Source organism: Lepisma saccharinum, chromosome 4, assembly GCF_977018435.1.
Source record: "Lepisma saccharinum chromosome 4, izLepSacc3.1, whole genome shotgun sequence".
Taxonomy (NCBI): domain Eukaryota; kingdom Metazoa; phylum Arthropoda; class Insecta; order Zygentoma; family Lepismatidae; genus Lepisma; species Lepisma saccharinum.
The window spans coordinates 43,745,014-43,889,192 of record NC_139232.1 but is presented as its reverse complement, the minus strand read 5'-3'; the positions used below and the strand labels follow the sequence as shown (position 1 = coordinate 43,889,192).

The following is a 144,179-nucleotide window of genomic DNA, read 5'->3' as shown; positions in this document are numbered from 1 at the left end:
TTTGTTGAGTGGTTGTTCTGGTAAAGAATCAGACATGTACACACCTCTAAAATTTTTGATGCCCAGTGGCTTGATTAAAGCTTCAATATCTTGGTTTGTAAGCGGCTCTTCTTTTTTTTAAACTTATTCATGGCTCTCTTAAGACCTTTGCCTTGTTTCTCCATGGCCAGGTTATGGCGCTTCATTTCATCTAATTCTGCCCTATTCTTCTTGGCATCTATTACTGTTTTTGCTATAGCAGCTGATCCCCCAGCCAAGCTCCCAACAGCCCCAAGTGCTGCTAATATGGCCGGGATAGTAAATATGAAACCACCTGTGTGCAATTTTTTCTAGATTGCTGTAATTTTTTTTTAATTGGGGGTACTAAGTAACAATTTAATACCATGGCCCTTGGCAAAGACAAGAATTTTTTTCTTGCGCTGCTTTTTGGTTAAAAGACTATCAATAGTTTTAAGAGATTTAAGACCTGCATAAGGTATCTGATACATAACACCCTTGGCCTTCATCCTAGGTTTATTATATATATATATATATATTCACAACCCCCACCCCAGTTTTTGTTTGGTATTCATAGCTATGGTGGTCCCCAATGCGGCTATTCTCTCACTTAAAGAAAACATTTCTCATCTTTATTTTCTATGTTAACCACGGCTCTTTTGTTTTTAATATTGGCAGGTAATGGCAGATATGTAGATCCTTGTAATGGGCTGAATTCAGAAATATTAACATAGAGCTTGTGTGTAGTTCCGCCTAGGCTCCATCCTTATTCTTTTGCTGCAAATTCAGAGTGTTTAATATTCAATTGCTCTATCAAACTGCTTATTATTTTGTCTAAATTTGCATTTGAATATACAGCTACAGTTTCTGTTATGTGGGGCTGTGTAAATTTTGTGCCATTTGGTTTCTTATATTGTGTAAACAATTTGAGGGACAGCTTATAAGAGCCATTTTGTGCATTTAGAATTGCCTGCACATCAGGATTTATACTGTTCAAAAAATTCTTAATGTCACATCTTGGCTCTGATATAAAACAGTGATCCCTAAGTTGGCCAGCAAAACTGCTATGGATGGGTTCATAGCGTGGCTGCTTTGCTGCTCTAGCATTAACAGGTGTTTCATGCTTCCTTTTCAGACCAGATGAAGATGGTTGTGGGGGCAATGTTGATGACTGTGCAGAACAAGTATCTATATGTTTATATGTGAAATATTCCATGCTATATTTTCTATGGCATTTTGGGCATATTTTTGTGGGAGTTCTGCATTTTTCTGGATCACAATTCTTTTGGTGCCTAGCCCAATTGGGGCTGGATATATTCTTATTGCATTGATTACAATATTTTTGATTTGGCATTTTTGTTGTTGGTTTATTATATAAAATTTCTTGGGATTCAAATCAAAACTCTATGCTTAATAAAAAATATCAGTTGGGTTCAGCAGTGTGCCTTGTATATTTAGTGTATATACTTAGTGTCTTAATATTTTTGGCTTTGTTGTTGGTTTATTATATACAATTTCTTGGGGTTCAAATCAAAACTCTATACTTAATAAACCTATGACAGGTTGTATAAAGCTGATAGCCTACATGCACAAAAATAGAATAAGTACAGAAGCACTGCCCTAGCACAAATGCATGTTTACACAGGCATGTCCTAGAAAAACAATAGCCTAATACCATGTGTCATGTATAACGAACTGGGGCAGATATAAACCCTTTGTTCAATATATTACAAATATGTTTGATATGAATAATAAAAAATTCTGTATATTAAATCAAATAGATTTGTAATTCAATTTATATAAATTTGCAATATTTTTGTGTTTAAAAAAATATGAGGAGCACTGCAACAACATACCCTTACTCTTCAACAACTCTCACAATACTGGCTGATATGCAATGCAAAATCTCTTTATATAGCCTAAGCACGGACCGCATTGAAAACATCTGAAACAATAAGCCAATCAGAATATAACACATCATCACATTATGTCATAACCAACCAATCAGAAAACCGTCGTTAATAAATGAGACCTTGCACTTTCAAAACCCTTATCGCAAGAAAAAGCTGGCATCAATTTTACACCACCATACAATAAGATTTACACGGGAAACATTTCCTAACATATTTTCTTGATTCGGACTAAAGGCAAATTAAAAATAGTCAAAGGAATTATACACAAGAGAATTAAATTACTGAAAATATGGAAAAGCGCGATATCGAAATCTGTGAATGATGTAATGAGTGCGAAGGGAAAATCGATAAGAAAAAAAAAGTATAAAAGTATTCGAATAACCAGATTAAGAGAGAAAGTTATCACGGCTCGAACAATGTAAATGAAAAAAAGAAGGAAAAGAACTGATACGAATTTAAATATACGACAATCGGAAGTAGGCTGAAGGAAGCAAATTTTAATAAACGTGGAAAGAAAACATAATGAAACGAGTGCTGGTTCGATTCGCGACGGAAGCTCATATTTGTTGTTCGAATCCCACTCCACACTGTATGTCCAGATACATTTACATTTAAAACAAACTTCGTGGAACTCTTTCCAAAACAGATGTGTCCAAACATTTTAAAACAAAAATAATAACTCTGAAGAAAAAAAGCCGAAAGCGTTATTGCAAAATAAAAAAAAGTGCAATGGGTGCAAATAGGATACAGTGGGAAAAGCACAAGCACACTGAACGGGGGGGGGGGGGTTATGGGGGTCAGAATCCTCTCTTTGGACTTACCTATGGTGGCAGGACCAACGAGAAAAAAATCTCGAAAATAATAACTGCAGGAATGGAGTTCGGGGGTCCGCATTAGCGCGAGTGATGTAAAAACCAATCACAACTTCCACGTCATTTTATTTTTGCCTTTCAAGGGTTGTTCCGAGCACACGTAAATTTTTAAGAAAATTTTAGTTTTCAATTTATGCACAGATACATTAATGGAAACGGAACTTATGATCTAGAGTGGTGGGCCACCAGTGAGAATTGTATCTAGGACCGCTTGATTACAAGGCGACTTTAGGCTATCGGAAGGGGCTTTTTTTTTCTCAAATAGATAACAGAATTAGTCATAATGCTCAATCTTCGTCTGTAGGACTCTCTCATGAGAGGTATCATGTATCCGAGTGATAACGACATCCGTGATACCTCCTTTCTTCACATATTCGTTCGGAAGTGGTAAAAGAATAATAAAAAACTCAAGCATAAATGTTAATAACACTTGTTATTATTACCAGAGACATTCTCAATATAAACTTGTTGTCCGTTGAAATCAAATCAAGAGGAAAGCAAGATCTCCACCCTGTCGCGTGAATCTGTGGCTAGATTCAAGAGTTGGAAACACTACGCTCGTCCCGAGCTGCTCTTCCTGGCGAAACTAGATGATATAAAATTCTGGGTTGCATAACCGTAAGGGGGGGGTTTCCTTAGATTTCGAGTGTACATTAATTTAAATTGTGACGGATTATAAAACTTTTCCGACTGATTTATCGCTGGAAAAGTTACAGCTTTATCTACAACCTAACTGACTTCAAAATCTTAACATCATAAGATAACAAATACTGCGTTAATTCTATAAAATTTCATCTCAATATAGTTTAGAAAGACAACAACGTATATTTATATACAGGATATGCCACTCGCTCTCGGCCCCTGATATTTGCTTATAAAAATCAAACTATGTAATGAAATCTGCTACGGACATACCTTGGTGTATGAGAAGCATGGTGACGTCACAGCGAGTGTTGGAAGTGGTCGCCATTAGCGTCAATGCATGCCTGCACAAGCCTCTCCATGTTACAGAAGGTAGCTAGCCACCAATACATCATGAGTAAACCTCGGATTTTAGGTTTTTAACCATTTTTTTTCCTTTGCAGGTAAATAAGAAATAACAAGTTATATCGGCGTTTCATAAAGAAACAAAACAACTGACTAAGTTTTATAGTGCCTAAAATAACATATTTTGCTTGTTAGAACCGATTTTAGGTTTATGTGCCTAAATTAAACCTTTTTTTAGGTTTTTATATATTTTTAAGGTTTTACAGAATTTTTATATCTCACAGAAATATTTACTAGGTTTGGTGGCGAAATATTTCAATGAGTGGCGTGTTTGAAACATGTCTTCTGTCGATTTCCCTCCCTCCAAGTGTATGATGTTTATCAAAGCTTTAAGCAAATCAAAAATGTCTGACGTCACTGTTACCTGCAGACAGTGGCGGCGAAAGGGGACAGTTCCACCCTACTTTTTACCTCTGCACTATTCGCGATTAAAATTACCACCTGAGCGCTAGTGTCGCTTCCATTATGGCCGCTCTACGTAGGATAGATCTTTGTTTACATTCAGTAGTAGTACGTAATAGCAGCGTGTTGTCATTGGTGGTATGGAAGAAACGTTTAAATTACGCGTTATATTTAAATATTGCGAATGCGATGTGAGTTCCAGGAACTATGACGAAGGTGAAGCTGTGCTGAGAGCGAAGCATTTAATTATGATAATAAAAATAACACGGAAAACGCACACGAAACTAATGTATACGCACTGGTTTTTCAAAGCGGTGCTGCTTCATCTGCACTGCACCTCGGTTGAAACTGCCTAACTGGGGCTCTCAGAAATGATTTGAAAATAAAGCAATTCACCTGTATTGCCAACCTTGGGAGGAAATAAGTAAATGAAAACATGCTGTTACAGTTTTTTCTACAAAGAGGCAGGCTGGTTTAATAACAACACCGGATAATGATAATAATAACAAAAACAACAATTTCATTGAGGCTATTTTCAGTCTTCACTGAAAATAAACATACTGAATGAAACAGTAACATTAGCATGTAAATTATGTTTTTCTGACTTACCTTTATGATTACGGACATTAATTAATTCTCAAACTATTTTCATCTTTGCACCTGTTCCAAATTACATACATAATACATTGTTTTCGAAAAAATAATGTTATATTCATAAAGAACAATTGAAAACTTACTTTCATGGCAATAAAATCATCTTTCCGAAAGATTATTTCGGAAAATAGAGTGAACAGACTCGTACATTCTTCGTAATTTCCTTGCCGCATTTCAGTTACGCCAATTTTGTCATTCAGTTGTTTTCTTTCATTTATTTAAACATTTCATTTTGTTGATTCCACGGGGTGGAAAACACATGTAAGCTTTTCACTTGTCCTGAACCACAAAACGATTTAGAGCAAAAACCTGAAAAGTATACACTACTTTTTCGCATGTTCCTCATACTTTGAACGGCTTCAACAAGGCGAAGCGCAGCGAGGTGTCCTACGTGGAGTGGTTCCTGAAAATCCCACCAGATTTGCATATCGGATAATTTTAATCGCGAATTGTGTTCACCTTGAGAATGCGCACGGGTCACGTTCTCGTGAATCAACATTTGGCAAGAATACACGCGGTACCTACAACTTCCTGTTAATGCGGAGAACCCAGCCAAACAATAACGCATCTATTTTTCCAATGCCCCTTACGAAAAGTACATTGGATCGGGACACATTATATAAAACCCTACTTCGACTAGATGTTCCATTTCCAGTGTCAATCCCAACCTTGATAAGTCAGCCTCGAGCTCCCATCATGTGGAGTGGACGCTATATAGCTTCGCACGAAAACACAACATTCTCATGTAAACAAAAACAACAAGGAAGACCAAAGTGTAACATACCCAACAGGATACCCTCCCATAGTGAAAATCACGACTGAAAGTGAAAGTGTATTGTGAAAGTGCCATAAGTAACAACGAGGAAGAAGACACGAAGATGTAGGATCCAATGGGCGAGGTCAAGGCAAACTATTGTAGGTGGCAGCACCCCTGTTGTGTCCCCACGCTTTGATGGGCAATTGTTCTCCCAATTAAATACATGGGGAATTTGATGCTGAACGTGCTGCTATTACATTAAATTGCAAGTTTAATTTCATCTTAACCTCAGAAATTATGTTGAAACATGATAGATGAATAATCAGTGCTGTGAAATTTAGAATTTTAATAAGACGATCGTCAACAACAGAAAAGATATGGAAACTTAAAAAAGCCTTAAAATTTGCACAGCATTTGTTTACGTCACTTGCAATTTTCACAATTTAACACATTCAGCGCAACGTGTATCAAATATGATATACACTGTACTTTCCAACTGGGCTTCGTGTATCAATTTTGATACACACTGTACTTTGCAACTGGACCTCGTGTATCAATTTTGATACATATGTGGTACAGTCACGGACACTTCTGGGTTGTAACGACCCTATTGAAGAAGCACTGAAGCAAGCCATCCATGTCTGACCACCAAGCGCCTTGTGACTAGACAACCCAACCAGCATTGCAATTCTGCGGCTTGTATACCAGTCACGGGTATACATCTCTGTAAATTGAGTAGTGATGCCAAAGAGAAATACGAGATGAAGATTGTCGATCGTAATGTCTCGTGTTCTCGACATGGAATAATACTCGGTCCACGTTACGTTCCATTATTTAATGTTGTTTGGGAACGAACCCGACACACTGGGTTTATATTTTCACTCCTTGCATTACAGTAAATTCCATATTTTGCAATTATATTAATGCTTTGAACGAAAATAATACCCAGAAAAATATCGAACACACGTGCACACCACTCTTCTCACACACATGCACGTGAAAACAAACACACAAAGCTAAGTTTTAACTTCTAAGTGAATGTCCAAATAACAGTAAATGGAGAATCACGATGTGCGAAACATGGGATTTTTCACAGAAAGAATGCGTGTATTTTTGACATTCGTGGTTTCTATTAATAGGCAATGACACAATTATGAGATAAATTAAGATGCATTTTCGTCTTCAGGTGTTGAGGAAGGAAACGGACTGACTGGAAAAAAGAAAACATGGTGTTATTGATAGAGTGTTGGTTAGTGTACAGAGCTTTCACCAGTGAGATCTACGTTCGATCCCCACCAAGGATTTTTTTTTATTCTTTTCTATTAGTGAAGAAGTATGTAATATTGTTTTCTAGGCATTTTGACGAAAGGATACACATCAAATTTGTTCGTTTAATCTGTATTTTCAATCTTCTAATAAGTTCTCTATCACAAGGGGATATAGAGATTCTCTATCTAGGCGATAGATATCTTCTCAATGTTTCCGTAGCTATAACTCTCCAGTCCCTTAACTTCATTCATATCAACTCACGAAATACCATGAATCTAACGAAAACACACAGATATAGTTAGAACAAGAAACACACCTCGCGTCGAAGGTTCGAAACTCGAGTTCTGGCTTTTTGCGAGGGTGATTATTCCTGCGTGTCTGTTTATCATCTTTGTCTAAAAAATATTCCTCATTATTGCCGTGATTAACCTAGGGAGAGACCAAAGCGACTGAAATAACAAAAGTGCAGAAAATGCAAGACACATCTGCCTAGGCATGTTATACCTTGGGAATTAGCAATCTGAAAATTAACTTGCGTTTCAGTCGGCTACTTTCGAAAGAGTTTCGTGTTGTCTCGTTTGGAGTGGTGTCGACCTCCGTGGCGGAGTGGTTAGCACAGCGCGCTACAACGCCAGGGGTTCTGGGTTCGAGTCCCGGGTAAGGCATGGGTATTTGTGTTCGTCCAGTTGATAAGAAACAAAGAAAATGTAAGAATTGAAAAGTGTAAAAGTGAGAAAAAGAGTGAATGGTGGGGGATACCTCCGTGTAGGGGGTATTTCCTTTTAATAAAAAAAAAAAAGAGTGTTGGTTATCGTGTCGGACTAGCATGCGCGCAACCCGAGTTCGAGCCCAGCGGAATAAAAAGTTCTTTTTTTTTGTCTAACCTAATAAGTCTACATCATCTGCATATGCTAACAACTGGGTCACACCATTTAATTTTAGTCCTTCTTTAGTTTCTTTTACCTTCCTAACAGCATATTCTAAGGCAAAATTAAAGAGCAATGGAGATAATGCATCTCCTTGTTTTAACCCATCATGAATTGTAAATTTGTCAGACACATTAATACCCACACGAATTTTACTTTCTGTTTCACTGGTGCATACTTTTATCATATTAACAAGCTTCTTAGGTATTCCAAACTCGACTAATATATTATATAATTTATCTCTTTTGACCGAATCATATGCCTTTTTTAAATCAATGAATAGCTGATGGACATTTTGATTATATTCCCACTTTTTCCAAGTGATTGCCTTTTACCTACGCTAAAAAATGAAATTAAAAAAAATAATATTAGTCTTTTTTTCAACATGTCCATTGAGAATGTAAATGATCTGTCCATTTTTCTTTTTGTCAGGAAACCTTTAAAGTTTGACATTATAGTTATTGGACCTTTGTCGCCATTGCACTGAAAGTTTACATCATTGCAAAGGTTGCTATATCTATCTACCAGATAGAACACTGGAATTGAATGAGATTAGGTAGTTGTTCTGTAATGGAGATAACACAATTCCATTATAACTTTAATCGATTACATTGATTTCACTATTATTCAAAATGTATCTTTCTGTTAAAAGCAAAAGTAAGAACCGAAGTTCACCATGCCAGCAACGCTACTACTTCTAAGCAGCTCCCACAAGTGACTGAGGTTAGAATGAAAGCTTGTCTTGTTTTAAGTTCACTTGTATGCACAGATAGGCTAATTGGGAGTGGACCTACAGTTTAAAGTGGGAAATGAACCACTGTGCCTCCACCAAGAATCGAACCCGGCTAGAATGTAAGTGGTTTCTCATACTCAGATGGCAATTGTAGTTGATTGAGGGAAATTGTAGGCTGCAATTGTTTCATCTCTCATCGTCTGATGTCTACATACAAGCAATTTTGGTATATTGAGTGTGTGTTTTCGTTCATCTACGCAATATGGCAGCAGCCACGAGAATGCAAACTCAAGACAGGCACACAAATTTGGAAGTAGTAAATACTGTATAGATGAATGAACAGGGCAAAATTTAAATTAACACACAAGTATTGCTTTCGAAAATCTTAGCATGCTGTGGAGCAAATTGTGGTTTTGCATTAAAGGGAAGACACGCGAATACCACTACTCACTCGTGCATGCAGTGATCGAAGTACAGGGAGGTTATTTCAGTCGTTCACCGCCAGCGGTTCGGCCGTTCGGCGGACTCTTCATGCAACAGGTCCCGGCAAATTGCGTTCAGGAAGTCCGTAACAGAAACCGCTTGTTTTGTAATGTTTCCACTTTTCACAATTACAGTTACAATTACAATTGAAATAAGCACGTACCTTGTCGCAAGGATGCTGGAAAAGGTGTCCTCCCAAATACAAATATTTCTGGCACCTTATTTCTGACAGAAAATCTTAGATTAGACATCGTTACTTTATCGTCATTTGTCAGAAAGCGAAGACAGCATCCTGGCGCATAAAGCAAACCGAAAGCGTAAAATGATATTTAAAAGTAATAATAATGATGATCACTAACCTCCTGTGTTATAAGAGATGTTGAAAATTACCTCCTTTAACAGCAATACAACACGTTTCTTAGGTTCAAGAGATCCTGTCTATCGTAATTCCCTGACCACTTTTCTGCAAGAATTCGTTTTCACGTAATTATCGTAACAGAAACCGCTTGTTTTCTAATGTTTCCACTTTTCACAATTACAGTTACAATTACAATTGAAATAAGCACGTACCTTGTCCCAAATACAAATATTTCTGGCACCTTATTTCTGACATCTAATCTTAGATTAGTCATCGCTACTTTATCCTCAGTTGTCGCGACAGCGCCGGCAGCTTATCGGGGGTTGGGTGAGTTGTCAGCCGCGAGAGGGCGCTTCATACTGCACGTGTCGGCAGTGATGCCAACCGTAGGGACATGTCCCTAAGCATAGGGACTTTTCACTAAATTTCGCCCGCGTAGGAACGTAGGGACAGATTTTGCCAAATGAGGGAAAACGTAGGTACTTTTTTCAATCTTGGTAAATGACATTTTATGAATTAGTTTATCTGGATACTTTAGCGAAGAGGAGAAAAAAGAAGTAACTAACAAATCTCCATCAGAATTTTGGAACATGTTATCGGTTACCAAAAACTTTCAAGGCAAGTTCCTTTTTGAAAACATTTCCACTCTCGCGAAAATAGTGCTAACATTGCCACATTCTAAAGCGGAAACGGAAATAATATTTTCAATGTTAAGTGATACAAAAACAAAAAAGGGAAATAAAATGGGACCAGAATTGTTAAAGACTGCTGGAAATACAGCATCACCAACCAACATCTATCTCTGCACAGCAGCAGCATGTATGACTTCAAATAACATAATCAACAGTAAACGACTCAACCTTATTCATTAGGGGTGTGCGGGATACTTTACTTTAAAAAGTCGTTAATTCTCGACGTTTTCTGCCTTGTAAGTTTCTGGAACTTATCGAAAATTGTAAGTTTTTATTCTAGAAATGCAAAAACAATCACTTAAAGTGTAAATGACTTGTAAAATTCGAGATTTCCAGTGCTTCGGGAAATTTCGAACATTTCCCGTCCCGAAAATTTTCCGACTTGGTCGGGAAATTGCAAATTTTTCAGTCCCGAATGTCGGGATTTAAAAAAAATACCGTCCCGATCCCGTCCCGACCCAAAAAATTCTGTCCCGCACACCCCTATTATTCATTAAGGCAAGAATTTACAATACCGGACCCTTCTGTAATTTCTATGCTACGTCTTATACTCACGAAATAATTATTCGTGATGATTTATCTCAAGTTAACATGTTGGGGTGAGGGGGAAAAAATGTTAATTAACGTGTAGAAGTTGTAAAATAAGCATTTCAATTCTCGCAATGATTCTCCGTATACAAGTATGGTAGCCATATTTGTTGATATGAACAAATTACAATTAGTTACGCTGTCTACAGCGTTGCCACACTGTTTATTTCATACTTGGAGAGCATGGATTGTGTAAGAATAGCGGAAGAGAACAGTAAAAAAGTTGTTAATGTTATACAGATTGTTAGGTGGAGTGTGCAGGAGGGCTAATTAATAAACTTATTCATTTCAGTATATTGCCCAAAGAACGTGCTTACATGTGACAGCGACAATCACGATGTAGAAGAACTGATTTCATTACAGGTAAATTTGGCAACATTACATCAATCATAAAATTGCAGGATACTAAAATGGCGTCCTCGATGATGTTAAAGTGCTACGAAAAAAATATTTTTATCGGTTCGTAATCACAATTACCGCAAAACCATTCAGGAATAGCCCCACTGAGCATTCTCGGTAAGGTTAGGTTAAGTTAAGTTAGGTTAGGCAAGGCAAACATAGTTAAAATTTGGGCTCGAAAAACGGGTAGCCCAACAAACCATTGACGGATAGCCCCACGAACCATTCAGGTACAAAAAAGGTAAAGTGTTCCCCTGTGCCTAGCACCACGCCATGAAGGCGTATAGGGGGTGTGAGGGTAACGCCCCACACTTTCTTGATCCGGTCGTGAGTGGGGGTGAAGTGATCAGCATCACGCCCCTGACCGCCTTTACCCCCCAGGGTTTCCCCCAGGTACCCATGTTATTCGACGCTGGGTAGGCGCCGGGGCCGCTTCCAGGTACGGTTAGGTTAAGTTAGGATAGGCAAATGTAAATTCGCTCCTTCATTAATTGTGGAAGCACCGAGCAGAAAGATTTGGTAAGTAAATGTGTATATTTTATCTTCTGTTTTGCATGCTCATGAGGTGATAATTTTTTTAGTCGCTTTACTTGGCGTAGGGACATTTGGTCAGTTGTAGGGACATTTTGACTACGTCTGTAGGGACATTGCCGAAAAATGGTTAGCAACACTGTCGGCTACCAGACGTCAGTGTACGTTCATGTTCACTTCTGTTTGCGTTTATCAGTACACGTGTTGCTTATACTGTGTTATTGTAATGTGCTACTCATGGCCAGTGCTTTATTGTGTGTTAATTGTTATTCATTCATTAGTTATGTCGTTAAACAAATATAGTCTTGAACAGAGAGTTTTTATGTACGATAATTACGTGAAAACGAATTCTTGCAGAAAAGTGGTCAGGGAATTACGATAGACAGGATCTCTTGAACCTAAGAAACGTGTTGTATTGCTGTTAAAGGAGGTAATTTTCAACATCTCTTATAACACAGGAGGTTAGTGATCATCATTATTATTACTTTTAAATATCATTTTACGCTTTCGGTTTGCTTTATGCGCCGGGATGCTGTCTTCCCTTTCTGACAACTGACGATAAAGTAACGATGTCTAATCTAAGATTTTCTGTCAGAAATAAGGTGCCAGAAATATTTGTATTTGGGAGGACACCTTTTCCAGCATCCTTGCGACAAGGTACGTGCTTATTTCAATTGTAATTGTAACTGTAATTGTGAAAAGTGGAAACATTACAAAACAAGCGGTTTCTGTTACGGACTTCCTGAACGCAATTTGCAGGGACCTGTTGCATGAAGAGTCCGCCGAACGGCCGAACCGCTGGCGGTGAACGACTGAAATAACCTCCCTGTAGTAGTTTGTAGCTAGGGTGAAACGAGCCTTGGAAATCGGTCGGGAAGTTGTTTGTTATTGTTTCACATAATTTGTAGGTAGTCACACGTAGTCTGAGAAACAGAAAAGTCACACATACAAGAACCTTGCTTGCAGGCCACGGATAATAATCCTCATGGGTAAAAATTGTAGCTTTCCTGGCGAAGTGTTCTCGGCTTGCGAGCCAGCTTAAATCGGCGTTAGCGTTCAATGTTTCGAGCGCATACATAAGGTAGAGAGCATCCTGCTTAGAGCAATGTATGCGCTCCAAACGTTGGACGCTAACGCCGATATAACCTGGCTCGCAAGCCGAGAACACTGTTCGAATCTCCACAGGCATATAATAAAAATGTATCATACCCAAATGACACATCTGGTGTAATACCTAACGTGCCAAATTTTGGAAAATAGGAGCTGATAGCGTGTGTGAGAACCAGAGGGACTTAACTCCAATTTATCAAATTTATAGGAGAGGAAATAATGTATTCTTAGGAATATGACTCTTAAACGTGACTCCGCCTTACAGATAAGAATTAGAAGTGGAAAAATGTCGATTTACTCCAAATACTCTTCAGAGGATTTTTTTTAACAAAAGTGAAAACAGCATTATTGTAGTTACGTTCCTCTGATTCCCGTAGGACGATAGGTGACAGTGGCGTACGCAAGGGGGGGGGTTACGGGGTTTAAACCCCCCCCCCTTGAGCTTGTGAAATATTATGAAAAATGCTGTGGAAAAAAAATTAAATTGCCAATTTTTCACAGTCAAAGATCTGGGACAATAATATTACTATTACTTCTTCTACTACTACTACTACTAATAATAATAATAATGATAATAATTTGAATTATTATTTCCATGTAGCATGGAGAAAAGCACAGCATTCCAAACACACGCGTCTTTCAGAGTGATGCCTTGAAAATAAACACGAGTTTCTGAGGTTACGTTAGGGTAACTATGATTTAAAGGAGGAAAAAGTTGTTTTGTATCTCAGTTGCAACAATGTTCAATACACTGGCGTACACAGGTTTTTTTTCTTTCGGGAGGGGCTGGAATAGTAAATGTGGATAGCACATGGCTTCGTTTTGGAGGGCAGGATGCATAATAAAATATTTCGTATTTTTGGAGCTTTTCAGTCTATTAAAATTGTATTCAAAGACAAAAATGGTAATCGGGATTCACTTTAAAAGAGGTTTCGCATTTACACATTTTGATTTTTTAAAGTTCTTAACGGATTTTTATTTGAAAATTCTGATTTTATCAAAATTTCGGTAGGGGCTGGAACACCATCGGCCACCCCTCTATGTACGCCAGTGTTCAATGAACATGTATTTTTTTTTGTGTGTGAACAATGAGAATTAACTAAATAAAGTTATTGGTACGTTGTAAGAGGCTAATGTATAGACAAAGGCTAGGCGGACAAGAATACAGTCACGAATTCGCCTTCCCATTATATTGTTTACTGCAGCACGTTTGAATGTATCTCTTTAAAACGTCTCACCTTGTTGACTAGACAATTATTCAAACGACAATAAGATTAACTATTGTAAAATGTTTTGTTGGTAAGAACAGCGAGTTAATCCAGATGTGAATTATCGGGGACATTTATGCGGGGAAAAAGTCGGAAAAATTCCAACCAATTTCGGGAATCGAATCCGGATCTCCCACGTGATATCACTTGTCAGACGCTCTACCGACCAGATCACCGCAGCTCCTTGGATGAGTTCCATACTTTGATTATTTCAATTTATTTTAATATATTTTCTTGTATTTATGGATCTTCTTCACCCTTGAAATGTCTCACCTCGTTGACCAGACAATTATTTCGTAACAAAGAAACAAAACAATGCTCCCAGGATTTGCTAAAAATCGAATGACTAGAAAGTAATTTCGTTCTATTGTTTTCATAAATACTATATTTATGTAATCTCTACTACTTAATAGTGGTATTAGTAGTATTAATTCAGCTAATTAATTAATTATAAGTATTATTAATTAATTGTGATTATTATTATTTAATTAAAATATAATAAAACAATGGCAATGTGAATTTGGAAAAAAAGTTTTAGAAATAACACCCCCCTTGATGAAATCCTGCGTACGCTACTGATAGGTGAAATACATTTCATGAGTGATTTTTGAAAGAAGTTGTGTTACGATGTCAAACATGTAGCCCACAGCCATGCTGTATGAAGAAAGCATAGAGGATAAGCTCCAATCACACTTAATCTAGGCTCACAACAAAGATAGCGGCTGAGTGACAATGGGTAATGAAAGGCAAAGAAAACAGTTAATCATTGGAGGAAACAATGAGTTTCATGTTTAAGATCATTCTATCATATGTATAATTGTTGCAGTTGCTTATAGAAATAAGAATGGTCCAAAATGCTTCAAAGTAATATAAAATATAAGGTGTTGCAGATACGAAGGGCGAACTCAAAAAAGTTCATTGTGAGGGAAATGCGTTTCAAGTTGCTGCGCCTCGCGCTTGAGGTAGCAGTTGAGGTCTTGCTATTAACTGTGAAGGCGGTGCGCGGACTCTCGTGTTAAATGAATTGCTTATGACTGCCTGCGAGCGTGCATGACCCAATAAATTATAACTTTTAACTTGTGCGAATCAGTATGTATGCGCGCGATTCGTGATTAAAGATTATGGACATTTTAATTATAAAGTATTTGGAATTTTATTTACTGTCACGTGTCGCATTTCGGTGGTTTCCTTCCTGGAGGAAGGGTGGATCGTCTTAATCCCGATCCCTGGGTGAGAACTGGTGCTCCCAACTGACCAGCCGGAGCAAGGAGCGGTGTGTTGCCAATTCGAATTTCCATACCCTGGAGTTACGAGTGGTGGCACGTTGCAGCTTTATACTCCGAAGTTGATACCAAAGGTTCATGGACGTCTGCAGGATTTTTTTTCCAGGGAGGGGCAAGCAAGGTAGTTATTTTTTCCAGGGGGGGGTGGCAAACAAGGTGCATGTTCCCCCATAACAGTGTTGTCTCCTCAAAAACCATTGCTTTAATTTGAAATTATCATGTTCATGCAATAATTAACATATATTATGATACTAGCTAAAATGCAATTGCGCGATATATATAATTTTTGGTTGACTTTCCTTTTCCAGGTGGGTCGTGCCCTTGCCTCTCTTTCGGACATTCATGCAAAGGTTCTATTTTTATTTCGCGTCTACCACTTTCGGTTAATCGCGATGATAAAGCATGTGATAGGTGATGGAAGTGGTATAAAGACAAATGACCCATCCATATTTTCTAATCCAACATTAGACTTCGCAGTGTATTACGCTAACTAATTTGCCACGGGATCGGCTTCTTCGTGTTTGTCTGCTCATCAAATGATTGATTAGTTATTCAAACTATATAGGTAGCAAAGCTATATAAAATAACGAAACAGAAAAAAAAATCCACTTGACGTCTTGTAGTACTATCATCAACCTACAACTTAATGCTCTCAAATACACACAGAAAACTTCTTGTGGCATTAGTTTTACAGAATGGCCTTCGGGAATAAAGATCGTCCATTTCCTGGTTCAGCTCGAAACAATTCAGGTGCCCTATCGAAGCTGCTCTTGAGCACGCAGGGTTTCTAACCTACTTCGCCGTAATTCAGTTGTTGTATCTTGTTTAATATGATGTATTGTAGAGCCAACCGCAGATTAAATAGGAGGAAAAAGATTTTTTCCGACGGAAAATAAGTTGGCAATTCTGCGAACACCGAGGCATTCTTGATAAGACGCTTGAGGAGGGTCGAGAAAACTTTCCTGAAAAAGCGCAACCCCAGTACCGAAGGTACTACACGTGGATTGGAAACTTTCGGGAGCATGCTGTCTGTCTACACAATTCTACCCAAATACCGGTTTGAAAATGAATCTTCTGCTCGCATTTTATTTTTCAAATGTAGTTCTGACATTGTAGTCATTTTGCAATTATTTTTATTTGTTCTTATTTTGCTTTGCTTTTATGTAACTTTTATAATTGATCGAAACTATGAAGATGGATGATAAATAGATGAAATTGATGAAGAGACACCTAAAAAAGATATTTACAGACCAGGACTCGAACCCGGAACCTAAAGCGGATAGGTGGGGGGGGGGGGGGGGGAAGAACGTCAATAACTCCCGGCCACGAACTGGCTTATATTTTTTGTAATTTCTCAGGAGTATTTTTTGTTCTGTTCATGCATAATGCCTTGCTTTCGGAAACTTAATTTATAAGTGACACACTTCGTTCGTTGGGGACAAGCCACGTATTGTTTGAGAGGAGGGACAAATCTCGTTCATATACTAGATACAATCATGGACTATACTTGAAATGGCCTCCCCGATGGCGCAGTGGTTGCGTCGTCGCCTAGTAATCAAGGGGTCCCGGGTTCGATACCCGGTGGAGGCACAAGTGGTTCGGATTCCACTTCAAACTGTAGGTCCAGTCCCGATTAGCGTTACTGTGCATAAAGTGGACTCAAAACACCAAATCAATCAATCATATACTTGAAATGTGATTTCCTAAACACGACTTTCGGAGATCAGATGGACATGGCAATTTTGATATACAAGTTGCATTTTTTCTACTTAGATTATTTATGTCCAAATTTTATCCTAATAGATAATCTCGCAACAACGCAAAATGTTTAAATTGACTCGAATTCACAATGACTCATATACAGTGTGTTTATACATGAACGGTGCTGCTTCAAAAATTAATAATAAATCTATTTATTACCTTACACGGGCAAAACTTACACCGTAATCAGCAGCAACTGTCCAAGTTTATATAACTTTTTTAAATTGGTATAAAGATAGAAATCGTGAGGGGGCAATTGGCCCTCTGTGCCCCCTTGCAGGTGCTCTTGGCCGTCTGGAAGAAATAGTGCACGAAAGACGTGAAAACTAAATCCATCTTGAGTATCCTTTTGTCTTGCTACTCTTAGATTCTGCAACCTTTCTTTCTATAGTCCAATGTTTGCCTTCCTTACCTCCTGGAATTGATTTCCGTACAAGTTTGAGGGCTAATCTCCCCTGCCTCCTGTGGTTGTGCCACTGCACCTTCTTCCGCCGTTGTTCCTTTGTGAACTTTCATCGGCTTCAAAATACTTCATTTTCTTCAAGAGCATAATATCGTTTAATAACCGGCGATATGATTCCTCTACCCTAAATTTCTGGAATAAAGTATAATAATATAGAGGCATGGAAATCTGGAAGGGGGGCGAGGATGGCCACCTCTTCCCTTTAGAAAACGAATGTCAGCTAAAAGTATATATTTCACACGTATAATTTGATTTGTCATAGTAATTAACATAAATTATTATAATGGGGATGCAGGAATGCGATAATTTCGAATTCAAGTTGTGTTTCTTGAGGGGGCAACACTATTATCGGGTTAATATGCAATTGCATATGGCATATTTCCCTGCGTCTAAAATATCGACAGATGTCCATGATTAGGGGGGGGCATTTGCCCCCCCCCTTGCACCCCGTGCGCACGCCTATTGCTACTATTTTCTACACTAGTTGGAAGCTTTATTCAATTTTGAGCCAAAAATGTAATTTAATATCAAATCAGGGTTGTTAAACGTCCACGAACCCATAAATTCTATTTTGGTTCTATTGGGTTCCGCCACAAGACCGGAAACTATTTTATCGCACAGTTTAAATTCGGTCCCAAGTTGCGTATTCTTTCATTTCAATATGGAACTTAGACCGTCTTTAAATTGATCCGGAAAGAAGGTCCCTGTGCCGTATTTCAATTGATCAGGTAAAATGTCCCTGGAACGAATTGAAATACATAAAGAGGCTCTTTACAGTCCAGATCCATTTATGCTTTGCTAATATTCCCTGCTGAACCGGAATTGAATTGATTTAAAATTCCTGACTCTTTAACAACCCTGGTTGAAATTCATTTTTTTACAAACAACCATATTTTTCACGGCTATTTCACATTAATCCCATACGATATACTGAGTTATTTTTCGCAATGTTCCAATGAAAGGTAAGAGATTTTGGCTATTCCTTTTTCTTCCTTGATGTTAAATAGATTATATTCGTCACGCGCCTATAACGTTACTAGCTAACATTTGTGAATTGTTCTTACCTTGTAACGTTAACATCTACCATACTGAATTTATTTACGTTCCTTATGCAGATGGTATGTACCCAACTGCATTTTGTTCCGTTCCGCTACAGTGGTTTACATTTTGCTACATTCCTATGTAACGTTAATTAACCATATTGCCTTTCACTTCATTCCGTTACGGAGGATTGCATTCATTACGTTCCTATGTACCCTTATTTACTACCATGTTGCATTTCGTTACGTTCTTGTAACGCTAGTATATACCATATTGCATTTCATTACTACGTTCCTTGTAACGGTAGTACATACCATATTGCATATTACGTTATGTTCCAATGTGCTCATTTCGTTCCGTTCCTTTATAACGTTAATATCTACCATAATACATTTTGTTACGTTCCTTGTAACGTCAATCTATAACATATTGCATTTCGTTACGTTACATGGGTACCAGCAGTTGAACCATACTCTTCCTCCTACAAAATGGAACGTACCGTGTAACGCAAATTGGGTACGTTACGACTCCCTGATTGTGACTCAATTGGAGCCCCGCACAGAGTGTATACTTCAGTTCTGGCCGTGTGTATCAAAATCAATGCACAACCACATAAGTTTAGGATAGCCATTTGGTCACTTACATCTCTTACATCTTATAACTAGGGCTCGGAAGTTAAGGAAAAATCCTTTTTTTTTTTCCTAGTGTCCGAAGACGAGGCCCAACATAATATATGTTCATTTTGGGGCATTGTAGGCCAGAAAAAGGTGGGTTTTATTTGTCCTTTTTTTTACTTTTTCGGCGTTTTTTGGCTTATTGTTCCTTTTTTAGCCTTTTTTAAGGTCTTAACGGCTTTTTTTGTAACTTCACCTTCTTTTGCCTACGTTTTTATTGCCCATTCTCAATTCGAATCATCATCAGTTCATCACCTCTTAAACATCCTTTCTGTAGTAAAGAAATAAAAAAAGAGAGAAATAAATATATTTGAATCATCCCTGAAATGAGAGAAAAACTTTTTTGGACCACTGAAGCAGGTATGGTACAAGATCATTTAACCGTAACTTGTCTGGAAGGTCGCGCTGTAAGTGGCAACTTTCTCTTGTTTTGAAGCTTTCAGCACGGTGTATAGGACCAGACAGCACGTGCCTGCAAAGATCTCAAGGTGCCGCGCAGAGGGACGGGGTGGGGAGGTTAAAACTCAAGTTATTAATTAATTTGGATCACATTTATAAAGGTAAAAAAAGGTAAAGTGCTCCCCTGTGCTTAGCACCACGCCATGAAGGCGTATAGGAGGTGTGAGGGTAACGCCCCACACTTTCTTCATCCGGTCATGAGTGGGAATGATTTGATCAGCATCACGCCCCTGACCGCCTTTACCCCCCAGGGTTTCCCCCAGGTACCCATGTTATTCGACATTGGGTGGGCGCCGGGGCCGCTTCCAACGTTAGAAAACTTACCGGACCTTGAGCATGGTAGTCGGACGCGTTACCGACTTTTTTTTTTATTTCTATATAATTTACGTTACACAATATCAATCATCAAGACTTTACACAAGTAATTAGGAGATATTTTAAATTGGTACATAGTGGATTATATAATAGGTTTCAATCTGTATAGAATTTTACATAAGGGCCTCCCCGATGGCGCAGTGGTAGCGTCGTCGCCTTGTAATCAAGGGGTCCCGGGTTCGATACTCGGTGGAGGCACAAGTGGTTCGGATCCCACTTTAAACTGTAGGTCCAGTCCCGATTAGCCTTACTGTGCATAAAGTGGACTTAAAACACTAAATCAAATCAAATCAAATCAAGAATTTTACATAAGAGATTATGTTAAAGCTAGAAAGATATTACATTACATTATGAAGTACATTAATCAATTGTTATTAAGATACAATCGTACCAAAGTTACGCTATTTTTTTTTTTACAATAGTACATTATGTAAAAAGTTTGCATACAAACTTCTCTTGTAATTGTTCAGTTGTAAGTATTAATTTTGTACATAATTTTGTAATGATTCTTCACATTTGGCTGGTCTCTTCAGTAGTGTTATTTGTGATATTACTGGCGCGATAAATGATGAGCCCCCCTCAGGCAGATTTGGCTACACTTAAAACTAGCTCAAGATGTGCATATGAGCTTATTGCTCAAGTGTGGTACTCTGTCTAACCCAAGATTTTTGTAAAAATGCCCTCGGGAATTTCCCGTGAAATGATGAGCCCCCTCAGATTGGTTTGCCTACACTTACAAAAGCTACATCTGTGAGATTGTTGTCCATAAGCTTGTTAAAAATATGCTCTTCTTGATATTGCTATGGCTACACTTAAAACTAAGCCAAAAATGCTCATAAGAGCCACCCACATACACCCACACCCACCCACGCCCACACATATTTACTTCCGGTCCACTTCCGGTTTACTTCCGGTTTAAGTTCAATTGGACACCAGGCCCAACTTGCATATCTATACCGCGTTTATTACAACCTGTCCCCGGAAGTTCTGCTGTCGTCAATGTCTTCATTTTCGAATCACTATATCTTATAAAGCAACCAGAGGACGCTGACTGATCTCATCACCAATCGACTGTATGAATTGTCACACTTACCTCAGAAATCTCATTAACTGATTCTTTGTACAGACCAACCGAAAAATTGAATCCCCGTATTTATATCCTCATTATATTCTAGAACGTTCCGCAGATAAAACGATTCGTTAATATTGCCAGTAGTTGACTCATTCTCTCATTCAAGAACGTACCCTCTCCCACCTTCCAGAGATTAGAAATTACAACGAATCGCCCTACATGTGGCGCTACCTTTGTTGTGCAGCTTCCAAATGCTGACAAGTCTCTACATAGTGCTCAAGTTCGCTGCGGCAACACCGAAAGCGCAACAATATCAACAACAGGGTTATAGAACATTCTCCGTATTGCCTCGATAATTGTCTATCTCTTTAAATCATCGTCACATTATTCAAAAAGCCAAAAACCTAATATTATCTAGAGTAAACAGAAAAAATTCCTGAAAGGGGCCTCGAGCCTCCTGATTCCCACCTTGGATAAGTGCTATTGACAATAATAAGGTTATAGAACACTCAGTCTTGTTTCGATAATTATTTCTCTCAGATTTATAAATTTATTATCTTCACATTATTCAAGAAGCCAAAAATCTAATTTTATCTAGTGTAAATTGAAAAATTTCCTGAGCGGGAGGGTGGGGGGGGGAGGGGCTCGAGCCACCTCATTCCCACCTTGGATACGTGCTATTAACAATAACAGGGGTATAAAACATGCTCCATCTTGCCTCGATAATTATTTCTCTCCTTACATTATTTTCACATTATTCAAGAAGCCAAAACCCTAATTTTATCTAACGTAAACTGAAAAATTTCCTGGGGAGAGGGTCGAGATCCCTGTGCTCCATCTTGGATACGTGCTATTATCAATAACAGGGTTACGAAATATTCTCCGTCTTGCCTCGATAATTATTTCTCTCCTTAAATTATTGTCACATTATTTTATTTCACACCACAAGAAACCAAAAACCTCATTTTATCTAGTGTAAACTTAAAACTTTCGGGGGGGGCTCGAGCCCCCTAATCCCCCCTCTTTATACGTGCCTGACGGGCTTGACGGTGAATTACAAAAAATCGAAAATTCTACAACTGGGAAAGCACCCAGCACATTGCTATAGATCCTCTGTCTATGACATTGTGAAGAACGTGACGATATTAGGAACAGTTTTCGGTTCCACCTTAACAGAAACCAAAGTAAAAACATATAATCAAGTGGTGACACGCCTCCGACATGCAACTTTTCTAGATCGGAGACGGGAATTATCCATAATAGCCAGAGTAACCTACGTTAATGTGTTTCTCTTCTCTAAAGTGTGGTATGTAGCGCAAGTCTTAGAACTCCCCAAACCAAAAGCTGCTGAAATACGGCGTATAGCAACACAGTTTATTTGGCAAGCACATGTACGGGTCGCGTATGAGACACTGTGTCTACCTGAATGGTTTGGAGGACTTAACCTGATGAATGTTGAAATAAAAGCACAGTCACTTCTAATACACCGCAACATTATTGAGTACAACACAGAACCTGACAGGGCATGTGTTACATTCTTACTTACGCGATGTCGAACTTACAGCCCCTGTCTCAGTGCCTAAATTAGCCAGTACTCTAAACAATCTTCAAACGACGATGGTGCAATTTACGTACGTATTTACTCGTAGTATGCCCGCAATTACAAGCTGAAACAATTACGGGCAAATTCTTATATCGAATGCAGTTACAAAGACGACGAGTGATGCCAAGAATTCAAACCGTGCACCCTACTATCCAATGGTCCAAAGCATGGCGTAATGCAACTGCACGACACATACCTACACCTGTGCGATCTATGTGGTACTTAGCAGTACATGACAAAGTCTTGACAAACCAGATGGCGCTCCGGCTACAATTGGAAGGGAACGAAGAGTGCGGATTTTGCAATCAAAGTGATACTTTGAAACATAGACTCAGTACGTGCTCCGAAATACGTGATGATTGGAAATACCTTTGCCAAAGACTAGGGAAATTGTGCCGACTTTCTGCCAACTACTTTACAGTAGACCACATCCTACTTCCAGACTTTAATTTTTATCCAAAAACCAAATTACAGGCTGTGCAGTGGATCATAGCTCAGTAAGTGTATTATGCCTTAAAGAAGAGAGTAGTGTTATTTGTGATATTACTGGCGCGATAAATGATGAGCCCCCCTCAGGCAGATTTGGCTACACTTAAAACTAGCTCAAGATGTGCATATGAGCTTATTGCTCAAGTGTGGTACTCTGTCTAACCCAAGATTTTTGTAAAAATGCCCTCGGGAATTTCCCGTGAAATGATGAGCCCCCTCAGATTGATTTGCCTACACTTACAAAAGCTACATCTGTGAGATTGTTGTCCATAAGCTTGTTAAAAATATGCTCTTCTTGATATTGCTATGGCTACACTTAAAACTAAGCCAAAAATGCTCATAAGAGCCACCCACATACACCCACACCCACCCACGCCCACACATATTTACTTCCGGTCCACTTCCGGTTTACTTCCGGTTTAAGTTCAATTGGACACCAGGCCCAACTTGCATATCTAGTACTAAGACAATGCAATATGCAGAGGTTTTCTAGAATTGCTCTGTGACTCTCTCATTTCTTACATCATAAACATATGATTTTTCACCTATAAGAATAACACTACATATGGTGTCATCAGGGAGTGTATCATGGAATTCACAGATAATTTTAGTGTTTGTCCTGTCATTAACCACTACTTGTATCCTTTTTGAAGTGTTGATGACAAACATGGGTCTCTGTGTTTTAAATTCATCTGGTGTGTAATACATGTCAGTATTGCCAGTAGTGACCGTTTTGTATGCTGTAAATGCCTCGTATAATTTGAGGAAATCATCCTTGGACATGTTTAAATTATAATTTTCTCTAGGAAATACCTCATTTCTGCCATTTTTAAGATATATGTTTTTGATGTTGCAGTTATCAAATTTACTTGAATTTTTTTCTTGATTATTGTGTCTTCCAGTCTGAAACAGTACCACCACAAAATCTGGCATGTCATATTGTATACTGGAGAATGAGTTTGTAGCATCAAATTCATAATAGCTTCCAGTGGCAGGCTTCTGCACACATTGATATGTATAAAATTGTAAAGGCACCTGTGGATTTTTTAGTATATCTGCTTTGTATTTAAGAGCATAGCTGGCCTCATATTCAACAACCGGGATTCTTAGCTCCATAGTCTGAATAATGCATTTACCTTCATCAGGTAGGGTATTAGGCAGAGCTGCCCCAGTAGAATTTAATGAACTGTACCTCATCAAAGCATTATTATCATTAGCAGCTCTTCTAAATGTAATTCTTAAACCACCCTTCCACATAATATCTTTGTAATCTGAGAAGAATCCAGGCAAAAGGCGCATAGGAAACAATACTGTATGGCTCTTAGATATTATTTTATCACCAGCCTCAAATCCACCTATTTTGTAGTAAGAAGCCTCGGTTTTGGATAATTTTAGTGTGGCCAAAGCTGTAGAAGTAATACCAGGGGTAGTCTACTGCAAGATCTTGTGTGCAAACATGCTGAAACTGAGGGCTCTGTTCAAGAAATAGTAATTTTTTTTGGGATGGTCATCATGATTTGCAGACATAGCAATCCAGGACACATTGAGATTATCAAACCCACATACAATATAACACCAACTGTACAAATTTTAGCTGTTTATCAAGATGACCTGAAGGCCTATTACAATGTAACCACAGTTTGTGAATTGAATGCTGTGCATTGACCTGGGACTATTATATTTAAAATTAGAAATGTGTTGTTTAATAGGTACCCAGATTGCTTTAGATTGCAACAAGCTCCCGAGAGCATTGTAAGGGATTATGATGTTGGGCTCTACATGCACAACTATCAGAATTTCTTGTTCAAGTATGATATTGATCTTGATGGAGCAACCCCAAGAAAAAGATATATTGTGGAAAAAATGTATCTACTATGTTGAGTGGGCCATGTAAAATCCTGTAAAATCAATATCACAAGATTCATCAATATTGCATAGCTTCTCATACAATTCAACTCTGAGACACAGGTTCTTTCCAATATATTTGTTTTCTTGATCATTGTATATGATAGAGTACCACATATTTATAAATTTTGAAAGTGTTTTCTTTGTGAATCTTGAAGATCTTATGAAACATGCAACCTCTGCTGATAATACAGGATGTGTATCCAGAAAATCCCAAAAGCTTTTAAACACATCATCCCAATCAACATGTGCACCGCGGCCAAATTGAATTGCATGCCTTGGAACTTCTTCAAACAGCATGTTGTGCAAAAATAGTACTATTCTTGCCCAGTTTCTTATGATTCTTCCCCAGAACCTGTATATCATCCTATTATTTTCAAATTTTTTACACTCTTGGATAACCCTCACCATGTCTGGGTTGTACAGTCTCACCAGATCCTCAGGCAAATCAGGTTCAAATTCTACAAAGTTATTTTTGACCAGCTCCAATTTGCATGGGGGATTTCTGTAATTTTCAGGGTTTATCCTGACATTCTGCAAAAGTTTGTACCACACAGATGGCAGGCAAGATGAGCAGTTTCTGTGTATCTCACCGACAAGTTTTAAGGTGTAGATGATCCTGCTGTTCTCTTGCCTGTTTCTAAACAGCTGTGCCATGTAATCCTCCCATCTATCTGTGTAGAGCACCTGCACAATTTTGTTGTAAGAATCAAACATTCTGAATCTCACTTGATTGTTGAGCATTATCTCAAGCATTCCTAGGTTGCCTGTTGCCCGATAATAAAACCCCCTTCTTGCACATGGGCCACACAGGTGATTCATCAGCATGTTCTGATCAGGGTACATCACATATCTTTTCAAATTTTTAATCCCAAAAAATTGCAAATGTGTGTGAAATATTGAATTCTGGTGTTCAGGCATGTACAATCCAACATTGCCCATCTTGGCAGGAAAGCTCTCTTCAAGTAGAGACATTTTTATCCTGTACACACTTTCATCATGTTGCACTTCAATGCCCCTAGGATGCAGGTATATTTCTCTTATTTTCTCACTCCTATCATTTGGCTCTGATATCCAGTAATATAGATTATCTGTCTTGTACACAAAAGAGATATGTTTATATAGAAGAGATTGCATATAACCCTGGTTTCTGTAATTAATTGTAACACTTCCAGTGTCACGGCACAGCAATACAACAGCAATCATGCTCTCATTGTCAATATTTTCATAGAGTTCATCGAGAGTGTTGAAGCTCCCATAATTGTTAAAATTTCTAACCCTCATTTTTTTTATTCTTCTTGCAAGAAGCCATAAACTGTTTTTAGCTTAAGTACAAAACTCTCATCAATCTCATGATTGTAGCATAGAAATTGTTTTTGTGAATGTATAAACATAATAGCCCTGTTCTGAACGCAGGGCACATGATAAATTATTAATTTTGTAATAATCTGTTATAGCATTGTGGCACAATTTGCAGCAATCTGATGTTGTGTATGCAGTTAGGTGGCAATACCTGCACCCAATATGCCCCGCATGAATACACAACCTCTCCAGGATACATGGCACACATGCATGTGCATAAATAGTTAAAATTGTTTCCAGTTGCTACAGGAATTGAACTTGCATTTTTGCATCTATCTATCATGCTTTCAAAATTTAAATCTTTGTTAAAATAATTGGGATGTGTGTCTAATTTTGAAGTATACAGCCTTGTCAATGTTGTAACCCTTTCCCTTTCCAGGGCAAGCTGTGGTGGGATGCATGTGCTGTTCAACTTGTAGTGATCAACTTTTTTTTCTGCACCATCCAGCCAGTAATCAATCAACTTGGATGTGCCGGGTGCAAACAGTATTGGCTCAGGGCAAGTTTTATCCATCAGCATTAACAGGTTGTCAATTGCATACTCTAAGCTGATGCAATGCACTTCTCTTTTCAAATTTAGAGGATTTATTTTGAAAGTGAGTGGCTTGGACATGAACAGTGTGTTCTCATTGTAAATTATGTTGTACCACATATTAAAAAAATCTGTAAACTGCTGCTCTGTGAATCTTAATTGCCTGAGAAAGCATGTAATCTCAGCTTTCAGGATAGGATTGCTGTGCAGAAATCCCCCCCAAATTTTTCCTATAGGATCATCTGTGGCTAAAAATTGCAATACATATTTCTTCCTGTGGAATACAAATTCTGGGATGAGCTTGAAATACATGTTGTGCAAGAATATTATATGTTTTGCCCATAGGGATATCAGTGTGCTCCAGGTTTGAGAAAAGCAAGCAACTTTGTGCCTCCATGTATGCATAATCTCTCTCATAACATATTGTATCTCTGGATTAAACAAGTTATACAAAGGCATATCTTGCATGTTGTTCACATAAAAATCATGATTCTTGACAGGCTCAAGATAAAACCTGTGCTGAAAATCTCCACTGAATAGAGTCACATCTTGCAAAATTTTGTACCATATGGCACTGCTGCATCTTAGGCAATTCTTGTGTATTTCACCTGCCAGCTTTAGATAATACAGCACATAATTCTGCATTTTTTCTGCACTTTAAATAATTAACAAAATGAATGCATAAATCTGTAAATGGCAATATTGATAATTTTTTTTATTAGGAAGATCCATCTCCAAAAATTGAATAGTCATTAAATTTTCCAATTCTGTGATATTCTTATTGCTCAATCTGTAAAAAAATCTACCAGGATTTTACATGGCCCACTCAACATAGTAGATACATTTTTTCCACAATATATCTTTTTCTTGGGGTTGCTCCATCAAGATCAATATCATACTTGAACAAGAAATTCTGATAGTTGTGCATGTAGAGCCCAACATCATAATCCCTTACAATGCTCTCGGGAGCTTGTTGCAATCTAAAGCAATCTGGGTACCTATTAAACAACACATTTCTAATTTTAAATATAATAGTCCCAGGTCAATGCACAGCATTCAATTCACAAACTGTGGTTACATTGTAATAGGCCTTCAGGTCATCTTGATAAACAGCTAAAATTTGTACAGTTGGTGTTATATTGTATGTGGGTTTGATAATCTCAATGTGTCCTGGATTGCTATGTCTGCAAATCATGATGACCATCCCAAAAAAAATTACTATTTCTTGAACAGAGCCCTCAGTTTCAGCATGTTTGCACACAAGATCTTGCAGTAGACTACCCCTGGTATTACTTCTACAGCTTTGGCCACACTAAAATTATCCAAAACCGAGGCTTCTTACTACAAAATAGGTGGATTTGAGGCTGGTGATAAAATAATATCTAAGAGCCATACAGTATTGTTTCCTATGCGCCTTTTGCCTGGATTCTTCTCAGATTACAAAGATATTATGTGGAAGGGTGGTTTAAGAATTACATTTAGAAGAGCTGCTAATGATAATAATGCTTTGATGAGGTACAGTTCATTAAATTCTACTGGGGCAGCTCTGCCTAATACCCTACCTGATGAAGGTAAATGCATTATTCAGACTATGGAGCTAAGAATCCCGGTTGTTGAATATGAGGCCAGCTATGCTCTTAAATACAAAGCAGATATACTAAAAAATCCACAGGTGCCTTTACAATTTTATACATATCAATGTGTGCAGAAGCCTGCCACTGGAAGCTATTATGAATTTGATGCTAGAAACTCATTCTCCAGTATACAATATGACATGCCAGATTTTGTGGTGGTACTGTTTCAGACTGGAAGACACAATAATCAAGAAAAAAATTCAAGTAAATTTGATAACTGCAACATCAAAAACATATATCTTAAAAATGGCAGAAATGAGGTATTTCCTAGAGAAAATTATAATTTAAACATGTCCAAGGATGATTTCCTCAAATTATACGAGGCATTTACAGCATACAAAAGGGTCACTACTGGCAATACTGACATGTATTACACACCAGATGAATTTAAAACACAGAGACCCATGTTTGTCATCAACACTTCAAAAAGGAAACAAGTTGTAGTTAATGACAGGACAAACATTAAAATTATCTGTGAATTCCATGATACACTCCCTGATGACACCATACGTAGTGTTATTCTTATAGGTGAAAAATCATATGTTTATGATGTAAGAAATGAGAGAGTCACAGAGCAATTCTAGAAAACCTCTGCATATTGCATTGTCTTAGTACTAGATATGCAAGTTGGGCCTGGTGTCCAATTGAACTTAAACCGGAAGTAAACCGGAAGTGGACCGGAAGTAAACCGGAAGTGGACCGGAAGTAAATATGTGTGGGCGTGGGTGGGTGTGGGTGTATGTGGGTGGCTCTTATGAGCATTTTTGGCTTAGTTTTAAGTGTAGCCATAGCAATATCAAGAAGAGCATATTTTTAACAAGCTTATGGACAACAATCTCACAGATGTAGCTTTTGTAAGTGTAGGCAAACCAATCTGAGAGGGCTCATCATTTCACGGGAAATTCCCGAGGGCATTTTTACAAAAATCTTGGGTTAGACAGAGTACCACACTTGAGCAATAAGCTCATATGCACATCTTGAGCTAGTTTTAAGTGTAGCCAAATCTGCCTGAGGGGGGCTCATCATTTATCGCGCCAGTAATATCACAAATAACACTACTCTCTTCTTTAAGGCATAATACACTTACTGAGCTATGATCCACTGCACAGCCTGTAATTTGGTTTTTGGATAAAAATTAAAGTCTGGAAGTAGGATGTGGTCTACTGTAAAGTAGTTGGCAGAAAGTCGGCACATTTTCTCTAGTCTTTGGCAAAGGTATTTCCAATCATCACGTATTTCGGAGCACGTACAGAGTCTATGTTTCAAAGTATCACTTTGATTGCAAAATCCGCACTCTTCGTTCCCTTCCAATTGTAGCCGGAGCGCCATCTGGTTTGTCAAGACTTTGTCATGTACTGCTAAGTACCACATAGATCGCACAGGTGTAGGTATGTGTCGTGCAGTTGCATTACGCCATGCTTGGGACCATTGGATAGTAGGGTGCACGGTTTGAATTCTTGGCATCACTCGTCGTCTTTGTAACTGCATTCGATATAAGAATTTGCCCGTAATTGTTTCAGCTTGTAATTGCGGGCATACTACGAGTAAATACGTACGTAAATTGCACCATCGTCGTTTGAAGATAGTTTAGAGTACTGGCTAATTTAGGCACTGAGACAGGGGCTGTAAGTTCGACATCGCGTAAGTAAGAATGTAACACATGCCCTGTCAGGTTCTGTGTTGTACTCAATAATGTTGCGGTGTATTAGAAGTGACTGTGCTTTTATTTCAACATTCATCAGGTTAAGTCCTCCAAACCATTCAGGTAGACACAGTGTCTCATACGCGACCCGTACATGTGCTTGCCAAATAAACTGTGTTGCTATACGCCGTATTTCAGCAGCTTTTGGTTTGGGGAGTTCTAAGACTTGCGCTACATACCACACTTTAGAGAAGAGAAACACATTAACGTAGGTTACTCTGGCTATTATGGATAATTCCCGTCTCCGATCTAGAAAAGTTGCATGTCGGAGGCGTGTCACCACTTGATTATATGTTTTTACTTTGGTTTCTGTTAAGGTGGAACCGAAAACTGTTCCTAATATCGTCACGTTCTTCACAATGTTATAGACAGAGGATCTATAGCAATGTGCTGGGTGCTTTCCCAGTTGTAGAATTTTCGATTTTTTGTAATTCACCGTCAAGCCCGTCAGGCACGTATAAAGAGGGGGGATTAGGGGGCTCGAGCCCCCCCCGAAAGTTTTAAGTTTACACTAGATAAAATGAGGTTTTTGGTTTCTTGTGGTGTGAAATAAAATAATGTGACAATAATTTAAGGAGAGAAATAATTATCGAGGCAAGACGGAGAATATTTCGTAACCCTGTTATTGATAATAGCACGTATCCAAGATGGAGCACAGGGGTCTCGACCCTCTCCCCAGGAAATTTTTCAGTTTACGTTAGATAAAATTAGGGTTTTGGTTTGGTTTGATTTGATTTGGTGTTTTAAGTCCACTTTATGCACAGTAAGGCTAATCGGGACTGGACCTACAGTTTTAAAGTGGGATCCGAACCACTTGTGCCTCCACCGGGTATCGAACCCGGGACCCCTCGATTACAAGGCAATGACGCTACCACTGCGCCATGGGGAGGCCCTAATTAGGGTTTTGGCTTCTTGAATAATGTGAAAATAATGTAAGGAGAGAAATAATTATCGAGGCAAGATGGAGCATGTTTTATACCCCTGTTATTGTTAATAGCACGTATCCAAGGTGGGAATGAGGTGGCTCGAGCCCCTCCCCCCCCACCCTCCCGCTCAGGAAATTTTTCAATTTACACTAGATAAAATTAGATTTTTGGCTTCTTGAATAATGTGAAGATAATAAATTTATAAATCTGAGAGAAATAATTATCGAAACAAGACTGAGTGTTCTATAACCTTATTATTGTCAATAGCACTTATCCAAGGTGGGAATCAGGAGGCTCGAGGCCCCTTTCAGGAATTTTTTCTGTTTACTCTAGATAATATTAGGCTTTTTGGCTTTTTGAATAATGTGACGATGATTTAAAGAGATAGACAATTATCGAGGCAATACGGAGAATGTTCTATAACCCTGTTGTTGATATTGTTGCGCTTTCGGTGTTGCCGCAGCGAACTTGAGCACTATGTAGAGACTTGTCAGCATTTGGAAGCTGCACAACAAAGGTAGCGCCACATGTAGGGCGATTCGTTGTAATTTCTAATCTCTGGAAGGTGGGAGAGGGTACGTTCTTGAATGAGAGAATGAGTCAACTACTGGCAATATTAACGAATCGTTTTATCTGCGGAACGTTCTAGAATATAATGAGGATATAAATACGGGGATTCAATTTTTCGGTTGGTCTGTACAAAGAATCAGTTAATGAGATTTCAGAGGTAAGTGTGACAATTCATACAGTCGATTGGTGATGAGATCAGTCAGCGTCCTCTGGTTGCTTTATAAGATATAGTGATTCGAAAATGAAGACATTGACGACAGCAGAACTTCCGGGGACAGGTTGTAACAAACGCGGTATAGATATGCAAGTTGGGCCTGGTGTCCAATTGAACTTAAACCGGAAGTAAACCGGAAGTGGACCGGAAGTAAATATGTGTGGGCGTGGGTGGGTGTGGGTGTATGTGGGTGGCTCTTATGAGCATTTTTGGCTTAGTTTTAAGTGTAGCCATAGCAATATCAAGAAGAGCATATTTTTAACAAGCTTATGGACAACAATCTCACAGATGTAGCTTTTGTAAGTGTAGGCAAACCAATCTGAGGGGGCTCATCATTTCACGGGAAATTCCCGAGGGCATTTTTACAAAAATCTTGGGTTAGACAGAGTACCACACTTGAGCAATAAGCTCATATGCACATCTTGAGCTAGTTTTAAGTGTAGCCAAATCTGCCTGAGGGGGCTCATCATTTATCGCGCCAGTAATATCACAAATAACACTACTCTCTTCTTTAAGGCATAATACACTTACTGAGCTATGATCCACTGCACAGCCTGTAATTTGGTTTTTGGATAAAAATTAAAGTCTGGAAGTAGGATGTGGTCTACTGTAAAGTAGTTGGCAGAAAGTCGGCACATTTTCCCTAGTCTTTGGCAAAGGTATTTCCAATCATCACGTATTTCGGAGCACGTACAGAGTCTATGTTTCAAAGTATCACTTTGATTGCAAAATCCGCACTCTTCGTTCCCTTCCAATTGTAGCCGGAGCGCCATCTGGTTTGTCAAGACTTTGTCATGTACTGCTAAGTACCACATAGATCGCACAGGTGTAGGTATGTGTCGTGCAGTTGCATTACGCCATGCTTTGGACCATTGGATAGTAGGGTGCACGGTTTGAATTCTTGGCATCACTCGTCGTCTTTGTAACTGCATTCGATATAAGAATTTGCCCGTAATTGTTTCAGCTTGTAATTGCGGGCATACTACGAGTAAATACGTACGTAAATTGCACCATCGTCGTTTGAAGATAGTTTAGAGTACTGGCTAATTTAGGCACTGAGACAGGGGCTGTAAGTTCGACATCGCGTAAGTAAGAATGTAACACATGCCCTGTCAGGTTCTGTGTTGTACTCAATAATGTTGCGGTGTATTAGAAGTGACTGTGCTTTTATTTCAACATTCATCAGGTTAAGTCCTCCAAACCATTCAGGTAGACACAGTGTCTCATACGCGACCCGTACATGTGCTTGCCAAATAAACTGTGTTGCTATACGCCGTATTTCAGCAGCTTTTGGTTTGGGGAGTTCTAAGACTTGCGCTACATACCACACTTTAGAGAAGAGAAACACATTAACGTAGGTTACTCTGGCTATTATGGATAATTCCCGTCTCCGATCTAGAAAAGTTGCATGTCGGAGGCGTGTCACCACTTGATTATATGTTTTTACTTTGGTTTCTGTTAAGGTGGAACCGAAAACTGTTCCTAATATCGTCACGTTCTTCACAATGTCATAGACAGAGGATCTATAGCAATGTGCTGGGTGCTTTCCCAGTTGTAGAATTTTCGATTTTTTGTAATTCACCGTCAAGCCCGTCAGGCACGTATAAAGAGGGGGGATTAGGGGGCTCGAGCCCCCCCCGAAAGTTTTAAGTTTACACTAGATAAAATGAGGTTTTTGGTTTCTTGTGGTGTGAAATAAAATAATGTGACAATAATTTAAGGAGAGAAATAATTATCGAGGCAAGACGGAGAATATTTCGTAACCCTGTTATTGATAATAGCACGTATCCAAGATGGAGCACAGGGATCTCGACCCTCTCCCCAGGAAATTTTTCAGTTTACGTTAGATAAAATTAGGGTTTTGGCTTCTTGAATAATGTGAAAATAATGTAAGGAGAGAAATAATTATCGAGGCAAGATGGAGCATGTTTTATACCCCTGTTATTGTTAATAGCACGTATCCAAGGTGGGAATGAGGTGGCTCGAGCCCCTCCCCCCCCCACCCCCCCGCTCAGGAAATTTTTCAATTTACACTAGATAAAATTAGATTTTAGCTTCTTGAATAATGTGAAGATAATAAATTTATAAATCTGAGAGAAATAATTATCGAAACAAGACTGAGTGTTCTATAACCTTATTATTGTCAATAGCACTTATCCAAGGTGGGAATCAGGAGGCTCGAGGCCCCTTTCAGGAATTTTTTCTGTTTACTCTAGATAATATTAGGTTTTTGGCTTTTTGAATAATGTGACGATGATTTAAAGAGATAGACAATTATCGAGGCAATACGGAGAATGTTCTATAACCCTGTTGTTGATATTGTTGCGCTTTCGGTGTTGCCGCAGCGAACTTGAGCACTATGTAGAGACTTGTCAGCATTTGGAAGCTGCACAACAAAGGTAGCGCCACATGTAGGGCGATTCGTTGTAATTTCTAATCTCTGGAAGGTGGGAGAGTGTACGTTCTTGAATGAGAGAATGAGTCAACTACTGGCAATATTAACGAATCGTTTTATCTGCGGAACGTTCTAGAATATAATGAGGATATAAATACGGGGATTCAATTTTTCGGTTGGTCTGTACAAAGAATCAGTTAATGAGATTTCAGAGGTAAGTGTGACAATTCATACAGTCGATTGGTGATGAGATCAGTCAGCGTCCTCTGGTTGCTTTATAAGATATAGTGATTCGAAAATGAAGACATTGACGACAGCAGAACTTCCGGGGACAGGTTGTAACAAACGCGGTATAGATATGCAAGTTGGGCCTGGTGTCCAATTGAACTTAAACCGGAAGTAAACCGGAAGTGGACCGGAAGTAAATATGTGTGGGCGTGGGTGGGTGTGGGTGTATGTGGGTGGCTCTTATGAGCATTTTTGGCTTAGTTTTAAGTGTAGCCATAGCAATATCAAGAAGAGCATATTTTTAACAAGCTTATGGACAACAATCTCACAGATGTAGCTTTTGTAAGTGTAGGCAAACCAATCTGAGGGGGCTCATCATTTCACGGGAAATTCCCGAGGGCATTTTTACAAAAATCTTGGGTTAGACAGAGTACCACACTTGAGCAATAAGCTCATATGCACATCTTGAGCTAGTTTTAAGTGTAGCCAAATCTGCCTGAGGGGGCTCATCATTTATCGCGCCAGTAATATCACAAATAACACTACTCTCTTCTTTAAGGCATAATACACTTACTGAGCTATGATCCACTGCACAGCCTGTAATTTGGTTTTTGGATAAAAATTAAAGTCTGGAAGTAGGATGTGGTCTACTGTAAAGTAGTTGGCAGAAAGTCGGCACATTTTCCCTAGTCTTTGGCAAAGGTATTTCCAATCATCACGTATTTCGGAGCACGTACAGAGTCTATGTTTCAAAGTATCACTTTGATTGCAAAATCCGCACTCTTCGTTCCCTTCCAATTGTAGCCGGAGCGCCATCTGGTTTGTCAAGACTTTGTCATGTACTGCTAAGTACCACATAGATCGCACAGGTGTAGGTATGTGTCGTGCAGTTGCATTACGCCATGCTTTGGACCATTGGATAGTAGGGTGCACGGTTTGAATTCTTGGCATCACTCGTCGTCTTTGTAACTGCATTCGATATAAGAATTTGCCCGTAATTGTTTCAGCTTGTAATTGCGGGCATACTACGAGTAAATACGTACGTAAATTGCACCATCATCGTTTGAAGATAGTTTAGAGTACTGGCTAATTTAGGCACTGAGACAGGGGCTGTAAGTTCGACATCGCGTAAGTAAGAATGTAACACATGCCCTGTCAGGTTCTGTGTTGTACTCAATAATGTTGCGGTGTATTAGAAGTGACTGTGCTTTTATTTCAACATTCATCAGGTTAAGTCCTCCAAACCATTCAGGTAGACACAGTGTCTCATACGCGACCCGTACATGTGCTTGCCAAATAAACTGTGTTGCTATACGCCGTATTTCAGCAGCTTTTGGTTTGGGGAGTTCTAAGACTTGCGCTACATACCACACTTTAGAGAAGAGAAACACATTAACGTAGGTTACTCTGGCTATTATGGATAATTCCCGTCTCCGATCTAGAAAAGTTGCATGTCGGAGGCGTGTCACCACTTGATTATATGTTTTTACTTTGGTTTCTGTTAAGGTGGAACCGAAAACTGTTCCTAATATCGTCACGTTCTTCACAATGTCATAGACAGAGGATCTATAGCAATGTGCTGGGTGCTTTCCCAGTTGTAGAATTTTCGATTTTTTGTAATTCACCGTCAAGCCCGTCAGGCACGTATAAAGAGGGGGGATTAGGGGGCTCGAGCCCCCCCCGAAAGTTTTAAGTTTACACTAGATAAAATGAGGTTTTTGGTTTCTTGTGGTGTGAAATAAAATAATGTGACAATAATTTAAGGAGAGAAATAATTATCGAGGCAAGACGGAGAATATTTCGTAACCCTGTTATTGATAATAGCACGTATCCAAGATGGAGCACAGGGATCTCGACCCTCTCCCCAGGAAATTTTTCAGTTTACGTTAGATAAAATTAGGGTTTTGGCTTCTTGAATAATGTGAAAATAATGTAAGGAGAGAAATAATTATCGAGGCAAGATGGAGCATGTTTTATACCCCTGTTATTGTTAATAGCACGTATCCAAGGTGGGAATGAGGTGGCTCGAGCCCCTCCCCCCCCCACCCCCCCGCTCAGGAAATTTTTCAATTTACACTAGATAAAATTAGATTTTAGCTTCTTGAATAATGTGAAGATAATAAATTTATAAATCTGAGAGAAATAATTATCGAAACAAGACTGAGTGTTCTATAACCTTATTATTGTCAATAGCACTTATCCAAGGTGGGAATCAGGAGGCTCGAGGCCCCTTTCAGGAATTTTTTCTGTTTACTCTAGATAATATTAGGTTTTTGGCTTTTTGAATAATGTGACGATGATTTAAAGAGATAGACAATTATCGAGGCAATACGGAGAATGTTCTATAACCCTGTTGTTGATATTGTTGCGCTTTCGGTGTTGCCGCAGCGAACTTGAGCACTATGTAGAGACTTGTCAGCATTTGGAAGCTGCACAACAAAGGTAGCGCCACATGTAGGGCGATTCGTTGTAATTTCTAATCTCTGGAAGGTGGGAGAGGGTACGTTCTTGAATGAGAGAATGAGTCAACTACTGGCAATATTAACGAATCGTTTTATCTGCGGAACGTTCTAGAATATAATGAGGATATAAATACGGGGATTCAATTTTTCGGTTGGTCTGTACAAAGAATCAGTTAATGAGATTTCAGAGGTAAGTGTGACAATTCATACAGTCGATTGGTGATGAGATCAGTCAGCGTCCTCTGGTTGCTTTATAAGATATAGTGATTCGAAAATGAAGATATTGACGACAGCAGAACTTCCGGGGTCTCAGTGTAGTGCTAGTTCGGTTCGAGGGCCGAAGAGATCAAGGCCTACCCCCCCTCCTCTCTCTCTAAAGTGAATATTTCAGCAGTACCGGATATTGGAGTGGTTTATTAAAACAGAAATAAGCTGCATAGATCAACTGAAAATCAAAGTTTTGAGTGATGATTTAGTTTTGCCGGAACTAAATTTCGTATATGCAGTCCGAGAATTTCATGGTATAAAAACATACTTTTGTTTAAGCCTACTGGGTTCGAAACACATTCAAATACTTAAATACCACAAAGGGACACCCGAAAAATTTTATGAATGTCGAGAAGAGAAAGCAAGATGTTGCATATGTAGACATTTTAGGCGGAAATTGCAGGCTCTACCAGGACCCAAATCAGGGCTCTACCAACTGAGCCACCTAGCCATCTTTAACTTCAACCGATTTTACGTTAAAATGTCTACATAGTACATGTCCTGTGTATATCAAATCGTAAGGTGTTGCCTGTATAGTGAACAAGCACAGAAAATATAGGAGAGAGAAGAAAACTGAGGAGAATTCCCAGCGGTTGAGGAGATTTTTTTCATCTGTGGTCAACAAGAGCTACTACTTCGAGGTGACAATGACAGTGGCCTAATACGGGAGAGTTCACACCGTGTCGCCTGAGGATTTCACAATTCGAAATTAGGTTTGTGAGGCCTTTTGTGTCGCTACGGTGTGAAACGTTGCTGTTGATTGGCCCATTCCAATGGACATGTATCGCCTTTTCCTTCGGTCTGAAACCTTCCTAAGTCTTGAAAATCCAAGTCACAAGGATGGAAAATTAGGGCCTTGTTAAGGTTAGGTGTGAAAGCAGGCAGACAGCACCGCAAAGGATCATATCCAAAACTGCAGGAAGAACTCATCTTACTTCAATCTCCAATACGGAATGATAAAAACTTCTGGTGAGTTGATTTTAAAAGATGTGTCCGAGATAAAGAGAGGCGTGCCCAGGATTTTCGGAAGGGAGAGGGGTTACGCATATTATTTTTGGTGGTCAGTCCTGATTTTGCCATTTTTTTCCTGTCTTTGACGTTCCTCTTTTTTTTTTTTTAAAAAAAAAAAGAAAGGAATACTGGGTCAAATGGGGTTATGACCTCACCAACCCTCCCTTGGGAACGTCACTGGAGATAAATGGGTAAGCATTTGATCATACTGGGAGACGAAACATTAGATGTGTTGGGAACGGAAGGGTTTTCACTGTGCATTAATTGTTTCGTGATCCACCTGTATTCGAGAAGACTTCCTTTGTTTCGTGCCGATATATGACAAGACAGCGGAAGCTGTGACAGGCATTTTTGAACACTTGTGAGTGCTAAGGCCTGAATCTGAACAATTTGGTGGGTTTCGGCTTTTATAAGAGCTGCAAACATTGGAAGACAAGACACGTTAGTGGTGTTCAGGCTCGAATCAGAGAGAAATATTCGAGAGCTGTCTACGTCCAGTTCGCAGCCCACAATTTGAATCTCGTGTTGTCGAGTGGATTATCCATCCCGTGCACGTGTAACAGCTTCGTAAAAACACTCGAAGACACCATAGATGTTTTATGCCTCATGAGAAGAAATGGACAAACACACATACTGAGATGGTTCCGGCACACAATGTTAATGCATGGAAACAGAAGAGTAGAGTGGTAAAAAATGTTCCGAGTTCACGTTCTGATTAAAATGACATCCTTGCAGTGGCGACGATTTAAGGGATAGTTGCTCCCAATTTTTTATTTTCTTGCCTCAACATTATGGCCTCTTAATGTTAAGCCTTGTCTACCAAGAGAAAGCAAACTTTCCTTGCAACGCCCTCCGCACCCCCCCCCCCCTTCCCGTTTTGGAACCCAGTTGCCACCACTGGTCTTGAACATACAATGGACATTTCCACTCAATTTTTTTTACAACAATTTTAAAAACTACACCCTGGAAAAATGACCCCTGCAAGTTCTCGCGTTTCTCTGCGTCCAGTTTAAGGCAGAAACGAGACTTCCAAAATTGTGAGGCTAGCGTTGCGCTGAAAACACGCCGCCGCCATGTTACTACGTCACTCCTTAGGGAAAGCTCGTTTGTCGTCTGCTTCGAGCGTCCAGTTCCGGATGGGTAGCCCACGGTGAGCGAACACGTGCAGCAGTTTTACAATCTGTACCGATTTAAATACTGGAAGAAGGAGCGATAGGAGAAAGGAAAGCTATGCTTTGTAATGATCATTCTTCTATGAAATATCCGTGCTGCTCACGTGCAAGTTAAATGAAAGGGTTCAGTTGCGTGTGTGTTCTCAGGCCATGCGAAATATATTGCTTATAAAATTGGTTGCTGACCAGACACTCAAAAATATTTTTTAAACTTATATTTATCGATATTTACCGTAACCTATGTAGTGCAAAATAGGAATTTTCACATTCTTCACTTTATTTATAAAGCCTATTTAACTTTCTTTTCCATAAAGCAATTTCAGTTTGTGTTCCATTTCTGTTGCGCAAATTATGATAAAATATTTTTGTGCAGATAAGAGAAAATACACTGAGAAGATTACATTAGTTGCACAGTACATATCTATACTTAGTTCATGTATAATTATTACAAGGAAATAATGTGTATAACCATGGGCGTATTTAAGGGGGATTCAACGGGTCCAACCCCTCTCTTTTTTTGGTTCACTAAAATTACCAGTTTCCTTGTTCTATCCGCTTGTTCATGAAAAATTCCTTAAATTAGAGACGTATAGGACGGGATACGGATGGGAAGGAAATTTCGTAATTCCACACACCAGATGGGACTGCAGACCAATATCTGCAATTTCCTGATAGTTTCGGAATTTCTGCGATAAGAAACTACATTGAGACTGTCAAATCAGTTATTTTTCCCCCCTCGAATCATATTAAAGAAATTTGGTTCTTAAAAACGTAGTGACATAAGATGAACAGAAAAGTATCAATATTAATAAGTAGTGTGACTACATACACACAACTTTGTCGGGACCAGCACCCCCTCCCCCCCCTGCTCCCCAACAAGCTTCCGGCCAGCAGTGTCCTGGATTTTCACTTACGAAATAAAGCAACCCTAATCATACCAAAAGTTGATCCATCCCTCCCCCAGTGAACTATATATACGCCCATGTGTATAACAATATCCCATACTGAAATGGTACGATATAATTATTTTGAATTTTGTACTGCGAAAAAAGCCGCCTCATCTCGTTACCTCGCATTAATTGGTTGGTTCACAACTTCACCACTAAGGATCCTATCGAGACGACATGGCAGCCTTGGTCTCGTTCTCGTTGAGAGTTGAAAATGTCTGTCTCGTGTTTATTTGTAAATGTCTCATTGACAGTCTCGTCTCAATTTATAAACATCCGTCTCGGTTTGGGAGGGCAATTCTCGTTCTCGTCTCAAGTCTAGAAAAATATAGAATTAACAACGTATGCAAAGGCTTATCATTATAAATACAAAAAAAAAAACTTTCATATATATATATATATAATTTTTTGACTCCTCGTTTCGACGGTACAGCCCTCGAAAACTAAATATTATCCTGCTCATATATGCAAACCAAACTGCAGATTCAGAATTACCAGGAATGAACTGGCGTTGTAATTATTATACACAAAATTCATGCCTATCTGAGGAAGTCGCATGTTCCAGGTTTGACTCGACCTGGGCATGACTGTTTCCTTGTGAGTGACATTTCATTGAACTGGAAATTGTTACATGGGAGGATGTTTGCTCGAGACTTTGGGGACAGCTAGGGGGATGCTTCTATTGTTAATGCTAGTGTTGATCAGGAGACGAGGCACGTTCCGTCTCGTCTCATAAAAGGAGATGGGACAAGTGAATGATTTCGAAATGAGATGGGACAGAAGAAAAAGTTCGTCTCTTATCATGGCAGGTTGGGTGATACTTAGATTGTGCAGTTGGTGGTAGTGTGTGTGTGTGTGTGTTGGGGGGGGGGGTGTACTCCTGCACTCCGACTTCGAATACTGCTTGTAGATATTCATCTTCATTGTAGCGATTAGCCAAAAGTGGGAAGAAATGTGATGTTAGAGATGATACATAATAAATTAACCATGCGTTCTCATCGTTGCGGTTAAAAAAGTGAATGGAAAAGCGACGTAAAAGTAGGCTAAATACAAAAATTTGCAATATATATTAACTGAAGAAAACTGTCATTTACTGCAGGAAATTTAAAAACTCACCGTACCTTTTTATACCGTATCACCTCTTATATTGCAGAAATTGGCGTGTAAACCAGTGTGTTCTAAAAGTATTATCTTAAAATTTGTGAAGAAAATATTATGACGAAAATAATTGTAATTCCAGAAAAGGCATTCCTATATCATAAGTTCTTGCCAGTCAGAACTAACCTATGTATTCGCAATGAACAAGGCTGTTCACGTGTTCAGCCATTGACTGTTACAAGGTTTGCTTTGTCAGCCTAATGGGAAAACCCTCTACCGAGTGGCTGAATTATAGTAAATACTACTATACTGCTAGGGCATAATTCATCTCCAAGAAATGGAGCACAGATTTTTGCACTGGAAGTTGTAAGATTCTTGTTTTACACAGTAACAAGTGAATTTTCTGTCGCTTCCGCGGCTCAAGCTAAGTTGACGGGACGAGCAGAAGCCCCGCCTCAACGCATTTCTAAGTGATGACGTCAGAGGACCTCCTGTCTGTGGAGAGAACGTTTTCAAATCTGTGACGTAGGAGGTGAATTTCAGCGGTGTTTGAAGGCGTGTTTCTCGAGAACCGAAACAAATATCGCCGAGATATTTTGCAAAATGAATGGATTTAAAACGTTTTTCATGTCCTTTCATACTCCTTAAAAAATGGTGTTGAGCCCCCCGAAAGGAATTCCTGGATACGTGCCTGAAGCCCGTTATTTCTTGTGTTGCTTCAAGTATTTTTTACACTGATTTCAGATCGTGTTCATCTTGAAGTATTATTGTCACATCGTCTGCATATGCAAAGATTCGATGTGTTTGTGAATACAGTTCTTCCTTTTACCTCATCCTGTAGGCAGTTTATGATAGGTGTTATCGCTAAACAAAAGGCGATAAGTGAGAATGAACATCCCTGTCGGAGGCCCCGTTGCAAAGGAAACTGTTTCGTCAGCGTTCCATTTAAATTAAGTTTTACTCTTGCTTGGAAATAGAGACCTTGGACCGCCTCAGTAATTTTGTTTCCTAATCCAATTTTGTGTAATAATGCAAATAGATAATCATGTTTTTGTGGAATCAAATGAACTTGCAAAATCTAATGCTAAAATTGCTGTTGTAGATTCCTTTTCATCTTGTGTTAAGGCTACTATTTCTCTCAAGGTAGTTAATAATTCAAATATTCTTCCTTTGTTTCCAAATACATGTTGTTGTTTACCAATTATTTTATCTGTATATAGCTGCAAACGACTAGTAAGAAGGCGTGCGTAAATTTTATAGTCTACACAAAACAACGTTATTGGCCGGTAATGTTGTGCAGATTGACAGCGGCCAGGTTTCGGTACCAATACCATAACTCCTAACAAGCTTGAGGGACCCATCAGTTGACGCTGAAAAACGTCGTTTACCCATCTTGTTATTAAGTCTTTCATCAGGGACCAAAAAGTTTGAAATAGTTCCATGGGAAGGCCATCAATTCCACCCGATTTATTCTTGTTCCTGTCATTACCACTTGCTTTACTTCGTCCATTGTAAAGGGTTGCTCCAGCATTTTGTTGTCTCCTTTTGTTATCTTCGGAATGTAATTGGCGAGAATCGATAGATCTGGTGGTTCTGTGGTAGACTGGACTCTAAATTTACTGGAAAAGTGATTGACGAGATATCGGTATATATATCCGCTGAATTTGTATGTTTACATCCATTCTCATCTTCTATTTCTGTGATTAATTTCTGTTGTTCTCTTTGTCGCTCTTTTAACTCGTGGAATAGTGTTGGTAGTTCCGTAGGATCGAACATAGGTAATTGACTATGATAGTTGTGTCCCTGTAAGTTTTGGTTATACATCTTCAAAACAACACCTTGCATTTTCTTGTATTCGGGCAATTGTGAGGAGTCACTTTTTATTTTATGGGCTAGTTCACGTAATACAGCATAACAAAAATTATATTTCTTGTAGAAGTGAGACATTCGTAGTTTACTGTATTGTTGACAAAAATATTTTCTGGACGGTTTGAGGACAGAGTCCCACCACTGGATCAAATCTTTCTGACGCAAACTCGTGAATTCCCATTTCTTCCACTGTTGTTCAAATTCCATACGGAATGTGGAATCTTGCAATAGTTGTATATTGAAACGCCAGTCTCTTCGACCTTTCCTAACGTGAGCTATATTTAACTGAATGTCCATGTTTACTCCAAGGTGATCACTAAAACATGTTGGTTGTACAGTTATTCTTCTAGTCTGTAAAAGTAAACTGCTGGTTACGTAAAATCGATCCAGTCTACTTGCCGAGTCGGTTCTTATATATTATGTGTAGCCTGGCTCGTGAGGGTGTTTTTTCTCCCATACGTCACTTAACTTAAACCCATTCACTAGAGCTTGCAAACTGTCGCAGGGATTAAATCCGGCGTTTTGGTCTTCTTTTCGCAAAGTACAATTAAAGTCGCCCACACATATCAAATATTGTCGATTTCCCCCTAATGCTGTCGCAACAGGGATATTAAAAAGTCTGCGCGCTCCTTCCTTGCTGCAGTACCCGAGGGTGCATATACATTAAATATCCACACCGATCCCACAAACACACATGTAACCCTCCCTGATGGGTGGTATAATACCTTAGAGACAGGGATAGTTTTCTTAACAATTATTGCCGTTCCTGTGAACTGAGGGTTACTATTATTATAAACTGCATAGTCTATTCCTACCTCAAGGTTTTCTATACCGACTTCCTGTATACATACGATGTCCAAATCATAAGTTTTTAAATAATCTTTGAAAGCTTTAATTTTTACTGTCGAGGTAAATTTATTTATATTGATCGTGGCTAAATGAAATATTGTATCTTGCGCCATATCGTGTATGGTATTCAAATCTAGGTTATTCGTGACAAGTAATAGAAATACACAACAAAAAGTACCGGTTACTAACATTTCTGTTAAATATATCTCTTAACTCAACCCGTAAACAAAACCTTCTCTCACACTCAATACCAACAAAAGGGGGTGAGAGAAGGGAACATGAACACATCTAGTTAGTAACACATCTCTTATGTCAAATGTTCTATAACAAAAGTATTTACAGACTTTCTGTAGAGCCATTCTTCACATGTTTATCATCAAGAGCAAGGGTTGTTTTCAGATTGTTGGGTACACTTTGGGACAAGTTATCCCTCACTTGCGAAGGGGATAGTTGTTCACTTGGTTTCTTTGCTGGAGGCCCATTGATCGATTCGACGCGACGATTCCTCCTCCGTCTCTGCCTCCCCACTGGAGGTGATGATGTGATCTGCACCGATGAACGTGCTGGAGACTGGTCTGAGCTCGATCTGCAATGAACTTTCATCTGTTGTCGGTGAATCTTCGAGTGTTTCCCTTGGTTCTATTTCCTTAAAAGTGTTGGTGATCGGCAAACTGGGATCCTCGTCTTTGGTTGATACTGAACTCTCCATAAATTCGTCAGTACTTTCATCATTTGATGCGATTTGTCCTTTTCTGGACGACATTTGTGGAACACCCTGTATTGTCTCATCACTGACACATGCAGGTGGTTCGTTTTGTTGCTTGGTCGTTAGACCTGAGAGTATTGTAGGCTCACTGGTTATCACTTCTTCTGTGCTGTTCAAGTTATACGGGATGGGTCGGGCTCTTCCTGCATACGAATTGTCACCCACTCTTGCTGATGATCGCTGTCGATTGGGGCATTGATTGAAGAAGTATTCCTGGAAATCGAACGCCGAACAAGTCTTAGCTTGACCATTATGTGTGACCCAATACCTCCCTCCACTTATAGACACATAAGAAGGTATTGAACGTTTCAAGGTCATCTTTACAATTTTTCTGCCCGTACGTACTAGATATACGAGTTTCATTATACTTCTCATCTACTAATGTATGTATGGTTCCATATTGGTTCAAAACTACTCGTATCGGGTCATCGTCTAATTCACTTGGGATCACATGAAGTCGCACTATTACTGTTGCACTGTCCGCCCATGTCATTAAAACCTCATGGGCACCTTCCGAATCATTATTATACTTCTCATCTACTAATGTATGTATGGTTCCATATTGGTTCAAAACTACTCGTATCGGGTCATCGTCTAATTCACTTGGGATCACATGAAGTCGCACTATTACTGTTGCACTGTCCGCCCATGTCATTAAAACCTCATGGGCACCTTCCGAATCATTATACACATAAGATTCATTCGCTTGATTCAACAACCGTTCACACAGAAGCTTCGAAACTAGCTTCAGATACAAACATTTTCTAAAGTGATCTAACTCGATACTCACGAACTGATCCGGTGTTAGTGTCAATGTGTCGTTTATCCATTTGTGTAATCCCGTCGACGTGGGTTTGTCTCTGATGTTGCTGAAATTTATTTTCAGAGTGTTGACCCTTTTAATCGCCATTTGACGTCTATGTAGGCCTAACTTCCACAAGACACTTACGTAAAGCACTGGCTACGCGTACGCGTGATCGGGAGTTGTACACTGGCAAACTTAAAAAAAAAAGTCTCCCTCCTCTCAGTTAGATTGGAAGCAACAAACAAAAACCGATACTGAATTGGAAACACTCCAGCGCCAATGCCGAAACTCTATGCAAGATAAGGAAGAGCTGCACAGTTGTCAGTCGTGAACACCACACAGAAGAGTAATGTTAACCATGAGTCATCAAGGAATTAGCACAGCGTTTCTTTCTGTGGTCATTCGGCCTCGGAAGAAATATTTGTTGTCCATTTTGAGCTTTCAAGAAATCAGGTTCTGAGCTGGCGATTTATTTCCTTCATGAATGAAAATAGGTTGTTCATTTTTCGTTTCATTTCTCTCTTTTGTCATTAGCTCTAAAACAAATATAAAAAGAAAACGAGCAAAGAAGGTAGTTTCTTTCGGCACGTGACAGGCATATGTGGTAACTTTGCTATTTTTACGACCATATTATATCCCTCTTGTTTACTTTAAACGATAAGGACGAATGTTGGAGTGACCAGAAAAAATGAACAAACACAATAAGCTCTTAAATATTACCCACGCTTCGAAAATAGATGCCGGCCTCAGTGGCAGAGTGGTTATTACATCACGCTACGACGCCAGGGGTTCCGCCTTCGAATCCTGGCCTCGGCATGGGTTTGTGAGTGTCCATTCATCAATTTCATCATATCGTCACTAATCCCCATATTTGATTGAGTTTGATTGATTGAGTTTATGTTTGAAGTCCACTTTATGCACAGTAAGGCTAATCGGGACTGGACCTACAGTTTAAAGTGAAATCCGAACCACTATGTGCCTCCACCAGGTATCGGACACGGGAACCCTTGTTCACAAGGCGACGATGCTACCACTGCGCCATCGGGGAGGACTCCCCCATATTTGCAACTTAGCCAAAAGTGCCACAAGAAGCGAAGTAAAATAAAGCAAATCAATCAATTAAACAATCGAACATAGGGTCTCCGGTTTCATAGAGCAGTATACAAAGCACTCGGTCATGAAGACCCTCAAAATTGAAATAATAAATGGAACAAAAAACTTGATATTAGAGTATTTTAAGAGTTTAGGCAAATTAACAGTTCACGTCAACCTACAACAATTTCACCTGTATTGTGTGATATATGGTTCTGCCCTAATATAATTGAACGTGCTCTTGCGATAATAGTTACACATTTCCGTCTTGCAACACAGATCCTCGACTCGGCACGATATGTGCATTTCCTTGCCCCTTTTCTGTATTTTTTTCTATTTAGGATATTTTACGTTGCCTTTTTGCCTCTTGGTTAATCCGTAGCGATGAGAATGATTGACCAATTGATAACATGGATGTGATGGGGCAAACATGCCTTAATCATAGTTCGAACTTAAGACCTCTGTCTTCAAAGCACATTACAATCTGCCACGTGTGTCTTTTCATCTCCAGTCACCATTAATTTCAAGAGGTAGAAAACGACGTTACTCAAATAAATTGTATAAATAATTTCCATGACCATAAATATTTGTTGCACTTGTTGAGAGAAATCCATACCCTCGTAATGTTATAAGTAAACGTCGACCTAGTTGATGTGCCAGGAACCCTTCCTTGCACGAAAATCACACTGTGTCCACAGGATTTACGACTGAATGCTTACTAAAGTAATAGAAATGTGCATCCCCATTTCCATTAATCGTTCACTCTTCGTATATTTTGAGGTCAGCTAATTCGAACATACGACCCTAAGACAGCTACACACTGCCAAAAAAACTGCAGTGTCAACAAAGTAATTACTGTATATTTATATATTTCATTTTTGGTAATGGAATATTTTCCCCTTCAGATTCTTGTTTATGTTTGATTTGGTTTATTTTACTTCGCTTTTCTGCCACTTTTGGCTAAACGCGACAATGAGGATGAGCGATGAAATGATGAAATTGATGAAGGGACAGTCACAATGAACACCGAACGAACACAATGCCAAGGCGGTGTTTAAGCAAGCTGTGTTAACCACTCTACCACGGAGGCCGGAATCCTTTTTAGTTAGGAGAAATCGTTCCTTGACAGCGAACTAAGAACAGTTAATATGCGTCACGTCAGAGTTAGAATATTTTAAATTTCTAACAATCAATTGGGATTTATTCTTAACCATTTTTTTGCCTACATAACAACTTCCACACAGTTAAGATCGTTTACACTAAGGACAACAGCGTTAAAGTCTATGCTTTAAGGAATGATTAAGCACACTATGATGACGGAAAATAATAATTCACATGATTATATTGATGCATTAAACCGGTGAAACATTATATTTCGTTCAGGAAGAAATATTGAAAAACGCAGGGACACAATGACCAATTGATTTATTTATTTTACTTCGCTTTTCTTCCACTTTTGAGTAATCGCTTAGATAAGGATGAAAGGTGTGTTAAGACGAAATTTGTGAAAGGCAATCACAAACGTAGGATTCAGCCCAAACTTCACAGACCATTATACTGGCCTTGTATCTAGACGCCAGATCCTCGTTAGTCTGCAAAATATACTCCATTGTCACAATGACGTAAGCATTCGTAGAATACATTTGTAGCTATATCATTCTCCCCCCTCCCCCCAAGAAACGTGAGCTAAACTAGTGAGCATTCTGTGATATGTTCATTACTTCTCAGGAACCACTCGTGGTCTTCAACTAGTTTATCCTGAAAAAACTGCGGGTTAGAATGTTAACAGATATTTCAGGGACAATATCCAAAGAATACTGTCACATACGCAGAATGCAAAACATTTCTATTTTCTCATTTCTACTACACCCCTCGCGAAAAAAAGGCGGCTGGAGCGTGGTGCTGATCGTATCACCTCCAAAATGACCGAGCTCGAGAATATGCGGTGCCCTACTACCACACCCCCTAAATGTGCCTTCATGGCACGTTGCTATACGCACGAGGAACTTTCCTAACCTTTACTACTGCTAACTACTCATGCCAGGAATTTTGGTATTTTTTATACTTTTTTATTTGCCCATTGCTAACCTGGTTCATTCCCAGCCATAACAGCAATTAGTCGATGCAATAAAAATACGCCAAACTTAAAAAGAAACGGATGTCGGCGTGCGCGCACACAAAAATCTTCCACAAACTGCCCAGATCATGCCTGATAAGACTCCAACAGAAAGCTTTCCGGAAACAAGTTTACGTGCGCATAAGGTAGAGATGGCCTTGTCTGCAACTGCCTTCCCCCACTTTCTTATCCAATACAGGACTAATGAAGTGTTTCCAACTACCTTCCAATCTAACTATAAGGAGGGAAACCCTTTTTTAAAGTTCGCCAGTGTACGAATGAGCGATCGCACAACTTCCTTGTATCGCAGCTCTCGCCAGACTACACCGACTGAGCCACCGCGGCCAGTTTTGGATCACATTTATACGTCCTTTTTCCGTTTTTAGGTCCTTTTTTTATATTTTTAGGTCTTTTTATAGGTCTTTTTTTTTGCTATTTATAGGTCTTCAACTTCCGAGCCCTACTTATAACCCTCTGCCCACAAAGTGAGTTCGTATCATTGACGTCTTGCCTCATTTTAATTGGCTAGCATGCTCAGAGCCATGAGGAAGAATCAAGCCTGCTCAGTCGGGAGGCATCCATTAAGGGGGAAAGAGTGGAGTGACTCTTACTGTACACGTGAATCGTGAGTGTGGCTATGCGATGGGGGATGTAAGTTGATTGGGTTCCTTTTAATTCTCTTGTTAGATATTTATTTATTTGTTCAATATTAGGTTTGTTATTTTCAATTGATATTTAGATTATTATTAGTTTCAGTATCCAGGAACCTAATCTATAATTCTCGGTCTTATGGCCGCGGGCACTAATCACGTATTGTCCCCCAATTATTAATGAACTAAGTTGTAGGATATAAATTTATTTGAATTTGATATAAAAGGAAAGGAAAATGTTTACTAGTTGTCTATTAGAATTCTATATTCTGGCATTGTTAAAAATAAAATTGAAAAGATCCAAGTTCTGGTTTGAATTCGTAAAAATAATTTCTTAGAAGAATGGACTGGGACAACAGCTTACTTTCACTGGCACTCTGTATACAATAGATCCTGCTTTATGCAGTTGAGATTGAGAATGACTACAATGAGATGGGCCCTTTTTTACAGCTTAGTTATAATCTATAGATGATTTACCATGGTTCTAATCAACAACTAACATTGGTTTCTCCACTTGTGTTCTTTCATTTACGATAACAGTCTCTTCGCCTGTGTGAAAATGAACGTGTATATTATTGATACACAGCACAAAAAGCGTTATAGTTAAAAAAAAATAAGAAAGAGTTGGTTTGCCTCACTCAGAAAAATAAGATTGTCATAAATTTCAACTTGGTCCAGGACGGTAAATTTCCACTCGGCGCTGAATGTGTTGGTAAAGAATAATCCATAATAATTCCACGCGACGGTGCTTTTATTTATTATTTATTAATAACTGACTCATTTTTTACGTGATATCATACTTTTCTTATGGCTAGTAAATCCGGTTCTCTGTTTTGTACATACACATTTATCGAGAAGAATAGTTATTACAAAAAAATATATATTCTTCTTCACATCTCGCAATCTCTACCGCTTTCTTATTTACAGGAATTATAATTTTAAAATTGTTGTAACCGAAGAAAAATGACGAAAATACGAGGTCAAAATGTATGCGTAATACAAAGAAAACACACGTTAATATTAAATTAACGGATAGGGCATAGTGTATTATAATAAATATATAATGCGCTTACACATTTAATACATTTATCTTTATGATTTGGAGAGTTTTCAGAACCGTACTTCCCCCGTTCAATTACAAGAAAAAAACATAATGCGTAATGTAAAAATTTTTTTGTATTATCGACCCACGGCAGCTAATGACGACCCAAATTACGTCAAGTTTAGTGCTCTTTGTTCATAAACATACTATATTTAGATGGCGCAGCGCAGTGGTAGCGTCATTGCCTTGTAATCAAGGTGTCCTGGGTTCGATACCCGGTGGAGGCACATAGTGGTTCGCATTCCACTTTAAACTGTAGATCCAGTCCCGATTAGCCTTACTGTGCATAAAGTGGACTTAAAACACCAAATCAAAACCAAACCAAACATACTATATCTAGCCCGTCGGAGCTACCATGCCATTGCGCTTTAATATATTAATTCTTAGATTCAGAAGAATGTAATTTTCGGTAACTTATGAATTGCTACATAATGGTAAAGGTTTGCTAAACACAGTTTTTCTATCACTTTACACGAGAAATTCTTACCTTCGTTGAAAATAACGTTTTAATAGCCATCCTATCGCGTTCCAATGTAAAGCTTAGGGCAACTATATGACGAACGAAATTATTTAGGAACACAACAGGGCTAGCGCCAGTACCGCCTCCATCCAGCGTAAAAGTTCGGCAATGAACAACCCCATAAAGCAGCCCCGAAGGCTAGAAACCGCAAAGGATAGGCGATATGAGCCAAGATAAAGCAACAACAACAACCCCATTAAATTTAAATTTAATTTACCGGTGGTCGTACATTGTTCAGAGGTTGGCAACGCTGGTGCCACCATGGATTGAACGATTGAAAGGTAAAGCTTTATTTTGGTTCCTTCCCTAGTCTGTTTTCCCCTCAAATAGTTGTTACGTAATATCTGAAGATTTTTCTTAGTATACAACGAAGAAAGAAAATCACCGACGTGTGAAGAAATCCATCGGCAAAAAAGTAAGTACGTGTGTATGTAGTCTCGCGCTACGACGCCAGGGTCCCGGGTTCGAATCCCAGCTTGGCATGAATATTAGGCTAGAGTCTAGTTTACGTCCTTCTTGCCCACTCCTTCTTACCCGTTTTCGTCTTTCTTGCGCACTCCTTCTTGCCCGTTTACAAAACCGTGCTGGGTAAGTAAGTTTTTCTTTTTATACTTTCTGTCATTAACCATTCACGGGAACGAGGTATGCCTACGAGGTTAGGTTAGACCTGTTAGGTTAGGTTCCATTAGCACTCATTTCACCCCTAAATATGTGCTTCATCATCGAAAAATGTCCTCAGTATGTTCAATCACGCATATCCGGACAACATCGATTTTTCTCGATTTTCTCCTCCAGGAAATTTTTCCTCGCCTTGGGATTTAGTGGTACTAGTTTACTATCCTTCGGACAGATTTCTTCATTTCTACAGAAGAAACTACTTACCGTAATAAGTTCCTCTAGTATTGTCTAACATCTGGAAGGTGTTTTGTGTGATGTGGGAATGTTTCATAGCGGAAATTCAACCATTGACGCAAAGCCCCACGAACCATTCATACATAGCCCCAAAAACCATTTCCGGTAAGGTTAGGTTAGGTAGGGTCACAATAGGTTACAATAGTTAAAAATTAATTTCGAAAAAAAATATGCGTAACCCCACACACCATTCTCGCATAGCCCCACACACCATTCTCGCATAGCCACGCAAACCATTGACACATAGCCCCACAAACCATTTACGGAAACGTACGTTCTTCAGTTACAAAAACACTTTTTTTTTTTTAAAAAAAAAAATGATCAAAAAAACGTGAATACACGTTAAAAAATGATCCGCGAAGCAGATAGGTAAGTACAAATGTCAAAAATTGACGAAACTCAGAAGTTATAGGTGTCCGAAGGATAGTAAACGTTTACCGTCATGGATTATCGCGCGTTGTGCTTGTGTTTGGTCTATGTGGAGTGGGTATGCAGTGTGTCAACCTTCTTAACCGAAAAATACCTACTTTTGTGTTCATTATGTCATCACAAACCATTGACGGATATCCCCAAAAAAACATTCACGATAGCCCCACAAACCATTCACGGATAGTCCCACGAACCATTGACGGATAGCCCCAAAAACCATTCACAATAGCCCCATGAACCATTTCTGGAAAGTTAGGTTGGGTTAGGTTAAGTAAGCATAGTTTAAAAAAAATCTCGTAAAATAAAGGCACGTTTGGAAACACTGGCGAGACATCATGACTTTCGACGCTCGCACCATCTGCACATACATAATGGAAACAACGGCATAATGTTACAGAAAATGCAAGTTCCTTACGTAACAAGTGATTATTTCTTGTTATGCAGCATTCTATGGTGAAGTTTTCAGTTTCCGCAAAAGAAAATACCTCCAAGAATTTCGACAATGGTACAGAAACTGATTTCAGTAAGTAGTTTCTCCTGTAATTTTGAAGAAATCCATTCGGGCTATATCAGATATTTACCTTTCAAAGAAATCGGGGAACACTCCCATCATCTTCAATTAAGCCCTGTATTCATATAGAGCAACCATCCGGTCCGCTCGGCCCATAAGGAAGCATGGTCCACTCTCCCCCTCCCCTCGTCGTGGGAATATGGTGCACAGGAGTTGCGGGTCTGCACAGGTTTCTTTGCTTGTGGTTCCACTATACATGGGTGTGCTTGTGTATGTGTGTTTATTGAATTACCAGCCAAAAAATGGAGGAACGAATGTACAATATAGAGAATGTCTCAAATTTCGTTAATATTTGGTATACTAACTAAATTTGGCCTTCTAATCACGAATCTGTTGTTAAAATGCAGGGGCCACATGTGGAAATCGTGAAAAAAGCATATATAATTTATTTTTTTTTAGTTGTATCGCATTTTTTTTATGAACAAAATTTTAACTAAGCTTACCTAACCTAATGTTACCGGAAATGGTTCGTGGCGCTATCCGTGAATGGTTTGTGAGGCTACCCATGCATTGTTTGTGGGGCTACCATTAGAAGGCCACTGTGGCCGAGTGGTTAGCACACCTGGTTCGAATTCCGCTCGGGCTTGGTTGTTTGTGAATGTCCATTCATCAATTTAATAATTTCATCACTCATCCCCATCTTCGCAAATTAGCCAAGAGGCACAAAACGCGAAATAAAATAAACTATTAGGGTTTGAGAACTAGTCATCCTCAGCAATCGCTTAAGATAAACATAGATTTATGGCCTAAGGCAATATGCTTTCACAGCATTTTGCTCCAGAAATGCTTGTAAAACCCCAAAGAACAGGAAAAATAACAAATATACCATAAATATTTTTTTGGCGTTCCCTCGAAAATTTTCATAATATAATTAAGACAACTTCGGCATAAAACATTAAAATATAAACAAAATATGAAGCTTTTGTCAAAATATTATGAAATATGAAATTTTTTTCATGCGCAATGGAGTCTATGCCTATCGGAACGTAAAAATCTCAAGTTTTTTCGCTGTCCAGTAAAAATAGAGAATATGAAATTTCATAAAAATCCATTCTCTAGTTATGGATCTGAAGTAAATAGAGTATGATAAGAGACGAGACATGTTAGTTGAGGAAGTTACAGAGAACACTTTAGTCCAGAATGTCTTTGTGGACACCATCATTTTCATAACAGAATTATGCGCCTCCAGGTACGGTGTGAAATTCTATGCAGCATTGTGTGAGTGATCGTCTCAAATGCATGCCGAACGGCTTCTTTCAGTTCGTTAGTTGTGTGGTAATGTGTGCCGGTAACTTTGATATAACCCCCCACAATGCGTTATCACACAATGAAAGATCAGGACTTCTGGGAGGCCAGTTCAGAGGTGCTGACTTTGGAGAACCATTTCCAATCCATCTGTTACAAAACACTTCATTAAGATATTCTGGCACAGCAATCGATTAATGGGCTGATGCTTCATATTGCTGAAACCAGATGTGATCGATAAGTCCTTCGGCTTGCAGTTGAGGGACAAACCAGTCTTGTAACATGGTGAGATAGGTTTCACCGTTGACAGGATCCTGAAAGAAATATAGATTGGAAAGGGATGTTGCTGAGATTGCAGCCAAAAGCATAACATGGGGAGAGTTCTTTTCCACACCTTCAAAGAAGTGGTGATTTTCTTTATCCCACAGGTAAACATTTCTCGTTTTTGCGCTGCGTTAGATCGCACCCTCGTCCGAAAAAATCACTGTTCCACATGCGGGTATTATCTGAAAGACGTTGAGTAATCGCTCACAAGCTGCATGACATTTCATCAGGTCATCATCACTTAATTCATTGACATAACATGGTTTGAATGGTTTCAACCCTAAATCTTGTTTCATATGCCTGCGTAATGTTGTGTATAGAACTCCCAATTCTTGTAATTGCTTGAGGATTGATTTTGTTGGTGACCTTTCAACGGATGCAGCAGCCTGAGCACACGTTTCTGCTCTCGTCGATGGGCATCCGGAGCGGGGTCTGTCTTTGATCGAACCGGTTTTGAAAAGTTTTCTCTCCCATCGCAATATCGTTTGCTTTGGTGGGGTTCGGCTTGTTAAATCTTGCAACAAAATCCGTTCGGATGTGCTTCATTGATTTTCCTGTTTGATGTCGCTCATGTGCCCAGGTGCTCATGACAATCCGTTCCTCCAAGGTATACGTTGACTCATCAATAAACCTCTGATTTTAGGTTTTCAACCTACTACTTTTTCCTTTGTAGGTAAATAAGAAATAACAAGTTACATCAATGTTTCATTAAAAAATGCAACAACCGGTGAAGTTTTATAGTGCTTAAAATAACCTACTTTGCTTGTTAGAACCTATTTGAGGTTTATGTGCCTAAATCAAACCTTTTTTTTTTTTTAGGTTTTTATATGTTTTTAAACGTTTTTCAGGATTTTCACATCACACAGAGGTATTTGCTTGGTTTGGTACTGAAAAAATTCATTGACTAACGTGTTTGGAACATACTTTCAGTCTATTTCCCTCCCTCCTAAATCCATAATGTCTTTTCAAAGCTCTAAACAAAGCAAATTGTCTGGCGCCATTGTTACCTGCACAGTTGAAAGTGCAAACTTGTGATCCGTGTGGTTTTGCTCACTTTCGCGTTAGTTTGGTACTTATCTGGCATTCATGCCTTGTGAAGTTATGTTTCAGCATTTAAGATGATCCACACAGACAAAAGGCAGAGTTTGACTGTGGATAACATGAAGATTGTTATGTATTCAGGCTGGCCACACTAGTATAAAATTCCACTATAATTCCCTGTTTTCAAGGCGAACTTTCAAAAATTTCAAGAGTGCAAGCAGATGTTTTTCAGCCTTACGTATTACTGCTTCTCACCAACCACATACATATAAAACACAAATATATTAACAAATAAAGGACCTGTGCGATTCCAATGTATCCAAAAATTCTAAGTTAGTTAAATGGTATATATATTTAAAATATTTAATTTAAGGTACGGGAGTTTACATTGGCCATTTCATCAACGCAGACTAAAATTCATCTATAAACACAAGTCACAAATGTTACTGGAAAATAAATTTATATTGTATAACAAGTTCAACTCAATTTTACCTAATCAACTTCAACATACCTTGCAGTATTCTTCTGTCTCTTAGATAGATTGTTCTGTAGAGGACACTAACAAAGAAAAGGAATTGAAATATTTCTGTTTTATTTTCCGTGCTGCTTTCTTTTCTTTTCCTTCCTCGATTAAATTAAAAGTTAAACTGTGAAAAATTTGGCTCAGGGCATTAATAAATATGTATAAATTCAATGGGATCTGGATTAATAAAAGTTGGAATTTTTCACGTCAATGGAGAAAAATTCACGCAGAATTCCCGGTGAGTTTCCACCCAGGTATTGTGCAGCAAATTATACATGCGTAATTGATTCTTCATATCAGCAGAGTAACTTTCGCTAGCAACATAAGTATAGAATTACAATAATTTGTGGATTATTTTTAAAATTATGTATGCAAATGAAAATTTCGTTAGAAAATTAATAATTGGTTGTTAATAAACTTAAGATTTCTTACATTTTTTTAATGATTGTACGAGTACCTAATCAATATTTTTCATGAATTTTGAACAGTTTTAATTTTCCGAGCCTAATTTAATATTTTTAGAACCTATTTTGGGATTTTGAGAGCCTATTTTAGGAACCTAAAAGCACACTTTTTAGAACCTAAAAATTCGAGGTCTACTCATCAGCCATTTCATAGTATCTGTAATGACACAATGAAAAACAAATCGTGAGAGGTACATCACTATCTGCAAACAGCAACTACTACCACTTAGAACTACAACCACTAAGTATCACTACGAACCACTACCACAGCACAGACTCTCATACCTACGGGGTAATGGGACTATTGGCTCACCCTGTACTGTCTATTGAGTACTCTCGGAAAGAATTGAGAATTCTGGAAAACTCATGGAAATCTCAGGGAAAATGTATTTGTAGTTCATGTGGGCAACCCTGAATTAACACCGCAATACATGTGCAGTGGAGTAACGCTGTTTGGACAGAACTAATTATCATGCGAGGGTGTACCCAAAAGAAACAGTTTTTTTAAAGCCATGTTTTTTTTTTTGTTTTTTTTGTACAAAACATCCTTATCACCTTCAAAGTACGCTCCATGACACTTAATACATTTGTCCAATCTGTGATTCCATTCTTGGAAACTCATCTGTTGTGATGGCTGACAGCTCCTTCCTCGTTTTTTTCTTCCTCTTCTATGTTGTCAAATTGCTGACCCTTCATATCCCTCTTCATTTGGGGAAACGAAAAAAAAGTCGCACGGAGCGAGGTCAGGTGAGTAAGGGGCATGGGGCAAGAGTGTCATGCTGTTTTTTGCCAAAAACTTGTGCTCGGAGCTCTTCTTTCAAAGCACGGCATGTTTCCACTCGACACTCTTTTTGCTGGTCACTCAGATTATGAGGCACAAATTTTGCAGCGACCCTTCTCATTCCCAAATCTTCCGTTAAAATTCACTGAACCGAGCTCCAAGATAGTCCAGATAACTTCCCCAGCTCTTTAATGGTCCGTCGTTGGTCTTCGAACACAAGTTCACGAATTTTATCGACATTTTTGTCCGTTCTGGAAGTTGACGGACTTCCAGAACGGGATTTGTCATCTATCGACATGTCACCTTTCTTCAAGCAAGAAAACCATTCGTACACTTGAGTTTTACCCATAGCGCTGTCCTTGTAAGCTGTGTTCAATATCACAACCATTTCTGCGGCATTTTTCCCGAGCAGGAAACAAAATTTCACAACCACACACTGTTCTCTTACATGGGCCATCACAAAAAACGAGGTGCGAGCGAAACTGCTTTTACGAAAAAAAATCACCGTGACCAGAGACAACCTTCTCTGGCGAAGCCACTGGCTGCACTGAACTCGCAACGAGTTGCTCGAGGCTTGCCTCGCGGCAAAAAATCGTACTACGGAAGATCTGCCCAGCGCAGCGTTATTATTATTTTTTTTTTTTTTGGGTACCCCCTCATAGTATTGCACGTTGTTGTTGGATGTATCTGTTCTTTCAGAAATTCTTTTGCACAAGTGCTATCTCCAAATCGTTACAATGCCCATTTTCTGTAGCTGCGCTACTGTCAAGATGCCAGAGTTTCTGTGCATGCAGCTCCATACTGCCCACACGTGTATTGTTGTTTCTGTTTTAGAACATTCATTGCCGAGGTTCCCTGTCCGAATTCTTGCTGTGAAAATCGATTGCTAGGCGGAGCAGATGAAATTTTGGACCTGATGAACAAGCTGAGTGAGACACAGAGGTTGCATGCAAAGTGTGTGTCGATGCTGCTACAAAGTGATTTGCAGTATTGTTTAGTTCTACTGTGTATAATGTTTTACTATTAATAGTGTTGAAATAAAGTTTCTGTTTAGCAGATGTACTACTAATAATATATTATAAGTACATAATAAACAAATATATAATATATGTAATACATTATTAAACTACTTATGATAATATATTCTCTGTGATGCCATAGTATTTACATACAAGGTTCGCCCATAAAAAAAACAACTTTTTTTTGAGGAAAGAAAACAAGTAATTACCTTCAAAACAATCACCAGTTCTTGGAAACACTGTTGATAGTCATTGACAGTAAGTGTTCGTAAAATATGCGTACCATTTAATTTAATGTCCCCGACATCGTCAAGTCTTCACCCTTTCATAGCCATCTTAAGCTTGGGAAAAATGAGGAAGTCAGCAGGTGATAAGTCTGGAGAATATGGAGGGTGATTGATCACTGTCAATGAATGCTTAGCAAGGTATTGTTGTACAGACAATGCGGTATGAGGCCGAGCATTATCGTGTAATAGAAACCATTGGCCAGAATCACAGAGGTCCTTCCTAACCTGCTTCATCCTGTTTCTGAGTCGACCAAGCACTTCCTTGTAATACCACTGATAGATTGTTTGGTTTTGAGGGACAAATTCATGTTCTATCACCATTCACCAGTGCACAAAATTTCTCCACATATTCGTCATTCCTTGACGTTGAAGGGCATCCTGATCCTGGTTCATCCTCGACACTTTCACGTCCACCTTTGAAACAATTGTACCAGTTATACATCTGGGTTTTTGATAATGCTGCATCACCATACACTGCCCATATCATCTGTAACGTTTTGGTAAACAATTTACCCAATTTGTAACAAAACTTTATAGTGTAACGTTGTTCCATCTTGGTACGTGTATTTTGTACACTGCACAAGACCTGCATCTGATGCACGCTTGCCTCGATGCTGACTGCCTGTAACAGGTTGAAACATGCACTGACGGGAAGTTTAGATATTGCTCTTTGCAGTGTTGCCGGAATACGGTACCTTTTTATTTGGTTTGGTTCTTTTTAGTTTGGTTTCTTTATGGGTGGACCTTGTATGAAGAAGTTCTGTGCCTAACTATTCCAAAGAGAACAACCTGCACCTAAATTTCCACAAATGGTTAATTCCATGTCAAAAAAATAAATAAATTTGAGATCGTAAACTTTTACGGACAGCCTTTCCATAAGTCTGTGGTACTCTATAGGGGCTAGGAGACTGGGTAGGAACACTGCTGGAACTAGGTTCTTGTCCTGTGTGCACTGCTAACTTCTTACGCAACCTACATTGTCTCTGTCTTTCTCTGGCTGCTGCTCTTTGTTTCTTCTTTGCTGATTCACTCAAAGATTCAGCTACATGCTTTTGGATATCAGCTTGTCTCTTTTTCTCCTTTTCTCTAATCTCAGGGTTTTCACACTTCTTATTATATTTTTGTTGGTTTCTTGCCAATCTTTGTTTCCTAGCACTCTCCATTTTCATATATCAGTCCTGCTGACAAAAGAATAATTTATAAGGTTTCATTGAAAGTAATTTGTAGGATAGCTTAGTTCACTACATGGGCACATATAAAATACAAGATATCAGTAGTATAAAACATGCAATAAGGTATAGTATATTCTATGCTAAAATAAGCTCAAAGCCAAACTTCCTATTTTATGCAAATATCCAGCATTAATCAGCAACATTTACCAGGTGAAACATCTCCTTGGTAACTTTCAGGAGGCAACCGTATTTGACTTTACAGGATTGCCAAATAGTGAAGCAGTGTTGACAGGTGTAGTGAATTACTTATTATTCACAAGTGAATGCATTTTTTATTGAATATTTTTTTTTGAAAAAGGCTTATTTTTTTATTTTACTGTGAACCTCAATGCCATTTCCTCCCTTATATGCTATGTCACATACGTGATTGGTTCTGTCACAGACATGATAGCCTACAACTCTAAAACTATTGGTATGAAAAATATGCCAATTTTTTTTCCAGATAATGTGGCTAAATTAACTTTACATAAGTGATCAGAAAGTTTTTGCTGGATTACAGGAGTCCTTGCCACAAAAGGAAGAAGTTTCTATCACGTATGTGACATCACAATTTTAAGTATTCGATGGAAGTTGATTAGTGGGCAGGAATTGGACGCATTATGATTTAAGTAGTTATATATTAAGATTGGCTTGCTATATTAGAAACATTCAAAATAATCACTGTTGATTGTAATTGATTTTTAAGATGGATGCTGAATATGTGATTACAAACATTTTTTTGGCATACTGTACTCAAAGCACTCAATTTTAGACCTAGGAATTTTTCTCATGAATATATATAGCACCACTGGAAGGAGCATGTTCTTTACATAAAATAATGGTTACCCATTAAAAATAAAAAAAATTAAAAAATTACTTTGGTTGCACAATCCATGGAATGGCCCTAACACGTAAGGTTGAAATAGAGAAAACATCTGCTTGAATTTTTGGAATGTTCGCCTTGAAAACCGGGAATTATACTTGAATTTTATCATAGTCCTAGAGTAGCCATCCTGTTTAAGTTAACATATTTTACATACCTAACCACATTATAAATACAAAAGCATTCATACCAAGAAACTGCTTAGTGATACAGAATGTCTTCCTTTGATAAAATGTATGATGCTTGTGTCATCTCCTTTTGCTTCAGCTGGTGACTGTTACAGGGTCCACTTTGCAAAGGACTGCGTGTCTTGGGATTTTAAGAACATCTGGTTGCCTTGGATAACTAAATGACTGTGCTGGACCACAAGGATGCAAGAAAGACATCTGCACTTCATGTTCTACATCATCTTTCGAAAGTACACATCCAACCCACCAATTGGCATCATACACATATGCTACAAAACCTGTGATGTGTTCAAAGGGTACATTTTCAACATCTGCATTAACTTTTAACACAAGGCACCAAAGTTTCTTCAGATGCAGAAAACACTTTAGTCTCCATTTTTTTTATGCTTGCTGGTATGAATGCATGAAACCTCGAGTCCCTGTTACAGCTACAGCTTCACCAAAACATGTCTGTAAAAGTCTCTCTTCTTCCAAATATTCATAATTTGTCACATAAGAGAAAGTATTGATGGAATGTTCTCCTTTCCCTACTCAAATAGCTGGAGTGGTGTCATGATTTGGTTTGAAAGAGGATTCTGGAGACTAGCTTTTGTTTCAGCCTCTTTACTGTCCCTCCAACACCATCACACACTCCCTTACAATGTGCTGTTGCATAAAAATGCCACCAGCCGCAATGCCATCGAAATCTCTATGATGGTTGCACAAATTTTCAAGGTTTTTGCGGTTCTTCTATTGCACTGCTGAACCATCAGAGAAGTAATAATACTTTCTGTAAGTTTGGCAGACAATCAGTTTTCAAGAAATCTAAAAGCTGTCTTTGGAAAACATGGACAAGAACTGTGTTCGGAATCAAGCAGTCTGAAATGAAGACATAACTCTACAAATATACAAATATACTACAAATGGATGAACTGTTGCCGTTGAATTGTTCCAGTGGAATCCTTGTACTTCATCCTGCAAAATAAATGAGCAATTCTCAGCAAAATCACATCACCACAGTTTCATCATGCACTAGAGAACTTTTCTTTTCATAAAAATATACTGATTGCCGTTTGCCTATAATATTGTGTCTCTTTAGGTTGATCAATTGATTTGAAAAATCTTGAACAAATTCCTCTGTGGATTTAGTAATTGTTAGAGCTAGGAATTTTAGGTGCAAAAATTTGCAAATAAAGGTGCAAAAAAGGTGCCAATTTTTGTACAAAAAAGGTGCCTAAATAGGTGCTAATTTTCAGATGTAAAATTTATTGTGAGCAGTGCATACATATATGATTCAACTTGTCTGGATAAACACATAGAGTATTCTCTGGTTTTAAATTGTTTAATATAACTAAGCAACTAAAATTCTCTGATACATTAGAAAGCGACATAAAGGAAAACATGCTTCTTCTTACTTGCTTAGAATTAGTCATCTAGAAAACTGTTAAAATAGATTACATTCAAAATTTGTATGTTCTTCTGAGTGAGGCTACATCTGCGGCCACTAAGCAGGTACTTGTAAGTTGAAAAATAACGTTCAAAGTCAACAGACACAAGTGGTGCGTATTTTGTTTTCAACCGGTAATCCACATCCTTGTGGGTTGCGACTTCTTGAACATCAAGGTTTTTAGCTAAACTTTGTTCTAATTTCTCTTTCCCGAGCCCTTGCAGCTCTCGTTGCACATCCATCAAAACAGCCCACTGTGCTTCCTTTTCAGGACACTGCTCCTCCAGTTTTGTGATTGCAGTAGTAAGTAAAGAGAAGCCATGTACAATATAGAGTTCATCTTGCAATTCCTGTTTAAGTGCAAGTTTTTTGGCGTTTTCTACAGCTGAGGAATCACTAGGCAAAGCATCTAAAAATTTCGATATTGTATGGAAATGATTGCAAATAAACACTGCAGATTTTAACCATGTACCCCATCTAGTGAGGATGGGAGAGGGTGGTAGTGGAAGTTTCGTAATTTCTACGTACTTCTGTATTCTAGAAGGAGCCTCTTTCAGTATTTTCTTAATGCTATAAACAAATTCGTTCACATATGTATATTCATCTTTAAGAGCTTTACAAACTCGATGCAAAGCATGAACAATGCAGGTCACATGTTTTAAGTTAGGATACATATTCTTCAGATTTCTTCAGATTAGAAAATGCAGCTAACATGTAAGATGCTTGGTCTGTAAGAACTAATCACACTCTATCATATTTTACATCCTCCGGCCACAATACAAAACATGAAACTTTGCATTACACTTGCATTATCTGTTTTTCCAAGAAAATAAGTTTTTAAAACCATGGGTTTCACTTGATGTCCATTGAGAGGTGCTACTAAAATGTTCAAAATGTACCTGTTTTGCCTATCTGTGGTTTCATCTAGTATGAAATAGACTGGATGGTCAGCTACTACTTGCCTGATCTGGGAGATTTTAGCTTCATAAAGAGGTTGAAGGCAGGGAGTCGTAACGTACCCAATTTGCGTTACACGGTACGTTCCATTTTGTAGGAGGAAGAGTATGGTTCAACTGCTGGTACCCATGTAACGTAACGAAATGCAATATCTTATAGAGTGACGTTACAAGGAACGTAACAAAATGTATTATGGTAGATATTAACGTTATAAAGGAACGGAACGAAATGAGCACATTGGAACATAACGTAATATGCAATATGGTATATACTACCGTTACAAGGATACAAGGAACGTAGTAACGAAATGCATTGTGGTATATACTAGCGTTACAAAAAAACGTAACGAAATGCAACATGGTAGTAAATAACGGTACATAGGAACGTAATGAATGCAATCCTCCGTAACGGAATGAAGTGAAAGGCAATATGGTCAATTAACGTTACATAGGAATGTAACAAAATGTAAACCACTGTAGCGGAACGGAACAAAATGCAGTTGGGTACATACCATCTGCATAAGGAACGTAAATAAATTCAGTATGGTAGATGTTAACGTTACAAGGAAAGAACAATTCACAAATGTTAGGTAGTAACGTTATAGGCGCGTGACGAATATAATCTATTTAACATCAAGGAAGAAAAAGGAATAGCCCAAGTCTCTTACCTTTCAGTATATCGTATGGGATTAATGTGTAATAGCCGTTAAAAATATGGTTGTTTGTAAAAAAATGAATTTCAACCAGGGTTGATAAAGGGTCAGGAATTTTAAATCAATTCAATTCCGGTTCAGCAGGGAATATTAGCAAGCATAAATGGATCTGGACCGTAAAGAGCCTTTTTATGTTTAAAATATTTCAATTCGTTCCAGGAACCTTTTCTTCGGATCAATTGAAATACGGCACAGGGACCTTCTTTCCGGATCAATTTAAAGACTGTCTAAGTTCCATATTGAAATGAAAGAATACGCAACTTGGACCGAATTAAAACTGTGCGATAAAGAAGGTTCCGGTGTTGTTGCGGAACCCAATAGAACCCATTAGAATTTATGGGTTCGTGGACGTTTAACAATCCTGATTTGAAAATTACATTTTTGGCTCGAAATTGAATACAGCTTCCAACTAGTGTAGAAATGAGTAGTCATAGACGTGCGCACGGGGTGCAAAGGGGGGGGGGCACATGCCCCACCCCCTAATCATTGACGTCTGCCGATATTTTCGACGCAGGGACAAGCAAGGTATTTTTCCATGGGGCATATTAACCAGATAATAGTGTTGCCCCCTCAAGAAACACCACTTGAATTCGAAATTATCGCATTCCTGCATTCCCATTATAATAATTAATGTACATTACTATGACTGGGATCAAATTATACGCGTGAAATATATACTTTTAGCTGACATTCGTTTTCTAAAGGGGAGATGTGGCCATCCTCGCCCCCTTTCAGATTTCCATGCTCCTATATTATTATACTTTAATCCAGAAATTTAGGGTTGAGGAATCTTATCACCGGTTATTAAACGATATTATGCTCTTGAAGAAAATTAAGTATTTTCAAGCAGATGAAAGTTCACAAAGCAACAACGGCGGAAGAAGGTGCAGTGGCGCAACCACAGGGTGCAGGGGAGATTAGCTCTCAAACTTGTACGGAAATCAATTCTAGGGGGTTAGGGGGCAAACATTGAACTATAGAAAGAAAGGTTACAGAATCTAAGAGTAGCAAGACAAAAGGGTACTGAAGATGGATTTAGTTTTCACGTCTGTCGTGCACTATTTCTTCCAGACGGTCAAGAGCACCTGCAAGGAGGCACAGAGGAGCAATTGCCCCCTCTTGATTTCTATCTTTATACAAATATAAATAAAGTTATATAAACTTGGACAGTTGCTGCTGCTTACGGTGTACGTTTTGCCCGTGTAAGGTAATATATAGATGTATTATTAATTTTTGAAACCCCACCGTTCATTTATAAACACACTGTATATGAGTCATTGTGAATTCGAGTCAATTAAAACATTTTGCGTTGTTGGGAGATTATCTATTAGGATAAAATTTGGACATAATGAATCTAAGTAGAGAAAAATCCAACTTGTATATCAAAATTGCCATGTCCAACTGATCTCCGAAAGTAGTGTTTAGCACGTCACATTTCAAGTATATTGTAATAATCTTCAATTAGGCCAAACGTTAACGAACAAAACAACATTTATTTAACTTATAACTTCATGTTATATAAACTACATGAAATACATTTAACAAAGACAAAAGACAAAATACAATCTCTCTCCAATTCGACTTGTTCACAGTATCTCTTCTAAAATTTTTATCTTTTTCTTAACTTCCATCATATATGATTGATTGATTTGAGTCCACTTTATGCACAGTTAGGCTAATCAGGACTGGACCTACAGTTTAAAGTGAAATCCCAATCACTTGTGCCTCCACCGGGTATCTAACCCGGGACCCCTTCATTACAAGGCGATGACGCTACCACTGCGCCATCGGGGAGGCCATTTCAAGTATAGTCCATGATTGTATCTAGTAGTATATGAACGAGATGTGTCCCTCCATTCAAACAATACGTGGCTTGTCCCTATAAGTGTGTCACTTATAAATTAAGTTTCCGAAAGCAGGTATTATGCATGAACAGAACAAAATATACTCGTGAGAAATTACAAAAATTATAAGTAAGTTCGTGGCGGGAGTTATTGACGGTTTTCCCCACAACCTATCCGCTTTAGGTTCCGGGTTCGAGTCCTGGTCTGTAAATATCTTTTTTAGGTGTCTCTTCATTAATTTAATCTAATTATCATCCATCTTCATAGTTTCGATTAATTATAAAAGTCACATAAAAGCGAAGCAAAATAAGAACAAATAAAAATAATTGCAAAATGATTACAATGTCAGAAGTACATTTGAAAAATAAAATGCGGACAGGAGATTCATTTTCAAACAGGTATTTGGGTAGAATTGTGTAGACAGACAGCATGCTCCCGAAAGTTGCCAATCCACGTGTAGCATGACCTTCGATACTGGGGTTGTGCTTTTTCAGGAAAGTTTGATCGACGCTCCTCAAGCGTCTTATCAAGAATGCCTCGGTGTTTGCAGCATTACTATTTAACTTATTTTCCGTCGGGAAAATCTTTTTTCTCCTATTTAATCTGCGGTTGACTCTACAATACAGCATATTAATCAAGATACAACAACTGAATTACGGCGAAGTAGGTTAGAAACCCTGCGTGCTCAAGAGCAGCTTCGATAAGGCACCTGAATTGTTTCGAGCTGAAGCAGGAAATGGGCGATGTTTATTCCCCAAGGCCATTCTGTAAAACTAATGCCACAAGAAGTTTTCTGTGTGGATTTGTGAGCATGAAATTGTAGGTTAATGATAGTACTACAAGACGTTAAGTGGATTTATTTTTCTGTTTCGTTATTTTATATAGCTTTCCTACCTATATAGTTTGAATAACTAATTAATCATTTCATAAGCAGACAAACACGAAGAAGCCGATCCCGTGGCAAATTGGTTAGCGTAATAAACTGCGAAGTCTAATGTCGGATTAGATTGATTGATTTAGTTTATTTTACTTCGCGTTTTGTGCCTCTAGGCTAATTTGCGAAGATGGGGATGAGTGATGAAATGATGAAATTGATGAATGGACATTCACAAACAACCAAGCCCGACCGGGATTCGAAGTTTCGAACCCGGGAGATGTCGGATTAGAGCCTGGACTAGAAAATATGGATGGGTTGGGTCATTGTCTTTATACCACTTCCATCACCTATCACATCCTTTATCATCGCGATTAACCGAAAGTGGTAGACGCGAAATAAAAATAGAACCTTTGCATGGAAGTCCGAAAGAGAGGCAAGGGGGGGGGGGGGGGGGTGCACGACCCACCTGGAAAATGAAAGTCAACCAAAAATTATATATATATCTCACACAATTCCATTTCAGCTGCAATAATATATGTTAATTATTGCATGAACATAACTAGCTAACTAACTAACACTCTAGCCTTCTTAAACCCGAAGGTTCATGGCTGCAGAACACAGGCCTTCCATCTGTCCCTATCCTGAGCAAGATCTATATACTCTTTTCCATCCCTACCGATTTCCTTTAGGTCTATCTCAACGTTGTCCCTCCATCTTCGTCTTAACCTTCCTAAAGGTCTCTTACCATCAGGTTTCCCAACAAGAATCCTATAAACTCCTCTTTCCTCTCCCATCCGTGCCACATGGCCTGCCCACCTAAGTCTTCTTGATTTATTTATTCTAATTATCTCCTCATCCCTTTTAGGTCCAAATATTTTCCTAAGGATCTTATTTTCAAATAAGATGAATATGATAACTTCAAATTAAAGCAATGTTTTTTGAGGAGACAACACTGTTATGCACCTTGTTTGCCTCCCTCCCCCCGGAAAAACTACCTTGCTTGCCCCTCTTTGGAAAAAATCCTGCAGACGTCCATGAACCTTTAGTATCGACTTCGGACTATAAAGCATTGATTCTTCAATGTATAGAGCGGCAATATACCGCGACAGCCTCTTACAGAGTATTTGCCAGGAAATATCAACACGAGAACAGGGATAGGAATTCCTCTTATTTTAGATTTTCTCAAACTAATTTCAAGTATCTGGTGAAAATTCTTTCTATTTAGTATGCAAATAAAGGTTTTAAATTTGAATGGGCGTATTAATTTTCTGGGTTTTTCCAGAGACGATATGAAGCACTGCGGATACGAAGGGCGAACTCAACAAAGTGCATTGTGAGGGAAATGCGTTTCAAGTTGTCAGGCACAATTCGAGCTCCACAAAAACTTGGTAACTGTAGATCGGAATGTTTCATGCGTGATTTTCAAAGATTTTATGGAGTTTGCACTGTGCCTGGCAACTTGAAACGCATTTCCATCACAATGTACTTTGTTGAGTTCGCCCTTCGTATCCGCAATGCCTCATATTTTCAATTACTTTGAAGCATTTTGGACCATTTTTTATTTTTATAAGCAACTGCATTAATTGATAGAATGATCTTAAACATGAAACTAATTGTTTTTTCCAATGATTGACTGTTTTCTTTGCCTTTCATTACGCTAGGTCACTCAGCCGCTATCTTTGTTGTGAGCCTAGATTAAGTGTGATTGGAGCTTATCCTATATGCTTTCTTCATACAACATGGCTGTCGGCTACATGTTTGACATCTTAACACAACTTCTTTGAAACATCGCTCATGAAATGTATTTCACCTATCGTCCTACGGGAATCAGAGGAACGTAACTACAAAAATTCTGTTTTCAGTTTCGTTAAAAAAAAATCCTCTGAAGAGTATTTGGAGAAAATCGACATTTTCCACTTCTAATTCTTATCTGTAAGGCGGAGTCACGTTTAAGAGTCATATTCCTAAGAATACATTATTTCCTCTCCTATTAATTTGATAAATTAGAGTTAAGTCGCTCTGGTTCTCACACACGCTATCAGCCCCTATTTTCCAAAATTTGGCACGTTAGGTATTACGCCAGATGTGTCATTTGGGTATGATGCATTTTTGTTATATGCCTGTGGAGATTCGAACAGTGTTCTCGGCTTGCGAGCCAGGTTATATCGGCGTCAGCGTCCAACGTTTGGAGCGCATACATTGCTCTAAGCAGGATGCTCTCTACCTTATGATGGGACACTTTTTTACCCATGAAAGTTATTGTCCGTGGCCTGCAAGCAAAGTTCTTGCAACAAACTGCCTCGAGAGAATTATGCGTAGGCTATGTGTGACTTTTCTGTTTCTCAGACCACGTGTGACTACCTACAAATTATGTGAAACAATAACATAAACAACTTCCCATGTGAGTATGAGAAAACACTTGCATTCTAGCCGGGTTCGATTCCTGTGATTCGAATTCCACTTTGAACTGTAGGCCCACTCCCAATTAGCCTATCTGTGCATACAAGTGAACTTAAAACAAGACAAACTTTCATTCTAACCTCAGTCACTTATGGGAGCTGCTTAGAAGTAGTAGTGTTGACTGCCATGACTAAAATTTCTGGATCCAAGTTCACTTCCTCTCAACGATTTTATTTGTTGTTTTAAGTCCCCTTTATGCACAGTAAGGCTAATCGGGACTGGACCTACAATTTAAAGTGGGATCCGAACCACTTGTGCCTCCACCGGGTATCGAACCCGGGACCCCTCTCTCGACGATTTGACTGAGTCTGCACTCCTGCGCTACACTCCGCTGTCTATGCAATGTAGTTTTAAAAGTTGTTAACTGAGGTATCCTAGTCACTAATTCCACCGCTGCCACCAGTTAGTCAAGGTATGACTCATCATCAGCCAGGCTCGGGCGAAATGCAACTCATTAAACCGTCGCGGACGAACTGTGGCATTTTTCTAGGAATTTCGCTTTCGGACCAAACGCTACTGAACGTACAGCAGTCCCAGTGCCTGCTCCAAGTTGCACTGCTGCTTTCGGAGCCCTTGGTTTGGGAAGGGGATGGGGGTGAGGAAAGGGTCTTTATTTTTCATACTGAAGCTCGTTCATTTCGTTCTCCTATTTCTCTTGGTTGAATTTTCTGAGATACGGAATCTACCTCATTTTCCTTTTCATTTTGTTTTATTGCGTCACCCACGGTACTCTTACATGTACTTAACATTTTTAATTTCCCTGTACCTGCACCCTTTGGTTAGGTAAAAATAAATAGCTGCAGTTCGTCAAATGTTGTATTTTTGTTTTTGTTACCCATTTTTCTCGTACTTCAGTCAAGGGCAATGGAGCTACTGGTAACAGACGTAGTTAGGAAATAGCATGAATTGTTTCTTCCCCGCACTGTAGTTGACCGATAAAAGAACTATGTAAAGTCTCGTTTCTATTACCACAAATTTTACCGCGCAACATGACACGCGGCATGCGACGCTGCATGTGCCAAGCATTTGTTGAAATGGAAACTGTCTGCAACATGCCGCGGCGCAAGTGCCGGGGACAAAATTGCCCCAAACGATTAAGACGCACAACGTGCGCGGCGGACAATGGAAACAGCCTGCAGCAAGTTCCTGGGGCATACGAACTAGAGTAGAAACAGACGACGCGACTACAATCTGTGGTCCAACAAGATTTAATAACAATGCAAAATCACTTGCAGTCATTCTTACAAAGTTTTCGTATCCACTTTGAAGACGTAAGTCTCTCATCAACGAGTTAATTTTTTGCTAGAAAACTTCTAATCCACCATCTAGGTTGTTTTCGCCTCTTTTTTTAGAAATTCATGATACGCGCCTGCCATAACCAACAAACCCGCCATAGCTTTATTGTTCATCTTTACCCAAGTTAAATCACCACCAAATTATTACAATACAAGAGAAGGAACACTGACTACTCTAAAGCACTGCACAACGCTACACTGCGATCCTGCACTCCAGTGTTGTTGCGGACGTATTTTGAAGAAGTAGTTTTGAATTGGAAGCAGTAAGAGTACACTAAATGACGCGCAACATGCGCCGGCACATGTTGCACGTCATGAGTCTGGAACTTGTCTGAATGGAAACGTAGCTTAACAGAAACAGAAGGCTTTCACGATTTGTCTGAATATTAAAGTGATCTCTTCTTTCACACCAAAACATAAATAACTATTCTCAGATTTGAAACCGTAACAGGGGTGTAAGGGGTGACCTTCCACGTAGTACACCCAATCGTCAACTTCATTCCACGTAGTACACCCTGGACTGCTCTTTGCAGACTAACGAGGCTCTGGCGACTGACCCTATGGCCAGTGTAATTCTGTGTGTTCTGTTTTTTGTCATGTGTGCTGAGTGCCCCTTTAGAGCCTCAGCTTTTAACCTAAGTCAGAATATTTTAATATTTCAGTTATTCGATATTACAGTTACGTTATTTGTTATGGTAAGGGGCTGGACCCCGTATAACGTGGCGGTTGCAAAATAGCCTAAGTGCTGACGCACCCAAAATTAAAAAAGAAAAAAATGTAACAGGGAATATAGCTTTAATAAATGCCTATAAATATTTCACTATCGTTTATATTTATGTACATGTTGTTAATTTCGAAATATTGGGAAGAAATGCAGCAAAATGCTACATATTCGATTACTAATTTGAGCCACTATACATGTTATGTTTTTATTTCATGAACAATGCGACACCACAGGTCCCGAGTTCAGATCCCAGCCTGTGTATTGTTTTCATTATTTTCTTCGTGATGTCCTTTCATCAATTTTGTCATTGCATCACCCATCCTCGTCTTCGCGATTAGCCAAAAGTGGCAGAAAACCAAAGTTAAATATAACAAATCAAATCAAACATTACTTGCAAGACAAGAATGGATAGGTTATTTTGAAGCTGCTGTTATTAAAAGCAAATTGTATGTAGCTTTCCTAGACAGAAGTTTCACACACAGAAACTGATTGATTGGATAACGGCTGCGGATTCCTACTCGAGCAGAAAATATATATATTTCCATTTATTACTTACAACAATAGCAGACTGATTTCCTGCTAAATCAAAGAAAACTTGCATTCACAGTTACAAATTGACGTGTTGAATGAAGTTAACTACAGATTTCTCTCACTCCAATTCTGATTAATCGAACAGCACACCACAACGTGGGTCATTATATATTTCCAACTTACTCTCGAGTTCCTCAACTAAAAATATATTGACTGCGAGACAAAAACTCCTCTCCGATAACACATTATATGCAGAGTATACGTAAGTTGAAATTCCATCATAATAATAATTTGAATTCTTCAAGTAGTAGCTACAAATATAATTTTTCATACATATTTTGTTAGCAAAATATGAAGTTCCTCACTTCACAAGGATAACATATACACAGTATTTCACAAGAGTTTTTAGTTCGAGATAGTCGTAGGCCTAATATGAATATAAACGTCACTTCATTACTTAGTTAAAAAAAAATACCAGGCAATCAGAGTTCGAGGGTATGCCTGAAATTATTTGTAGTATCTCATGTATCAAGGGGGCTTTTTAAGTAAAATGAAGGATACATACCACATGCTTTGGTCAATTCAGAGTAGTAGAAACGTAATTATACTGCATGTTGCAACTGAAACCGTAGCCTCGAAGGCCGAAGTCGTTTAGTGATCCACTCATACACTCGGTACCAAACATTTCAAGTTCGAGTAGACATCTGGGCATGGCTGGTTTTTTTTTTGGTAAGCATCTCTTCATAGATTTAATATTATCATCATTCATCTTCATCGTCGCGATTATCTACAAGTGGCAGAAAAGCGATATAAAACATGAATAATACAAAAGTATAACAAACAAAAGAGGATAAAAGGATGAACTGAGTTAATGATAGGAAGTTTTATAAAATTACTGTTTCTTGAATAATCTTGTCCTTTGTTCCGATTGTATTTCTTAGTCACACGTTGCTCAATGTCCATGTCGACTGCCGTTCTTGCGTTCTTGAAAATTACTTTCTTGTCTGTCTATGCCCTTCTTTCAAACGTGGTAGGTAGGCGGGCGTTCTGTCTGTTTCTACACCAAAAAGTTTAATGCACCTCCTGTCCAAGAAGACAAGAATTACTGAAAGTAATTTTCAAAATTGTAAGCGGATGAGGGCCCTTGTAAATGATAAATATACTGTCCTTTTATTCGCTTAGTTTTGAGAATCACTTCCCATACAATTCTTGCCTTCTTGAGAGTCCAATGGCCCTGTCTGGCTACAGACCAGTTGCACAAACGCGGTGTCGTTTGTTTCGTACAACAATTACGTCTAACATTTCGTTTCTACGTATTTTCTACTTGCCAAAAGTGCCTTTCATATAGCCCCAAGGCGTTGTCTACTCGGATGCTTCGTGATCGAAGGTCACGTGTACAAAGTTTCAGGATTCAGATTTTCCGATTTTGCGTGGTGCTGCTGCTATCGGTTCTGTTCGCCTTCTCAAGGTCGCGCAGCAAGCAATTATTTTTCGTCTTCCGATAGGAGAAAGCTTGCCTCTCGCTTAGGTGGACGAACGCGTGGCACGGTTGATTTTTTGGCTCGACCATGGTTGGTCCTTTATGTTTCGTCCTTCAGCAACTTAGTCTAAGCACGAATCATTCTCATCGCCAAACAACTGTATTTTTTTAAAAAAAAATATGTAATACATGTAAACAGAGAGAGAGAGATATAGATAGATATAAACGTTTTCCCTCAACAAACGTTTGCTTTGCTATCGTATAAAGTGAACGTACATGTTAAAATTCATCTAGCATAAATAATCAAATTAGAACAAATTCACATAAAGCGATTAAGTATGCAGAAAATAAATATATTTGTGATAAATACATAGTTAATAAGTAAATTCCAATAACCAGAACTTTAGTCACGCCGAATCTTGTTTACTGATGTTTTCGAACGTTTTGTTTTACAATTTAATTTTTTCACTGACATCCAAAACGAAAATACGTATTATAACTTAGTGACTTTCGAGGGGTCATAGCACTGTAATGTTAGTATGCTGCCGATCATAATTATGAAGCTTCTTCGAAAACGCCTTCCATAACGGTATTTGCTATTCGTAACGGATATGTGTATCACTTTTTCGAAACAGACTTTTGTGGAGGAAAAGAACTGTAACGTTACAAAAGTAACGAGCACAATTATACGAGAGACCTATGTTATTCTCTCCGGAACACGGCATCGGACACGGTATTGCACATCGGAACGTCTGTATGATACCAGCTATAAATAACGTTGTTGCTTTGAAAAAAGGAGTGTAACGTTTTTACAGCCGTGACCTCAATTAAGTTACTGGTTAATTGTAACGTTACTATCACTTTCCACACACACTAAAGTTACTAGTCAATACGTGACGAACCTCTTTCTTACCCTGTAACGTTACTGGTTGCCGGCAATGGATGTAACGTTAAAGTGTCACGTGAAGACCTACTCCTTTAGAGATCAGTTATGGTTCGGTACCGTTATGCACACCTGTAACGTAATGTTCATATACCTGAGGTAACGTTTCTGTTCACGAAAAAAGTTATTCCGTTTCTGGTTGTAACGTAACGGAAACCGTAATTGAAAATACCGTTCCATTTCGTTACGTTACGACTCCCTGGTTGAAGGTAAGATTTCCTTAAGTTGCTCTCATCTGGAACTGACTTCCCAGAATATTTTTGCAAATATGATTTCATGACAGGATTGTTAAGTTTAGAAAGAGATATTCCACATGCTATAAATGTCCTTGCTGTCTCACTGAAAAATTCATTTGTATTTCTGGAACTCAAAGATGCAAGCGCCTCACCAATGAATTGCTGTCACTTCCCACCTTTATCATCTCGTAGTTCTTTATTCCTGACATGCTTCCCACTTTGTAAATGCTGCACAACCCGAGTGCGTTGGTGTCATCAACAGCAATAGAAATATCACACACATCACACCTCAGAACAGATCCATCACTCTGAATGCCGTCACCGCTAAACTGTTTAACAATGTCCTGCAGTTTTCCAACATTTACTTTGTTTTAGCATGGTGAACAAGCAAATCCGATGCATCGATCAGTCGACCACGACTGCAGTTACCTTGCCCGCTGAGACGGGAGAAGGAAATGAAAACAAAACAGCTTTCCTACAACAATTCGTAAACAATACAGCATAGGACAAAAAGAGCACAACTTCTAGCAATTGTAACGCGTCATTGTTGGCACTGTTTAAAGTCCATGCTTACTACATTAACGTCCAAGAACTGAAGAAAGCAGATTCATTGTTGTGCAGTAAACAAGAATCACTTGCCAAGTAGTCGTGCCTTGAATGTGGGTGGGGCTAAACAGCCACGAGTTGTATTAAAAAATATGATAAAGATGCAAAATGGGCGAAAGGTGCAAAAGGTTCTGAGATTGTGAAAAAGGTGGAAACAGTTCTGAGATAGTGAAAAAGGTGCAAAAAGGTGCAACCGAAACATCATGAGTAGAGTTCAATATGTGCTTCTTTTTGGGATGAGTCACTTTTTTACCAGTTTTCACACAAAAAAAATTTAAGGTGCAGCACCTAAAATTCCTAGCTCTGGTAATTGTCTCAAAAGAACAGCGATCCACTGATATCCACTGCTTGTAGGTTATATTTTCAATCATCTCTTCCTCAAGGCTTGTTAGCAAGGCTTCCTTGAAATCAATTATGCTGGAACAGTAATCATGCTCATCTAGAAAACACTTATGTTGTGTTACCCTACACATTATTTTTGAAAGACAAACTTGGGATGTTTTTAATGGATTTTCATGTCCTGGGAGAGTTATTTTAAAGTGAGCTCCAGCTGTCGTTAGTTTAACATTTTGATGATTGGTACAAACACATACAGTGTGGGTACCACTGACTCCTGCTATTATGTAACTCTTTGGTTTTTATTCTACAAATTTTGAAAACCCAATCCTAAGTAGCGGGTATTTAGATTTATGATACCAAAGAGATACCACTTTGAAATTTTAACTGAACCTTCAGTAGATATGTACCAATATGTGTAATTTTTTTGAAAATTTTTGACAATTGCATTTTTTGGAAATTGTAAAATAAAATTTTGAAAAAAAAAAACTTCAAAATTTGTTTTTCGCAAAAAACCAAGCATGTTGAATATGAAATGAAAGCTTTCTTCATAAGCTTTAAAATTAGACTATGCCCAGCCTTGTAGTTGAAACAAGTCTCTTGCAAATTGTATTTAAAGTTTCAGGTGTGAGTGGTTTTTGCACAATTTCAAATTTCAATAACTCAGATATGAAAGATGTATACCAAAATTTAGCCAAATCCATGACATCAAAGGTTCATACACTGGTTGATTTAACATCGAATGACCCAAATAATCATACATGTATTGCTGAAAATTAATAATTTTTAAGTAAAATATTGCAATGAGTGCCATGCTTCCTGTGTGTGTAATAGCATTATGGAGAAATTGCAGGCACGGTAGTGCAGACCACACAACATTCATTTTCTGAACACAACAACTGTAATTATTATAAAAATATAAAACAATCATTGCAGATGTTTATCCGAATATTCAGTGGTGTGTAAAATAAGAAAATAGAATATATATTGTTGCTGAAAAATTAATACAATATTTGTGATTATATGTCAGTGAACGCAACACTGCCTGTGCTTGTAATCATGTTTATGAATGGAGTGGATGCACTGCGGTGTTAAGTGCTAATGTAGTTTTCTTTATTTTTATTATTTTATACATAAAATAAACCTGAAGTTTCTTTTGTATATGCCATTCACATCATTTGGGTGCACATTGCATGAAAGAGTAAGAGGTCAGCATCTAAAAAAGCGACAATAGTGACCAACAATGGAACCTCAAAGTAGTTTTAGTTTGCTGGAGGGAAAATAAATTTACCACAATTAATTATTTAATTCATTAATAAAGGTTTCAGTTAAAAATCATATTGTGCTTTAAATTGACCACATGTTCAATTAATGGCATAGTTAGGAAATGTAAATATGCTAGCAAATGTACTTAAAATTCACGAAACAAGGTGGAAGTAATTATTGCACTGTGTAGGTAGATTGAAGATATTTGGCAGTAATTCTCAATTTGTTGGTGTACATATTTTCATCATTCTTATCTCTATCTTAGGACATCCATTTGTACTAACAGTAAAGTAAATTAAAATATTTATGAATATTGTCCTGTTCTCTGCGATATTTGGTTGCTCTTGCTTACATCGTGTCCCCATGACCCAGTTCTTCTTTTTTAATTTCAGTTGACTAAAATAAATCATTAAGAAACAGAGAGGCCAAATGTTGAAATAGAAAAATTCAAAGATTTTTAACAAATTAATTATTTACCAAGATGTCAAACATCACTTGTTCCAAGACTGCTGATTCAGATAAACGGTAAGTTATTTTGTGATGGCTTCCTATATTTTGCTATGTGATGCTTTTCATTTGGTCTGAAGGGTGTAGTGATAATGTCGTCACCTTGTAATCAAGGCATTATGTAAAGTCCGCGCGTTCATTATATCCCCAGCAGTTAACAAAGGGAGCGGTGCTCTTTGTTAAAAGAAACACCCAAGCGGGCGGTTTTCTCTTGAAGAAACTGGAGTAGGAAAGCGATGTTGCCAAATTGAAGGAAAGGGTAAAGAAAGGGTAAAGAAAAAGAAAGAGAAACAAACAAATTAAAGAATATGTAAAGAGAAAAGAAATACAGATAAAGATTAAAAAGGACAATATTAATAAAGATAGGAAAGAGGCATATTATAAATCTTCATATTTACTACACGAAAAATATATTATTCAGAATATACATATATAGTTAACTTACCTTCACTCATCGTCATCGCTGTCTCCCACGTGAATCACGAATCTCTCCTGGTTACTATCCGTGTCGTGGTTAATGTATTTTCTGGTGTGTTGAATACAGGACAACCAAACCTGGGCATCAATTGTCTCTGTTCCTTCACGCAACAGCTGGCATACACTGGCACTTAGAGTAGCAGGGTGGCGACAGACCTGGAAAACCTGGAAAACCGGGAAAAGTCAGGGAATTTGAGGTGTCAAAAAAAGTCAGGGAAATGTCAGGGAATTTCGTCTTCATTGTCTTTTTTTTAAATTTTTTTATTTAAAGATATCGTTATGGAACTCTGCACGGGAACAGGAAATCTCGTTCGTAAGATTCGGCCTCAGCTTTTAGGCCCCTGTTATGAGCAACACAACCAGTGATGGCAGGAGGAGAGAGAGAGAGAGAGAGAGAGAAATTTCTCTCGTCCTGGCTTCTCGGCGGGAATTTTAAATACGAACACTCTTTGTAGGAAAATTGTTATAACTCTGGCACTATGGGAGCAATCTACTTCGGATAAGTTTTGTTTTTCATCTAAAACATCATAGCATGCAACCGTGTACAATTCAGAATGCCGATCCAAGGAAGGGGGGTTTGGGGGCGCGACCACAGAATTTCAATGAAAAAACAAAAATGTGGAGTTTGCCCCCTCTTCTCCTGCTATTTTGGGGAGAAGCCGCGAACTTTAGTATTCTTTTCAAAGAATGGATATTTCTCAAGAGAATGAAACATGTTTCATGTTCTTGGGTACCATACAAGTTGAATAATAAGCCAAAATGTGATTTTTACGAAAAATAGGTAATTTGCATTTTTGGAGGAAAATTGTTATAACTCTGACACTATGGGAGCAATCTACTTTGGATCAGTTTTGTTTTTCAGCTAAGACATCATAGCATGCAACCGTGTATAATTCAGAACGCCGAACCGAGGAAAGGGGGTTTGGGGGCACAACCCCCGAATTTCAATGAATTTCAAAGAGATTGAAACATGTTCCTGGGTGCTATACAAGTTGAGTAATGAGCCAAAATGTGAAACTCTGTTCGGAAATGTGACATGGATATGTTGCGGAGAAGGGGGAAAGGTTGGTCATCAATATGAATTTTCCAGGCTTGCTCCAGACCTGTGTCAGAGTTTCCACCCAAACATAAGAGTATGAAGGTCCAAAATGCACATTCATTTCGAAATCAGCACCAGTACGACCTTACTCTGATTATACCATATGGTATCATTGGGGAAGTAAAGGTTAAGCCTCTAAATATTACTTGGAAAATGCATTGAATTATCATTTTTTCTTGTCCGTATGAGAGTAGTAAGGCGACTTGTCAACAGATGGAGGGGATAAGAGCGTGTGGTGCCGTCCGATAGTTGTCGGACATCATAGTAAGGCATTTTGTTGGGCAAACTAAAGGACAATAGAAACAAATAGCTTCCATTGATACGTACTATTTTTGTCGAATATCGCTACCAGACAAAGTATCTCACTACAACATGCGACAGAAAAATGTATGGACTGCAACATCCAATAAAAATCGCATGCATAAACAAGAAGAGCTTTAGACTGCAAATATGCTGCTCGAATTTTGTTACTCTTCTGGCTCACTTCACCTTATTTAATGTAGCAGTGCTTACGAAGGTTTTCTTTCATCATCCTGACGTATTACTGGTTTCGCACAAGTTAACATACGTTCACAATGACATTGCACTATTCTTAGATATCAAGAAGAATCCAACCAAATGGGATATATATTGAATAATATCGCGAAAAGTGAAACATAAATCTGCATTGGTGAACGTTATAAAAATTGGTAAGTGCATGCTCCCAACCTCAAATTTACTGCAACACTAGTATTGCAATGAAATTAAAGGCACTCCCTGTCCTGTCTGTTTAAACTCGTGAGAGATGGTCATTAATCTCTCACTGAGTAAGGTTAATGTCCAATATTATGAAATAAAATACTAATAATAAATATGTAAATATTTTAATATCATATTTACTCAAATCATTCAATCATAAAAGGAAATCACTTCCTTCAAGAATTGACTTTTCTCTGCCAGCCCTGCTAAATTTTCACTTTCCATCTACTGATTTATACGAGGGGTGGCCAAAAAGTAATTTCCAATTAGTAGGGACATTGATTTTTCGCAAACGCCAAAACCGTGAAAAATGGTAATTTTTCGCCTGTTCAAAATATCGAAATAATACGAATTTGGCATAAAATGCAAATTATTGGTGTTTTTAGCGATTTTCTTTTAAAAAATGTCCTAAAACAACGAAAAATTCCATGAAATCCAACATTCTTGTCTTTTCTAGGCCATGTTTGTGTACATAGAACATGCAAGTTTTCCAACATTTTACTCAAGAGTAAACTATAGAGTTAAACGTACATGGAATAATTCCGACAGCCACATTAAATCATGTATTTCCCACGATTTTTTCAACTTCTATCAAAACCATTTGCATCACAGAGCAAAGTGGCAGGGTTCTAACAGGAGATCGAGTGTGTATCTACCGTCACACGAGAGCCACATCTTCGTATTAGTCACACGAGATATGTTTTGAATTACCAAGCTAAGTGCGCACCATCGGCATTTGTCAAGCGAGTAATAATGGAGCTCAGTCATTAGAGAGTCTATGCGAGAGACCCGGGTCGATCCCCTGTGGGGGAGAACCAGGATGTTTTCCACCTATTCAAACTGTTCCAGCGCCCATCCAGCATCATATGAAGCTGGTACCTTGAGGAAACTTTAAGGGATAAAGGTAGCCAGGAGCATGGTGCTGATCACATCACCCCTACTTTCAGCTGTCATCAAGAAAGTGTGGGCTCTAACTCCACACCCCTACTATATACCTTCATGGATAAGTGCAGGGGAGCACTTTACTTTTACTTCCTCAAAAATCTGTTCCAACATATCAAACTGTCACAAAAATACGTAGACCATGTGACCTACAATTTAAAATAATAGTTTAAAACCACAATGGAGTATTAAGTTTCGGTATATTTGGCATATAAATGTTCTAAAACAAAAACGCGAATTTTGAAGAACGTAACACTAACAAGTCAAAAAAAGATAATGCCAATTTTTGGTGCCATAATATATCGGTATCTGTCACGTAAGATTGATTGATTTTAATTTTTTGGGTGCGTCGTCACTTATGGTCATTATGCACCCTTCAGTATATACGGCGAGAATTCCATTATCTAAAATCTTTACCTTAAAATTAAGAAAGAGGTATGGAAAATAACTTTCCCAAAATAACTTTCAAGATATCAAACTCTCACGAAGAGGCATAAGTTATGTGAGTTACAATTTGAAACAGTAGTTTAAAAACACCATGAAGGTATAATTTCAGAAATTTGCCAGAAAATTTGCTAAAATGAAAATGTGAATTTTGGGAAAAATAACACCGTTTAGTAAAAAATAAGAAAATAAACCAATTTTAAAAAAGGTCCCTCCCGATTAGGCATAAATATAACAAGAATATCAGTTGTAATTTATTGCATTAGTAACAGTGAGTCCTAACCTAATTTTCGGCATAATCACCACCATTGTTCTGGCATTTATCGTAGCATGGCACTAAATTTTGTATGCCCATGGTATATGTGTCTGACAGCAAAGACTGGAACTATCTCTACCGCAGTGTAGCTGTCAAATCCTTGCCCTGCCAGAAACCTCTTCAGTTAAACAAAGAGATGAAAGTCTGTACATTCATGACCAGGGCTCTACAGGGAGTGGTCAAAGATCTCTCACCTGAAGTGATGCAAAGGGCCCGTGTGTACTCAGCTGTATGGGGTTGTGCACATTCGATTGGCCTTCCGTGAATTGTCTGCACCATCGTCTGACCATACTATCACTCACAACGTCCGGTCTGCACACCTCACACGATTGCTGGTGGCTCTGTGCCAAATTCTGAGCGTGCAATGTAGGCTACACCTTCATCGCAGTCGGTGGGAGACTGTATGAGAGCTGCAATCTTTAACCTAGAACTGTCCTAAAACTACTGCATTACAACTGTACCAGATTACAGTTACATGCCAGTTTTTCCTGTTTGCATGTGTGTGTGTGTGTATCTCTGACCACTAGTGCTTCGTATAGGCACCATTGGAGCTTTTTTCAGGATGCCCCTCGTATATGAACTTTCAGAAGCTTTTATTATTAGAGTGTTTACTGTTTTAATGTGTGGTTAGCTAAATCAGGTACCTATACAATGAAATTCTATAAAATCCTTGCGTTAAATTTCTAATACCTACATACTATTTTCGTCAGCAATAATGGTATAACTGCATGTTGTCAATTTCACAGTACTTCACTTGGATATACTGTACTGAAGCAGGAATCCCATTGATAATGTAAGGAAATATGACACTTTATTTTGTTCGATTCAATTGTTTCACTTATATGCAAGAGTTAAGTTGTTTGCTTTACAGAGAAGAGAGAAGTTGCTTTATGCATTCAAAAATGATTCCGCACTCATGGTTCTTACAAGCAGAGGGTTCCAAACCTCAGTGGAAATATCAACATATAATACCGAGAATGTATAAGGAGACTGATAAATTACAAAATGTATTTCTTAATCAATCACTCTTCACTCTTATCTAATTTAGTCGTAACTTTAAAATATTTTATTTTAAACTTACTGCGTATGACAAAATTCCGTAATCTTTCCCTAGCTTGTGAATTGTAATAATTTTCCAAATTCACTATTTTCTGGTTTAAATTCAAATCATAGAGAATAGAGAAATTGAGTCAATTTCATAGAAGATAATATTGGTACTTAACAAAACCATATGTGGATCTGTGTGAGTTTATTATTTCCATTTGCAAAAACATCGATTTTGTTTAGTTTGTAATTGTCAGGGAAAAATGTAAATTTTGTCCTGGAAAACCTGGAAAAGTCAGGGAATTTTATTTCTGCTTGTTTGTAGCCACCCTGAGTAGGAGATACATTGTTTTTCCTCACGTATGATTTTAACTTGGCCCACACCAGTTCTATGGGATTAAACATGCAATGGTAGGGAGGGAGTCGCAACACTTCATGTCCACGTGAGGCTGCAACCTCATCCACTACGTACTTTTTAGTAATGTTTGCCGATTTAATTATTTCTAATAAAAGGGCTTTTATAGGAACAGGTTTCGGTACTGGAACGTCGTGCCTCTCCATGAAGGAAATAATATCCTGCAGTTTTGTCTTCATAGTTGGGATTTTCACCAGCAGCCTCGAGTGATAACTTGCATTGTCGCAAATTATGATACACTTCTTATCACTTGGCAAATTAGGCAGCAGATTATTGGTAAACCAATTTTCAAACCCTTGTCCGGTCATTTCGTCGTGACTATCAGCTTTACAATCTCCAATGTTCTTAGCTGAAAGATACAAACAATTTGGGACCCACCTCTCACTGCTCCCAGCATGGAGCACCATGATGCGTTTTCCTCGTGCTGACGGCGACTTCAAAATACAGTTGCAAGTACCGTCGTCCCACCCTCTTTTGACGACGTCGTGAGTGTCGCACCAAGTTTTATCTAAATAAACAATCTGGCAGCCTTCTGATCTCAACTTGTTGAGTTTGTGAAGGTAACGATACCTCCAAGCAACAATTCTTGTCGACTCCATTATTGCATTTCTTTTCTTCAGCTGACGAAAAGAAAAACCAAGTTTCTTCAGAAGCTCTCGAAGCGTCGTTTGTTTGTAAGGGAAGTCTGATATTAGTTTCAGTTGGGTTAATAATTCACAGACACTTGGTGCGCGTCCTTTAGAAAAAAAATTGTAAATCTCTCTCCTAACAAAATCGCAAACAAACTCGTCCACTTTATGAATTTTTTTCTTTTTATTACCAGGCTTCTTTGGTGTAACTGGGCCTCTTTCTGTGATCTTTCGCACTGTTTTCCTGTCTAATTTCAAAATATTTGTCGTCTCCGATATTGGTCCTCTTCCTGAATTATTCCTGGAGACATATTCGTGCACACTGCATACAAATTCTTGAGCTTGTTTGTTCAGAATTTTCTTTCTTTTCCTCAGCACTCTGGAACTGCCGCTGCTAGTACTTGGCTGGGGGTCACTTTCGTCAGTTACATTCTCCTGCGCAACAACGTTTGCTAAAGGAACCTGGTTTACAACCCAAGGTCTACACATGCTAATAACAAAACAAAAATCTAATATAAAAACTAAAAGCACAACACTATAACAAAGCAACAACAGAGCACCATAACACAACAAAGAAATAACACAACACAACGCACCTTGTTAAGAAAATCGACCCCGCACGTGGTTATGGCGCAAAAATAACAAGAGGCTCACGCACCCGCCTGCTCCACCTTGCAACTACAAGAAATGTAAAGAAAATGTGGCAACAACGTCTGAGTGCACGTGCTTATCGGGAGCGGTTTGGCTATTGTTGGCTATTGTTTCCAGTGTTAAGTTTTATCAAAGGGTTGCCGATGGGGATATAATGAACGTGCGGACTATATTCAGTACCCAGTGGAGGCACATAGTGGTTAAGGTCCTGCTTTTTATTTTAGGTCCAGTCCTGATTAGCCTTTTTGTGGACAAATTGGACTTAAAGCAAACTTATTTTGTCCGAAACACACATTTTGTACAAAGAAAAATAAAATGATAACACTGCTAGATTTTGGGGAAAAAAAAGTTTTTTTTATGCTGATCACAGAAATGACATCCATTTTTCTCCCATTATGTCAGGATTTGTGACAATTTCACAAACAAAATTCTCACCAAATTATTCACCATTACATCACATACAAGGGCTCATTTTTTAGTGGTTGCAACTATTTATTTTCTAGACAGTAACATACATACATGGTTCTAAGTTCTACAGGCCTTCGATGTAGTCCCCAGCATTGCGTACAACATGTTGCCAACGATATGAAAGCCGTTGGCACTGCATAATCTGTTGATAGTGTGAAGAGAGCTATCTGCTGCCAGAAGAATGTCTCAAACTGTTCGGAAGTGAATCCCATGAAGTGATTCCTTCATCTTAGGGATTAAGTCTGTTGCAGTCCATGGTGGCAAGTTGTGCTGTTCGACCTCTAGCACATTCAATTTTTAACCAGCTCAGCTGCTCGTGCTTCGTAAACATAACGACTGCACTTCGTGACCCCTCGCTGACAACTGCTTTGTTCTTGTTGTCACTGCTCACGGTCATGGTGTGGGAAGAGTGAGTTAATTTGCTCTGAGGGAGGGTACGCATGTAACTAACCTTTGGTATATATGACATTGCACGGTGTCGCTATACCATAGTTGCTGCTCCTAAAAAATCAGCCTATGTATATTACACAATGCAACAAAATAAATTTACACAAGGGAAATTTCTGTTGTTTCCAAACCAATAGGTGATACTGGAAGTACGTAGAATGCTGATCATGCAATGGGCATCCATATATTCCCGTTATTTCAGGATTTGTCCCAATATACCCTGGTGTACAAAATTAAGAGAATAAACACATGTTTTCGAATTTCTTCAAAACTAGTGGACAGAAAGTAATGCAATTTGGTGTGGATACAGAGTAATAGCCTACAGCAATATACACCATACAACAGGAAACGTACCCACACACGAATGTGAGTAATGCCGATGAGAGCAGGAATGTCCAACACTGTTGTCGCAAGATGGCGCCGAAGGTGAGGCTAATAGGGGATATGGTCAACTACACATAAGTGGCACAGCAAGTTGGCATACTGTTCACGAGATTGGTGAGAAGTGCCTGTGGCAGCCGCATCTACTCCTGCTCCAAATCAGTTCGAATCTCATGGATGGTCCTCGAAAGCCGTTGGCGACCTGCAATTACCCTCCTAAGTGCATCCTAGACATGTTCAATCGGGTTCAGGTCTGGAGATCAGGCTGGCCAATTCATCCGCCGAATAAATTCACTTTCCAGAAAATCGGCAAACAGGAGAGCCCTATGTGGACGGGCATTGTCGCCCATGAAAATGAACTGAGAGACAACTGTACCCCTGATAAGTTGCACATAGGGCTCTAAGATCTCCTCTTGATACCTCTGCACAGTCAGCGTGCCTCTGTCAAACACATGGAGTGGTGTGCGGACATCCAACATGTAGCTGACCCATACCACTGCCATAGTGATCCCTTTCCCAGATTCTCCCCAGATCAAGGTCCGTCGCGAATCAATGTCGAGGCTGAATTGTGACTCATCAGTGAAGAGGACGTGGGCCCACTGACATTGCTTCTACGGCTGATGTTCCCTGCACCACGCCAGATGCACTCTCCTCTGGAAAGGGGTGAGCTGAACACAAACTACAGCCCATCTGGCATACAGCCCTTGCTCATGGAGCCTTAGGGAAACAGTAACACTAGAAACGGAGGTCCCAGTTGCACAAAAGAGCTCACAAGTGAGCTGTGCAGCTGTTGCCATCCTCTGGTGTCTGGCGGTGAGTGCCAAATACTGATCCTCATTGGCTGTTGTGGCTTTTGGATGCCCTTGCCGTCGGGATATGGATCAGGTCTCCTGAAACTGTTTTCACAAATTGCGGATGACACTACGCATACATTGAACTCGCGTGGAACCTGAATTTGAGATCCTGCCTTTAATCGCCCAATGATTCTCCATCTCATGCCGTACTCTAAACATTTGTGGGTACTCATTCTACCGTACTGCTTCTCCACCAGTACCGAATTTGACCACTACCGCTCTGCTTCTCCCCGATGTGTACAAATGAAGTCTGAACAACGTATGTGCGGAAAACCACCCGACCGCTTGTTCTCCCTACCACTATTGCAGCGCCCCCTCCACATTTGCATACGATGCCATAGTCGACAACAGTGTTGGTACATGCTTTGGTGAACTCAGACTTTCCAGTTTTTGGGAGATTTTTGCAAACAGGTGTTTATTCTCTTAATTTTGTACACTAGAGTATTTTACAATCAAATTATTCACATTTGCTATAACATTACATTTATTACACAATCCAAAAATAAAAATACACAAGGGAAATTTCAGTTGTTTCCAAACCAATCTGTGTGAATCTGGAAGTATTTTGAACGCTGATCACAGAAATGACATCCATTTCTAGCCACCATGTCAGAACATTTTCCTAGGTCAGGATTTTTCCCCACTTCAGAATGTTCAGTCAAACTACCATATTATAACATTGAGTTTTGGGTATTTTGTGATGGAAATTTTTGTGCGTGATCTCGAAAATAAAAATTACGTAACTAAAGTCCATTCATTTTTATGCCAAGATATCACATGAATGTGGAAGGTAGATTAAATGTTTACAATTCTAACTAACTAACTAACTCTCTAGCCTTCTTAAACCCGAAGGTTCATGGCTGCAGCAACACAGGCCTTCCATCTGTCCCTATCTTGAGCAAGATCTATATACTCTTTTCCATCCCTACCGATTTCCCTTAGGTCCATCTCAACGTTGTCCCTCCATCTTCATCTTGGCCTTCCTACAGGTCTCTTACCATCAGGTCTCCCAACAAGAATCCTGTAAACTCCTCTTTCCTCTCCCATTCGTGCCACATGGCCTGCCCACCTAAGTCTTCTTGATTTAATTATTCTAATAATATCTGGACATGAATACAAATTATGTAGTTCTAAATTATGTAACCTTCTCCACTCACCTGTCTCCTCATCCCTTTTAGGTCCAAAGATTTTCCTAAGGATCCTATTTTCAAATACTCTCAATTTATGTTCCTCTTTCAATGTAAGGGACCAAGTTTCACACCCATATAATACGAGCACTACATACAAAATTACTGTTTTGTATATTTTAACTTTTAGTTTCTTAGATATTAAACGAGAAGACAATAGTTTATGAAGAGAGAAGTAACATGCATTTCCTGAATTAAGCCTACTTTTTATTTCCTCTTTAATATAATTTTCATTTGTTAATATTACTCCTAAGTATTTGAATTTGGAAACTGTTTCAAACGAGTTGTTATCAATAATTAGATTTTGATTATTACCTAACAGTTGGTTTCGGCCTGTAAGCATATATTTAGTTTTCTCTTTGTTAACTTCCAAACCTATCTCTTTAGCAGTTTTGAAAAATATTTTAGCATTATTCTTAATTGTATTCACATCATCCCCCAGTAAGTCTACATCATCTGCATATGCTAACAACTGAGTCACACCATTTAATTTTAGTCCTTCGTTAGTTTCTTTTACCTTCCTAACAGCAAATTCTAAGGCAAAATTAAAGAGCAATAATGCATCTCCTTGTTTTAACCCATCATGAATTGTAAATTTGTCAGACATATTAATACCCACACGAATTTTACTTTCTGTTTGACTGGTACATATTTTTATCATACTAACAAGCTTCTTAGGTATTCCAAACTCTACTAATACCGTGCGTCCATTTCGATCTGCAGCCGAGAGATCGGGAGAAGTGTAGCGGGCGGCACTGACGGAGATGCCGACATTTGCGGCCTGAAATGCCCACTTATTTTTATGGACATATGCAGACATTTATATAAATATTGCAAAACGAACATTAACCTGTGTTATAAGAGTATGGTTTTAATTTTAGTAGCTTAGTGACTGTATGTGCCGATGATTTTGACACGCCCACCTCTTGTGAAACACGGCGTAGAGGTTTGTTTGGAGAACGTTCTAACGCTGCACCAATATCATTGAGTTTTGCTTCGGTTAGAATCCGTCGTTTTTGCTTAGGTGTTTTAAAATTTAACGATACAGTTTCTCGTAATTTAAGGACAAGATGTCTAACCGTATCTCTGTGTGGAGTTGAAACGCATGGGAATTTCTGTACAAATTACCTACACACGTCTCGACATGAGTTTGTTTTCACGTAGGTACGTGTCATACATAAAAAAAAATCTTTGTTCTTACGTGAATCTTGCGGCTGGCATTCCAATTGTCTCACTGACACGTCACTTATACACACTACAATAACACAAACAAGTAACTGCAAGTAACCAAGAATAACACTCTTGCGCACAGTACGAAATTAACACGCTCTTGGTTTACATTGCTCGCCACTATATTTACAACTCTGTCTTCATCTAGTCGCGAAGGAACAAAAAACTCGAGCTCGGATATTTCGGATTGCAAGGAAGCTCACGAAAACCATTCACTTTTATCGGTTTCGTCTGCAGTGTAATCCTGATACAGTGTTGCACATTCGAAACCTCCAAACGATTCCCATGGCCACAAAACTCTTTCAAGGATATAAACTTAAACAGGACGTTACTGGTCAAAACTATGATTAAAATGCTTTATTATCTGTGGCTCTTAACATCGTTTCTATAGCGTATTTATTTGTGTATATAAGAGCAGAACTAGGATGAATTACAGAAGAACTTTTGCGTGTTATAACCCCGGGTAGTGATCGTTTTGCAATATTTATATAAATGTCTGCATATGTCTATAAAAATAAGCGGGCATTACAGGCCGCAAATGTCGGCATCTCCGTCAGCGCTGCCCGCCACGCTTCTCCCGATCTCTCGGCTGCTGATCGAAATGAACGTATGGTATATTATATAATTTATCTCTTTTGACCGAATCATTTGCTTTTTTGAAATCAATGAATAGCTGATGGACATTTTGATTATATTCCCACTTTTTTTCAAGTGTCTGTCTGATGTGAAAAATTTGATCTCTAGTTGATCTGTTGCGTTTAAATCCACATTGATAATCACCTATAATTTCATTAGCATATGGGGTTAGTCTTGTTAAAAGAATGTTAGATAATATTTTATATGTTGTTGAGAGTAGAGAAATTCCACGGTAATTATTGCAGTACATTTTATCACCTTTTTTAAACACAGGAACAATTATGGATTCTTTCCACTGTTGAGGGATTTCTTCTTTATTCCATATTAAACAAATTAATTTATGAATTTGACATATTAATGAATTTCCACCATATTTAATTAACTCAGCTGGTATTAAATCAATGCCAGGTGCTTTGTTATTCTTTAGCCTTTTAATAGCATCTTTAACTTCAGTCAAGTTAGGTTCTGGAACTAAAGGTTCTGCTGTGTGTACTTCATTCACTTCTGATTTATCTCCTACATGGACATTTAAAAGGTCATTAAAGTAGTTCTTCCATCTATTTAGAATATTGCTTGGGTCAGCAAGAAAATCACCGTCTTTATCTTTTATCAAGTTTACTTTAGGTTGCCACCCTTTTCTAAACTCATTTACACCTTTATATAAATCTCTGATATTTTTATTTTTGCTGTTTGTTTCAATTTCGTTAATTTTGCTTTTCAAGTAATCTCTTTTTTTACTTCTAAACGTGCGGTTAACTTCTCGCTTTATTCTATTATAATTGTTTAGATTTGTATCATCAGAGTTATTTAACCACCTAAGTCTAGCCTGATTTCTTATTTCTATTAGATTATGACATTCATTATCAAACCATGGCTTACTTTTTCTCGGTTTATGGTATCCTATACTTTCTTTAGCTGCTGATTCTATTGCATTACGTATGTGCTCCCAATTCTTACTTACGTCTGTTTCATTTATATTTTCATCATCATTTAAATCCTGCAAAACATCAAATCTATTTGACAGTTTAATTTGGTAATCTTTCTTAATTCTTTCATCAGTAAACTTTCCTGTATCAAATTTTAGAACTTTTAGATTTTGTTGCTTATGATTTATCACTGAGAGTCTTTCTCTTAATTTAGCAATTACTAAATAATGGTCACTGGCACAGTCAGCACCTCTATGTGTACGAACGTCAATTATACTAGTATGCCTTCTCTTATCAATGAGAATATGATCTATCTGATTATGAGTTTTACCATCTGGAGAAGACCAGGTATATTTATGGATATCTTTATGTTTAAAAGTGGTACTTTTCACAATTAAATTCTTAGAGGTTGCAAAAGTAATCAATCTTATACCATTATCATTACTTAATTCATGAAGACTTTCTTTACCAATCGTGGGTTTAAATGTCTCTTCTTTGCCAATCTGTGCATTACAGTCACCTAACAGAATTTCATATCATATTGAGAAAATTTATCAAAGACCTGTTCTAACTCTGTATAAAAATCATCTTTAGTATTATCATCTTTATCTTCCGTTGATGCATGTATGTTTATTAAAATAATTTTACACCACCTACCCTGTAAAACTGCATATGATATCCTATCATTAATAAATTCTACTGTTTTAAGAGCCGAGATAATTCTATTGTTTATGAAAAAGCCTGTTCCAAAATTATGATTTTCAGTACCACCATAGAAAAAAGTATAATTTTTAGTTTTACATTTCCCTTCTCCTGGCCACCTAACTTCCTGGACAGCTATTACATCTAATTTATACTTAACTGTCTCATTAACTGTACACTGAAATGCCCCAGGCCGGTAAAGGCTCAGAACATTCCAGGTGCCTAATTTAATATCCTTATTCCTAACGTAGATCTTATCCTTAGTCCAGGGACCTCCCAAAGTAGTCCCCACCCGGAGATCCAAACGGGGGACTATTTTACCTCCGGAATATTTTACCTTGGGAACATCCATGGCCTTATATTGCTGATTCTTGACATGGCTTTTTTACAGTGCAGAGTTGTCAGCTCTACGCCTAACCCCCAATATGAATGGAGGAGCTACTACAGAAGACGAACACAAACATATTAGACAGCACAACTACTACACAAGACACACACAAACACATAAAATTCTATGTTCACTAATATTTCAAAGTTGGAGGATTTGTATTGTAGAAAAATACTATTTTCCATAAGCTAAACGGAGCTATCTATTGGAGAAAAAATGAAACTACTCACATTATTGTAATATTAACAACAACACATTATTGCTGTTTTCTGAAAAAAAAAATTAAGAAAAAATAGATGTAATGGATGGAAATGAATTACACTTTTGGAATCAGCATGCTGAAATTATAGACATACAAGTTATTTGTGAGACATGCAAACCCATGTGTAATTATTGAAATATTTTGAACATGTAAATTGTTTCTTTTCTTTCTAACATCTATGTTATAAATTAATGGAAGAATTTGAAAGCAGCAAATTTTATCCTGTAAATTTAAATTCAGAAAGTAATACTGCACTATGTTCAGCTCATTGTAAACTGCCACACACACACGTGGCAAATATTAGCTCAATGGAACAAAAGTAAACTCTTTATCAGTTAGTGCATGAAGAGGCACATATGTGGGTTGCTGAAAAACTTCACAACAAAGGCCATTTAAGAGTTGATGAAGTTTGTATCTGAGAGCATGTGTTTAGTGGTCATTTGTCAGAATGCCCAGCGGAGTTGTCTTCTGGACAAGGTGGGTGGTGAATGCTGGAAGCACATTTTATGTTTAACATGTTGAATGCAAAATAAATCATCAATTTCTCAACATGAACGAATGAATTAATTTAAATTTTTGGGTGTGTGTGCACATAAACAGTCTGACAATTAAGTAATGAGACTTTTGTTATTAAGTTAAGAGGAAACAATGATTGAAACAACATCTGCAAGTTTTCATGTGGTATTACTTGAAGATTCGATTGTACAGCCTGTTGGATGTTCCCGTGTTCATCAAAAGTACGTAATTTTGGCATCAGCTTCACTTTCAGAAACAGAAAATAGTAACAAGAGTTTAGATCTGGGGAGTAGAGAGAGGATGATTCAACGCACTCACTTTTTTTCTGGCTGGGAATGCCTGGACAACCACTGCCTCATAGCACTGTACGTTATGGTGGAACAGAAACTAACTGCCTAATTCAGGATAATAAGGCTGGAAATGAACAGTTGTCTGTCATAACCATTCATCACACCTTGATAATAACAGGAAAATACAGTTTCTCCCTCTGCAACATATACATGACGAAAAATGCCTTTGCTATCACAAGAGAATGCAATATTGTGTTCACCCTTGACTTTTGGAGCTGCATTTTCTTGTCCCTTTGTAAAATTAGCAACTTGCATTCTACACTTTGTCATTTCGTAGGAGGACCATAGCCAAATTGCTATGTATCATCCTCCTCAACAATGGAAATATTCAAAAAATATTTATTTTTATGAGCAGTTTTCAGCAGGCCCATACCCAGGATTTTATTGAGGTGGGGGCAAGCCCAAAATCTTTGTTATATATATATGCACAAATAAAGAAGGAGACAGTAAACACTTACCACATTAAATGAAAAAGTATGTGTATGTATGTATGTATGTGTATATATGTGTGTGTATGTGTATATATATACATATATATATATATATATATATATATATATATATATATATATATATATATATAAAAAGTGAAAGAGGAGAGAGGAAACACTCACCGGACAAATAAAAAATTCAAATTTTCATGATGGTGTATCACATCTTCAGGAGTAGAGAGACGTTGTATAACTAAGTGACTAGAGGGAAGAGTAAGCATGACCTGCAGTGTTGCCAGGTCCCGAAGGAAAACAATAAATAAGGGTTGACAGTACCACAAAGAAAAATGGTTCTTTCGCCTGGCTTGTCCAAAACTGTGAGGGGGGGGGGGGTTGGTTGGGAAAAGGTGGTGGTGAGGGTGAGGATAGGGGATGATTGGCGTTACTAGGTGGCCTTGTTCAGGCCTGGAGGTGTGGTTGCATTCATGGTCGATATGTAGGCCCTCTCTCTCTCTCTATATATATATATATATATAAAAATTAATTTGCTACATTTATAAACTAGCAAATTAATTCCTTTAACGACTAGTTCAAAATGTCAAGAAATTAGAAAATAGGTGAAATGTTTTTAATGAGTGTTAGATATTATTGAGTTATTGCCTTTTATTAAAAATGATAATTAAATTTTCATACTTTTATTGTGTTATGTTTTTATAATGGTATAAATCTATTAATGGTCTCTCGAAAGGAAATATTTCCTTATCAGAGATTTCAGAACCCAGGACAAGAATGATTTTCGCACCCCCTGCACCGAATTTGCATCCCCCTACCTAGATGTAGCTGGCATACTTAGACATTGTAGAAATTTTATACTTACTCTTTTCTGCTGAATCCGATGAAAAGGAAAGTTAGCATTCAAGAAATGTGCCTAACAAAAATAATAAAAGGACAGTGGGTTGTGCATCCCACACGATCTTCATTGAAGCAGTGTGTGTTATTGTTCAATTGCAAATTAAAGGTAACTTGGTGGTGGGACAAAAATGAGAAACTTTAAAAAAAAAAACATTAGTTTCTTATTAAATTAACGTGTAAATGCTATGTTTTATACCGACGAAAGGAGGAGAAATAACAGGGTCCTAGGGTGACAATGACAACCACCTTCACAGCTACGGCTCCATTTCTTACTAGTCCGATATATTTTTAAAATCTTATCTATGAATGTAGAAGTACATTTTTACCCCATGCTGTTACCAGCCCTAAAGAGAGAGAGAGAGAACAAAAGATGTATGCAACATTCACCCACAGGCAGACATAATTCTTTGTTATTCCTTCTTTGTATGTGTTTATGATGTTATTTTTAGTAAAGTATGTTCGAAGTCCAAACTAAGACAATCTTTGTTGTTATAACACAAACTCTTACCCTCGGAAAATTTTAATGGGGGAAACAATTTAATAGAACAAGATCGTTGGTGGGAATTCGTTCCCTGAATGTGACCACCAACACCTTGGAATGTTCCTTATAATGAAGAACGTGTCTGAATGTGAATTAACCACAAAAAGAGGACATTTTCTCAAGACTGCAGTTCGTAAAAAGTAAAAAAGGGAGTGAATATGGTGAACGGTCCTGACCAAATTGGAACATTTAGTAGCTTTGCATAAATGGTTATAAAACTAAAATTACTAAATATAGTAGACTGCAGACTTCTACAGCGTGCCTCTCTCCAGAAACAACTCATTCATTTACACAAGAAGAAAATCTAAATTCTTGCAAAATCTTAAAAATTATCCATGTTATTTTTATAGGTTTGCATAAAAATATTTTATGGCTCGAGGGGTGTGGGCATGGCCCTCTTGCCCCCCCCCCCCCTGGGTACGGACCTGGTTTTCAGAATGTGTTCCACATAGTGATTATGTGATGACACCCTTGCATGTATTTCACAGCATGGCGGCATAACTCCCAGAATATCCATTGCAAGTTCATGATGTGCTGGCATGTTGTAGATTGTGGAGCACAATGCACCATGAAATTGTTACCTTACAGATAGAATTTACACCTGGGACAGCATGAAATCAATCTGCTTAATTGTCAGACTGTGTATACCATTCAACACTCTTCAAACTACAAGAAAAAATATCCTCTTATGTAAAACCCTTACCTTGAAGTTAATATAAGGGTGTAACGAGCTCCTTCATAAAAGTTAAAGGGCAAGGTTGAAATGTGACCTGCACAGGACATGCACAACACATCAAAAGGGAAGGAGAGATTAAGAACTTGTTCAGAACTAGTGCAAGAAGCTCGCTCTTCTCAGAAAGCTAACAAGATTTGTTAAAACACTGCCAAATATTTTATCTTACTTCGTTTCAGGTTATGTACAGCAAATTCTTCAAGAGATATTTTCTTTTTTCTAGTTGTAAGGAAATACAACTTTTAGGCTGTAGGAGCCTGAAATATTGTTAAACAGTTTCATAATTTTATTATGTTCTAGGAAGGAACTAATTCAAGTTGTTTCTTAAATCATTTAATACCACAAATGATTTAAAAAGTCAAAAATATGTTGAATTCCATTTTCTTCTTTTCATGCTAAGGTATGTGTTGTTTCATGAAAGACTCAACAAGTCCTGTAAGAAGTAAGAATTCTTACCAGAGCTGTAATTTTGATGTACATGGACAGAATTGAATGTATTAAAAGGTTTCCTCTTGTTTTTAAAACAGGAAAATTTACTTATCTGTATGAAATTTTTTCTAATCACCAAAAATTATCTTCCATAATGTTTTTTCCCCCTCATTTATAAATATATATCTTTTCATTTTTAGTGTTGAATTACCAGCTTCCAGTTTCAAATCAGAACATGAGACATCTAGTGAACGTTTTATTCCGTCAGACAACAGAAATTTTGAAACACTCAATGAAGTGTCAAATGTAGCTAAAGAAATTTCAGCTATGAGTTCAGGAAGTGAAAGCATGAAGCTTGAATCATTGCTGAGTACTGAGTCAAAGGAATTTGATTTGGTTGGAAAAAATTCTGTGCAAGACAACTTCTTGGGTGATAGAGAAGATAGTGTATCCGTGAAACATTTGAAAGAGCCTGATTTTGAACCAAAATTCAAATTTGAAACGCAGTTTTCAACAACCTGCAATGCAGAACACAAACTCACTTCTCCAACTACCTTAGCAGAAACTATTAAATCTGAGTTAGATGTGATTGAGAGAGGTCCTAATGGAGAATATGAAGAAAAGGCTCATGCTATTAAGAGTGAAGAAGTTTTCATCACAGATAACACTACCCGATCTTTTGATTGTAAAATCAAAGATGAATTTGAAGCTCCGTGTCTGAGGTATGTCTTTTTATGTTAGATCCTAGCATAATAATGGATGTTAAATTACACTATACTTTGACACGCACCTTCTGCCTTTAGGGCTTTATTTTAGTCTGGTTCCAACCCTTTTATCGGACTTCTCAAAGGCTTCTTAGGGTTAGTAGGACCAAGCCCTTGCGTGGTCTGTGGTGTAGGATTTATTTTTAATTATCACCTATGTAGGTTTGAAATGAAAGATCATTAAGTTATTTTACTCGGAGATTTATTTGAACATATACAAACACCTTTAAACAGACAATTCACCCGATACAACTTGTAGGCCTAAACCTATTAGTTGTACCGAAGTTTAGAACCCTAGTCTTTTGATGATGCAGGAGAACACCTTATTCAGAGTTGGGTTGTGAAATATCTGCCAAATGGAGTACAAGTACACCAGTCGAACCGAAGAACGAGGCAAGATATTTCCTCAACGTCCCCTGAATCATCAGCCTTTCAACAACCAGTAGAATGGCCCGTGAGCTTACAAAGCTATCGCCCTTTTATGCAAAAAATTAGTTTACATTTTACCAAGGTAACTCCATAGTTGTTTATACCATCATAGTTACATTACTTTTATAACGTTTTTACATTTTTCTTTTAATTTAACAAAATACCAAAACCAATTAAATTACTTTTCAGTAAGCATTCAGTTAAAAAATCCTTTACATATGCGATATTAACAATAATGGTTATTTTAAGAAAGAAATTTAACATCTTTTAATGAAGAAAAGATTTCAACATAGATTAATACAACACAGATGCAACAATTTGTGCTTGAAAAAGCTGATGTCGACTGGGGCGACACAACTTGTGCAACTGCTATAAAATTATACAAGAAACAAAATGCGTGAGTATTGAAAGCTTATATTGATATTAATGGATACTACTTAACACTACACATCATAATGCATTTTCCTGCTAGTTAGAAGTTTGTTTACAATATCGCATTGACATCAGTTTCCAACAAAGTGACTGGTAATAATATTTATATATTAAATTTTAGCAGATTGCTGGTTTCTAACGAAACCAAAAAAATCATGTACTTTGGGTAAGCTGGTTTCATCAGGCAGTTTCTTGATTATATTTCCGTTCTTCTTTTTGTTTTGTTTTGCTCATTTATATTATGGCTGAGCCGATATGACTTTAAACTGATACTGATGTCGATAATTGCACTGATACCAATATATTCACTATATTTTTACTATGATTCCAACCTTGAAATACATTAGTATAACCTTGAATTGTACTTCATATTGTTATAACTTCACCAGCCTGGACTCAAATCTTACATAATAGTTATGAAATTACAATATAACTGCTAATACATAACATTTTCAAAATATTCACGAAAAGTGCAACTAGTGTTCATTTTTTAATATGTCCATTAATTTATAGACATGGCTTTATTTATTGCATTTTCTAAAATAATTAGAACTGTCCTACTTGCTATCATTATGGTAATGCAGAACACACTGTAACCTTTGCAATTTCTTAAAAGCTGATCAAGACACCTCCACATTGGCTGCTTAATTTATTTCGTTTTTGCATTATTGTATAATCACATTGGATCCAGTTTTCCCCGAACTTTACATTGGTTTGGGGAGCTGAGTCCCCTGGCACTGCCATCAGTCCCCTTGACATTAAGTAAAACTATTTTATGTAATTTGTTTGCAATGAAGAGTAAAATTATACACAGCAGATATTATTTTGCTCACAACTTGGTGAAGGATAAATTCACAGAAACTGCAGCTATTACTTTCATTCATCTTGTTTATGAGCCAAAGTCTAAGTAAGCAAGTATTTAGAAGATTCTCTACAGTTTAGAAACTTTTTCATAGGGAAGCTTCTTTATCTGTATCTTCTAATCTCTGTTGTGGCCTCCTATTTAGACAGAAATCTGTGGCTTTAGCATCATTATTCACATTATTTCTACAACTGCATCAAAGGTCACCAGATCCCAAGTCATTTCCAACTATACCTAAATCGGGAGCGATAAATGTTAAGAAAAAGGTAAAGAAGGTCAAGAAAGAGGAAAGAAAGGTCAAGAAAGAGTTATGAAAAAGTCAAGAATTTTGGATTTGTTATTTTGGTAGACATCCTAATGTAGAAAAGAAACAGTAGTATCTGTATGATATTTGTGTATTTTATATTAACTTTGGAAACTGGTTGAAATGAGTTATCAATAATTAGATTTTGATTATTACCCAACACTTAGTTTCAGCCTGTAAGCATATATTTAGTTTTCTCTTTGCTAACTTCCAAACCTATCCCTTTAGCTGCTTTGAAAAATATTTTAGCATTATTCTTAAGTGCCATTATTTTGAAATTTGAACAAAAAGGGGATATTTGGATAGTTGTATTTTTAGATTGGCTTGATTTTTTTATATGTTGAAGTAGGTCATAAGAAATTAATATTGTGCAATTTTGAGACCTTAAAAAGAATTTCCCTCCCCTGTAGAAAATGTAAAAGTTCAAGGTCAGACTGTCCATTTTTCATGAAAAGTGAAACATGGGTAAGTTCGGAGTGCTGAATCTTTGGAAAGCACAACACCGCAAACTTTTGTTTTTATATACTGTTAATATAAGACTGTTTGCCAGGGTGGAGCATTTTCGACTACACAGTTTAAGGTTGGCAACACTGCAAAACAAATACATTGGGAGGGTGGTTTCCTCCTGTCTCGTGTACACTGTGACTTTGGATTTCAGTAGCAATGGAGCGCTGGCCTCTACAACAACGTATATTTTCTGTGGAGCAGTTCGTGTTGACGAAGTCAATTGTAGCGGTGCAGCATACATTCTGCAGGGAGTATGGTGATCAACAATGCCGTGTACGAGTTTCTAACAGGAAAACAATCAATGCATGGTGGAAACAATGGCGTGAAGTTGGAAGTGTTCAAAATAAACCGCATGGGAGAAAAAGAACAGAACACCAGAGAACATTGAATGTGTGCACGTTGCTCTGGTTCACAGTCCTCTGTGTTCGGCAAGGTGTCATGCTCAGACATTACAAATAACACGTCGAAGCCTGCAAAGGATCTTGCACATGGACCTGCAGTTCCATCCGTACAAGATTCAAATGGTGCAGCAAGTGAAGCCCAGTGATAGGGACATAAGACTTCAGTTATACTTCAGGTATATTTGTTAACTCAAATTCGTGGTCACCGTAACTTCATTCCTTCTCTGTTGATGACGGATGTGGCAAACTTTCACTTATCGGGTTATGTAAATGAACAGAATTATCGGTATTGGGCACCTGAAAACCTGCAAGAAGCTTTCGAGAAACCAGTGTATTCTGAAAAGTTCGTTGTGTGGTGCAGTGTAGGGATATTGGGGATCATCGGCTCATACTTTTTTGAAACACAGAACCAACCACTGTGAATTCGTAATGGTACATCCTAATGGTTAACCAGTTTCTTATTCCTGAGCTACACAACCTCGGTGTTCCAGTTGATGGTGTATGGTTTCAAAAGGGTGGGGCAACAGCCCACACTTCCTGTCTCAGCATGGGTACAGTATGTCAGTTTTTAAAGGGTCGCATTATTTCAAGATTTGGTAACATTCCATGGCCTCCGCGATCACCAGACTTAACTGCCCCAGATTTTTTCCTTTGGGGCTATCTGAAAGAAGTTTTTGCAACCAGACCGGAGACAACTGATGATCTGAAAGCACGAATCAGAGAAGAGATTGCACATATTAATCCAGATGTTATTGCACGTGTCATGCATAGCTTTCAAGACCACCTTGAACAATGTGTTACCTGCCAGGGACGTCATTTGAAAGATGTTATTTTCAAGAAATAATAGTGTGTACATTGTTCATGTATACATTTTCTGTAATCCAAAGGTGCAATGTTTGTTCTAGAAATGAAAAATGAAGGTAAATGTAATCAGCAAATCATCTGTCTTCATTATAAAATAGGTAGTCGAAAATGCTCCACCCTGTATACATTCAATTGTTTTGATGGAACATTGTTGCTTTCCATTGTTATGCTTCAACAAAGAGGGTCCAAAATGCATTTTTTTTTCTGTTTTCCGCCCTTAATATCTTTGTTAAGCAACAGTACCCCAAAGATTTGTTTACTGGGCATTGAAGCTCACTATTAGGACAAGCTTTCTGATATAGCACATTACTTGGATATTGATGCTGTTAGCAGATATAACCTTTTGAATACTCAAAAATTGCGAAATCCGCAACTTTAGAATTAGACTTATCTCAAAACAACATCAAGCCAAAAATAAACTAAGTATGCCATCTTGTAGCTGAATATATGTACTAACACATGGAAATGAAAAAACTTATGCAAAGATAAGCTAATCGAGACTGGATCCAAACCACTATGTCCCTCCGCCGGGTATCGAACCTTTGATTACAATGATTTGATTCATCCAAAAAATGGCAGATGAAACTGGAATTCGTGCCATTCGTTTCACAGACATTCCAGTGGTCACCTGATGCCTCACCGATGGACTTTTGTGCCTTCAGCCTACTGAAACGAGCCTTGTCTCACAGGAGACCCCGCACCATTGAAGGGCTATGGAAAGCCTGTCAGGAGGAGTGGTTGAGGTTGGGCATGACTGCACTTCGTGCCAGTCTCCTACAGTGGAAACTTTGCTGTCGGGCAATTGCCAAGGTGCAAGGACACCAAATAGAGCACTCTCGATGGTGGCGACATGGTTTCTCTTTAAAGTATATGCAGTTTGAAATCATCACCTTAGATCGGAAACAACCTCTGTATTACTGGTTTAGGGTTTCAAACTTCATGGAATGTGAAAGGATTTTTTAAAAAATCACTACAGCGTTTATTTTAAAACGTTGCAAAGTTGGCTACTATATGTTGTCTCTGAAGTGCCATGTCGCCAATTTAACGAATTCAGGATTTTGAATTTTTTCAGAGTGGACAATAAGATGTTGCAAATAGTACAACAGATATGTGAAATGTGGAGAATCAAGTTACATAGAGCTGAATCTGAGGTGGTTGTTTTGAATATAGTGAATTAGTGGAAAGTTTGTTAGATGTAATACTTCTCTTGAAATAAGACAAGTATTTTGGATGCAAAGCAGTGGAGAATTTACAGTCATAGTCAGGTTTTGCAAATTTTAGTTGTCACTTATTATGTAAATAGTTATCAGTAGTTTTGTTTTATCACATTGGATTCCATTGGAATAGCCATTTACTTATGTTAATTGGCGATTTACTATTAGTTTTAGAAGGATCGGAAGATGGAGGTGAGAGGATTGAAAACAGTATTTAGAAAATAGGAATTGTAGCTTTCCTGGCGACGTGATTTGAACAAGTGTTCTGGGGGTTACCAGCCAGGTTGAGTCTATGTTGGCTTCCAACGTTCAGAGCGCATACATTGCTCTCATCATCAGGGAATATAGAAATGGAGACCAGTGTAGGGTTAAATATATGACTATTATGGGGCAGAGTTTGGACTCTTTCTTCTTGTTGGCTCTCTCAGGATCCTGATGTTCTTATTGGCTGGAGCTTTGTTTTTACAGAGGAGCGAGTTCCAGGTGTGACTGAACTGGAGTCCCACGTCTGTGTTAAGATTGTGTTTAGAAGTGTGTTCCTCAGAGTGTGCATCAGATTTATTTTTGAAATATTCTATAAACGGCCTATGTTCAGCCAACAAAAAAGAAATTAAGAAAAAAAGGTATTCGAACCTGTATCTTTGATGCCTGAAGGCAAATAAGGATACCAGCATGTAACCAACTGCTCCATAATAACCTTACTAACAATATGCCCTAAAAACACTGATGTTCATGAAACATCCACCTTCCTGTTTTCCAAGCACATGTTCTCCACTAGTCATGAAAAAGATTATATTTCAAGAAATGTTCAATACAGTAAAACCTCGTTAATCTGGACCCCGATAAGCTGGACTTCGCTTAATCCGGACAGGCAAAAAAAAAAAGCAGAATGCAAGGTTTTAAATGTGGCTAGAAGTCGACAATCGAATTCGGCATAGTGCTCCATTGTATTGCATTACATTTTACTGTACTGTATAGTGTACTTAGGCCTATGCCCTTTAAATACACCATAATAAATGTGTTTTGTTGCTATAAACAGAGTTTTATTGCACTTTCTACTGTTCTTTTAGGTTATTTCAGTTAATCCGGACTTTCGTTAAAGCGGTCGGTCAACTTATCTCCCCCCATTAGTCTGGATTAACAAGGTTTTACTGTATTATACAGAGTATTGTAAATAAAATGTAACATAAATTCCTCATATATTTGCTTCTTTCTGCTCAAACTTGATGGCAATTTTTTCCAGTTGGAGAAATACTCTATTCAGAGTTTCAAACCTCTCTTGATTTCAAATCGAGCAAGCAAAATTGTAAAAATTCTTCAAGCTTCTTGATCCAATTTACTATTTCTATTTGATGGTGTGTGTATTCGGTTTATAGTTTCTAAGTTCATGGAATGTGCAAAATTGAAAACCTTTCACTGCAGTGTTTTTCATCAACTTTAACCAACTCGAAATTGACTACTGTCAGCTTGAGCTGAAGTGCAATGTTATTACGTTTACAAATTTGGGACGTAGAATACTTTTGGGGTTGTCAATTAAGAAGTTATAGTAATTACTAAGTACTTGCTAGAGTACTAGCAATAAAAATGGAACTCCTTGATCCTGAAATGCTCTCTTGCCTTCTTGGCATTATGTGTGTTGCCTACCTCTGCAGTGACAAGTGGATTTTAATAGCAAATTTTCAATGGAAACTTCTGCAACCACCATAGAGTTAGGCAACACACATAACGCCTTGAACGGAAATGAGTATTTCAGAATCTAGGTGTCCCATATTTATTGCCGGTGACGATACATTATATAGTCATTAATGCAATGAATACTCCCAGAGATTTTTATTTTTCTCATTCCAGCAAGTTGGACGAAAAGGACTTTACAGTAGATCCTCTTGACGTGAGGACTCGAGAGGGAGACGTAGATGTCTTTCCTGGACCTGAGGAAGTTATTCAACATAAATCAAAGGATGCAAGGGAAAGTATCATAAATTTTACCCATTTGAGAAAATGTAAAGATGATTCAATATCCAAAGGTTGCCAATTCAATAAGGCGTTCAGACAGACAAGAGAGACTAATAGCAATTCTAAAATTAATGAAGATATTCGCTTATATGAATGTAATCATTGCAACAAAACCTTCACTAAAAGAATTCTCTTGATCAAACATTTCAGACTTCATGAGGATCTTAGTCCTTTCAAATCTAAATCATCAAATGAGGCAGTCAATCAGAAAGTAAATTCGAATGCAAATGTTAAAATTCATGATAATATTTTGCCTTTCGTTACTACTCAGCCCAATAAATATTTCACCCACAGAAGTTATATAACCTCTAATGCACTAATACATGAAGGTAAATATTTATTTGAATGTAATCAATGTGGCAAATCATTCAAGATGAAAGGAGATTTGAAGAGTAACAATCAGAAATCTCCCCTTTGTACTCACTGCGGTAAGACATCTACAAACAAAAGTCAGTTAACATCTTACTTATCAATTCCCAATGGTATCCAACCTTTCGTGTGTACTCGCTGCAACAGAGCATACCGACGCAAATCTAGTTTGACCTATCATTTACAAATTCATGATGGTATTCGGCCTTTTGTGTGTACTCGCTGCAACAGAGCATTCCAACACAGATCTAATTTGACCTCTCACTTACGAATTCATGATGGTATTCGGCCTTTTGTGTGTACTCACTGCAACAAAGCATTCACACGCAAATGGGATTTTACATCTCATTTACGAATTCATGATGGTATTCGGCCTTTTGTGTGTACTCACTGCAACAAAGCATTCACACGCAAAGGGGAATTGACATCTCATTTAAGAACTCATGATGGTATTAAACCTTTTGTGTGTAGTCACTGCAATACAGCATTCCGACACAAAGGTAGTTTGACCATTCATTTACTAAATCATGATGGTGTTCGACCTTTCATGTGCAATTATTGCAGCAAAACCTTCACACTGAAACATCACTTGATCTCTCATTTACAAATTCATGATGGTATTCGGAAATTTCTGTGTGCTCACTGCAACAAAGCCTTCACACTGAAACATCACTTGACCTCTCATTTAAAAATTCATGATGGTATTCGGCCTTTTGTGTGTACTCACTGCAACAAAGCATTCACACGCAAAGACACTTTGACATCTCATTTACGGAATCATGCCAATAATTGGCCTTTTGAGTGTACTCACTGTAACAAAGGTTTTAAACACAAATCTAGTTTGACCTCTCATTTACAAATTCATGATGGTATTCAGTCTTTTGTGTGTACTCACTGCAACAGAGCATTCACACGCAAATCTAGCTTGACCTCTCATTTACAAATTCATGATGGTGTTCGGCCTTTTGTGTGTACTCACTGCAACAGAGCATTCACACGCAAAGGGGATTTGACATCTCATTTACGGATTCATGAAAATATTTGGCCTTTTGTGTGTACTCACTGTAACAAAGCTTTTAAACACAATTCTAGTTTGGCTAATCATTTAAAAATTCATGCTGGTATTCGGCCTTTTGTGTGTACTCACTGCAACAAAGCATTCACACACAAAGGGGATTTGATATCTCATTTACGGATTCATGACAGTATTCGGCCTTTTGTGTGTACTCACTGTCACAAAGCTTTTAAACACAAATCTAATTTGACCTCTCATTTACTAACTCATGATGATGTTCGGCCTTTCATGTGTAATTACTGCAGCAAAACCTTCACACAGATAAGTAAGTTAAACTTCCATTTAGGAATTCATGTTGATAATCTAAAATTTGTGTGTGCTCACTGCAACAAAGCATTCACACGCAAAGGGTATTTGACATCTCATTTACGGATTCATGACAATAATTGGCCTTTTGTGTGCACTCACTGTAACAAAGGTTTTAAACACAAATCTAGTTTGACCTCTCATTTACAAAATCATGATGGTATTTGGCATTTTGTCTGTACTCATTGCAAAAAAGCATTCAAAACTAGAAAAAACTTGTTTTGTCATTTACAAATCCATGAAGGTGTATCTTGAGTGTAATAAATGGAAATCTCTACAAAAATAATTGACATTGTTTCTATTTTATGGCAAGACAGAAATAAATAGGTTAATCGTATTAGAGATAATTTCCTTTTCATTGGAAGATGGAGGTTTCTAAGAACTGTTATATATTTTCTTGGTATTATAAATTTAACATGAGACTACAGGGAAACTGTATCATGAGAATGACGTAAAATAGTGTCACAAGAACTGTTGTCACAGATATATCTCTTGTTATATTTAATTTAGTTTGTCTAAAATACAATTTAATATCAGCACAAAAATATTTGTTAGTTGTCAAATGTAATTTAGTATCAATTTACTAGCGTCTTAAGAATTAATATTATTCTTTGTTTAATTTCAATTAAATAAACCCAGTTGTTTGTAGTTTTCTGCTCTGACATTTCCGAGGAAGTTTAGTCCAAAACTTTCCTCTCATCACCCTGTAGTAACTACATTGTCAAACGTCTCATCATTGAAGAGGTTTCCGATCTGAGGACCAACCAAAAAAACTCCCTCTTTAATTCTACCCTCACTAAGAGTTTTTCCTTCAGTTACTTGAATGCTAGATCAGTGTGGCCAATGGCTTCAACATAGTTCTTCATCAGACCGAGTTTTATGTGTAGGGGCAGTATCACAATTTTGTGTGTTTCTATAATCTCCAGATATTTTCTTGCAAACCAGTCTCTCTTCTCATTGTGCAATTTCCTTGCTCAGCTGTCCCACTCACATGGAAGACAGCAGTATTTCGTGTATCTTAGCTCAGACCCATTATCACAACCACTACAGGGTTCCCACACACTTGGCAAACCTGGAGAACCTGGAAATCTCAGGGATAATCATCTAATTGGTCAATGAGTTGCAATGAAGTACATCTGAAGGACTACAATATGCTCCTTGTTGATGATCACAATTACAATAGACACCCAATACTTACAACTTTAATAATTTAGATGAATTACTATTGTGTAAATTTGTAAACTTCTATTTGTAAATAGTATGAAAATATTTGTTCCATGTTAGATAAGTTTGAAATGTGTTCTTGTGTGCTGCAATACAGTTTGAAAATATGATTAACTGCAACAAATATGTGCAGCCTTAGTCCTGAATTATATTCACACAGGGATGCCATTATATTCTTCAAATAGTTTTGTTATTCTTATTAGTATCAGAAAGTGAACTGATATGATTTTTTTCCAGTTCTGATAAATTACTGATATAAAATATATTGATGCAGATAACCAAAAATCAACGGGTCCAGTAAGAATGATTCTTGCAGAACATAAATGGTTATTTCACATCCCCAATTGGTCTGTGTGACGAAGTTATTCAGTGGGCTTAGTCTTAAATAAATAAATATGTATTTCATAGTGATGGGACTGATTAATTGGTCCTCTATTGGTACTGACCACTATAGGCATATCGGTTTATTAGTAAAATTACAGATTGTTTTACTGATCTGATATTTCTATAAATATCTTACAATTTAGTGCAATATTGTGCCATTTTGATATTTTTTTTATGGATATAAACATGTAATTCCCATTCTGTACTTTTTAAAAAGTAAGTATCTAAATACGCAGCTGTTTTTTCATTGCAAAAGCTTGGTTCATTTGCTAACATGTATTCGTTAAGGAGATCAATGAACAACTTGGAATTTTATATCGGGTTGGTAGAATATCGGTATCAGTAAATTTTATACTGGTACTTTATCTTTATCTGCCAAAATTTCATATCGGGCCATCCATAGTATTTAGACATTTCCTTCACAAAAACATGATATTCAAATTATACAGAGTGGCCGAAAAGTCACGCAACCCGGTGTTTACGACCGTATAACGGAATAGCGAAACGGAATGAGAAGAAACGCTTTCTGCCAAGAGAATGCCCTGTATATTGGGAAAATTTAGAGAGACAAACATATGTAAGAACATGCATGTATTAATAACAAATAAGCAAAGTGTTGCCAAAGGCGGAAAAAAAATATTTGCAAATCGTGTATATTGATGCACAGAACTCACTGAGGTAAATTATTGCAACATTTCACAATACCAACGAACAACTTGGATGGCCATCTAATGAATTTGACAGAAAAAGAACTTTGACGAAGTTTCAAAAACATTGCAGAAGGGAATAAATGGGCAGTTCCAAAAATCGATGTTTTCACAATATTATGAGGGACACTGGCAACGCTGTTGGTGTCACGTGTCACTAACAGACGTGTTTCACCTCAGGCTATCACACTAAGGCACTTTTAACGACAAAGGAGAAAGTTGGTTATTCTCGAACATATGCAATAAATTACATACACCTTGCAACCCTGAAATGTGGGTATCCCTACAAATTAAAGCAAATGTTTAAAGTGTCCACCATTTTCTTGGATACATAAGTTGGTTCGCTTGATCATGTTCTCAGATACCTTCCTGAGGGTTGCAGCACCGATATTATTAATTTCCTGTGTAATGTTTCGTTTCAGCTCCTCCAATGTTCTGGGTGCCATTTGGTATACTGTCCCCTTTAAGTAACCCCACAGAAAAAAATCTCCAGATGTTAAATCGGGCGAGCGACTGGGCCATAAATCCTTGGATATTAGACGATCACCAAAAAATTCTCTCAGCATACGAAGAGATTCATTAGATGTATGGCAAGTTGCTCCATCTTGTTGTAGCCAAACATCACGTTCGTCTTCTTCCAGGAGAGCAATGAATTGCATTATGAGATCCCCGTACACAGCAGTATCCACTGTTGTCTGAAATAATAACGGTCCCACAATATGACGTCGCGATATTCCACACCATACACCGATTTTCAGAGAGTGCAAGGGTAGTTCATGCAACTGATGTGGGTTTTCTGTCGACCAATGCCTGGAAGTTTGGCTGTTGACATACCTATCCAATTGAAACCACATTTCAGGGTTGCAAGGTGTATGTAATTTATTACATATGTTCGAGAATAACCAACTTTCTCCTTTGTCGTTAAAAGTGCCTTAGTGTGATAGCCTGAGGTGAAACACGTCTGTTAGTGACACGTGACACCAACAGTGTTGCCAGTGTCCCTCATAATATTGTGAAAACATCGATTTTTGGAACTGCCCATTTATTCCCTTCTGCAATGTTTTTGAAACTTCGTCAAAGTTCTTTTTCTGTCAAATTCATTAGATGGCCATCCGAATTGTTCGTTGGTATTGTGAAATGTTGCAATAATTTACCTCAGTGAGTTCTGTACATCAATATACACGATTTGCAAATATTTTTTTTCCACCTTTGGCAACACTTTGCTTATTTGTTATTAATACATGCATGTTCTTACATATATTTGTCTCTCTAAATTTTCCCAATATACAGGGCATTCTCTTGGCGGAAAGCGTTTCTTCCCATTCCGTTTAGCTATTCCGTTATACGGTCGTAAACACCGGGTTGCGTGACTTTTCGGACACTCTGTATAAGAATAACAACAGATTGGCAGAATATTAAACTAAATTACAGACTATTTACAAATATATTGTAATGAATGTTAATTAGACAAAACGGTACCTTAAACATAATTTATAGTAACTTATAACTTCATTCATGTTGGATGTGGTAAACGTGCTAAATCAATTTACTTATGTGAAATTTCGTATTTCCACGTTGCACAGTTTAATGGCTATTTCCGATTTAATTTTGAAGGCTCATTGCCTTCATTGACTAAGGGTGTGCCATGTGGAGCGGAGATGATAGCATGTTACTTCTTCGTTAGTTCCCTGGTGGCAGTAGTTGCATTCCTCCCATTTGGCTGTGCTGGGGGGTGTTTCCTGGCTTACATCATCTGCTGTGCTTTCTGTTTTCAAGTGGCATTGCTGGATGTTGGTTGAGGGCTGGCCTGTCTGCTGTATTGTGTTGCTCGGTGTGGCATAGTTCCTGTTCTTCACTTGGTTGGAGTTTTTTTTTTTTTTTTTTTTTTTGCCTGGGATTTTTTTCGAGAACAGGCTGTTAAGTCAGGTGTGCATTGTGCAGGTTCAGCGCTGTTTTCTGTTGGATGATGGCATGGGTTTCTTTGATGGTGTTTTCTATGACATAGCCGGTTGGGTGAAGTATGGAAGTGGAGGAGATGGTGTGGTTTGTGGAGTGGAGGTGTTGAGAAAGGCTGGATCCTGGTGTGTCTTTTTGGCATCTTTTACGTATTCATCAATCTGTTCTCCATCAGTGCGGATGGTTCTGCCAATGTAGCTGTTGTGACATTGGCATGTAGCCTTGTAGGCACCAGAGGATGTAAGTTCAGGTAGGTAGTGTGTCTTGAAATTGGGTAGAGCTGTTCCAATTTGGGATACAGGTTCGTGTGCCAGCTGAATGTTGAATGGTTTGAGGGCCTTGGATAATTTGCCTGATGTGGTGGGGTGGTATGGGAAAGTGATCCATTTGGGTTTGGGATTTTCGTTCGGGTTATCTCTGTCTTGTGGATGTCTGAGTTGGGCTACTGCTTTTGCGCACTACATGGATAGCTGACATTCAGTGTAACCGTTGGTTGCTTAGTCCTATTTCAGTTGTGCATGCTGTTTCATCATGGAGGTCATCTTCTGTGCAGCTGTGTGTGAAGGCTCTTCTGTTGAAGTTCAACCATACTTTTGATTTTGCATGGATGTACTGGGTGTAGCCTGGTTTCCTGTATACGGAGGTGATGAATTTGTCTTGGTGTCGTCGGATGCTGAGGTCGAGAAAATTGAAGTGGCCATTTTCTTCCCTTTCAATGGTAAATTCTATGTTAGGATGTATGTAGTTGAGGACAGTTAGGAGACGGGTTAGGTCTTATTCCTGTTTGTAAATGACTAGGTTGTCATTGGCACATCTTCTGTATCTTATATGAGGAAACTCTGGTTTGGTGAGTATTGATTTCTCTCCCACATGTAGTACATTGTTGGACAGGGGTAAAGAAAGGTGGTTGCCCATCACTAGGCCTCCTGTCTGGTGGAAGAAACTGTCTTCAAACTGGAAATAGCTGTGGGTTAGACAGGCATGTAGGAGGTTGCAGATTCCATCTATTATGAATGGAGGTGTGCCATTGCTGTGGAGCTACATTCTGGTAGAGTCAAGTGCAAAGCTGATTGGAAGGAGGAGGAGGCGACAATTTATTTTTTCTTTTTTTTTCTTTTCAAAAAGGCTGTTTTTAAGGCAGTAGGTTTTGCTTGTCATTGTGAGCAGTGAGTTTCTGGAGGAGCCATTTGGTCAGGTGAACGCTGGGTTTATTGAAGGCGGCCACTATAATTTTTAGAGGGGTTCCTTGTTTATGAGTTTTGGGAATGCCATATGCACAGGGGAGACTGGGGTGGGTATTGATTAATTTCTTTCTTTCACTTTCTTGAAGGAAGGCACAGTTCTCTATGGCTTGGCGGATGACTATTGTATCTGTTTGTGGGGTCATGTTTCAGTTTTTTGTAGACTTCGGAGTTTAGTTTTGTGCACGTACAACACGGAAATACGAATTTTCACGTAGGTAATTATAACTTCATGTTACCAAAACTGCATTAGAGACATAAACAAAGACAAAGCGTAATCTGTCTCCACATAGCAATATCCACAGTCTGTCTTAACATTTTCTTTATCATCTTCTTGACCTGTCAACTCTCTGCCTCTAACAAAAAGAATCATTGATAAGTCTTCTTACCAAATGTCACTTTCAGTCTATCAGGTTCTTTCATGAATACAGAGCTCCAAAACTGTCAGTTCTCTGTGGTCCTTGCCTGTGAAGTTCCAGCTGTCTCTGGTTCCCTAGGTACTTGTGTTGTAGTACCTGGAGAACTTTCAAATGCCCCAAAATCATCCAACTCCTCTTCCTTCCTCTTTGCCTCCATTCTGATCTTTTCATCTCTTTTAACCTTACTCATTTGATGCCTGTGTACCCTTTTTATAACTCCACTTTTGAGCTTCACTTTCAAAAGTCTTGATCCTAACCTCTTGATCACTTGAGCCATTATAAATTTTGGCAGTTAGTGATGAAAAATTCTTTACCTATACTGCGTCACTGGGTCTAGGCATCCAAGTCTCTTCTTCCCATTTATCATTATCTGACTTTTCTTCCATTTGACAAAACGGTAAGTTTAATATGCATGTAGGATGGTAACTCGAAACTCTCTCTGCTGGAGACATTCTTAATTGTTACCACTTGGAAAATCTTAAGTAGTATAAGATACTATCTATCATCTGTTGCAATTGATACTCTGTCCATGATATCTATTTCAAAAACATTTCTTCCTTATTAAACTCTAACTGTTTGAACCCATCTCTCTGCTAATTCGTTGCTTTCTTGATTCGAAGGTGGTGAATGTATCAATCTTATCCCATGACTTTTGCAAGACTTCTCAAACTGAGTACTGCTGAACAACAACTTTAATACTGTTTCTCTGCTATCTTTTGGAATTATTGTATGTCTTCCCCACATAAGACATCCTTTTTTGTTATTTCATTTCTCCTATGGTAATAATGCAAGATGACAGTATTTTGATATTCTTTTAGAAGCGAATTAGGCCATCCAACATCCACCCATTGAACAACTTTTTGTAGAATGTCATCTTCTTTTGTTTTCTAAACTATTGTATCTAACAATGTAGGTTCTATTTCAAAGGTGTTAATATAATTTAAAGATTCTTCAGCATCTTCCGTGTCTTTTTTCACAAGCAATCTCGATAATATGAACATGCTAAAGATGGAATAGCCGCTGTCTCACCGAAAATATATTTCACAGGCAATGAATCACTATAAACTGTGAAATGCTTTCTACAAAAGATAGTTATGAAATTTCTTAATGCCAGTTACGAATGCTAACGCTTCAGATTCAAATTGACTGTAGTTTCTTTCTGAAGGCCCTAGTGTCACTGAAGTGCAGGCAATTCTTTTCAGTTCACCATTTATTTTATTGGATGATTCAGCTCCCAACTCCTACACCACTTCTGTCCACTATAAGCACATTATCTTGCTCTGGATCATTGGACTTAATATCTCTGCTTTTTCCAATGCTTTCTTGGATTAAAAGAGTTCATTTTTATGTTGATCTGTCCATGACCAACCTGCCGCTTTACCTAACAATTCGTACAGATGTGGTATGTTCATAGCAAAGTTAGGATACTTCTGTGATAAAATGAAATCATTCCTAAATACGATTTTAATTCTTTAACATTTGTTGGCTCAGGACAATTCAATATTGCTGACTTTTTTGATTAAAGGCCAAAAACCATTATAGTCTATGGGCCAGCTAAGAATTCGGTATAATTTGGGGGTACTAATTTTCCTTTATACCACAGTTATGTGGGTGTTTAAGGGTACCAAAATGCCATGATTGCCATCTCAAAGTGGTAGCTAATAGAAATTGTGGCCAATCCAAGATGGCGTATGTTGGCTTTCAAAGAAATGACTATATCTCTAAAACTAATGGTCCGATTTCATTGTTCTTTTTTTAAAAAAAGAAAACTTAAGATGTGTTCTTTATTTAACTCTTTCCCTGGTGGCAAGATTACGAACTTGCTGTCTCTATCTTGGCGGGCAATTTAAACAAAATTAACCTAAAATACATATTACTATTCTTGTTTGGCAACAGCAACAAAGATGAAATCTTTTGTTATACATAGTGTAAATATCAGTTCACACAACACTTGTCTCTCTTCTAATGCCATGTTTCGAGCAGTAAATATCAGTAGAGAATCAATAAAAGCATATATTTATAATGTAATAGTTTTAGTATTTAGCAATTTTAGTAGTTAGTGATTTTGCTTTGTGTGATAATCATGGAAAGCATGACATTTTACAAAGTGCTACACCACAACTTGAACACATAACACTTGTCTCTCTTCTAATGCCATGTTTCGAGCACACACTACATTTTCTCATAGCTGCACCCTTTTTCTTCTCACTCTGTGGAACATGGACTAGTTTGTGAACTTTTAGTCCAACCTGTAGGAGATGAGATGGATCTTTCACCGGCTCCGTCTTTTCTGCTGCAGCAGCGGCGCATTCGAAGTTGATGCTGCTGTTTCTGTGCTGGCCCTAGCCAGTTCTTCTTCTCTGTCCACTTTGTTTAGATTTGTCATTATTTCCACACAGTTGAGTATGAGTCTTTGAAGGCATACCTCCTATTTTTGTACTTATCACTGCATACTTCTTTAGAAGAACGAAGCTGTTGAAAACTGCCATTTGTAACAAGAGAAACACTAATTTTTTGTCCACTTTATAGTTTTTCGTGAGCATGGATAATAATGCAGCATTTGGTCTGCCTTATCTATGCCTCTCATATGTTTATTGTAAGGGGAAACTATTTCTGGCCTCATTTCTTTTCCCCCCTTCTATCACTTGTATTACTTTCTACCATTTTTGCCATGTGAAGCATCCTTCCACACTTGAATCAACACTTGTCCTTTTCGCACAATCTCCTCTTTTAAGATTTTTCATCTTTTCTTTTAGTTCTTTTGGTGCTCCTCTATCTAATCTAAATGTACCACAAACATATGTGTCTCTGTCCAACAGCTTTTCACAAAGTTCAACGCTATTGTAATAATTAGGGAACGGAACTTTAGGTAAATAAATGTTTTTTTCTGCGATAAGATAGAGACCCTTGTTTTTGCCAAAATTCTGATCATAGCCTTATATGTCAACACAGCAAATTTTATTTTACATAAAAACTTACATTTTCCAGTTTTCCGTATGTAAATACATATTTTGCAAATTTTGATTTTAAATACATAAAATCGCTCATTGACTTCAGCTACCTCGAATCCTCCAAGAAAAAATGTTTATTCTCTGCACCTCTATCATATCGAGAGTGCTAGGTTTGTTTTGTCTTTGAGCACGCTCACAGACAGCTGGCGACTCGCCTATGATCCTATTGGGGGAAAATATTATTTTGCCAACCGTGTGGTAAATCTATCGCAGCTGACCAACATTTACAAATTACACAGCATTTAGATAGCAACAAGCATATTGTTGCTTCTTCGTGTTTGAGCGGCAGACAGGCACTTATTGGACAACAAACTCGATCTACTTCTGGAGAACCGTTAAAATTGTCCGCTTTTTCAATGGACTTGTGCAGAGATTTTGTGTTCGCAGATATTCCACTGTTCAAATTAAAGAACCCTAATTTACGAAACTTTATTGTGAAATATACGAACTTCGAACCGCCTGACGAATCAATGTTGCGAAAAACGTTTCTGCACAGGTGTTACGATTAAACCTTACAACATATTCGCTCACAATGTGCGCATCAAAATATTTGGGTATGTATTGACGAAACTACAGACTACACCGGTAGAAAAGTGGGAAATGTGATTGTGGGAGTGCTAAATAATGACGAAACTGTCTCAACGAAAAATTATTATTCTAGTGTGTAGAGAGCTAGCTGGGGATACACACGTAACGATAGCAAGGCTTTTTAACGAAGCAATGCAGCTATTGTGGCTGGAAGGCATAAAATGTGACAATGTTCTTCTCCTCGTGACAGATGCTGCAGCTTACATGAAAATAGCTGCAGTAGGCCTTGCCGTTAGCTACCCCCAAAATGGTGCACATTACATGTGTGGCTCATGTGTTGCATAGAATATGTGAAAAGATAAGAGCTCTTTATCCCAATGTCAATAAACTGGTTTCAAATTGGAAGAAAGTTTTTATCAAGTCACCTAGAAGAATAGACATTTTTAAACAAAAATGTCCTGAGGTTCCCCTTCCCCTTACACCTGTAGTTATGCAATGGGGCACTTGGTTGGATGCAGCTGTATATTATGCCCAGAACTTTGACAAATTTTTATCTGTTGTAAATTATCTCGACAAAGAAGACAGACTATAGAAATTCTGCAAGAACTGTTGAAGGATCCCTCCTTATAAGTCGAATTGGCATACATCTCAACAAACCTGTCCTTTCTCTTTAATTCCATACGAAAGCTTGAAATGTCCACGAACACTTTGGCAGCAGCTTTGGCAGTGGGTGAAGTCCGTATAGTAGAAACGAAGCTTAAAGAACTCGCTGGATCTAACGCACAAGTGCTAATGTCTAAATGTACAGATTTTTTGGGGAAAAAACAAATTTTCAAACTTTGTGCCAAGTTGCACGTGTTTTGGAAGGTGAAGTAGAGGATGAGGAAGCTTTGGAAAACTTCAGCGTTAGTGACATTTCGTGCTTCAAATATGCAAGAATTGTTTCTTGTAACGTGGAGCTATCTTTCTCACAATATAAGATCCTTTTTAGAGATAATCGTCACAGATTTACAATGGAGAATTTGGAAGAAAAAACAACAACATGGTGATCCACTGAAACTCTTCCAAAAAATAGCTCGCTAAGAGATAAGCATTTAGAAACTGATTTCACGTGTTTAAAATGCATGTAATATTTTGTTTTTGTTACCAAATGGTTTTTTTATTTTTGTCACATATTTACCTGTTTTTATCACATATTTTCAACATTTATGATACATAAAGAAATAAATATTTCTGAGTTTTTTAGCACATAAAATTCCGTTCCCTAGTAAAAATTATCTTGATATAAATGATAACCCTTATTTAGAAGGGGGACTCCTAAGAGATCTATAACAAGTTCTTTTATTGGTCGTGATTTTCCAGAATATATTTCCGCATTCCAAATGTAACCACTTCCAGACTTGTACAAAATATATGCCTTTATTCCATATTTGTCTGTCAGGCATGTACACTTTGAAAGTTGCATGCCCTTTCCATGCAATCATGCCCTCATCTTGAAATTTCCTTTGAGGGTATGTAGGTCTTACTAAATTTGGTTACAAGCACATCTAAAACTGGTCTCGCTTCGTAAAGTCTAAGTTAACAATCATATGGCCTTTCAGAATTGTCTGCGAAATGGATGAACTTTGATATTTGCTGGAAATGACGAAGATACATCTTTTGACTGTACCAAGGAGTGTGAAAAAAAGGCTTAGTGGACCAATATTCTTTGATTTCTGGGCATTTGTCAATTCCTGTCATGAACAGAATTCCAAAATAAGTCCACATTTCATTTGTTCTGATCTCTTGAATTTGGAGATAATGTGTGTGTTCAAATATTGATGTGCATACCGATTTCTCAGTAGTTATGTGATCTATGAAATTTTCATCCAAAAATATTTACAAAAATTCAAATGTTTTTTGTTACACTTGTCAAATCAATTTTGATTCCAGAATCTTCTGTAAAAGGGGGCAATTGTAGGCACAATGTCACTATTTGTCACTGTTACATTTGGAATGTGGAAATATATTATGCACTGGGGTTAAGATCACAGTATCTTCACTATCACTTTCGTCTGATCCATTGGAAGATATTACATCTTGAATTTCATCAAGTTCGGGAATATAGATTTGATTTTCACTTTCTTCATCAGCACAAATTTCATTCACTACTCTTTCAAAATCCTGCAACTTGATCGCCTGATTTCCCTTTTGAGATACCATTCTTTTTTTCTTTGGTCTGCTGCAAACACATGGAGCTCTGGATCGCAATAACAACAATGGGGATAAAAATATACTTGCACCTTACAAAACAATCACTCAAACGTTTCCAAGGTCCGTCAACACTTGCGAAAGATTTCGCAATCACGTGTTCAGCTGCTAGGCGGCAGTATAGCTCAGACAAAGCACAGGTATCTGGTGTGAAAACATGCCCACACCAGAGAAAGGTTGGATTATTTTTCTAATAATTTTGTATTTATCATTAAATTACTAATAACCTAGGCATCTGAGAAGAAAGTGTTCCAAACAAATATTGTAGCATAAGACTCTTATCTTTAATTTGACCTATTGCACTATTTGTTTTGACTGTAGAATTCATATAAAATGAATTAATTATGTAGAGTGTACAGCGAATGCTACTAGCCGGATGCCCCTTTACTCCTACTTAATCACACATACTGTGGCTGGTACTGACTATTGAACAACATATTGTTGTTGGATACCTGTAATAACATTTAATAATAATAAAATTAACAGTTATTTATTGATGTTGTTATTATTATTAGTAGTAGTAGTAGTAATAGTAACTAACAATTAATTTTGTTTGGTATCAGTGTCTATGGGAGATTGATTGATTGAAACTAAAATTTTGGGCATGTCAGCATTTAGGCTACTTGCACCCATCACATCATAGGGAGCCAAACCCCTTACCATAGATAGAAAATCAACATGTGTCTCTTGAGGACTAAAATCTCCTTAACCATATTAAAAAGTGAGGCTCTATAGAGACACTTGGCACATATAAGGACAAAACACAGCCCTGCAGAGGATAATTCTTGCCGTAGGTCCAGATGCCAGAGACTTGTTGACCTGCAAGGCTGAAGATTCTGGAGTGTAGTATGTGGAAGTGAGGTTAACATTTGCATGTGTTCAGGAAAAGTCACACTTTACATCCAGGAAGAACATTAGAACATACTCATACTGTTTATTGGTTACTGCAGTCAATATGTCTGCTTTCATGACAGTCAAATCTATAAAAACAGAAGTATATTATGTGCAGGGAGTTATCATCACCGAATGAAGTGCATCCACCAAAGGACATGCCACCTTTGGCTAATTGATTGATTTCGCATTTTAGGTCTACTTTGTGAACAGTAAGGCTAATCGGCACTGGACCTACAGGTTAAAGTGTGATCCGAACCACTATGTGCCTGCACGGTGTATCAAACTTGGGATCCCTTAATTTCGAGGCGACGAGACTACCACTTTTTTATCAGGGAGTCTTTTTTTTATCAATTGTTAAGATAAAGGTAAGTCATGATATAGTAATGAAATTTATGAAGGGACACTCGCAAATTACACCCAAGGTCAGAGCAGAATTCAAACTCGGGACCCTTATACAAAAGATTTGGTTTCTCCTTGTATTTTTCCAGTATTGACCGTAGGGAATTACTTTCACCAGATAATCTGACTTTGGATTGGCTACTTTCAAACTGTGTAAGGATTGAAGTCAGAAACACCTTTTGGCTAAGGAAACCCACCTATTCATGAATCTGCTAAACAGATGAAGACAAATGTGAAAAATATTGAAAAATCCGAAGTCTGGCCTTTATCATCTCACAAGTTTCACAAAAAATACATAGTCTTGCCTCTTTCATTGATATCCTTTTTGAGGAACCTTAGAGGATTCGTCACCCCGACTGTCTAGACTAGTATGATGCATTGCACAAAATATAATGTATGCTAATTGTAAATGTACCATGTCAACTCCTAAATACATCCTCCTCGCCACGACCGCCTGGGAACTTTTAGATAGTTTCAATTTTTTATCACCTAGGTCATGGATTTAGCAATGCTAAACTTTTGCAAATAGATACAGTGTTATGCATAGAGCAACTCTCCATGAAACGTTTGAAAGTCTTGTGTTGATGCATAAGTTCATAGCGTTTGTGTTCGATATTGCAACACTGTGGTGTTAGGAGTTTGTTTATCGTTTAACATTCATCAATTGGAGGGGCATTGTTATGCTTGTGAATAAGCATTGAATTTTGCAGGTTTCAAGAAAGACCGTTATTTTTGGGCTAAAGAACAACAAGTGTCAGGTAAAAGGAAAACAAACAAAAAAAAAAAACTAACACTTCTGACATATTCTTCTGTCTGGGTTTAACAGAGGTGCAGAGGCAGCTGAAAACATTTGTGCCATGTACGGGGATAATGCCAACATGTAAAGCTTAATGCAGGGGATGAAAATGTTTTGTGTAATTTCAAAGAGAGGAAGCAATTTTGATGAGTGAATCTCCACATTCAGGAAGATTGTCGAGCTTTAATGCAGACCGTTTAAATGCCATAATCCACGAAGATCCACGTCAGTTGACCTGAGTATTAGCAAATTCAATCATCGTACGACATTTGCATTCAATGGGTAAGGTTCAGGATACCACATGCTTTAAGTGAAAACAACACAAATCAGAGAGTAGGCCAAGAATGCTGCATCGAGTTCTGCTCCAACACCATAATGCACACCCCCACACTGCTAACGTGGCAAAAGTTGCTATCCAAGAGCTTGTTTAGGAAGTTATTCCACATCCTCCTTACATCCTCGATCTTGCACCCTCAGATTTCCATATTTTTAGCTCTCAATCCTTTGATAATGAAAATGCTCATCAAATTTGGCTTGACGACATCCTTAACCCCAAATCAGTTGATTTGTTCTGGCGTGGAATCGAAAGACTGTCTCAGCATTGGTAGACAGTCATAGACAATAATGGAAATTATATTACTGATTCATTTCTATCTATTGTCCATCTCAAATGACTATGAAATAAAACACCTTTGCCACGGTGAAAGAAACTCTATGAACTTATGCATCAATCCAATATGTAATCTTGTACACATGAAACTGGCCTCCTTCCTTGCTCTGGATAACTTTAGTACTAAGAGGGTCACTATTTATATTTTGAGCCTAACAATGAAAAAACAGGAATTTGGCATTGAAAACTGCTTTATTGTTTTTCGAAGTATTCTCCTTTATGGTCAATACACTTTTGCATTCGTTCGAACCATTTGTCAAAGCAGTTTTTCCAATCTTCTTGAGACACCTCCATAATATGGTTTTTGAACGCATCAACGGCGTCTTCCGCCGACGAAAATCGTTGTCCACGCAATTTATTCTTGACATTCGGGAACAAGAAGGAGTCATTGGGTGCCAAATCAAGACTGTACGGTGGATGACCCATCAATTCGATTTTTTGACTGTTCATAAAGTCGGTTGTTAGACGAGATGTGTGACAGTTGGCATTGTCTTGATGAAGAATGATCCGACGGCATTTGTTTGTTTTCCGTATTTGACCGAAGACCTCTGGCAAACAAATTGTTGTGTACCATTCAGAGTTGACCGTTCTACGTTCCTCTAAAGGCACAGTTGCCACATGACCAGTTTTCCCGAAAAAACAGGCGACCATTTGTTTCGATGTGCTTCGAGCACGAACAACTTTTGTTGGATTGGGTTCATCTTGAAACACCCATACAGTCTGCTGTTTACGTTCTGGCTCATATGCATATATCCATGATTCGTCACCTGTTACAATCTTTTGAAGCACCACGATTGTATTTATTGAGCATTTGTTTGCACCAATTGACGCGAGCGTCTTTTTGAGTTTTTGTCAAATTGTGTGGGATCCAACGAGAACATATCTTTCTCACAGCTAAATGATCATGTAATATTTTATATATGCTGGTGGAACTAATGCATATGGTTGCCTCAATCTCACAGTATGTCACATGACGATCTTGCAGTATTAGGTTTTGCACAGCATCAATGTTTTCTTGAACAACAACTGATTTTGGACGACCTTCGCGAATCTCGTCGGTGAGCGAATGCCGGCCACGATTAAATTCGTTATATCAGCGTTTCACAGTGGCAAAGGATGGGACTTCATCGCCAAATGTGGAAGTAAGTTGATCGATGCACTCTTGTCTTGATAATCCACATCGAAAATCGTAAAAAATCAATGCACGAAAATGTTCACGAGTTAATTCCATTTTATTGTTGTCGCAGAATCCCCAAGGCAACATAAACAACACAAATGAAGCTATTGACAAAACATTTGAATTACGTTATGGTCAATAATGCCAGACGATTCCGTGCAAACGTCAAATCGCGCGTAACTTCAATCAGTGTTACCAAGGCTCAAAATATAAATAGTGACCCTCGTAGAACTTTGTGCCAAGCACGTAGATGAAATTTTTTGGACAATAATTTCATTGACATGATCTCAATGTTGGGTTAATAAAGAATATTGGCAGTTTCTATTCTGAGAAGTTTATTAAACCACTTACTCAGATGAACACGTGTTGAACAAAAAAAATATCTTGAACAAAACAGTTGAACATCAATAACTGTGCAGCTTCGCACAGACTACAAACCGTGCAGTATGTCAACCCTTGAATATGATATGCACTTTATTGTTTATTGATAACACAACCTACATATAACCCCCCTTTTTTCAATGAATAATAAAGTGTATATCAAAGGAATTACCCACTCATTATAATATTCATTACCTTACAACTCCTTTTTAACTTGATTCCTGTTTGTGGTTTTGTTAATGTATCCTGCAATCATAACATCCACTGTGCAGCATGTGAAGAACCTTTTCGTGTTTGAAACAACCTTTTCATGGTTGAAACCTTTGAAAAGCCTTGCTCGAAACAGAATGTTGGATCCCAGCTGTCTCATTTGGCTGTCCTTGCTATTGAGAAGAAGGAATGTCAAGTCTTGGACCGAAGATGGTCAATCTTCTCCAAAGAACATACAGGAGAATTCTTTAGGAAAATTGTACTTCACTATGCGACTTTCATTGTTTCTGATACTTAACAATATTATCTTCTCCTGAAGTCATATTTATTTTGCCAGAGAATTAAACTCTTCGAAACATTTTCTTTTTGTCATTTACATCATTATATTGTAACTTGAATATTTATATCACTAGATTTCATCTCCAGAAAGAGATTATGAAATTATAAATGGGGAAACTATTTTAGACCATTTCTTCCTATGTTCCTATTCTGAAATAGGCCAATAGAAACAATGCAATGGCAGTTCCCACGATTTAAAAAAAATAATATGGTTATTAAAACGAAATATATGTAGATAAATTTGTGATCAAGAATTAAATTTATGCAGTAAAAGTTCACTCTGAATAAAGGATAAAGACAAAACACCGTACTTGAATACACACTCACTCACTCACAATCTCTCTCTCTGTCTGTGTGTGTGTGTGTGTGTGTGTATATATATATATATATATATATATATATATATATATATATATAAATAAAATTTTTGGGCATTCTAATGTGACTGCCCCCACAATATTTTCTTGACACCCATCCCCTTTCCCACAGTAACTCTTCCCTGGCACCGTCACTGTCTGTAAAATTTTGTTGCTGGTTCACAGGAAACCCTGTGTGTGCATTGAAAGGGTTCGAGGGAATGGGGACGGTGCTGCATCACTTACAACTATAATAATAATTCAATATTAATAATCTTGATATCTGTTATATCTGTTGATATCTGCTTGATTAACCTTGTATTATTAATATGAACAGCACCCCCTTCCTGCAGTTCCAAATCGATTCTAAAGACATAAGAGGTGGTGTTTCATTTCAACCCCAGTGCCGCGACCACACGTGAGTATTTCCATCCCCAACCTTAGACAGAAATCAGTACTAGGGAGGACAAACATTAATGGCCAAGGGCACCTGCAGGGGCACAGATATTTTACAATTTGTAAAATTTTCTTGCTTGCTTCGCTTGCAATACCGGCTTTGCTTCGTCTTATCAAGTTCAGAGCCATAGGTAGTGGACGGCTGGAGTCTGCTCTGAGCACCAAACGATCTAAATGAAAAAAGTTGTAAAAGAGAATGCCATGGTGTCCCGTTAAATTATGTGGGCCGTATTAAATATTTTTTCTCAGTTTGGAAAAAAAATTGATTTCAAACTTTTCATGCTCACATTGCTCGCGATATATGATGGTTTTCTGTAATACATTATGAATTACCAGAGTAAGAAGGCCTCCCCGATGGCGCAGTGGTTGCGTCGCCGCCTTGTAATCAAGGGGTCCCACGATCGATACCCAGTGGAGGCACAAGTGGTTCTGATCCCACTTTAAACTGTAAGTCCAGTCCCGATTAGCCATACTGTGTATAAAGTGGACTTAAAACACACAATTCAACCACTCAACAAAGTAATGCAAGGAATATGCTCATTGAAGGTCATATTATGTGTAATAATTACTCCTAGGTCTTTAATGGAATTCACTCTTTTTACATATTTACCATTAATAACATATCACTTCGCACATTATTTCCTGCTCTGGTAAATATCCTGTATGAACATTTCTTAATATTAAACCTAAGATCGTTCTCTACACTCCACCTATGAAGCATGTTTATATCAGTCTGTAATTTCCTGGTATCCGTAATATCTCTAATTTCTCTATATATTTTATCTCCGGGCATTAAACACTTTGAGAATTTGATTGTACCTGGCAAATAATTCATATAAATTGCAAGGAATAGAGGATCCAGATTTGAACCCTGTGGGACTCCCGATTTAACATCATAAACAAAAGACTTCGCTTGTTTATAAGTTACGTATTGTTTTCGATTAATAATTCAAGATTTGAAAAGATTTACATATTGTGTTGAAAACCCAAAACTTGCAAGTTTTCTTAGAAGAATATTATGATTACTTCTGTCAAATGGTTTTGCGAAATCTATATATATATTGCATGTACACTAAGTCTCTTATGAAACGCATCATGTATATCCTGGACAAAATTATCAGATTTGTTTGTGTTGATCTACATGGCAAGAAACAATGTTGATTGTCACTTAAGAAACATTTTACATGATTAAATATGTGATTGTATAGGATGGACTCGAATACTTTCGCCGGTGCACAGAGAATTGACATGGGGCGTTAATTTTCTATTTTTTAACTTTCACCAGATTTAAAGATGGGGCATGCACGCGTTTCCTTCCAGATATCAGAGAACGTTTGTGTTTTCATTATTAAGTTATAAATTCTAAGTAGGGGATACATCAATACCTTGGAATATCCTTTAAGAATGTAAGGTGGTATTTCATCTGGGCCGCTAGATCCTTTTCCTTTTAACTGTTTTGTAGCACTTTCATATTCTTTCTGACTAACTGGTGCAATTGCTAATGTGTATGATATAATGGATTCATTATGTTCTTCTATTATACATGCTTCAGATGTTTCAGCATATACAGACCTAAAATATTTAGCAAAGCCATCTGAAATATCTTTTGCAGTTTAGAGAAAATTTTCTTCAAAATTCATTGTGCTGTTACAAGCATCATTATTATTTTTCTTATTTCTTGCAAAACTCCAAAACTCTTTAGTATTTGATTTCAAATTGCCTTCCAATACCTTTATGTAGTTGTAATGGGCACTACTTATCATTGTTTTTACCAGCTTTCTAGTTTGTAGAAACAATATCTTATATTCTATTCTAAGTTTATATTCTTTCTGTAATACTCTTTTAACTTTATCAATTTAATGATATCATTATTAAACCAACATGTTTATTTATTTGTTGTCTTTCTTCTCCTTTTTGGGACTGTGGCAAGAAATACTTCATGAACTCTATTACAAAAAATTAACAGCCTGATTTACATCAGTCATATTATCTAATACAGACCAATCTACCACTCCAAGCAAATGATGCATCTGCATAAAATTAGCTTTTGTAAATAAGAGGATATATGCATCGAAATAAGTATATTAAAATAGTAACGGTGAAAATGGGGTTGATTTTATTTATCGCTTGAAGATGGTTTTGGGGTCTTCCTATTGATTAATTCAGTGATCTTTTAATCAAGAGACTTCAATTTCCGATGGAAAATTTTGTGGTAGTTCGAATTCTAATTTAATTTGTAAGTGTGATCCCGATGAGACTATCTGAGCATAATAAAGTTGATTAAAAGAAATGGAAATACATAACCTCAGAGAGGTGTGAGGTTGTATGTGCATCGAAATTTAATGCATTAAAGAGGCTGGGTGTTTGATTTTTGTGGAGGCAAACTGCAGAATAGACTGAGTCCCAATTTTAACTGTAGATTTGGTTACGATTAGCAAATATGAACATAAAATGAAGTTGAAAGAAGCAAGATGGCGACCAGCATGTTCAGTGGCGTACCCTGAAGGAGGAATTCGGGGCACATGTATTTTGAAGTGGCTGAAGTCCAAAATTAAAACGTAATAATGGATGTAATGATGCTGCTATTTTGTCAATGTAAGTAAGCATATGTGGATCTAAATTTTGAAAGATTTATTTGAAAATGTTTAATACTAGATTAACCTAGATTTATTATATACACCCATAATGTTCACTCACACATCATGTTGATAGTGGATCTAAATTATTATTATATCCATTGTACGTACATTATTGTTGATTAACCTCAATGTCAGATTTCGTAAACTGAAGTTAAATCCTTTCTAGAAGAGACAATGTTATACATGGAAAGAGTGATTGATGATAATACACTAAAAGAAAAACAAATACTTACTTTTTTGCATCCAGAGCAGTGAACGTACCATTTTTATACTCTGAGAGTAAAATGTGTAGTTTGTATAGAGGGTGTCTCAAAAGTAATAGCGCAAACTGACACAGGTGAAAGTACACGATAATGGAAGCAAAATAGTCTCGGTAAACACGGGTCTGCAAACTAGCCGTTTTCGAGATAATCGCGAATGTGTGATTACAAGCAGCCACTGACTTCAGTGTTTGTAAACGTTGTCCTATTTGGTAAAACACCAATAATACAGTATGAAAAATCAGGAGATCTCATTGCTTTTATTGAGCATTCTACGAGGCGCAGAAAGTAAGTTCTGAAGGTGCCCCAAGATGGCACGAGTGGTCAAAGTGGGATTCGCTTGCGCAGGAGTGGAGGAAGAACACGTAGCCTGGCACGAGCGCAGTTGTGTGGAGCCAGCGGTGAGAGAGCTGTGGTACGGTAAACATTGCTGCACGCATACAGTCTGCCGCCGAATGGAAGGTCTGCGCGGTAATCAGGTTTCTCCACGCTAAGAAGCTGTTGGCGTCAGAGATCCACCGGCAGTTGCGTATAGTGTTTGGACCGAATGTCATGAGTGAATGAATGGTCAGGAGATGGTGCAGAAAATTCACAGCAAGCAATGTGCACGACTAACACCGTAGTGGCCGAGCGTCCATGGTGACGCCAGAATTGGAGGAAAGTGTGCAGCAAGCAATGCTGCAGAACCAGCGGTTCATAATGTCCGAACTCCCATGTCAGTTTCCGCAGATCTCCCGTTCCCTGCTGCGCTGCATGAGAGTTGCAGACGGGTGTGACATCCTGGTTCCAGTCCTTAGCGGCCGACTTAGAAATACTGCATAGAAATGCATAGAAATACTGGTGCCGCGTTACGACAAATGCCTCAACAAGGATGGTGCATATGTTGAAAAGTAGGTTATGTATCACTAACTCCACAGTAATAAAATCATTGTCTTCTGATGTTCGTCTTTCATTTTACAGTCTATTGGGACTTACTTTCTGGATGCGGCTCGTACTTACTTTAACAAGGAATACAGCACTACTTTACTAGTACGTATATGTTCTATGTTACAATTACTGTACACTCGTACCTGTTAAAGCAGATGTTCAAAGTGTTGTCCTTCCATCTGGATGCAATACTGTACGCGATTCCGCATTGAGTTTCCAATTCTTTCGAAACACCCCCGGATCATTTCGGAATTGGTCACAAGCATGTACAATTCTCTGTTTCAGTTCTTCAACCATGTCAACAGGAGTGTTGTACACTACGCTTTTGAGGTCACCCAAGACACAAAAATCCAAAGAATTTAGATCCGGTAACCTTGGAGGCCATGGTACAGGCCCGCCGCGACCTATCCATCTTTGATGATGATATCTGCGTGTTAGATTTCGTCTCACAGCAGCATCAAAATGTGCCGGTGCTCCATCATGCATGTACCACATACTCTGACGTGGATCAAGGGGGAACATCCTCAAACAATCCTGGAAGATCATGCCGCAAAAGCCGAAGGTACCTCAGTCCATTGAGTCTTCTTGGAAGAATCTGTGGTCCAATGAGACGATCACCTAGTACCCCTAACCACACATTCAATGGGAAACGTTGCTGATGTGGTGCCTCATGAACAGCATGTGGGTTTAGTACACTCAAAACATGAGAATTATGAAAATTAAAAATACCATCACGTGTGAACCCCTCTTCTTCTGTAAATAAAATGTTACTTGCAAAACGAAAGTTGAGTACAACCTGTTGTTGCATCCACTGACAAAACGTCACTCTAGGAACACAATCCGTATCACTGAGACACTGAACTCGTTGGAGGTGGTAAGGGTAGAGTGAATTGCGATGTAAAATTCTCCATACACTACTGCGGCTTACTGGCAATTGTGCGGCAATTCTCCTCGTCGAGGTTCCTGGAGAGTGTTCTACTGCTTCCAACAACATATCCTCAACTTCAGGCGTAATGTGTGCAGGTCTACCTGCTCTCCTACCATGTTCAAAGCTCCCATGTTCTTGGAGGCGCTGATGTACCCTAGTAAATGTGCGACTCTCGGGGTGCCTTCGAGCAGGATATTTTTCCTGGTATTGCAAAACCTAACCGAAGCAAAATGTTCCATGAAATTGAAATGCTTTCGTGTAATCGCTAGTCTACTTATTTATTTGTATGCCGTACACACTACCACGTTTTGGTCAAATGTAAACTTGTCAAATTTTTCTTTGGTCGTGTACATGAGCAATTTCAGACGTCTGAAGATTTCAAATGGGAACGCTCTTGAACTATTTTCAATTGCGTTGAATCCAACGACTTGTACATGAATAGTTTGATCGTGTACAAGGCGCTTTAGGCATAGAGTCATCAAAGAGACTTATTGCACAGTGAGCTGGACACAAACTTGAAATTTGCCCTCCTGAGCAGTCAATGCTAGATACGCACGATAAGGTGCATCAGGATTATTTTAGAATTTCAAAAAATCAATGTAGTGAGTTGCGCAATTCATTTTAAACAAATAATATTTTCCATGCACCATAAGTGCTGACAGACTAATTTAGCTGTAACAAGCTCTTCCATATTTCCGCATTAGTCTAGCATTGATACCGAAGTTTCATTATACACTATTTATTGCTTCTATTTAAGCCTAACACTGTTTACGGCGCATGATGATCATTATTAGTTACCCAGAACGACGAATTTTAATTTCTTGCGCAGCTTGCTGTAATGCCTTTTCCCTCCCACTATTTAAATCAAACAGTGCTTGCGTGGCATTAGATGGTAAGTCGTGTATTAATTTTGGACACTATACAGGGTGACTGGTAATTAGATGTATTCCCTGAAAGGGGTTGAAGTAGAGACAATTTGCAATAAATTTGACCATATGATAGATACCCCGTCCGAAAATTAGTAGTTTTCGAGATAATCGAATTTCAATTGTTTTTTTTTTTTAAAAAATGACAATTTTTCACATAAAAAGATGAATTGAGAAAAAACTGCTCATTGTATGGAACTTATTTCAGCGTTTTCTGATAGCTAACAAATAAGTTGTTACATTACACGTCTTGCTCAAAGTGGGCACCTCCGTTACGAATGCGGGCACGCAGGTTTTTACGGACATTTGGTCTCTTAACTCGGGATGTGATGGTGTCCTTGATGTGTTGACCAGCTGATAAGATCCTCTGCCTGAGCTCTTCTTGCGAGTTTACCGGTGTCTTGTCATGTGGATCGAGCCGCCTCGGCCAATCCATTTATTTGGTAATTTTCATCCAGCCAGAGTCGCACGCCCAGGCAGAAGTATGGATGGCCGTAATCAACAATCATTTGATCGAGCCATTTTTCCTGCCCCAAATCTTAAAAGGCATCATTTATGAACATTTCTTGAGGAACGGGATGGCAATGTTGTTGGAGGATGTGCCTCTAGCTACAAGACGTGACATGATTTATCAGCATGATGACTGCCCAGCTCGATCCCCCGATCGATTTGACGCCTTGCGACTTTTACATTTGGAGCCACATGACAAGACACCGGTAAACTCGCAAGAAGAGCTCAGACAGAGGATCTTATCAGCTGGTCAACACATCAAGGACACCATCACATCCCGAGTTAAGAGACCAAATGTCCGTAAAAACCTGCGTGCCCGCATTCGTAACGGAGGTGCCCACTTTGAGCAAGACGTGTAATGTTCTTTAATTGTATTGTTCATTTATTCCATTCACATGAAGATGAATGAAGTATTATTTCTTGTACACAAATGTGAATGTCAGCAACATTTGTACCTTGTTGGATAGCAGATGTCACAAGGAAGTAATTTAAGTAATTTGTACGCTTCGTCATACCATTTTTGTTATTAATACGTTGCCAAGTAAACTAAGAGTGCAATTTTTTATCATCACTTTTAAGTTTAGACCCACCCGTTACTTACATGTGATTGTTATTTGGGAAAAACTTTTTTTTCAACTAACAACTTATTTGTTAGCTATCAGAAAACGCTGAAATATGTTCCATACAATGAGCAGTTTTTTTCTCAATTCATCTTTTTATGTGAAATATTGTCATTTTTTTAAAAAAAACAATTGAAATTCGATTATCTCGAAAACTACTAATTTTCGGACGGGGTATCTATCATATGGTCAAATTTATTGCAAATTGTCTCTACTTTAACCCCTTTCAGGGAATACATTTAATTACCAGTCACCCTGTATATTTCGCTGACATGATAGATATGGATACTATATCGTTGACAAGATACACATATCACATGGTACACTTCGCAACATCTTATTTGACCGCCCCGAAAGAATTGTAAGTCCCGAAATCGTAAACTTAGCAACTTTGCACTTCAGCTCCAGGTGAGAGTAGCCAACTTTGAGTAGGTCCTTCCACTAGACGATAAACGCTGCGGTGAGAGGTTTTCAATTTAACACTTTCCATGAACTTAGAAACTATAAACCGCTATTATAATACACAATCAAACAGATATAATAAATTGAGAAAAGAACCTTGAAGGATATTCACGATTCTGCTTGCTCGACTTGAAATTTGGGGGGTTTGAAACACTGAATAGAGTTTTTCTCCACCTGGAGGAAATTGCCATCAAGTTTGTGAGAAAGAAGCAAATTTGTGAGGAGTTGATGCGACATTTTATTTACAATACCTTGCATAATATCGAACAGTTCTCAAAAACATATATTTTACACGACTTGTCGAGAAAATGTGCTTCAAACACAGGAAGGTGGAGTCTTCATAAACGTCAACAGGTTTTTCAGGCTATAACGTCATTAAGTTAACGTAGAGCAGTTGGTTAGGCTCTGCTATCCTTATTTTTCATCAAGCGTGAAAGGTCGCGTGTTCAAATCCCATCCTCTCCTCTTTCTTTTCTTTGTTTGCTGAACAGATACCGTTGATATTAGAATAGTTAAAAAATGAATCCGATGCACACTTGAGGGACGTCCCTTCTGCGCATATTTCCCCTTAGAAGTTGGAGATTTCCAAGATTTAAAGTTAAAACTTTTATTTTTAGTTATTGTTCATACGAGTATGTTGTGTTAACACACACATCATGATTAATTCACAAATCACATATATGTATTCAGAATGCAAAATGTAATGTTATTTAAGTTATGTATTGTTTGTTCTTCACTGACACCTAAAATATTGATTATTTGATTTCGATATACTAAAAAAAGATATACAGTTATGTTAAGTAGTGATGTAGTGCAGTATTGTAACGAAGGAGAGCGTTTAATGAGTTCAAATTGCCAAGATTGATAATTTTATATCCGTTCCTTCGTAATGACTGTTGTCAATCCCCTCACCACCATCTTACCATGCATCTAAAACTAATAGTAAATCGCTAATTAACATAAATAAATGGTTATTGCAAGGGAGGCCGATTCGGTAAGAAACTACTAATAAGTATTTATATATTGAGTGACAATCAAAAAATTCAAAACCTCATAATGATCGTTAATTCCTACTGCTTTGTATCTAAAATGTTTGTCTTCTTTGAACAGAAAGTACGAGTATCAGATATAACAACCTTTCCGCACTAACTTTGCAATATTCGAAACCACCATTACAGACTTAGCTCTATGTAACTTGATTCTGCGCATTCCACGTAGCATGTGACTTCCTCCTATCATCGAAATAACTTTCTCTTACTATTTCCTTTCCTCTCGTGAAATACAGAGACCAATGTTAACTTCTTAGCACGGTGGATAAACTTTACACCCAACGATATACTCCTGAAAAAAATCTTGCGTAGGTGGAGTATCGAACCTACGACCTCCCTCGTGAGAATCAAGCACGCTACCTCTTCTCCAGATAGCTCACGTTAATATTTTGCTACCAGTTCGAAGAAACCAATTCACACATGATGTCATATCTATAATTTCCTCATGGTAATTCAGATAAAATCGAGAAACGCTGAAAGGGAAAAATTATGAACATGTCTATTGGCGTTTTATCATATTTTGTAAATTGTGTGAAAATCCCGTGTTTGGAACAAGAACTCGTTTAGTTAAGAAGTATTTTGTTGTTTGTTTAAAGTAGGAACAGGAGAGCGAAAAGGAGTCATTTGAACCAGACCCTGTTTGACAAGAAACTTCGCTTTTTTCCAAAGACTGTATGAAAAGAGAGAGGAAAGGGATATTCAAAGTATGAAATATAAAATATGTGTGAAATTAAAACAATGGAAACCTTGAAAAATAACACTAACGAACTTCAACCTATGAAAAAACCTATGGTGGAAAACTCCAGTTATTTTTGAAATATGAACTTGATTTTTTTCTGTATTATGAAGTGGAGATATGGGACGATACGATCCCTCATCAAAGAACATTTTAAGTAAGCTACCTCCAACTTTTTCAATGGTCATAATTACTAATTAGGGTCCGGAAGTAGATGAAAAATCTACTTTTTTTCTGACCCTTAAAAACAATGCTAAACCTGATATCATGTCCGTTCCCCTTCAGTTAGAACCGGAAAACACTTTCTATTTTACATTTGTTTGCATTTTTCGGCGTTTTTTGGCTTTTGTCAGTATTTTTAACAGTTTTTGTTGCATTTTTACATATTTTTGAGTTTTATTTTTCTCCTCCCCTGTTGTTTCGTGCATTTTAAATGCATTTACTAGTAAAACGTACATATTTAGATATCTTTACCTGGTCCTTTTAGCAAATTCACCATGAATCGAAAATACGGTCAATGGAAAAGCATAATATTATTCTTAACTGAAATGTTTGGCAATGGATTAAAATACTTAGTCTGAAGATCTACTGTGAGGTTCTTTTCTGGGCACTATTATCGCTTTAATCTGTAGTTTTAAAGTAAAATTAGTCGCAATATTAAATGCAATTACACTCTGGTATACGCGAAGCAGAACTGTATTTTCGGATGCTGGCCGACTACAGTATCATAGAAGGCCCTCTCTGAAAGGAGATGAATTGGTTGATTTGGTGTTTTAAGTCAACTTTATGCATTGCAAGGCTAATCGGGACTGGACATGCAGTTTAAAGTGGGATCCGAACCGAGTGCATAAAATAACGTGAACCGTGTGGTGTAGGGGGATCGTTTGCTTATGGAATGCAAGGTCATGGGTTCAAACCTACTTCTTTGCAAATTCTTTTTCGGGAAGTAAACGGCTTTGAACGAGAATGCTTATCTACGTTTCTTGGATATTTCTGTTGATATTTATGCGATTTATGTCCCGCATTTCCGGATGCAGAAAGTTGACATGTAAGTTCTTAATATGTGTTAACTTATAACAGCTGAATATTCGGCCTACGTATAGGGCCGGTGGCAACCCACCAGCGTGAGGAAATTGGGAAGCTCCGAGTGAGTGAGCGTAACCCGGTCAAGAAGACCTACAATAACGGCTGGAGGTTCGTCGGGCTGATCACCCGTCACCCCAATACTGGTCTAAGACCTCCACGCTATAACAGGTGACGAAGGAACAGTGTGGGAGGGAGACCAGCAGTCGGTAGGTAAGCCAAGGCCCTTCAAAGGGCTGTAGCGCTGTGGGTTTAGTTTATAACAGCTGAATGAAAGGAAAACTATTTCCTAAAATCCTGCCAATCACTGAAAGATTAAAATAATTAGTAGAAGCATTACTTGAGGCATGCACAGTGGCGACGATTATGGAGTGTGGAGGGGCAGATGACCCAGCACTATGCTTAACATTATCTACCAAGGGAAAGGAACTGTCCTTGCCCCTCTCCCCCCACCTTGCGCCATTAGTTTTGAAACCCGATCGCCGCAACTGAGCATGCATCGCATAAATATTTACAGTAATATAATATAATATTATATTACGTTATTAGAACACTTCGTACTCGGTAAATAAAAAGGAAATAATAATAAGGAAAGGGTGGGATTTGAACCTACGATGTTTCGATCTTGACGAAAACAGTAAAAAAACGAAAGTGCTGTCATCTAACCAACTACTCTAGGAGATTGCTAACAGAATGCTCAGTAAAACAAGTTAATCTCAGTTGGAGCAACATTGTGCCGGAGTTTCGAACCATTTTTCGCCAAGAACCAAGGAAAAGACACACTTTGCAGAATCGTTTGGTGTTGTGCAAGGTATCTTTACTAAACATTTCGCATAAAATCTTCATAAATTTGCCTTCTTGCATTCAAATGTGACCGCAATTCTTTCCAGGTGGATGAGAACCTGTTCAGTGTTTCACAATGCACATAAATTTCCCTATTTTCAAATTCAGAACGAAGAATCTTGAAATATTTTCAACATTCGTATTTCTACTTAACATTTTTTTTTCTACTCATATATTTTATTACTGCCTTAGGGTATCTTTACTTTATGGAATGTGCAAGAATGAAAAAAATCACAAGAGCGTTTTCATTAAGGAAGAAGAAATGTTGCAAAGTTGGCTACTCTTAGTTGCCTCTGAAGCGCTATGCTGCCAAATTTACGAATTCCGGACTTTGAAATTTTTCAGGGCGGTCAAATAAGATGTTGCGAAGTGTACATGTTCGGAATATACCGATGTGCAAATAGTTCAATAGTGCAAATTTTACCGAAATACTGAGAAAGAGGGAGAGAGAGATATATATATATTCATTAATATAATTAATAATAGAAATAATTCACGCCCACACCTTCCTTTCAGCACAAACTTCCTCATAAGTTCAGTGTGTAAGGAAGAAGAAATGAACAAAAAAGGACTGGAGCAAAAAGAAAGTAGGCATACCATCTTCACACTTTACCATCGAACACGCATAATAAGATGTAAAAGTACAACAAGCATTCAATTCATAAAATATCGGCGACGCGATATATATCGCCAAAATATTGTGACGATACATATCGTGGCTACGATATATATCGTCAAAATATCGTGACGATGTATCGTATAGTTGATATCGCCTGGACGATATTTTTTTAATATCGCGATATATCGTTTAGAGCTAGATACTCGCCATTTTGCGATACGATAGCCATACTAGCGATCAAGGACGACCGCAGGACTTCTTTTCATACATTAAAATTACATGCATTGATAATTTCCATATTCTGTAGGGGAGACCGTGGTGAGTTGAACATGTTTTTATGTTTAAATTTCTGCAGCTCTTAAAAATTACTCTCTACTATTGATGAAATGCTACGAGTAATACCTGTAGTTTCCTTGACCACTGTGAATTTTATTGCTTGTTTTCTCGAAGCGTGTCAGTATTGTCACTTCACCCCGTATAAAGGGGGAGTTGACTATATGTCAACCTTATATGACTGCCTTAAAAATTACGGATTACAAAAAAGTCTTGAAATTAACAGTATAACATGTAACATAAATATTCCAAACTTAAAAGAAAAAAAAGTTTAGAAAAGTGTTTACTGATTTTTTTACCGTGTTTATTTTTATTGTTATATCACAAATACAAATGCAATATACTGTCCTATAATCCTAATCTAATATATATTATTACAAACAATGTGTCTATATGCTACGATGTTTCTGATGAAACAATTACTAATTGAAGAACAATTTTCTCAAAAGGTCTACAGTATTGCCAACTAGCCCCTTCCTTCCTATTGTCAACTCACCCCGATCGCCATATTGGACTTTCTGGTCATGCCGCTGCTAAACATTGCAGTTTAACAAAGTATCCGAATGTAGTATCGGTACAATTTACCATAGTCTTCTGGATAGTCTTAGCATAAACTTTGTGAAAATTTACTTCGCAAGTAAGAATTCATGTTATTTATTTATTTATTTATTTATTTATTCCTTGTTTTGGATGGCGAAGTTAAGGCACAAGCCTTTTGTTCCACTTAACCATCTCTACTTTACATTTTATAAATTGATTTTTATAGCTAACTGTATGTTAAATATATAAAAAACTAAATATTTAAGATACCAAGAAATGAAATCTATAAAAAACTAAGAACATTGAGATACCAAAACAAGAAAAACACAAGAAAAAATAAAAGAGAAAGACGCAAAAAACATAAAAAATAAAGACAAAAATACATACACACTAAGTAAAAAAAATACACGTAAAACATAAACACACACGCAACAAACATAGTCAAAGTACAGAAAAAGTCGGTGGGTGTTGGTCCTACCAGTTTACACGAAGGTTTAATTTTATTTCCCTGTTTTCAGTTCTGGAGATGATTAACAAATCATCTCCAGAAGATGATTTGTTAATTTTGATTTGAATTGGAGAAGAGAAGAAGAGTTTCTTATGTCGTTGGGGAGGTCGTTCCACGCTCTGGTAGCAGTGACCGTTAAGGAATTTCCATAAAACGTTGTCTTGTGGGAGGGAATGGCCAGCAGAGAGTTGTCTCTCGAACGGGTGGCAAAGGTGTGTGCTGAACTTAGGGGTTGAAATCGAGAAAGTAGGTAGGACGGCTCTCGTGAGTTTACTATTTTGCAGAGCGCTGTAAGAGCGTGAAAGCGGCGGCGAGTGGAAAGGTCGAACCAGCCTAGGTCCTTGAAAGCCGGGGTCAGGTGGTCAAAATATTTGATATTATAAATGTAGCGCACACATGCATTTTGTATTCGCTGTAGACGTCTTGCTAGTTCACCGTTGAGGTCAATATACAAGGTGTGGCTATTAATATCCAGGACTGACGTCACAGCACGAAACCGATCACTCACCCGAGAGGGGCGCTGCTGGTATCCGGTAAGTAGTACATCTGCACATGCACCCCGAAGCGCACGCCAGTTGGAGACAAGAGCTTGGCTGGGAAAGACGTGTCGAAACGTATCTGGTGAAGTGTTGTTGTCGAAGTGCAGAAATGGAGCAAAGGGTGAACATCAAATTCTGCTTCGAACTGGGCAAAAGTGCGACAGAAACATATGCAATGTTGAAGCAAGTGTATGGTGAGCAAGCATTATCCCTTTCCCGAACATTTGAATGGTATGAACGTTTTCGGGACGGGCGCGAAAGTGTTGAAGATGACGCCCACACCGGAAGGCCGATTTCCATGCGTACGCCTGAAACAATTGAGAAAGTGCGCAAGTCGGATCGGCGACTGACTATTCGAATACTGGCCAGTGAACTGAACATCGACAAAGAGGTGGTTGGCCAAATTCTGACGCAAGACCTAGGGAAACACAAGGTGTGTTCCAGATTTGTTCCGTACTGTTTATCGGACGAACAAAAGCAACACATAATGGACACGTGTGGTGAACACATTGACAACGCTGATCCTGCTTTCCTGGATTCGATAGTAACGGGTGACGAATCGTGGTGCTACCAATACGACCCTGAAACCAAGAGACAGAGCGCAGAATGGCGGTCTCCCAGCTCCCCTAAACAGAAAAAGTTTCGATTTCAAAAATCAAAGGTCAAAGTCATGTTAATCGCTTTCTTCGATAGTGAAGGACTGATTCATCATGAATTTGTTCCACCTGGCACGACTGTTACAGGACAGTATTACGCAGAAGTTCTTGCCCGACTCCGACAAAGAATTCGCAGAGTACGTCTCCGTTTTCGACAGAATGGGAGTTGGTGTCTGTTGCACGACAACGCCCGCCCCCACATTGCGTTGCCAGTGAAGCGGTTTTTGGCCAAGCATGAAGTCGTAGAGCTGCATCATCCGCCATACTCTCCTGACTTGGTCCCCGCAGACTTCTTTTTGTTCCCAAAACTCAAAACTGTGCTGAAAGGAACACGGTTTGTGGATGTTGAAGACATCAAGAAGCACGTGACGTCGACATTGAAGAGCCTTTCGAAAGAGGACTTTAAAAGTTGTTTCCGCAACTTATACAGCCGAGCACAGAAGTGTATTACGGCAGGTGGGGATTACTTCGAAACATATTAAAAGGGTAAGTTTTTCACATCATCTGTTCTGGTGTTATTAGAGCAGTCCTGGAAATTAATAGCCACACCTTGTATGTCAAGTCACAGTAGTCTATGAGACAGAACTAAAGACTCCACGAGTGTTTTTTTTTACTTCTTGTGGTAATATATTTTTAAGGCGGTACAGCGAGTGTAATGCTGCGTAGGATTTTTTACATATGGCCTTCACATGGTCACTCCAAGTGAGGTTTTCGTCCACAACAACTCCCAGGTCTTTGACCGAAAGCGACAACGAAATGGGGTTTCCTTCGACAAGAATGTCAGGGATGGAAGACTTCTCTGTTGTGGAAATGAGCTGACGTGAGCCAATTAAAATACATTTAGTTTTCTCAGCATTTACTCGCAGACCGTTTGCCTGAGACCACTTGCAGACGTTCATAATATCATCGTTTAGGGCTTTGATGGCCATATTGATGCTTGTTTTAGGGAACGACAAATAACATTGGATGTCATCAGCGTACAGATGGTAATTTGTCGATTGAAAGTTTCCAGATATATCATTTACGTACATGGAGAACAGCAGCGGAGACAGGACGCTACCTTGGGGTACACCGCAATTCGTCGGCAGCCACGACGACTTATTGTCAGAAACGAATGTGCGTTGCTGTCTGGCTGCTAAATATGAGCGAGCCCAGTCAACAGCGGGTTGGGAAAAGTCGAAATAAAATGACAATTTCGCCAGAAGGATATCGTGGTCTACGGTTTGGAAGGCTTTGCTGTAATCGAGGAGAACTAGCATTGTCAAATATCTCTTATCCATCGCCGACCTTACATCATCCACCACTTTAATGAGCGCTGTGCTGGTGCTGTGATGTGGGCGGAAACCGGACTGGAAGGGGTTTAACAATTTTTTCGATTGCACATAGTTAAAAATTTGCTCGTGAACGATGTTTTCAAATACTTTTGACAAAGTTGGGAGAATACTGATCGGTCGAAAATCTTCAGCTCTTACTGGGTTGGTGATTTTAGCCAGGGGGCGTATGTGAGCGAGTTTCCAAATGCTTGGGAATGTGCCAGTGTACAGGGATGTGTTGAAAATATCTGCAATTGCGGGTGAGATGTGGGTAGCGATATACTTTAACATGTTAATAGAAATTTCGTCTGCTCCGGTTGCATTGGATTTGATTTTATTAATTGTAGTTTGGACCTTTTCATGCGTTATAAAAGAGAAATCGAAACTATTGTTGTTGCTTTTATGAACACTTATGGAGTCGATTGTACGTTTCTTAATTTCAGGATTTATACCTGATACGTTTTGGAAGTGGCCATTTAGTTCTTCTGTGGAGATGCCAACAATTTCATTACTATCACATTTTTTCCCAACGCCGAACATTTTAAGTTTATTCCACAGCGATTTCGGCTGCGATCTGTAGTTTAATAGTTGTCCCGCAAAGCAAAACTTTCTCTTTCGTATTTCCTGCGTGCACCGATTCCGAAGAATGCGGTATTCTTCGAAATAATCGTGTACTGATTCCAGGTTTGCTTTGAGTGTGGACTTATACCGCCTGTAAGCTGCATCCCTACGGGACATCAGCTGCAGAATCCACGGGCTGGGAGGTCTCAGTAGAATTGATAATACTTTGCGTCGTTTTTCTTTGATTATCTGTTATTTTTAATTGACATTAATGGCTTTTTTATTCATTTTCGAGGGGTGACGCTATTGTTATTTAATCTAGCGCCACGTGTCGTGGGTGGAGGAGGAGATGAGTCATCGATGACTCATGCACACGTGTGAGTTTGAAATTAATGGTTTTCCATTAGTGCACAAAAGACACTATTATGTATTCCGTTTTCGGCCTAAGCTAACCTTTTGTTGTATATTATATATGCGTTTCTGCCGGATATGAGTCACAGATGATTTATACTGACGTTGGAGTTTGGAATTAATGGTTTCTCCATTAAGGTACAAAAGACACTATTATGGAGTTCGTTTTCGGACTATTCTAACACTATTGTTGTATTTTATTAATGCGTTTCTGCCGGATATGAGTCACGGGTGCTTTAGGCACACGTGGGAACTTGGAATTAATGGTTTTTCCATTAATGTACAAAAGACATTTTCGGCCATTTTGGCGTCGGTGGTGAGTTATATTTGGTATAATTAAGGATCCGGATTTACCCGTATTCAACCGGTGCCGACGCGTTCGATCGGAGGTAGAAGATATTATAACACATGTTCGCTTTAAAGGCGAAGAAATTGAACGATGTATCCTATATGAAAACGAAGTATGCGAGCAGAATCCATGTTATTAATATTAACCTGTTACGGAAGAACCTGTTATGTGGTTGCATTCATCGGCACCCCCAAACCGCGCGCGTTCATGGACACGTGAGGGGAAAAAAGGTTCTCTATTGTTACGGCCCCCATCGCTTGGTCTTCTTCCGAAGTTGAATGGAAGTCAAGTGTCGCCAAATTTTTACACACGAGTATTGATTTTCTTTTAGGTTCCAATTTTATTTGGTGGAAGTAATCTACGCGGTATTTCTGCCGTCTTTTGTAACATTGCAAAGACTATTTAACCTAAGGCGTAACGAATTTGGCTGAACTAGGAACATTCAGTTCCAGTATCTACAGGTTAAAGTGGATGCGATCCACTATTTGCTCTTATTTCTGGGTTGCGAACCACGGCCCATTTGATTATTGGGTTATAAACATCAGGATTCATGTAAAATTGACCAGATGTTTTTACTGTTAGAGACAATATTTCGCATTTTTTGTGTATTTTTACTCTAATATCACAATTTCTTCTATTCAGGCAACATTTTTTATTAAATTTTGGACTCACAAAGACATTTTTCAACTTTTAACTTGTTATTTTAAAAGTTTATTTCCATTTTTTACTCTAATATCACAATTTCATCTATTCTGGCAGGAGTGTTTATTGCAATTTTGACTTGCAAAGATAATTTTTTCAACTTCTTTTATTAATTTTTCTATTTGTTGCCTTTTGTATCTTATATTTTTTAATTCTTAACTTTGAGTTTTGTTTTTTATTTAAAAAATTTCTCTATCACTAAGGAAGAAGTACTTTTAAGTAAAACTGTACCCACAAACTTTATTATTACTATTATTATTAGTATTATTATTATTATTGTTGTTGTTGTTTTTGTTTTGATGTAGTTGTTGAATCTTGTTGTTGTTGTTAGGGTTTATTGACTTCCACTACGCTATTTTTGGTTTGGTTCGTAGGAAAGTTTGCTTATTTTAGAGTTTCCTCGGTATTTTCTTACTGTTAGGGTAGGTATTATTTTTAATACTGCGGTGGTTTATTTACTTTTCAAGTACCTTTTTTAGTAATTCAATACCACTTTTTATAAATGAAACAAATGGTTTCTACACACGAAATTTTTATTTTCACAAACTAGTCTACTACAAAGTATGTAATACATCAAGTTTTTTCAATTGTTACATATCATTCTACTACAAAGTAGCGTTATACTAACGCTTTTTTTATCTCTAATATAATTTCTTCACAAGTGCGATATTCAGGCTGATTGTTTTTTACTGTTCACTCAAAATTCTGTTATCCATGTTCACATTTTACCCAAGTACTCTGAGGCTAATGAACCTCCAGCTACTACAAAGCTCTGTGCCCTGATTAGGGTCTCACAGCATCCACACTGTTGATAAAGTCAAGAAAATGCATTTGTAAATTTTTTTCTCACTATGCGGTCATTCTTTTTCAAATCTTTCCCAAAGAAAGATAGAAAGTATTCCATAGTTAGATTTCTGCTGGCATAATAGAGGAACATAATACAGTACAATCCGCACACACTGGACAATGGATTCTGAATAACTGTTCTGTTTATACACCAACAAAGGCACCTGCGTTTCAAAAACGCTGTCACAGAAGCACTGGGGTTTTCACCAAAACTGTCAAAGTATGTTCCGTGGCAATTCGAATCAATGTACAGGGCAGTCCAATGTATTCCCGGCCCCGAATCTCTGTCTGTATTGATAATCAGGGAAGCTGGAAGCTTGATATTTTTCGGTAATGTATTGTCTGCAAACACTCCAACGAAGCTTTCAGATAGAACACTGTCTTGATGTACTGTCATGGCAATGCTTATGGTATCCATTTTGCAGCCGAATTCAATGAATATAAGTTCTCGTCTGACGACGAGATGCTGCCTTCTTTATAGTGTGATGACGAGTTGTTCTCGTCTTGGGTTGAGGCACATGCAGGTACAACGTGCTGAATGAAACTGTAGTGGTGTAGAAACTGACCGTACAGGTGCGCGTTTCTCAGAGCACAAGCTATTTTTTCTCAGGCGGTGGTTCTTCTCACAGCAGGTATAGGTAGGGAAACTTAGTAGAGCTGATTTAGGGCATCCAAGCTGCTCCAAGTTAATCACAGCGTGTTGAAGTAAGGTAGAAAGGAAATGGCACTTTTCTGCGCCAAAGGAATAAATGCCTGCGGCATTTTCGGTACAGCAGGATAAAATAGTGGACATATTGGTAAAATTCACTTCTCCAGCTTGCCAAGAGAGGCCGTGCACATTTTGAGTTTCCCATAAATTTTCATTTTGTATTCTGATATCGAGATCATCCCATGCGCACGGAGGTTTAAATACCCATGATTGCAAACAATTAGAATCTGGATCCACTACAGCTATTTCTTTCGGAATATATTTTCCATTATTATCTCGAAATCCTATAAAATCGATAACGACTCTCATATTGTGATCCTACTTTGAGGCCGACAGTCACTCAACTGAAGGTTTATTTGCTATAATCAGTATATATGGCGCGGTTCTTGTCAATTTGTACCAGAGAATCAAATTCTCCATAAATAACACAAGTGACTGAGGAGGGAAGTGCCGAAGCAAAAGAGACCTTTAATGTCACACTACTGTCGCGAATTAAGTCCCAGGTGGAATCAATTTCCATGGTTGGTGAAAGAATAAAGGCATACAGGGCAAATCCATTATCGTAGTCCTCACGCGATATACCGTTCCCACTATCAGAAAAATAAAGAGAAGTACCAGAGAATAATGAGTAATATGCTTGAACGATATTTTTGTCACTAAAATTGAGTGCCAGAGGCTGACTTGGGATAGACTTATTACCAATTTGAAACTGAAGCGAACTAAGATTGAAATGCTGAAAGTTGAAAGGGTTAGAGTCAAATCTACCATTGAAAGAGCTATTCGATACGAATCCTACTATGATACGTTTAGGTACTGTACCTAAAAAGATGTTATCCAGATTGTAGGAAGTGATATTTTGAGGCAGTGTGATTGATTTTACTTCTACTCGTGTTATAGGGTACTTTGCTGTTGCTTTTTCAAGGGCTTCACTGTGAGCTAAGCCTACATGAGGGCTAATTGTCACACGGCGAACAAATAAGGAGACATCTTGTAACTGAACTCGATATTCTGAATTCCCACTAGTTATTAAAGCAAACGCATCGCTTGTTCTGTGCAATTTAACTCGCATAGACACTTTGTTCATTAGAAGGCGGGGCTGAGAGGTAATATATGTATGAAGCCGACCATACATTTCGAAACTACGGCTACCTGTTGCAAAAGACATGCGTTTCTCAATTCCTTTGTTTTCTGTTAGATTTTCTAGTTTTCCAGGAGTATCGCGATACCAGAGAGAGGCAGTGAGGTGAGATTTTTTAGCTTCGTTCGAGTAATTCAATAAAGTTTCAATGTAAGCACGGTAGGCATATGATCCAGAGGAGGATGAAATCAATTTGTCGTTCAACATTACGTCAACTTGAGAAAAGAGTGAATGTAGAAAATTGTTCACGGGGGAAACCAAGTTATCTGGAGCCAAATTTGCTCCATCCGGTTTAGTAATTTTACATCTCACATACAAATAAACATGCGAAGGGTCCAAATATTCATCGCCGCCCCCAACTACTGAAAATTCGACTGGAGAATCTGAAGTTAGCGTTGAAAGTGGGCGATATTCAACTAATGCTGAATTCTCTATACTTGTCTGAGTCAGTGGAATTGTAAACAAATCAAGTTCCGAGTTTGTACAATCACAGGAGCCAGGATGTAAGAACGACATGGTGGTTAGCTATCGAAAATATCTCTGTTTCCCCTACGCCTTTTCTTTTTGAACTGAGAAGGTACTAGAGGGATGCCAAATTTTATAGTTGCACCCTTCCGTTTTCTTTTTCCGCTACCAGAGAGAAGTTGAGAAACTTTTTGTTCTGCCTTGCCTCTCAATGTTTCTCCTGCTTCGCCTAACCGAGTTCTAATCGAATGCTTTACCGGCTTATTTTCCAGCACATCCCCCACTACTTGCATCCCAGTTGTCAGTGCTTGTTTTCCTAAAGTTTTAGCGCCTTGTTTGAGTAATGGAATAGCCAGACGGAACAACCCCTTGAAGATAGATCCTAACCCGTGTCCCCTTTGAAAGGGTGGACCTGAGTAATATGGGAGTCCCGAACCGGCCTGTTCGAGATAGTAATTGCGGTACAGTTCGCCTCTGTCGTATTTCATTTTCTCTTAAAATGAAGTTTAACGGTCAACTCCCCAAATGCAAATGAAGGTTTACGACCAGCATTGTCTCTTAAAAGGATTTCAATGGTGTCGAAATAATGCTTTGATGCTGATAAATAATGAACAGGATTGAAAATAATGCTTTGTGAACGTCCATACGGAACAGAAGGTATTGTAAACATTCTGAAAAGTGGAGCTTTAGTATCTCCTACTATCTGGTGACTTACTATGTCGCTGTACACCATAATTTGTTGTGGAACGCCAATACTTAAATTTGGTTGTTTCGAAGCTTGTGATTGCTTCACAATATTTCTATCTGGTTCAAAGCCCAACTGTAATGCTAAGATGGGCGAAAATTTGAGTGTGGATAATTGAGAATCGTAGTTTCCTTCGACAGAGTTTGCGGAGTAATTGCACCTGAAACGAAAAAGCCCTTCTCCTA

General features: G+C 38.1%; 2 protein-coding genes across 4 annotated transcripts; both read left to right on the top strand.

The window, feature by feature from the left end:
* Positions 1 to 49,769: 49,769 nt before the first annotated feature.
* On the top strand, positions 49,770 to 106,820 carry LOC145986431 (uncharacterized). 3 transcript variants are annotated; one of them, XM_083120447.1, is made up of 4 exons: positions 49,770 to 49,792; positions 77,377 to 77,509; positions 95,840 to 96,361; positions 103,265 to 106,820. In XM_083120447.1, the coding sequence occupies exons 2-4, from the start codon at positions 77,466 to 77,468 to the stop codon at positions 105,432 to 105,434; spliced, it is 2,736 nt and encodes a 911-aa protein (XP_082976573.1). In that variant the 5' UTR covers positions 49,770 to 49,792; positions 77,377 to 77,465; the 3' UTR covers positions 105,435 to 106,820. The 3 variants fall into 3 exon arrangements, with proteins under 3 accessions (XP_082976573.1, XP_082976572.1, XP_082976571.1); XM_083120446.1 differs by lacking the exon at positions 49,770 to 49,792 and adding an exon at positions 51,526 to 51,694; XM_083120445.1 differs by lacking the exon at positions 49,770 to 49,792 and adding an exon at positions 51,526 to 51,828.
* A 29,388-nt stretch (positions 106,821 to 136,208) lies between these two features.
* Positions 136,209 to 137,237, top strand: LOC145986904 (protein GVQW3-like). Its single transcript, XM_083121371.1, has one exon. It carries the CDS (start codon positions 136,209 to 136,211, stop codon positions 137,235 to 137,237), a length of 1,029 nt encoding a protein of 342 aa, XP_082977497.1.
* Positions 137,238 to 144,179: the final 6,942 nt, after the last annotated feature.

Excerpts from the sequence above, each read along its gene's own strand:
- LOC145986431 (XM_083120447.1), top strand. The coding sequence starts at position 77,466 with ATGTCAAACATCACTTGTTCCAAGACTGCTGATTCAGATAAACG. Across the intron at positions 77,510-95,839 it reads ACTGCTGATTCAGATAAACG|TGTTGAATTACCAGCTTCCA; the intron begins GTAAGTTATTTT and ends TTTCATTTTTAG. Across the intron at positions 96,362-103,264 it reads TTTGAAGCTCCGTGTCTGAG|CAAGTTGGACGAAAAGGACT; the intron begins GTATGTCTTTTT and ends TTCTCATTCCAG.
- LOC145986904 (XM_083121371.1), top strand. The coding sequence starts at position 136,209 with ATGGAGCAAAGGGTGAACATCAAATTCTGCTTCGAACTGGGCAAAAGT.